The 119,120-nt window shown below is 47.1% G+C and overlaps 1 protein-coding gene across 2 annotated transcripts; it reads left to right on the forward strand.

The window, feature by feature from the left end:
• Positions 1-16,430: 16,430 nt before the first annotated feature.
• Positions 16,431-116,529, forward strand: SUSD6 (sushi domain containing 6). Of its 2 annotated transcripts, XM_032623044.1 has the most exons (7): positions 16,431-16,702; positions 51,104-51,179; positions 59,919-60,123; positions 99,966-100,163; positions 101,126-101,264; positions 104,383-104,801; positions 106,750-116,529. In XM_032623044.1, exons 3-7 carry the CDS (start codon positions 60,003-60,005, stop codon positions 106,773-106,775), a joined length of 903 nt encoding a protein of 300 aa, XP_032478935.1. In that variant the 5' UTR covers positions 16,431-16,702; positions 51,104-51,179; positions 59,919-60,002; the 3' UTR covers positions 106,776-116,529. The 2 variants fall into 2 exon arrangements, with proteins under 2 accessions (XP_032478935.1, XP_032478933.1); XM_032623042.1 differs by lacking the exon at positions 51,104-51,179.
• The last annotated feature ends 2,591 nt before the right edge of the window (positions 116,530-119,120 follow it).

The raw sequence follows: 119,120 nt of genomic DNA on the forward strand, positions 1-119,120 counted from the left end.
TGAAGAATTAAATCTGCCTAGAAAAATTTTTCCGTGAGAATCTTCAGCTCTAAATGTACTAAAATTTATATTTTGAAATAATTTATCAGAAATGTATTCACAGCCCGTAAAATACTCTTAACAGCTTCAGTAACAGTTGCATCAGCAGAAAGCTCCTTCTCAAAATAAAAAAATTATTGAAAATATTGCAATCTTACATTTGCCAAGAGCAACTGACATCACTCTCCATTATACTGATTGAAAATAAAGTTGCTAAAATTATACATTTTTATGACCTAATAAATGAATTTGCAGAAAATCAAGCCAGAAAATTTTTATAATCAATCAAGATCTAACACTAATGAAGTATTATTATATACTGAATTATGTAAAATAAATTACCAAAAATACATTTTTACAATTTGTGAGTTTATGTTGTTACTCATGTATCTCTATTACCCCTCGTAGATTCTACAAGTAATAAAAATATTTCAAAGGCAAAACCTTTATATTCTAGTACCTTTAGTGGCACATTTTTCCTGCTCTTTGAACAGGGGCTCCCACATTTTAATTTTGTACTGGACCCACAGATTATGCAGTCTGCCCTGCTCGGTACCTTGAAGGCTCTCTAAATTCCAGCAAAGCCCATAGACATATAAACTCTTACAATTTTTTTTTTTTTTTTTTTTTTTGGCGGTACGCGGGCCTCTCACTGTTGTGGCCTCTCCCGTTGCGGAGCACAGGCTCCGGACGCGCAGGCTCAGTGGCCATGGCTCACGGGCCCAGCCGCTCCACGGTATGTGGGATCTTCCCGGACCGGGGCACGAACCCGCGTCCCCTGCATCGGCAGGCGGACTCTCAACCACTGCGCCACCAGGGAAGCCCAACTCTTACGTTTTAAGAGTTTCTCCAGACTCCAGAGCAGTGGTTCTCAACCAAGGGCGATTTTGTCCCTCACGCAGGGGACATGCGGCAGTATCTGGAGACATCTTTTGTCGTCACAACTAGGGGGCTGGTACTGGCATCTAGTGGGTGGAGGCCAGGGGTGCTGCTCAATGTACAGGACAGGCCCACAACAAGGAGTTACCCGGCGCACAATATCAATAGTGGGGCTGTTGAGAAACCCCGATCCAGTCTCCAAGTGTGATTCTGGACCAGCAGAACGGCATCCCTGGTGGGTTGTTTGAAAGGCAAACTCTCAGGCTCCACCTCAGACCTGCTAAATCAGAATCTGCGTTTTCACAAGCTCCCCCAGGTGATTGGTGTGCACAGAAAAGTTTGAGAAGCGCCAAGCTAGGGGATGTGAATCTCTAACGGTGTATTTTAGACGTGTGGGAGGAGCTGTCTCTGACCCTTCAGTCATGCCAGGTCAGGCCAGCCCTGCAGAGGCCCTAAGGACCACACTGTTCCTGCCACTTTCTTCATACTTCTTGTTCATCTCCCAAGCGCCAACCCCAGACGTGTGATGGGTAGGCCCAGGTGCAAGGACACCGTGAGCAGTGTCTGGCAGCACCTCAGCCCAGGCACTCACTCGGATTTTGACTTCGTACCTCTGTCAGACGATTAGGCAGAGAAAGACAGCAGGCTGGTCTCAGGCCTCGGAACTTCCAAGTGCTGGCCTGACTCCAGCTGGTCGCAGGCTTCCCTCTGCTGCAGTGGGCCCGAGGGCTCTTAGCGACTGGTCTGCAGGCATGCCCCTGCTTTCAGAGCACCGTTTCCTCCTCCAGTGACAGGTCCTTTCCCTCTTTATTTGCCTCCCGCTGAGGGTTCAAGGCTCATTCACCTGCTCATCCTGGAGGCTTTCTGTTTTCCTCAGGGTCCCCATAGCTACCAGCAGACAGATCTGTGACAGTGGCCCCAAGCTCCAGGGTCTTCAAGACAGGGAAGGTAAATGAGGGCCAGCTGGAGACTGTGGTATACGCAGAGCCCACTACCAGACAAACAAATGCAGGCCCAGCATGTACAAAGCTTTGGATTTTGAAAGAGAAGCAGGAAGTCTTGCTTTTTATGTGAAATCTTCTCCTTTTCAAATACTGGTAACTAAATAAAAAATTGAAACAAACTGAAGGCTGACCACACCCCTCTACAGGAGGCTAGAATCTCCGATAGACAATTTGCTGGTCTATGTAAACACTTACTATCTTGCGTTGTCATTATTTGTGGACATCTTGGTCTTCCCACTCAGCCTGGTGGCAGCTTGAGGGTGGGACCTGGAAGAAAGTAGTCTTAACACATATTTGGTGAGTGGATGAACGAATGAATGAATCAGTGGGTGCTGCTTCTTGTGAGCCCTGGTCATCCAGTGGGTTTAAAGCCATGGTTCATTATGGGCAGTGTCACCTCCTAGGGGTTGTCTAGACACCCGCGAGGGTACTTTTGGTTGTTATGACGATTAACAGCACCATTGGCATTCAATGGGTGGGAGTGGTCAGAAGGACAAAAATAATATTTAAACACTTACTTTGTGCTCACTGTGTGCCAGGCTCTCTTCCAAGCACTTTACTGAAAAGAACTTATTTAGTCTTTACAACAGTCTTACAAGCTACATACTGCCATCATACCCATTTCACAGACGGCAGGGTGGGTGGGGGGCGCCAGTAGGTCTGCAATGGACAGGACAGCCCTGCACGTCAAAGAACCACCCTGTGTTCCACAGCTTCTTGTATGCCCTGCTGGATGTTTATGCAGGAAAAAAAAGCTCCTTTGTATAACAATCAGAAATACAGCAATCACAACAATTGCAGGAAGAGTGTGCTTTATTTTCCAGCACTTTACCAAGAGCTCACCATTTCAGAAAAATCATGCAACAGGTGGCAACAACGCTCAAGGCATTTGAGTCACTAAAACTGCATACCTACATCCATCTGTGTTTATAGTTACCAAAGTCATGGTAATTCTAGGTGCAAGCATTGGATTGATTGTGATGTTTTTGGGTTTTTTAAGTAAATTTTTTATTAACTAACTACATACTTCAAAGAAGTGAACAAATCATAAGAATATACCTTATGAACTTTTGCAAAACGAACACTCGTGTAACCAGGACTCAGGTCAAGAAACAGAACGTTCTCAGCACCCCGGAAGTCCCCTCATACTCCCTTCTACTCACAATGCCCCCCTAAAGGTAACATCCTGACTTCTAACACCTTACATTCATTTTGCCTATTTATCTTTGAACTTTATGTAAATGGAATCATGTAGTGTATACTTCTTTTGTGTCTGGCTTCTTTCAGTCAAGATCATGTTCGTGAGATTCAGCCACATGTTGTGTGACTTGGAAGTTTGTTCATTCTTGTCACTGCATAGTATTTCATTGTATGAACATACCACACGTGTTTATGCCTTCTGCTGTAGTTGGACTTTTGGGTTGTTCCAGTTTTTGGCTATTGCAAATAACGGTTCTGTTAATATTCTTTTTTTTTTTAACATCTTTATTGGAATATAATTGCTTTACAATGGTGTGTTAGTTTCTGCTTTATAACAAAGTGAATCAGCTATACATATACATATATCCCCATATCTCCTCCCTCTTGCATCTCCCTCCCACCCTCCCTATCCCACCCCACTAGGTGGTCACAAAGCAACGAGCTGATCTCCCTGTGCTATGCGGCTGCTTCCCCCTAGCTATCGATTTTATATTTGGTAGGTTTTCCCCTAGGTTCTTCATAACCTTTTTTTTTTTAAGACTCCATATATATGTGTTAGCATATGGTATTTGTTTTTCTGTTTCTGACTTACTTCACTCTGTGTGACAGACTCTAGGTCCCTCCACGTCACTACAAATAACTCAATCTTGTTTCTTTTTATGGCTGAGTAATATTCCACTGTATATATGTGCCACATCTTCTTTGTCCATTCATCTGTCAATGGACACTTAGGTTGTTTCCATCTCCAGGCTATTGTAAATAGAGCTGCAATGAACATTGTGGTACATGACTCTTCTTTTTTTTTTTTAACATCTTTATTGGAGTATAATTGTTTTACAATGGTGTGTTGGTTTCTGCTTTATAACAAAGTGAATCAGCTATACATATATCCCCATATCTCTTCCCTCTTGCATCTCCCTCCCTCACACCCTCCCTACCCCACCCCTCTAGGTGGTCACAAAGCACTCAGATGATCTCCCTGTGCTATGCGGCTGCTTACCACTAGCTATCTATTTTACATTTGGTAGTGTATATATGCACATGCCACTCTCTCACTTTGTCCCAGCTTACCCTTCCCTCCCGTGTCCTTAAGTCCATTCTCTACTAGGTCTGCATCTTTATTCCCATCCTGCCCCAGGTTCTTCATGACCATTGTTTCTTTGTTTTTAGATTCCATATATATGTGTTAGCATACAGTATTTGTTTTTCTCTTTCTGACTTACTTCACTCTGTATGACAGACTCTAGGTCCAGCCACCTCACTACAAATAACTCAATTTCGTTTCTTTTTATGGCTGAGTAATATTCCATTGTATATATGTGCCACATCTTCTTTATCCATTCATCTGCTGATGGGCATTTAGGTTGCTTCCATGTCCTGGCTATTGTAAATAGAGCTGCAATGAACATTGTGGTACATAACTCTCTTTGAATTGTGGTTTTCTCAGGGTATATGCCCAGTAGTGGGACTGCTGGGTCGTATGGTAGTTCTATTATTAGTTTTTTAAGGAACCTCCATACTGTTCTCCATAGTAGCTGTATCAGTTTACATTCCCACCAACAGTGCAAGAGGGTTCGCTTTTCTCCACACCCTCTCCAGCATTTATTGTTTGTAGATTTTTTGACGATGGCCATTCTGACTGGTGTGAGGTGATACCTCATTGTAGTTTTGATTTGCATTTCTCTAATGATTAGTGACGTTGAGCATTCTTTCATGTGTTTGTTGGCAATCTGTATATCTTCATTGGAGAGATGTCTATTTAGGTCTTTTGCCCATTTTTGGATTGGGTTGTTTGTTTTTTTGACACTGAGCTGCCTGAGCTGCTTGTAAATTTTGGAGATTAATCCTTTGTCAGTTGCTTCATTGCAAATATTTTCTCCCATTCTGAGGGTTGTCTTTTGGTCTTGTTTATGGTTTCCTTTGCTGTATAAAAGCTTTTAAGTTTCATTAGGTCCCATTTTTTAATTATTTTTTTATTTTTTTTTCTGCGGTACGTGGGCCTCTCACTGTTGTGGCCTCTCCCATTGCGGAGCACAGGCTCCAGATGTGCAGGCTCAGCGGCCATGGCTCACGGGCCCAGCCGCTCCGCGGCATGTGGGATCTTCCCGGACTGGGGCATGAACCCGCGTCCCCTGCATCGGCAGGCGGACTCTCAACCACTGCGCCACCAGGGAAGCCCCTCATTTGTTTATTTTTGTTTTCATTTCCATTACTCTAGGAGGTGGGTCAAAAAGGATCTTGCTGTGATTTATGTCATAGAGTGTTCTTCCTATGTTTTCTTCTGAGAGTTTTATAGTGTCCAGTCTTACATTTAGGTCTTTAATCTATTTTGAGTTTATTTTTGTGCATGGTGTTAGGGAGTGTTCTTATTTCATTCTTTTACATGTAGCTGTCCAGTTTTCCCAGCACCACTTATTGAAGAGGCGATCTTTTCTCCATTGTATATTATTGCTTCCTTTTTCAAAGATACAGTGACCATATGTGCGTCGGTTTATCTCTGGGCTTTCTATCCTGTTCCATTGATCTATATTTCTGTTTTTGTGCCAGTACCATACTGTCTTGATTACTGTAGCTTTGTAGTATAGTCTGAAGTCAGGCAGCCTGATTCCTCCAGATCTGTTTTTCTTTCTCAGTATTGCTTTGACTATTCAGGGTCTTTTTTGTTTCCATACAAATTGTGAACTTTTTTGTTCTAGTTCTGTGAAAAATGCCGTTGATAGTTTGATAGGGATTGCATTGAATCTGTAGATTGCTTTGGGTAGTATAGTCATTTTCACAGTGTTGATTCTTCCAATCCACGAACATGGTATATCTCTCCATCTGTTTGTATCATCTTAAATTTCTTTCATCAGTGTCTTATAATTTTGTGCATACATGTCTTTTGTCTCCTTAGGTAGGTTTATTCCTAGGTATTTTATTCTTTTTGTTGCAATGGTAAATGGGAGTGTTTCCTTAATTTCTCTTTCAGATTTTTCATCATTAGTGTATAAGAATGCAAGAGATTTCTGTGCATTAATTTTGTATCCTGCAACTTTACCAAATTCACGGATTAGCTCTAGTAGTTTTCTAGTAGCATCTTTAGGATTCTCTATGTATAGCATCATGTCATCTGCAAACAGTGACAGTTTTACTTCTTCTTTTCCAATTTGAATTCCTTTTATTTCTTTTTCTTCTCTGATTGCTGTGGCTATAACTTCCGAAACTATGTTGAATAATAGTGGTGAGAGTGGGCAACCTTGTCTTGTTCCTGATCTTAGTGGAAATGGTTTCAGTTTTTCACCATTGAGAATGATGTTGGCTGTGGGTTTGTTGTATATGGCCTTTATTATGTTGAGGTAAGTTCCCTCTATGCCTACTTTCTGGAGGGTTTTTATCATAAATGGGTGTTGAATTTTGTCGAAAGCTTTCTCTGCATCTATTGAGATGATCATATGGTTTTTCTCCTTCAATTTGTTAATATGGTTTATCACATTGCATATATTGAAGAATCCTTGCATTCCTGGGATAAACCCCACTTGATCATGGTGTATGATCTTTTTAATGTACTATTGGATTCTGTTTGCTAGTATTTTGTTAAGGATTTTTGCATCTATGTTCATCAGTGATATTGGCCTGTAGTTTTCTTTTTTTGTGACATTTTTGTCTGCTTTTTATCAGGGTGATGGTGGCCTTGTAGAATGAGTTTGGGAGTGTTTCTCCCTCTATTGTATTTTGGAAGAGTTTAAGAAGGTTAGGTGTTAGCTGTTCTCTAAATGTTTGATAGAATTTGCCTGTGAAGCCATCTGGTCTTGGGCTTTTGTTTGTTGGAAGATTTTTTTTTTAATTAATTAATTTTTGGCTGCATTGGGTCTTTGTTGCTGCGTGCGGGCTTTCTTTATTTGCAGCAAGCGGGGGCTACTCTTCATTGCGGTGGCTTCTCTTGTTGTAGAGAATGGGCTCTAGACACGGGCGGGCTTCAGTAGATGCAGCGGGGCTCAGTAGTTGTGGCACACGGGCTTAGTTGCTCCGCGGCATGTGGGATATTCCCGGGCCAGGGCTCGAACCTGTGTCTCCTTCATTGGCAGGTGGATTCTTAACCACTGCGCCACCAGGGAAGTCCCTGTTTGAAGATTTTTAATCACAGTTTCAATTTCAGTGCTTTTGATTGGTCTGTTTATATTTTCTATTTTTTCCTGGTTCAGTCTCAGAAGGTTGTGCTTTTCTAAGAATTTGTCCATTTCTTCCAGGTTGTCCATTTTACTGGCATAGTTTTGCTTGTAGTAATCTCTCATGATTCTTTGTGTTTCTTCAGTATCAGTTGTTACTTCTCCTTTTTCTTTTCTAATTCTACTGATTTGGGTCTTCTCCCTTTTTTTCCTGATGAGTCTGGCTAATTGTTTATCAATTTCATTTATCTTCTCAAAGAACCAGCTATTAGTTTTATTGACCTTTGCTATCATTTACTTCATTTCTTTTTCATTTCTTTTTGATCTGATCTTTATGATTTCTTTCCTTCTGCTAACTTTGGGATTTTTTTGTTCTTTCTCTTACTGCTTTAGGTGTAGGGCTGGGTTGTTTATTTGAGATGTTTCTTGTTTCTTGAGGTAGGATTGTATTGCTATTAACTTCCCTCTTAGAACTGCTTTTGCTGCATCCCATGAGTTTTGGGTCATTGTGTTTTCATTGTTATTTGTTTCTAGGTATTTTTTGATTTCCTCTTTGATTTCTTCAGTGATCTCTTCATTATTTAGTAGTGTATTGTTTAGCCTCCATGTGTTTGTATTTTTTACAGATTTTTTCCTGTAATTGGTATCTTGTCTCATAGCATTGTGGTAGGAAAAATACTTGATGTGATTTCAATTTTCTTAAATTTACCAAGGCTTGATTTGTGACCCAAGATATGATCTATCCTGGAGAATGTTCCATGAGCACTTGAGAAGAAAGTGTATTCTGTTTTTTTGGATGGAATGTGGTATAAATATCAATTAAGCCCATCTTGTTTAATGTATCATTTAAAGCTTGTGTCTCCTTATTTATTTTCATTTTGGATGATCTGTCCATTGGTGAAAGTGGGGTGTTAAAGTCCCCTACTATTATTGTGTTAGTTTCTATTACCAGGGGAAATTAAAAGAAATATTCATAGTACACCTCAGGGGAGGTGATGGAACTGACATACTTTGGGGGCATCAAATCTTTTTCACACACATTCCCTGGTAAATGGAGAATCTCTAGGGTCTGGCTGTCTCTTAGGGGTACCCCACATATTCTCTGCCCTCATTCACCTACTGGCTTTACTGTTGAGTGTATCTAACCCTAGGCCACCTATGCTGGGTTCACTGTTCCTACATGGCAGCTTCTGCAGGCACACGTGCTGGTAAATGTTTAACAACTTGTTCTGGGAGTGAGGGTTGATTTGTAGGGTTTGCTAATTTCTGTGGTATAAGTACTTCCACCATGTCTAATTTCAAGGTTTTTTTTTTTTTTTTCAAGGTTTTAATGAGATGTTGTTGAACCTGGAATTGGGAAGAGATTCTAAGTAATATAATATTATACAGTATTTCCACCATACGTACATAATGGATGTAAATAGACTTGAAAGCATAGGTAAAAGCACAATGTAGTACAACTAGGAACTGATAAGTTTGGGTATTTATTACTTTAAAACTTATAATTTTTTTAGTGTACTGTTAATGCCATTATTTATTTATTTATTTTTATTGAAGCATAGTTGATATATTACAATAGTATATAAATTTCAGGTGTACAACAAAATGATTCACAATTTTTAAAGATTATACTCTATTTATAGTTATTTAAAATATTGGCTATAATCCCTGTGCTCTACAATATATCCTTGTAGCCTATTTATTTTATACATAGTAGTTTGTATCTCTTAATCCCCTACACCTATATCGCCTCTCTCTCCTTCCCTCTCCCCACTGGTAATCTCTAATTTGTTCTCTATATCTGTGAGTCTGTTTCTTTTTTTGTTATAGTCACTAGTTAGCTTTATTTTTTAGATTCCATATATAAGTGATATCATACAGTATTTGTTTGACTTTTTTCACTAAGCATAATACCCTCCAAGTCTATCCACATTGTTGCAAATGGAAAAATTTCATTCTTTTCTACGGCTGAGAAGGAATCCATTGTATTTACTTATTTATTTTTTATTATTATTATTTTTTAACATCTTTATTGGGGTATAATTGCTTTACAATGGTAGTCCATTGTACTTAAATACCATATCTTCTTAGAGGGTCAAGAGGAACAAACTTCTAGTTATAAAATAAGTATGTCATGGGAATATAATGTATAGCATGGTGACTGTAGTTAATGGTATTGTATTGCATATTTTAAAGTTCTAAGAGAGTAAATCTTAAAAGTTCTCGTCACGAGAAAAAAATTTTGGTAACTTTGTATGGTGACCAATGGTAATTAGACTTATTGTGATGATAATTGTGCCGTGTATACAATATCAAATCATTATGTTGTACACTTGAAACTAATATAAAGTTATATGTCAATTATACCTCAATAAAAAATAAATCCACCTCTAAAAAAAAAGTGCCATATCTTCTTTATACATTCAACTGTTGAGGAATACTTAGGTTGCTTCCATATCTTGGCTGTTGTAAATAATGCTGCTCTGAACATTGGGGTGCATGTATCTTTTTGAATTAGTATTTTCTTTTTTTTTTTTCAGATAAATACCTAGGAGTGGGATTGCTGGGTCATATGGTAATTCTATTTTCAGTTTTTTGAGAAACCTCCATACTGTTTTCCATAATGGCTGCACCAATTTACATTCTCCCAAAGCTAAAATTTATTTCGTTTTACATATATAATTTAATTTTTAATAAAGGCCATGTTTAACAACGGGGGCACAAAAATCTTGGGAATTTTACAGTTGGTTCTTGAGAGACAGCGTGAGCAGGCTCCAGCACAACACTGCAGGTAACCAGCTCTGGTTTCCCTTTAAAAAAATCACATTTGGGGGACTTCCCTGGCAGTCCAGTGGTTCAGACTCTGTGCTCCCAATGCAGGGAGCACATGTTCGATCCCTGGTCAGGGAACTAAGATCCCGCACGACCAGGCCAAAAAAACTACCCCCACCAAAAAAAAAAAAAAAAAAATCACATCTGTTTTTTTGCAGTGCAAGTTGCAGTTGCATTCCGTACGAGGTAAGCAGGCCTGGCGCTGGTACTTAACTGTAGCCTTGGCCTTATCTGTAACCTCTCAGTACCTCAGTTTCCTTCCACAAAATGTGGATAACAGTATTAATACTAACTTCACAGGTTACTGCAGGGATTAAATGAGATCATGTAGGTAAAACCATTAGCACGGTGCCTGGCAGACAGTATGGGGTACTTAGTAAATCGGCAGTGGCACCAGAGCTTCACAGCCCTGCCTCTGCCTCCCAGGCCCATCTGAAGGGAGGGGGCCGCTCCATCCTCATCCACTTGCTGTCAGAGGTAGCAGAGGCAATCACACCATCTGCCTTCCCACCATTAAATCACTTGAAAATGAATGGTCAGGACAGACTTGAGAAAGAAAGGGAATGGTGTCAAGTGACCAGGAGCAGCAAGGGCGGAGGGCCACTTGTGTCTGGAAGGACCTCAGGACACCACTGCCCCCAGGGCCTTCCTCCTGCCCTGCTGGCAGCCCCCCAGAGCCACTGCCCAGCCCTCGGGCCAAGGCCAGGGAGAAGAAGCAGGAAATGAGGCTGGCTGGCACCTGTGCAGGCGGCATCTGGGCAGTTCCCGTCTGAAGACACAGCAGGTAGATGCTCTCTTTGCTGCCTTGGCTTATCTTGAGTGTAAAACGGGGCTGATACTTTTACCCTGCTTACCTGGTCTGTGTCAGAGATACAGATATCATCAAAGACTTGTCAGTGCTTCAGAACAACAGGAGGGGTTGGCTCATCCCCTTACACACACATGCTGACTGGGCAGCCTCAGGTATACTTTTTCCAGGGCTGGGCTCAGGGTTGGGGTGAGCAGGGAATCACAGTTGCCCCTCTGGGAAGCCCCGCTCTGACCTCTGACCTCTGCAAAGCCCCTGGAGATCGGTGGCCAACAGGGACTGGGCCACCAAGCCTGACTCTCACAGGTTCCTGACACGCTTGGGGAGAGGTACCACGGTTGACGCACAGCCACCTGAGCTCAGGGTCTTCCTCCCCCGCAGTGGGAACTGCTCTTCAACTCTGCATGCCCAGCCTTGCCTAGCCCACCCACCTTGGATTCTGACTTGCTGTGGGGAAGGTGGCTTAAATACCTCCACCTCCCCTGGGGTCAGATGGGTTTACTTGTTTACTTTGAAGGCTGCCCAAGGAATCTTTACTCAAAACAAGAAACCCCATGCTAATTCCTGCCTCAGGTTAGGCAAGCCAGAAGTCTGCTGGATGCCTCAACTTCCTTACAGGTAAAACTGGAGGATAATAATGTCTCACTTTATGGGGAGGATGTGTGGATAAAATGAGCTGGTGTGCAAGAAAGTCCTTTCAAAAAGATCAAGAAATACGTAAAGACCATTTGGGTCATTATTTGCTCTTTTTAAAAATTGGGGACAGGAGAAGGCATATGATTTATTTGAAAAAGTGTGACTTTTTTTTTTTTTTGAACTCGGGACATAGTAGTATCTGCCCAACAAATTAACAAATTAGGGCTTCACATTTCTTTTTTCTTATGAGTTCTGGTTATTTTTTTTTTTTTCTTTTACTATTAATTTATTTATTTAGGCTGCGCCGGGTCTTAGTTGCGGCACGCAGGATCTTCGTTGCAGCACGCAGGATCTTTTTTTTTTTTTTTTTTTTGTGGTACGCGGGCTTCTCACTGCCGTGGCCTCTCCCGTTGCGGAGCAAAGGCTCCGGACGCGCAGGCTCAGCGGCCATGGCTCACGGGCCCAGCCGCTCCGCGGCACGCGGGGTCTTCCCAAACCTGGGCACGAACCCGTGTCCCCTGCATCGGCAGGCGGACTCTCAACCACCGCGCCACCAGGGAAGCCCAGCACGCAGGATCTTTAGTTGCGGCATGCGGACTCCTTAGTTGCGGCATGCAGACTCCTCAAACTCTTAGTTGCGACATGCGGGATCTAGTTCCCTGACCAGGTATCAAACCTGGGCCCCCTGCATTGGGAGCGCAAAGTCTTACCCACTGGACCACCAGGGAAGTCCTGAAAAAGTGTAACTTTTGGAACAGACAAGAGTGGATTCTGGTTTTGCAATGCTATGTAGTTTCTGATGTCACAGAAATCTCTCAGAGACTGTTTCCTCACGTGTAAAGTGGTGTTGACAATATTTAACTTGGGGGTGTTGTCAAAATTATTGGTTACGTGTATAAAGTCCCTACCAAGTATCTGGTACACAGTAAGTGCACAATAAATAGTAGCTGTCATTCCTGCTGTTATATGTAATAGTGATAACAACAGAGATACCAAGTACAGCTGACCCTTGAACAACACGGGTTTGCACTGCTTGGGTCCGCTTACATGTGGATTTTTTCCAGTAAATATTACAGTACTATATGATCCCCATTGGTTGAACACAGGGATGTCAAACCGTGGATACAGAGGAACTGCATAAAGGTGGATTGACTGTAAATTACAAGTGGATTTCTGACTGCAGAGAGGTTGGTTCCCCTAACCCCACCCTGTTCAAGGGTCAAGGTACAAATTCTGAACCTTTTTTCGCTTTCGCTTTCAGGGAGCCATGCTCCTCTTTCCTGCCCTCTAAGTGGTAGAGGCACAAGCTCCTAGATTCCTGGGAGAGGGAGAAGGAATACTGTGCTTCTGACTCATTCCATGGGAGTGACCGATTCTTTCTGGTTTGCCCAGGACTGTACTAGTTTTAGCACTGGAAGTCCATGTCCCTGGAATGCTCTTTGCCCCAGGCAAACTGGCATGATTGATCACTCTACTCACCATCAGCCTGGGTCTAGCCACCAAGCCATTTTCCAGTACCTAGATTTAGAGTATAAAGATTTGTACTGGAAATCTGGATGGACCTAGGAATATTAGCTTGAAGAGCCATCTTAAGCCCTTTTAGTACAAGGCAGGGGCTATATAAATAAATGAAAATTAAAAAATTAGCTCTGGCCTTAAAATTTATTATGCTAGGTGTAAGATACAAAAAAATCAATTATGAAGACCACATCTTGTAGGATTCCATATACAAAATGTCCAGTATAAGCCAACCTATGGAAACAGAAAGTAGATTATTGGTTGCCTAGGGCAGGGGTTAGAGTGGGAGGAAATGGGGAGTGATTGCTAATGAGTATACAGTTTCTTTTGGGGATCATGAAAATGTGCTAAAATTGATTGTGGTAATGGTTGTACAGCTCTGTAAATATACTGAAAACCATTGAGCTGTACATTTCAAATATACAATTATATATTTAAACTGTGGGTAGTATGGTATGTGAATTGTATCTCAGTAAAGCTGTTAAATTTTCAAAAATATTTACAAATTTTAAAACAATTTTTTAAATTAAAAAAATAATCAACTGTTCCTCCCACTTGAGAATCTCTAAATTTAAATTATTCTTAACTCTCATCTTGGGAATTATCTCTTTAATGGCCTAAAAATATTTAACCTCTTCCAGGGAGTACCATCCCTATTTTGCAGGTGAGATGAGCAAGGCCCACAGGCAGAATGTAACAGGGGCTTTTGCTCAGCTCTATAGAGGAGGCCAGTGGAACCTGGCAGGAGGGGAAGTGGTGGGAGAGGAGAGGCTGGGGAGCCAGCATTTACAAAGGGAGAAAAGAGATTCACCCCTGATCCTGGCAATATAAAGCAGAAGGAAATATGTGCTAAACTGAGGATCATCCAAAATGCCACAGAAGAGCAGAAGGGAAGCTCTAGAAAGGTTGCAAAGGGTGACTGGGGAGGGCATTCCAGGCAGAGGAAACAGTGTGGGCATGGGCTCTGAAGTGTGAAAGTAGGTGGCTTGTTAGAGGCGTGCAGGTGGTGTGGGGAGGCTGGAGCGTGGGATGTGTGGAGGGATGGAGAGGATCTGCGCCAGACTGTAGGGTGCACAGTCCAAGACATGCTCCAAGTTTGATTTTGTTCTGTGGACACTGGGATGTCCAGGATAAGATTTTTAGATGGTAACAGGTTTGCATAGGGTCTCAGAAGCCATTTTACAATGTGAGGTAGAGGGTCTTGCATGAAGTCACCGATCAGTTAGTGGCCAAACTGACTGCAGTGCAAAACTAGGGGCTCCAATGCCTGGCCTAACCCATCTTCCATCATGCCAAGCTGCCTTCTAGGATAATTTGCCCGCTTTTCTTTTCTTCTTCTCTCATCTGTCTTCTCTGACTCCTCCCTAGCCCTTCCTTTGCTTCCAACCCCCTTGTTGCTTTCCTGGCCCTTGGGTCTGCCTGGGGTGTTCCTGCAGCTGACAGCAGGTTGCTGAACTCTGTTGCAGATCCAGGCAGATCTAATGTTTGCTTTCAACCCCCTTAGTGGTCTGGGCAGTGAGGCCCCAGTAGAGGAGGAAATGAGTAGGAAGGGAAGGTGTCCATCAACTGCAGTGAGTCTGGACCTAGGAGATGTTAGAAAACAAAATTCAACCAAGTAAATTTGAAGATCTAATTGTCTTTATTCAATGATTCGGGAATCAGGGAGCATCCCATCTAGCAACTAGAAGGGTGCTCAGAGGAGTTGTACAAAATGGAAGGATTTTATAGGAAGAAGGCTGGGGCAAGGGAGCTATTATTAAAAGAAAAGAAAGGATAATTTTTAGGCCTGAAGGTCTTCTTTTTTTTTGGTGGAGGGGAAGAGAACTGCCAAGGGTTCTATTATGCAGATTGCCTCTTCTTCCTCTGGGGAATGGAGAGGGTCCGTGTGACAGATTACTCTGTGATAGCACCTCATTGGTGCTGACCAGAAGATTCCAAACTGGTTGATTACATTTATGGTGAAGGTCAAAACTGCAATTAGGTTAGGTATTAAATCTAGATTTGGTATCTCGGGCTTTAGCACAAGTGATGCCATTTTGGGCCTGTGGGTTTTCTCTTTAACAGAACTCAAGGAGGAAAGAAGGCAGAACAAAGACAGGCTTATGGAAGAGGAAGCAGCAGCCATACGTTCTGTGGGGCCCAGAATGGGATGGGTGTGTGTGCATGGTGGTGGTGTCGGGCGGGACTGGGGTCGGCGTGACACCCTGCTTGCTTGCTTTGAGCTACCTCAAAAATTCAACCAAAAATTCAATTCAATTCACAGCACTCTTCCAGAGAACCTGCTAGAACTAGGCTAGGTGAGAGGCCCTGAGAGGGTGTCCAAAGGGCATCAGAAAGGAGAGCCTGCCTTACCCAATCTGCAGCAGAGGCTTAAGTCTCTGGGTCCGAGCGCAGACTCTGGCACTGATTCTCAAGTAGGAACGCCTCAACATTAATTGAGCTCCTCTGAGACAGGCACTGTTCAAGGCCCTGGGCCACAAAGTCAAAACTGTTGTCATTAAGGGGTCACAAGCCCTGTAAACACAGAGGATGTATCTCCTAGGGCCGCAGTGGGATCACTTATAGATGCTGTAGCTATGAAGTCCACAAACTAGCATATGTTGGAAAATAGCCCCAGGAGGCAAGGCTCAGGATGGGAAATAAAGTTAGGCGGTGGCGGGGTTCTAGCCCGGACTCTGCCAGTCCGCACTCTGAACTTCAGTTTTCTGAACCTTGAGATCCGTCGCGTGCTTTTAGTGTGATGAGGAATCCCTTAGGAATGCTTTTTAAGATAGATTCCAGAGTCCAATCGTAGCTTTTTCGAATCAGAATGATGGGACGTGGGACCCTAAATCTGCATTTTTACACCTGCACCCCCGGGACAATTTTGAGGTTGGTAGGCTTTGCAACATAGTTTGAGGAGTACCGCTTAATAGGGAGAAGTACCGCTTAGCGACAGGCCTGGTGAGGGATTCCTGAGCTAAGAAGGCAACAGGAATGAAAGCGCCTTGTCGACCGGAGAGCAAACCAATTCTTTGCAAATAATAGTAATCCAAATAATATCCGAATAATCCAAAAAATAATACAATAATAATAGTAAAAGAACTGGAGAGTGCAGCGCAAAGGCATCTCAGTCTGAATCTGTACCACCGCCCGGTCAACTCTAGCAGCGCTGGCGTGACGGTGCCTTTAAGAACACCCCCCGCCCACCCAGTCTCGCCACCCGCGGGGCGTGCGGGCCGACCGGCGGCGCTTGCGTGCTGCCAGCCGTCGACTGGCGGGGCTTCCCAGCGGGGCGGTCGCGGCAGCGCGACGCCGGCGCTGGTTGCGTGCGCGCCTGGCCCCGCCCCTCGCCCGCCCCTTCCCCTCCCCCTCCGCGGGCCTCCCCCGCCCGCGCGGTACAGCTGGGCCGGTGACGCGCGTACTGCTGCCGTTGCCTCTGCTACGGCCGCCGCGTTCCATTCTCCTAAGCCGGCGACATCCTCGTCCCCTGCCTCCCCCCTCCTCCTCCCGCAGCGCCGGCCAGCGCCAGCCAGACAAGGGCACACGGGGTCTCGCCTAGACCCAAGAGGGCTGCGGGCGCGCGCAGGCGGCGGAGCGGATCCCAGCGCCGCGGAAGCTGCGAGCGTCCGCCTCCCGGAGGTCGCCGCGCGGTTCCCCGGGTGAGTTGTCACCGCGGCCGGGGGGCGGCGGGGCCGGGCATTGTGTCATTGGCGCCCTCGGCTGGCTGTCGGGGGCGCAGGACAGGCGCACCGCCCGGGAGGGACGTTGGGGAGCCCGGACGGCCGCCCCGCGTCGGCTGCTCTCCGCGCTTCCTGCGCCGGCCCGGCTGTCACCCCGACGCCCGGCGGCGAGCCCGGTGCCGGCTTGGGCGGAAGGGCGGCGGGGGGGAGCTGTGCAGAGGCCGGGAGGAAAACCGGCCGGCCGGCTTGCGGCCGGGAGCTTGGTGGCCGGGATCGGGGCGCTCCGCCCGGGCCTCGCCGGGCGTGCGGGGTCGCGCTCCGGCTCGGAATTCACGGTGGAGACCACATTTTGCAGGTCGCTGGGAGGTAGTCACAGGCTGGCTGTCTTTATTACTGTTAATGTTTTTTCGTTAAGCCAGCTAAAGCTGCGCGTCCTGCGCTGGGGCAGGGTTGGCTTAGCGATGGTGGACTTCCGAGGGCACCTTGGAGCCCGGGTGTGCGAGCACCGGAGCTTTCTGGAGCCCCCGCACCTCGTCTGGTCTTTAATTTCAAAAACTTTTCTTAGTATCCGGGCTGAGACGCACCGAAACCACTTCCTGTTTATGTATGTAGACTTTCTTTTTTCACTTCTGGTTTTTAGAGACAAATACTGGTGTCGGTCTGACCCTCCCACAGGGTTGTGACTGTGGGGCTGCTGAAGTGAGAAAAGTTACCTGTAAGGAGGTCAGGAGGGGGAGGTGGTTTTGGGGGCCGAAAGACGCAGGAGAAAAGAGGCGTCGAGAACAAATCTCCAGCTGGTTCGAGGGAAGTTCAGCAGTGAGGCCTGATGCTGCTGTTCCCATAGAATGTCCCCTGGTGTCAGGCAGCTCGCTGGGCTTTACTGCTCTTGCTAACTGGGCTTGTGTGTGCTCTGTACAGAGGTGCAGTGAAACTACCCAGTTCAATTAAACCGTAGGTATTTTACACCCTTTCTAGGTCTGCAGAGGTGACAAGAGTGTCTTTCCATCCTTTACACTGGTTAATTCACTTCTGTTCTTTTCATTGCTCTGATTTAAAAAATATGTATGAATGGGGTGAATGCATACATACACCTTTTCTGTTTTGGGAATTCCACACCCAAATTGTCACCATGTAGTGAGGCTAGTAGAGACATGTGCTTGGCATTGAGTTTTGAATTTTCTGGGCTTTCCACTTTTAGCTAGATGCATATTCAACCAGAAATGAAAATTTTCAGAGTTTGGGGCATGGGGAGTACATCTACCTTCCCCTCAGTAGAGGAGATATTTAATAATGAAAAAATAATAGCAATAACAGGGGAAAGTTCTTGAGGACTTACTGTGAACTGAGTTTTGTGCCAAGAACTTTACTTTCTTGATCTCATTTAATAAACAGCAAACTTTTGTGGTAGATTTTGTCATTATTCTCATTCTTTCAGATGAGAGCAAAGCCAAACAAATAACTTGCCCAAGGTCACAAAGGTATCTCATAGTAGAGCCCTCACCCTGAACTACTAGATTATACTGTTAATTTCTAGTTTGCTTACCATTTGGTAAAATTGAAACTGGAGTCTTTCTAGACTCTGTCCAAAGCACCACTTCCTCAGGCTTTCTCAGATCATGTGTGCATCCTTATTTCTTTCTCCAAGGTACACATTTATGGTATGTTTGCACAACATTCGTGGGTTCATTCATTCTTTGTTTTAATTTAGTACTGACAAGTATTTGTGATACAGAATATATGCCGGGCACTGTGCTAGGTATTGGGGTTACTGCAGTGAATAGGACAGAACCCTGCCATTTCCTACAGAGTTCATGGTTTTTAAGTCAATTTATTTTGGCTTATGTTGTTAATTTTCAGTGGTGGCCATTTGCTGCTTAAGGAAGTCCTGAGCAGTGCGTTAAATAGAGAACAATACTGATACCAGTCCTGATAAATAGAACTCCCTGTCCACAGGGTGGTCTTTTGGGTACTGTAGTAGAAATGGCATATGAAACCAAACCATACCTACAGCTAGACGGGGACAGGTCCCTGAGTGCTCAGAGTAGGACCTGCCTCTCTGCCCTGCAGTGTTAAACCCGGAGAGCAAACCCACTGTCAAATGGCAGTTCAACTTATTTACTGAGGCTTGCCTTCTTAAAGCCCAGAATGTGGGCAGATAGAAAGAAGAGGAAGAAAGGTAGAATGAGGTGTTACAGATGCAGGCTGACAGATGAAGAGACCTCAGCACTTTTGTCTGGTTTCCTGGCAGGTCTCCATTATGTGGTGACTGAACTTGTGCTCTTACATAATGGTGCATCTCCTGGCAGGGGGTTTCCTCCTTGCCGTTCCCAGGGCAGCAATTCCTCTAGCTACCCTCCCCCTCGATACACACACATATGCACCGTCCAAAGGGAGAAATTTATCTGGCTTCTTAAAAGTAAGAACTTATTTCAGCTTTATTGCTACTCAGCGTTGTTTCACTTCCTCTATGCTTTTACATCCTCCAGAAAAAAAACTTGCCTTATGTTTTAAATCTTTCCTAGTACTCTCTTTCCGCATTCTTAGCTCTTCTGATAGCCAGGTAACTACTGGTATCTGTCTGTGGGCTCAGAGAATTACAGTATTTTTTTAAAAGTTAGTGAGCCACGTAATCTTCCTCATTTCCGTACCAAAACAAGTGAACTGGGGAGAATGTCTTTAGCAGAGCCTCTTGCAGGCAGAGAAGGAAGGCCGGAGAGCACATGTGCTTGTCTTCCCCTCTAGTTCCCCATTTACTCAGGGACGATTCACCGAGAGGCAGCAGCAGGGATGTGATTTCTGCTTACGGGCCTGAAATGCCTACTTGGAGCCCTGAATGTCTGCAGACCCACTAGGCCCAGTTGTGTAATTGCCATGCATGAAACGTTTTACTGAGCTCCTAAATTTGACATGCGATCTCCTAGTGAAAGCTGCCGAGCAGGGTTCATTTTCCCTCTTTCATCCCCCTAGACAGTAGGGAAGTCTTGTGTAGAGTGCATTCCCTCAAGCAGTAGGAGAAATATGGGAAGGAACAAGGAGAGGAAGAAGCCCAGTGCCTTTTTTTTTTTTTTTTTTTTAACTTTGAAAGCAAATATTGCTGTGGTGCAGACTTGAGTGTTGAGGATTAGGACACCTGCTTGTATGATAATAGAGACTCTTTCCCCTGGTTTCTCCTCAAGATGGCTTCAGTCTAGGGGCCACCCACATATCCCACCGTGGTGAGGCTTCACTTAATGGGAATGGTTTTTAAAAAATTAGTATTTTTAAGTTATGTTGCCACATTGCAGGAAACTAGAGCGGTGAGAAATGATACCTGTAATGTGGTAGGGCTGTTTCCCCGTTGGCGGGAATGAAGGATGCAGCTCACGGTTGGGGCTGGGGTGTGTGTGTGTGATGAGTATTTGAAGGTGCTAACAGCTGTGGATCTGAGACTAATGACAGTTTCAGGACAGCATGGGGGGTGACCGTCCTTGAGCATCAAGATGTGTTCACTCCTGCCCTGGCTAGGATTCAAGGCAGCAGCTGTTGTTCCCTTAGATGGCTGTAAGTTCCAGTGTATCCGTGTGAAACCTTTATCTGAAATAGTAGAGGTACTGGGGAAAGAGGCCCCTCTTACAAGGGTTAGGTTTTAGTGGCGGAGCCTGTCGGGCACCTGTGGATGTTTCCTTTTTCTTGTGCTCACCTGTGTCTGTGATGCTGTCTTTTTTTTTTCCCTTTTAGTTCTTTGGCCTAGAAACCAGCAGGATTCCTCTATTTGCTCTCTCATCCTCTGGTTCTTACCTGAGTGTGGAAGTCTCCACTCTGTTGGTAGGCCTCTCGGTGGTGCCAAGTTGGGTCACTTCAGCTGTGAAAGGCCACCTGTGCTGCTGTCAGGGCTAGGGGACAGTTGAGTCTCCGTGAGAGACTCAGGGAGCAGAAAATGCAGCGACTGTGGTGAGAACTGAACGGGTTTCACAGACTCTCGTGTTGCCTGTGATGTATTCTCCCTCCCTGGCTCTTATATCTCAAAAAAGGAAAATAGCCACGCTTGAAGCATCTGAAGCCGCGTGCCAAGAATTCATGCAGTACTCCAGAGACAGGATATTATTGAAGCATTTTTCTCAAGCAGAAACAGATGTAGCTCCCTGTTACTGTCGCCAGTGTTGGTGGATCCTTAAAATTACCTGATAGCAGTGTGCCCTTAAATGTATTCTCCCCTCCCACACACACACATACCATTATTATTATTATTATTTTTGGCAGAGCCCCATTGCTTGATTTGGGGACAGGTAGCCTGGGATTCCTGATGATAGTAATAGGTTCTCAGTGGGTTTGCAGACGGCAGAGGTGGTGACTGACAATTATTTACTACTCAGAAGAGGATCTTCGGTGGTGAAAGATTAAATGACTCAGGATTCTTTCCTCCTGTAGTTGGAGATTGGACACAAAACCTCAGAGGACAGACACAAATAGGGGCTTTTCCCCAGCTTCCCCTTTCTTTCTATCCTTTTTTAAGGAGGGGGAAAGTCTGATCTTTCCAAATCCAGCCTCCTGCCAGCAGTGACTCGCCTTCACCCACAGAAGTTTAAGAACAGAACATGAGTTGCCCTGTGTGTAGACTCTCCTTGCTGAAATTTTGGCTAGACTTGGCTTTGGTTTCTGACAAAGCCAGGAAAATGAAACTAACTTCTGGGAATAGGAGAGGAGGAGTGTTTATCCCATTCTTCCTTCTTTGAGTTCTCAGTTGATCTCAATAAACTAAGTGGATGGAAGTTTAAAAAAGGGAACTTGAAAAAGAGAACAAAGTGGTTTTGCTTATTTTGCATTTTAAGTTGTAGTCAAGGCAAACTGAGGGAAGACAGGGGTTTTTTTTGTTTTGTTTTTAATCGTCAGTACACTGGGACAAGATTACGGAAAGCTTGGAAAATAGAGGGGGGGAACCACTATGATTCTACCAACCTAACACAAACATCATTTCCATGTATTCTACTTTTTCTTTTAGTTGGTAGTCCTTGTAACATTCAATTTTGTATTTCGTTTTTTTTTTTCATTTAACGTTATAGCATAAACATTTTCCTATAATAACACACAGCCTTTATAATTATTTTTAGTGGCTTTATAAAATTCCATCAAATAGATCAGCTGTGATTTAAATACCCTCATACATCTAGATTATTTCTAAGTTTTCGCAAGGAGATTTTTTTTTTTGGAGGGGTGATTTTATTTTGTCATATGACATTTTTTAGAGACAGCTGTAAGACGTAATTTATGTATCATAAAGGTCATCCATTTAAAGTGTACAAGCAGTGGATTTTAGTATATTTACAGAGTTGTCCAACGATCACCATAATCTTACCTAATCTAATCTTAGGACATTTTCATCGCCCCCAAAAGAAACTCCATTAGTAGTCAGTCCCTATTCCTCTATAATCCTCCTAGCCCAGGGGCACCACGCATCCGCTCTGTAGTTTACCTGTTTGGACCTTTCGTTTGAATAGAATCATACAATATGCGGTCTTTAACTGAGCATGATGTTGCTGAGGTTTATCCATGTTGCAGCGTATATCGCTACTTCATTCTGCTTTATTTTATATGTGTGTGTGTGTGTGTGTGTGTGTGTATATACACATATATATGTGTATATATATGTGTGTGTGTGTATATATATATAGCGTTTAAGAGGGTGGAACTCTCCAGTAGCATTGTTTCCAAATCTTTGGCGCGGAACTTTAAACAGTAGTGAGTTGACAGGTGCGTTAGTGCCTAGATTCAGTGCACATGTACTGCTGCTTAAAAAAAGGGGGGGCGTGGTTTCAGCATGGAGCCTCAGTTGTAAATTGCATCATTGTGTCTTTTGGAGAGAGTGTTACCGTGAACCCCACAGAGCCTTCCTTATCAATGTAATTTATAGTTCTCAGAAGTTTTCCCTTTCCTTATGAAAAATTCCATGCGAGGGTTCTGTGCACCTGCTTGGAGGCTGCTGCTAGACTGGGGAGTGGCATGCTTGCTGAATAGAGAGCCAGCCCGTGAGCAGGGGAGGGGGAGGGGCTGTGAGTGTGGTTTAAACGCAGGCCTGAGAAAGAATGTTCTTTAGAACGGCTCTTATGGGTTCTTACTGGTGGACCTTAGTTGCACCCGAGGTTTAAAATATAGATCAGGCCAGACACAAAGAGGAACAGATGGTGCTGCTGGGAGTGTCATTTCCTCTACAGATTAATCTACCCCTGGGTGGTTTTACATCATAGCAGCCTCAGTACTGAAATAGTGCAGTGCCTCCTTTCACTCTTGTTCTAATTGGAATTCCTAGCATTCGTGACCAATAGCTGGTCTTGCTTTTCCTGCTCCTAGATCCCTCCCAGAAGCTCTTGGAATTGTGCATGTGTAGGCCACCTAAGGGTCAGAGAGTCAAGGTGGTTCTACCTCAGAAACACATGGGACACAGGGCACATGCCCTTTGTCCAACAAGCCAGACAAAAACTAGGAAGTTGAATCATTTTCCCCTGTACCTGTTTCAGGTTCCTTCACCTGGAGCCAAGTCCAAGGACCAGTTTTTCCAGAAAGTTCCCTCATGTGTGTGTGTAAATGTGTATGAATACAGCCATAACTTCCCTGCCACTGTTCACTGCCAGAAGTTTTAGATTTGGAGTGGCTCTACCTGGTAATACAAATTCTGTTCCCAAGTACTAGGAGTCTCAAAAGGCTGAGTAAGGAGACAGGACTCTTATCTGAAGATTTGAATGCTTGACTGTGGTATCCAGATGTTACCAAAACTTCTTGCACAACAAGCCAAGCATGTGACCAGAGAGAGCTCATGAAATGCTAGAGTTGGGAGGATGGGACTCCGAGGATGGTCTCATTTTACAGCCTCACTTAATAGAGTAGAGAAATGGGAAATGGTTGCTCAGAGCTCATTTTCCTGAGTGATGACAGGGCCAGGGGAGAAGCCAGGGCTGCACATTCCTAGTCTGGTACTTTTTCTACCCCGGTGTGATCAACTTTTCTTCTCTGGGCCTGTCCCAGGAAAGGGGATTGGAGCCCAGAAGGGTATGTGGTTGATATCGTTAGGAACAAACTCCTGTCCCTTCTGTGATTGTGGTTTTGAGTCTAATAGTGAAATTACAAAAGGGAATGAGTCTTTAAATTCAGTTCTTAAGAAGAACTGTTCTTAAAATGGGAGTTGTGCTTAGTTAGGCTGGGCCTGCTTAACTCTTTTATCTCTGTACTGTGCTTCCTTACAATTTAGAAAACACCACCCGACTCCGGGCCAATGGGATGTGGTTCCTGAGTCATTTTCCCCTTTGGGCCTTGCTCACCCAGGTGGGACAGTGGCAGGTAGGTGCTGGTGGCAGCCTAGATGTAGTAGGACTGCCCAGTATTTGAGAACATGCTGTCTAGGACGGCTGATGGCCCCTCCCTCCTAGCAGACTGAAACCCTTCACAACTGTGGTTCTGATATCCTCAGGTTTATTTCATGTGGGTCAGCCACCCGTCCAAATGCATATGTGAACACACGTCTCTAACTGTGTCTCTAACCAGCCAGGAAGGAAATAGACTTCTTGGGTTGAGGTGTCACATATGCTAGCTTTCTCCATCCCAGAAAACCAGTGAGCAGTTTGGTGTTCAGTGGGTGGTGTTCTTTCAGTTGGCATGCTCAGAACATTTTTAGAGAATTAACAAATGGTATGTTGGCTGGTGAGCACTTTTATCAATCCTTGATTCTCATCCACTCCCAGGTAGACACTCTGCCATGGGAAGGCCATCTACCGCCTCGTTTCAGTCCTGTGGGAATTTTGCTTGTTACACAGCAGGATGGCAAGAAAAACAGGCTCTGGGTTGCATAAGGTTTCATTGGTCCATCTTATTTTCCCCTTTACATGCACCTTCAAGTTCTCATAATTTGTGAGCTGAAAATCTGGTTGGGCTGTGATGTCAGGCTGGTGGGAGGTGGGTAGAGGGTTGCTGCAGAAACCAAGAGGAAGGAAGGAAGTCAAATCATTTGTGTGGCCGGTATTCAGTGAATGCCCGTGGCGGTTAAGTGCTAGGTATGCAGTTGTGAACAAGAACAAAATGCACACAGCACTTGCCCTCATGAAGTTAACAGTCTGGGGGAATGCCCACGGCTTATTTAGTTTGACAGTAGCGTTGGAGGAATCTGTTGTGTAAAGCAGGCTTTCAGCTTGGCTGCTCTGAAGGAGTGGCTCTGGCTTTTTCAGGGACATTTGTGCTCCAAACCAGCAACCACCCTGGAAGGGAGGAGGACTTGAAAAATACCCTTGGAGAATTCCTCCTGGCCTCTCTAGCAAGAGAGCAAATTGCCTTTCTCTGTAGAGCAAGCTCGGTCTAGGAGTTTGGTGTGAGGATTCCGTTTTTCCAGCTTTACTTCACTAACCAGTTTTTAATGTGGGAATGTTTCTGACCCTGACGTGTTTTTTTGGTTTTTTTTTTTTTTGGTTTTTTTTTTTTTTTAGTTTAGAGAGAAAAGCGGGGGTGAATTCAACAGTGAGAAATTGGGAGAAGGGAAATAGGTAGGATCAGTGGGTGTGAATTCCTTAGGGAATCTTTTTTTTTCTCCATTTCCTTCAAGCCTCAATTTTAGATATGTTAATTTGTGTCTCTTCCCGATATATCTGGCTTTATAACTTGCTGGAGGCAGTAAAGGACCTAGTACATACTGGCACAAATAAGGGTCCCAATAAAAACACATCCCCGTATGTTTTACCTCTGTGGGTAAGCATCTCCGTGTAGGCTCAGGTTCTAGGCTGAGATTGGAAGTTCCCTGAGGTCAGTGACTGTCTTGTCCACTTCTTTATTCTCAGCTGGTTGAGAAGGATTGACCAGGTATAGAGGATTAAAGTAAAAAGGGTGAGAGGGCAAGGTGACCTTGAGTCCATAAGCCTTGATGACAGGGACTGTAAGAGTGGTATTATTGATGAAATTCCAAAAAAGAAACATTTGGAGGGAGGCTTGGTTTGAGTGAAAAACAAATATAAACAAGGTGATAAAAAGATGTTAACATTTACCAAGTTTACTCTGACTGGTGGCAGGAAAAGAAGACAGCTCGGGAACCATGGAGGTGGGAGGAGGAGAAGCAAAGAGAGGGTATTGGCTGTTGTCCAAAATGTTTTAGCAAGGCCAGTCAGAAACAATCTATAGGAACCCTTAGGAATTTTGATCCGAGACCAGAGAGTCACCCCTTCTAATTTTCAAGTGCAGGTCTTTGTTTCTGGAAACTCTGTCATTCTTTTAAAAGCCTCAGGAGGCGTCAGTCATACCCTAAAGCAAATTTACATGTGTGCATCTACTGGTTTGGCCTTTTTTACATATATATATATTATCCACTGTGAATCTGGTTGCAGGCAAGGAAGCAGTTAACACAGGATGGCTTGTTTCTGTTTGTTCTCCAGAACTGAGCTCTTCTGGGGGCGGTTCTTTTGCTTCTGGAATTACAGAATATAATTGTGTGGGTCATCTCATTTGAAGGTCTGTGAATGCTTTTGAAAAATCATATCTTTGAAAGAAGGGCTGCTCTCTGCAAACGCTGATGGTTTTTCTTGGTATGTGTGTGTGAGTGACAGTGAATGAACAGATTCCAGAGCCTTTGGTGTTGGTACAACTTTCTGTGGATGGTAACAAGTAGATGTTTGTTAAGCAGTGCATCTGAACTCATTTATTAATTGAACAAGTATTGGATGCTCTTTCCCATATAATCACCTCCCCACAGGGATTCTTTGCAGCACAGTATAACCAAGGTTTTGAATTGTTCTCCAGTGTTTTGGTTGATCTTTTCCCCTCATAGATGTCAAACCCCCTTGAGGAGGGAAGGGGTGGTTTAAGTTTCCTCTTCATTTACTTATGTAGGTTGGGCATTCATATTAATAGCAATAAAGATTTATTTATTTTACAAAGTGCTTTCACATAAGAAATCAGATAATTACTGTGAGGAAGGTTTCAGTCCCTTTTTACGAATGGGAAAGCCAAGGCCTTTGGTAACCAGTGGACATTTAGCATCCACTGTGCTTGTAAATAGGGATGCTGAGTCAGCCAGGGCTGAGGCTGAATCAAACATTGGTATGCTGCTGGGGAATAGGAAAGCTCTTGGAATTGCAGACTTGATAAATTTTAACTTCTGTGTGGAAAGCAATGTAACAACCCCTTTCCTCGTCCCTACCCCCATCTCAGCATAGGTACTCTAAAGGTCGGTATGTTTTTGTGTACTGATGGGACAGAGATGTGAAAGCGTGTGTAATTAGAAAGGGCAAATTTCATCTCCTAACTAAGGAAAAAGCATTGCCATATAGTCTGAGAAGGTTTTTTACTTTTATTTTTTGGAGGAGCAGGGAGGCCACAGGGGCAAAACCCTGGTATCTAGAAACCTGTGCAGTTTTCAGGTTATTAGAGGTCCATTTGGGGGTGAGCCAGAGCAGAAATTCTAAGCTCCTTGGTTCTCAGGGCCCTGTGATGGGGATTTGAGGGCTCTGCAGTCTGTATCAGCATGGTTGCAGTCTTGTTCTGTCTTTCTGCAGGTGTGTTCTGACTCTAGGCACCAACTGTGGGTCCGGGCCTTCCTGAGATGCCCCCCGCAGCTGTTTCCAAAGGTGGACTTTCTTCGCTTCAATACTCCTAAGAGCTCCCTGAAGAGTGTCCTTTTTGCTGACAGGGGGGGTCCAGGGTCTCCTGTAGGCCTGGCTTGACCTCCTCTTCCCCCTTGTCCTGCCCTTACTTTCAGAGGCAGAAGATGAGCCTGTCTGGGCAGTGAGGAGGTTGGAGGTGAAGGTCCTGCCTCATCCAGGACAGCTTAGATTTGAAAAACATAAAGCAGTGCCAATGTTCCTGGGGCAGGGTGTGCTCGGACAGCCTGTCTGCTTTTTCCATTTGGTTGGGAAAGTGGAGAAGTGAGACTGGCTGTGGGCCAGGCAGAGCTTCCCCTTTTCCTACGGTGAATGAAAATGGACGATTGTTTCGAGGAGTAGGTACTGAGTGGGAGGCAGTGGAGGAGAGCGGGGCCTTGGGGTCAGCCTCACCCTGCTTCCCGTCTCAGCCCAGCCACTTCCCAGCTGTATGGCCTTGAGCAAATTTAACCTCTCAGATGCTCAGTTTTTATCACTTGTAAAATGGAGATGATAATATTACCACTACCTATCTCTAGAGGGTAGCTACCAGAATGTCAATGATTACCTGGGTGGGAATTCTGGGGTGATAAAGGGTAACAGGAAACTATAGCTTCTTAAACATTCTTTTTGTTTCATTTGAATTTTCACTATTGGCACGTATAACTTAAATAATTAAAATTATGTTGAAAAGTAACCCCTCATGGGAGTGTTACGAAACCAAATAAAATGGGATAGTTAAAACACTAGGTTCAGTGTCTGTCAGTAAAAGTTACTCACGGCAGTTTAATTGGGGAAGAAGTGGCATTAATTAGTATTTGACCCTTGCTTTTTGTAGTGTTAGATTTTCTGTCTGGCTTGTGTACTTCGGATAAGTTTCTTTGTTAAGCCCCAGTTCTTGAACTGAAAATGGGGGTTAACGTCAGTATCTACTACATAGGGGGGTTTGGAGGAGATGTGGAAAGCAGCTAGCCTGGTACCTGGCCCATAGTAAGTGCTCAGTAAATATTATCTGTTACTGGCTATTATCGTCTCAGTTACCCTGGAAGTGAGGTGGGAGTGACGCCCACTTTAAAGTTACAGAATGTGAGGCCCAGAGTAGTTTAGGACAAGTGTCCTGTCTTAAGGCCAAGGGCTGAGTTAGCAGCAGAAATGGTGATGCTGGTGTGGCCTGTTGGCCCAAGTAGCAAACCAGGGAGGTCTCACCGATGGGCAGACACGAAGCACCGGCCAGGTGCCGGATGTGAAACATGCTGCTGGTCTGGACAGCGGAGATTATTGAGGGTCAGTTTGTCCGAGAAGGGGAGAGGCCAGTTTAGGGCCACATCCTTCCTCTACTTTCTAAGGCAGATGGACCGCATCCAGATTGACAAAAGGGAGGGGCTTGTTTCCTCTTGCTTTTCTTTCACATCCTCCTGGCTTGTCAGGTGGTGGACTCCTGACCACTGCCTTTGTTGTGGGTTCAGTTTTCTCAGCTCCTCCAGTCTGGCCTTCTCTTTTAAACTGCCCTGCTGCTGGAGTCCACGCCGACAGCCTCCCAGCCCTCCTCCTTCTGTCCTGGAAGGCCAGCACAAGGACGCTCAGCTTCTCTGGGGTAGGCCTGTTTCCACACCACTTCGGTACTGCTGGTGACTTCCTACCTGCTCCTCAGCTAGCTGCCTGTCTGTGCGGCTGAATGGGTGAGTTGAAGCCACACTTGGTGGGAAATCAGTTTTGAGCTTCGCTGTGGGCTCCTGTTCTGTGTATTCACATTTTGAGAGGAAAAAAACGTTGAGTGATTTCTGCCAGCATTGTTTTCAGAGAGTGAGAGATTCTCATCCCCAAACCCAGTTGTGAGGCCACAGCTGATTACGCCCCAGTTTCTCACCGTCGGTTTGTACTGCATGCTTCTCACCCTTGCCTTCTCAGTTCTCTCTTACCACATTTGCCTTGCTCCATCTTCACAAGGGTCATGAAACACCAAAAATTGGTGAACAATACGGGCAATACAGTGTTTAAAGCTTTACCAACCCAGGTTTGCTTAGTGGACTAGAAGAAGGAGTGTGCCTATTTGAATATTTATTCATTTATTTGGCTGCATCGGGTCTTAGTTGTGGCACGCAGGATCTTTGTTGTGACGTGAGATCTTTTGTTGCGGCGTGTGGGCTTCTCTCTAGTTGTGGTGCACAGACTCCAGAGTGCGCAGGCTCAGTAGTTGCAGCACGCGGGCTCTCTAGTTGTGGCGTGTGGGCTCCAGAGTGCATGGGCTCAGTAGTTGCAGCAGGCGGGCTTAGTTGCCCCACGGCATGTGGGATCTTAGTTCCCTGACCAGGGATCGAATCCACGTCCCCTGCGTTGGAAGATGGATTGTTAACCACTGGACCACCAGGGAAGTCCCAGGGGTGTGCATATTTGTACAGGCTCTTGCACACGATAGTTTTTATCCTGTTTTCATGTGTTTCAAATACACCTTTTTCCATTTGTGTTTAGTGGTGGCTGGTGAACCTTGTAGTCCATTTTTCTTTGGGGTGTATCCTTGCTGTAGGTGTTGGGTTCACATTTTATGCTTAATTCCCCGTCAGGATCTGAAGAATAGGCCTGCTCTTGAGGCACCACAAACTGAGTCATTGCACCTTGAGACAAGTCTGCTCTGACTCCCAGGCTGCTTTCTTTTCCTTATTATGGTGCCTGAAGACCTCCATGAAGTGCATCAAAGTGTTTGCTGTTGGCTTGGCAAAGGAAGGTACTTGGAGGAGCTTAAAGACCTCGTGGAGGGGACCCTCTTACTCTTAGCTAATTGAAAAATGAGACTCTTCAGTGGAGAAGCTGCCCTCCCACCTGGTTTATGAAAGCCCCTCTGAAACACAAGTTGTTCCTGCTGTTTGTCATGTTTCTGTAGTATTTATCGGGTTTTTGAAGACAGACTTGCTTAAATTAATTCTGGTTATAAGGGTGATGCCTGGAAGTTTTGGAGGAGGTACTTACAAAAGAGTCAAGCTCCGGGCTTATTTCAAGTCTAATCATGAACTAGCAGTCGCAGCCTTCGGGCACCAGGGAGGGAGGGGGTGGCACACTGCCTTGGAGCTGTCATGGAGGATGCCACCTTTTGGGAACCAAACTGTAGCAGTTCCTGGCCTGTGCGAAGTTGTGCCTGGGGCTTATCAGAAATGAACCAGATGGTGTTTCTAGCAAAACTGGCAGATGTTCTTGCTGTCAGAAGTGATTTAAAAATTTTACATGTAAGTGTGGAATTACGGGAATTTTCCTTTTGGGGTTTTTAGTTGCATGTGGAAATGCTACCCTTACCTTACAGAGGCCTTTATTTATCTCCTGCTTCTGCCACAAGTGACTCTCAACTCCGTGTCCTCCCATCCCCTCTGGTTACTTTTCTCATTAAATGGGTCATTTGTGGTGGGGAGATAGAAGGTGACCGGTCCTCTCTTTAGTGTAATTTGAAGGTTGCTGATGGGACCATGTGTCCAGAATGTGCCTGCTACACAGATAACATTGGGGACTAAAATGTTCCTCATTTGAGTCACTCCTTTGAGTTGAGACCTTTGGATGTAGCAGGTGTGATACCTAGAAAGAGTGACTGTATCAGGGTCACAGAGCCCAGGGAAGAAGGAAGAAGAAAAATCCCGTGGGGAGTGGGACAAGGCAGGAAGTATTGAGTGCACGCTCTGTGCCAGGCCCTGTGCTAGGTGTTGTACTTAGGAGGGCCTGTCTCCACTTCATGGATCCGAAAACCAAGCTCTGAAAAGTTAAGTACTGTAAGTAACTGTGTGCAGCCCGAACCAAGGTTGGGAGGATTCCGAAGCCTGTGTTGTTTTCATGGCAGATAAAATACATGTGCATTAGGAAGTTGTTGGCGTGGAGGAGGAGGTGGTGAGGGAGGCAGAAAACAATGCCTGGAGAGCAGAGGACAGGGTCAGGTGGGGAGCTGCTGGGGGGCCGCTGGGGAGTGAGTGGTGCTGGGTGCAGGATGCGGAAAGGGGAGGTTGCTTAGCAAAGTGATCTGAAGTGGAAAAAAAGAAGAAAAAAAAGGGTTACGGTATCACTTTGAGGGGGTGTACCATTGATGATGGCAGCTCTTCCCTGAAGGAAGTGCCGTGGAGTTTGTTTGGGGTCTGGAGGGCCAAGATAGACTCTGTCTTTAGGCCGGTGGCAGTCGGGCCCCACAGTAAGCCTTTTAATCCCTGGTGTTTACAGACTGCCTGTACTCTACTCAAAAGCAACTCCCATTTCAGTTAGTGAAGGCAGCATTATTCGCCTTTGAAACACCGCATTTATGGATCCCCGTTTGGCCCGGCAGGAGGGGCTGGGTAACGCCGTGTTATATTTTCCTCATTCCCTGCTGGCCTCCGAGGTTGTGCAGGGACAGTTCTGCTATTTCCCTCTAAGTGACCTCTGGCTGCTCCCTCTCCTGCAGCTGCTCCTTTTCCTCTCGGGGATGAGGTGGGAGTCAGGACTAGGAAATTAGCTCTCTTGTCTCTGTGTTCAGGGTAGCCAGGAATTCCCTAGAACAGGGACTCTGATTTGTTCCCCTGCTCCCTGCCTTAAGGCTGGGGTTGCTCTGTTTATGGCACGGCTAGCCCTTGCTGTAAACCTTCAGTGCAGTTCAGCCTTGATTTACTGACGTCTGCTGGCATGTGTGTGGGGAGTGGTATCCAAAGATGACAGCGATGGGTCTCTGACCCAGTGACTGGGACTAATGAGCAAACAGCTCATGAGGAGCAGGCCAGGTCAGTTCCTTTCCCTTATAGCAGGAAGCATCCATACACTTTAAGTCCTGTCTCACTTAAACGGTTATTGTGAGGGCTGATTGTAGTCATAATGAATTGAGACTGCTTCAAAAATATAAAACTTTAGTTTCATGCAAAACTTTCTTAGTACTGCAAGGTGGAGTCATAATAAAAGATAACACGTATTGAGTGCTTTCTGTGTGCCAGGCATTGTTCCAAGTGATTTATATATATTAGTTGGTTTAATCTTCGCAGCAACTTCAGAGTAGGTTGCTTATATTATACCCATTTTAACAGTTGTGAGAATTGATGCCAAAAGAGGATAAAAAACACTTTCTGGGATGGCACAGCTGGTATGTAGCAGTAGAAGCAGACAATCTGAAGTCTTGGCTGGACTGTGTGGCCTCTGTGAAGACCCTGAGGAAATCACAGAATAGAGGGGGTCCCACCTCAAGGGGAGGCAGCAGCCAGGACTTACCCTCAGAGACCAGAAAGGATCAGGGGAAGGTCACTGGTGCCCAAGAAAGCACTAGCATTTCTGTACAACTTAATCAAATTACCAAAACCATTTCCGAACTTGGAGCCATCTTTCTTGGATAGTAATGCAATTGACATAGATAATTTAAGCCAAAGAGGAAGGACAGAATTGGTGAGCTCCCATATGTGGATGGACACTTACTAACTCTGACTAAAACACAGAGAGGCAAAACCTTAAAGCGAGAGTGCATCTTTATTCAATTTACAAATGAGTGCAAAGACCTAGGCAACAAGCTTTGTGTTGGGACTTCGAAAAATCACACATTAAAAAAAAATAACTTCCCCGCTCAGCCTTTTGGTGTTGAAGTTTCTATTAAGGATATCTGAATTTGGTCATTAATATGCAATGTTAACTGCATCTTTGGCAGTTATTTTTCAGAGGAATCAATCTCATTTTGGGGGGCAGCTTCTAGCCAGGTTATTTCAGATGTGGAAGATTAGGGGCACATGGCTTCCTCAGATGATGCAGGTCTGTAAAGAGAGCTTTGGGAATTGAAGTCACTGAATTCCTGCTTCCCTCCACTCCATTCTATCAACAGCTTTCTTCACATGCGGTGCCTATGACTGAAAGTGATTATCTGTCTCATTAGCGGTTCGGGGGAATTAGTCATCAACATCTAATGACCTAGTTCTCAAATCCTGCAGTGGCTTCAGAAGTTTGCTAGAGGGGCTTCCCTGGTGGTGCAGCGGTTTAAGAATCCGCCTGCTAATGCAGGGGACACGGGTTCAAGCCCTGGTCCGGAGAGATTCCCACGTGCCGCAGAGCAACTAAGCCCATGTGCCACAACTACTGAGCCTGTGCTCTAGAGCCCGTGAGCCACAACTGCTGAGGCCCATGTGCCACAACTACTGAAGCCTGTGCGCCTAGAGCCCATGCTCTGCAACAAGGGAAGCCATCACAATGAGAAGCCTGCGCACCACAACGAAGAGTAGCCCCCGCTCACCACAAGTAGAGAAAGCCCACGCGTAGCAACGAAGACCCAACGCAGCCAAAAAAATAAATAAATCAATTAAAAAAAAGTTTCCTAGAATACCCCAAAGCAGTGTTTCTCAATGTGTGCTTTAGAATCACCTGATCCACCCTATACCTGAGGAATCCTTCCCTTGTTGGGGCCCTGGAGTTGGTCTGCATGTTAAAAGACTTCCCTCTGCTTAGGTTGTGAAGTAGAGCTGGGACGCCAAGTCCAAGCCCACTCGAGAGGGTGTAGAGCTGCAAGCAGCAGTATGAACAATCTTCATAGCTTCCTGTTTTCTTGTTATAGTGAATGGAAGTTTTGCCTCTTATTCCACAATATATCCAGGATAATTCTAATACTTAAAATGAATTACATTATGTAACATGGAATTGATTTGAACCTCTAGCAAGATTATATGCTTTGGGGTCAGCCTGCTTAGTTTGTAACCTTGCTGTCTCTGTGACTTTGGACAAGTTATTTAACCACTGTCCAGAAATGGAGATAGTAGTAGTACCTACCTTTCAAGGTTCTTGTGAAGATTAAATGAGATATTAGATGGAAAATGCGTAGACCCTGTGCAGTGATTAGACAGTCAGGCTCCAGGTAATAATAACAATGTTGTTGTTATTGTTGTTATTTTTATTATCCTGAGGTTTCATGTTACTGGGAGTATGACCACCCCAGTTACAGAGTAGAGTCCTGCAGGGTAACGAAACATCCCTTTCCCACTGACACAGCCAAGCCACCGGCTTATGAAAGGCCTTTTGCCAACCATAGGAAGCCTAAACCAAGCACTGGGAAAAAGCTTTGTGATAACATATTCTCAGCATCCCAGTTTTAGTCCTCCGAGCCCCTGTGTGAAGGGTGTGGGTGACTGTTCTCAGGCAGTCAGGATGTGTCACAGGTGGGAGGGAAGCACTTGTTTAGAAAATGTCAGAGAATCCACCAAGTTGTTTGAACCAATAACTGTTCTTCATTCAGTCTGCTCTCTTTTTTTCCTCTTATTCTTGTTTAATGGTTAGGGAAGAGGGCCAAGTTGCACTTTCCCTTTGTAATGATACACATGTCAAATTCATTTCCGCCATCAACTTACTTGTTTTCAAAAAATTTAAGAAACCACAAGCTCTACTTGTTTCTTGAAGAAAGAATAGGAAAAACAGGTCACTTGCAATCATGGAGGGAGAAACTCAGCCGTGACTTTTCCTTCCACAGGTCACCACCGTTCTCCTGTTACTGTGCTGCTTTGGTCTAGGATGATCAGGGATGGCGGTGGCTGGCAGGGTGTCAGGGTTCTGAGGAGGGGCCACCTTTTTGGGAGGCTGATCTTCCTGTGGCTCAGAGCCTTGCCCTGGGCAGCTCTACTTTGGGATGAGCGCTTGGCCAGTCCTCAAGCGTCATCTCCCCTAGAGAGCAGTTACTGTGGAAGGCCAGCTGCTTGTTCCCATTGATTCTGTGTACTCCGAGTGTTTGGGGCCTGCTTCGCGCTGATTCTGCCGTCCTGATCGTGTGCTCGTTTTTCACGTAGCTGGGTGGGGTGGGATCTTGGGCCTCTTTTCTCTGTAGGAACTGGTACTGGCTCTCAAGGTTGATACTTTTCCATCTCTTGCCTCTGCCTTGCTAAATGCCACTGGGGAGGCTCTGCCTGGGAGGAAAACTCACTGGGTAAGGAGAACACTGCCTCAAGGCTTTTAAAATGTAACACTTCCTCCCCCTTTTCTCCTCTTCACAGAATACGAGCTGCCAGTAAAACTTTAGGGCAGGACTGTTGAGATGTATTTATTACTGTTGTGATGGACAACGGAATTGTCAACTCCTCATCGATCTCCTTTACCCCCTTGCAGATGGGAATTACAGGAAATCACGACTAGCATAAAGAACTGTGTGTGGATGGGAAGGATGGAGTGTGTAACCCTCATTCCCAGAAATGGGCAGAATGGTGGAGCCGACTGACCTTAGCATTAGGCGGTCAGTGGGCCAAAGCATGGGCTGAAGGTATGTCACCATCTGGGAACTGAAATCCGAGTCGTCCTGCTCTCTGACTTTGTGTCATCGTGACTCCCCTCTTATGAGCGCCTCCTGTCTAGTCAGTAACCAGCTCCTGCCATTTCTTTCTTCTGTAGGTTTCTGTCACCACCACTCTGGCCCAGACCTTATCATCCTGTCTGGCCTCCCAGGCTACTTTAGTCTCTCTTGCCAGGTTGATGTCCGGTTAACATTGTTCTTATCTCAAGTGAGACTAGGTAAGAGAATGCAGCCCTATGTGTGTGGGAGGTCATATTACCATCCCTTCCCACGGTGGCGGTGCTCCTTGAGGGCAAGGACTGAGTATTCTGGCGCCTCTCACATAGTAGGCCTTTAGTAAATGCCCGTTGAATTGGATTAGGTCATGTTTCCTGCTCGAGAACATTCATTGGCTCCCCGCTACCTACTGATCCAAAGCTGAATTTCTCTGCCTGTTTTTCATAGCTGTACAATCTGGCCTTATTTTAAGTATTCGGTTGAACACTTAATACTTTGTGGAATAACCAGAGTCTGCTATGTGATAGATACCAGGAAAACCGTAAGAATTGTCCCTTGCCCTGAACGATCTCAGATGGATTTTTTTTTCTGTTCTTCCCTGATTCTTGACTTCTTCCCCACCCCTACCTTCCTAATTTATCATGCGTACTTAAGCCTTCCAGCCCCAGAAATTCTCTCTTTCTATCTCCATACTTACTCAGCACTCAAGGCTTTCAGGTCAGATCTCCCTTCCTTCCTTTTTACGGCCCTCTTTAATTGTCTTGGTTCAGATCCATTTCTGTATCTTTTTTCTTTCCATTATTCTGTCCATAACTCTCAAGTAGTTGCTGTTCTTCCTTATTTTCTAAAATTCATACCTCACGATTTAGTGGTTGTGTTTTTTTTTTTGGCCGCACTGCGCAGCACGTGGGATGATCTTAGTTCCCAGACCAGGGATCGAACCCATGCCCCCTACAGTGCAAGTGTGGAGTCTTAACCACTGGGCCACCAGGAAAGTCCCGACTTAGTGTTTTATTGCAGCCACAGAGACTACTGAAATAGATACTCTTGCCTTATTGTGTGCCTTGATTGTTTGCTGTCAGGGTAGGCAGCTTCTCCAGCTCCACTGAAAGTTCCTGGTGGGCCGGGGCCTGTGTCTTTTGTACATTTTGCAAGCTTTATATAGAGGACCGTCAGGAAATGATGATTCACAGAGTGGACAAAGGTGAAAGGTGATCTGACAGTGCTTGGGAGTGGGGTTCCTAGCAGGATTTTGGATGGCCTGGAGCAGAGCATGGGCTGGAGGCTGGAAGACCATCAAGGAATTTTAGGGCTCTGGAAACCCAAGACCTGAGAGAAAATGGAAATGTCAGAAAGAGTCAGGCTTGTCCCCCAGGAGCTGGTCTCACTCTGAGATTCTCCTGAAAACCCAGTTCACATGGAAATTTTGTTCATCCTAGAAGTTGGCCAGTGTTTCTTGGGGAATTGTAGTGAGGCCAGATGCACGTGTGACGAATCCTCTCAGAAGTAGGGTGTGAAAGGTACGTGGCCACAGGGAAGCTTGTAGCTTAAGGGAACAGACCATTAGGGGGCAACGGTGATTTATTTGTATTAATGGCATTTGTATTGATTCCTCTGGGAAGTTTAGGGATTTAAATATATTCCGTAAATATGTTTTTTTCTTTGCTTTGTCACTGATGGGGCTTATGGCTTATGTTGCATTTTCCCTTCTAATAATAGACTCTTGCATGAAATTAAAAGCAGTGTCTTCCTCTTCTGACTTGGGCAGAATTATAAGTGTAGCACTGACTCCCTGCCCTCCTTCCCCCACCCCCCTTTATTTCTCAGATCCAACTAGGACTGTGAAAACAGGTTGGTAACATTTATGGGCTGGGACCAGTTTCAGCCAGCTAAATTCCCTGTAATCCAGTCTAAATCTGAGGGGCACACCTAAACTTCCTGGAATTCTAGGTAGGAAGTGTGGTTACGGAGGCAAAGCCATTTAATTGTAGCTTGTATGAAAATAAAACCAGCTTGAATACTCTTCTCACAAACTTTCTCTGAAACACTTCTTTAGATCTTTTATTTTTGGCAAATGGGTTTTGGGGTGGCAGCCTCATTACTTGTGATGGAGCGGTATAATAAGCCAGTGGGTGATTTCCCAGAATCCTGAGCCTTTGAAAACTGCTGTTCCTTTTGGGAAGTAAGAAGTGCAGAAATAGCCAGGCTGCGCGTCTCAGATTTATACCCTCTCCCCATTCTCTCTCCACTAGTAACTACCTAAAAACATAATGGCTTAAATTTGTTTAAATGTTCGTAGCAGTTTGGTAATGAAGTTTAGCCCTTTAATGATTATGATGATGATGATAAAAATAGACAGTAGCAGGCAGACTGAGTTGTGAACTGCTTCTTTTAAGGTTCCCAGGAAGAAAATCACTACCTCACTTTACATGTCAAGGGCTTGGTGTTGAGTAGAGGAGGCCGCATAGTGGAGTGTAGGGAGATCATCTGCCCAGAGGTTACCCTTCAGACAAGTACTTTGCAGGAAGTTGTGTTTTTCTGCTTGGAATGGGCTGTGTTTCTTCTGAGAAGCCTCTTTACAGCAGTATAATTGTTCCTCTGGAACTCCTAGCAGGGTTCTTTGTCTGCCCTCTCTTGTGTTTACAGCTGCTTTTTCTCCCTAGGGGAGCAGTCGTCTGTTTTAAAAAGGGAAGAGAGAAGACCAGAAGTTCTCTCAAACAGTGAGGTTTGGAAGTCAGAACTGCATTTGCCTTTCAGGAGGGCAGGTTCTAAAGGGGTGTGGTTTGGGCGGAAGTAAAGGAAGTAGTGTCCCCATTCCCTACCCTTACTGCACACCCCACGCTCTACCCAGAGCTTCCTTGTGGCGGCTGTGAAGGAGTTTGGGGTACAAGGTGCCCATTATGGCCCTTTGTTGTACTGGACCAAACATTGCTTCTCAGCTCCTGAGTAAGTCAGTTTTTCAGGCAGGCTACTTTCTGGCCCTGAATATCCATGTCCAGGGTCCTGGGCTGGTGCTGGCCCTAAAGGCCAGGACGAGCCTATGGTGATAGCACTGGAGTGTAGGGTCAGAAGCGGCATCTGAGGGCGTTGAGGGCAGGAAAGATCTCTGATCAAGAGGATGCTTTCATTATACCAGTGCCTCAGGGCCTTGAAGCGGGCGTTTGCCAGGCATCTAGATGAGGTTAGTAAATCGGCTTAACCTCAATGCCCCTTAGCCTCTTTCCACCCAGTTTTTACCAGATGGCTGGTTGTGGACGTGCATCTTTGTTTTATAAGAAGAGGAATTCTGCTTTGCAGTTGCATAACTGTGCCTTCTATTTAGGTTCTGTAGAGGGTTACATTTGAAAAGCTAATGAGTGTTTTCTTCCACTGTGTGCGCACACTGATCCAGAGTGGGCTGGAGGCTTGGGGACCTTTATGGAGCAAATGCTGTTGAAGGTGGATACTGAGGTGACAGTAAGGGCAGCTGGTGTGCCGAAGCTCCAGTGGCCTGGCTCCCTGGCTGATGGCCCATCCCCCAGGGCTAGGTCAACTGAGAGGGCTTCGGCTTCCCTGAAATGACTGCTTCTTACAGCTAGGTTAGTGTGACCAGCCAGAGGAGAGGGTGGGTTTCCTGGGGAAGAGGGTGGGAGGGTCTTAATTAAGCCAGTCTGGTTTGGCAGTAACTCAGACTTGCCTCCGTTTCTGTGTTGGCTGATAATTCCCTTCAGCTCTCAGAACAGCCCTTTTTCGTTTCCAAACACACACACACACACACACACACACACACACACACACACACTCTCTCTCTCTCTCACACACACACTCTCTCTCCTCACACACACACTCTCACACACACACACACACTCACACACACACAGTTCTTGGAGACTAATGCTGCTGGACTTCCTAATCTGGCAGAATTACGAATGGGCGGCAGCCGTTCCTTGGGGGCTCAGAATGGACAGAGCACAGTGAAGAGTGCTGGGGCTGGCACTCTGAGGGGGCTCAGTGGTTAGACTCTGATTGGGAGATATTTGGGGAACCTTGTTTATTAGTGAGAGTTGGGAGAACTTAGTTTTGGTTCAGCCACTAACAAGCCCTGTGTCCCCAGGGCGAGTCATAATACCGCTCCAGGCCTCAGTTTTTCCCTCTTAACGTGGATAGGTTGGACTTCAGGCTGTACTGTGTTCGGATCCCAAGGCAGACCCATGAGTCTGCTCCTGGTAAAGAAGGTGACCAGAGGCAGCAAAGGCGGGTGCAGGAGAACCTTGGATAATGCTAGAGTTGTTTTTGAGGCTCATCCCACTGTGGCAGAGCATTGGGTGACGTTGCTACCCCACCCCCAGGGTGCGCTTTCCAGAGGATGAGTCCACCTGGGTTTGAGCCTGGACCTTGCCCTGCTCCGCCCCATCTTCAGCCGTGGGGGAGGGGCGGGCAGGCACGTGCAGATGGCTGTCTCTGCCAGCTGCCTGGGGCTGGGCCATCTGCTGCTTATACCAGCGGGTGGGGTGAGGGGTGAGCAGCAGCCTAATCTCCTCCACTACACTGACTTCTCAGCAGAGTCCAGCCCCCCTGCCCCCCACATTCTGTCCTCTGTTCCAGCGCTCTGTTGTGCTACCCTTCAGCAGGGTCTTGCTTTGTCCCAGCTGCCCCCACCCCCAGGAGAACCCTTGCTGCGTTTTTGTTTACTCTGTGTGTGTGCTTTGCCCTTTAGCCTGTGCCCGAAGAATCTTTCTGTAAGGTAAGACAGCAGCAGCAGCAAAAACAAAAAACAAAAACAAAACTTTAGAAAAGAAACTTTGGACCCCTGTTGGTCTCTGTTCAGATGCAAATGATGAATCTCCTCCCATCAGAGTTTGTACCTTTGGGTTCACCTTCCCTTTTTCCATCCCACCTCCTGGGGAATCTTTGAACAGCAGGGGTGGGCTGAATCACTCTCAGAAAAGCTCTCATTTGGCCTGTGCTTCAAGCCTGGCTTCTTTCTCCCCTTGTGTGGATGTAGGAAAGAGGCAAGGAGAAAGGAACCTGTCCCCATGACTCTTGTGACTCTGGATTTGGAAGTTCTGAAGTGTGTGTGTGTGTGTGTGTGTGTGTGTGTGTGTGTGTGTGCGTGCGTGTGTGTACATGTGCACAGGGTGTGCAAGGAGGTGGGGTTAGGGTAGAATGTGGACAGAGTCTTGAAAGTCATTTTTACAAGCGAGGAGATGACAAAGCAGAGAATAATAGAAGGGCAGCATAACCCTAAACCAGGACTTCTCAAACTTTATTTATTTTTCAGTTTTTTTTAATTTTATTTTATTTTTTATTTATTTTTTATATCTTTATTGGAGTATAATTGCTTTACAATGGTGTGTTAGTTTCTGCTGTATAACAAAGTGAATCAGTTATACATATACATATGTTCCCATATCTCTTCCCTCTTGCGTCTCCCTCCCTCCCACCCTCCCTATCCCACCCCTCCAGGTGGTCACAAAGCACCGAGCTGATCTCCCTGTGCTATGCGGCTGCTTCCCACTAGCTATCTACCTTACGTTTGGGAGTGTATGTATGTCCATGCCTCTCTCTCGCTTTGTCAAACTTTAGCATAGGAGTCACCTGGGGAATCTTATTAAAATGCAGATTCTAAAAAAAAAAAAAAAAAAAAAAAGCAGATTCTAATTCAGTAGATCAGGGATGAAGGCTGAGATTCAGCGTCTCTAATAAGCTCCCAGGTGATGCCGGTGCTACTCTTCAGTGGCCCTAGCCTCCCGCTTCTCCTCCAAACACTGGTGAAAAGATTGACACGGGAAAGGCAGGAGGGAGGCTAGTAAGGACTTTCATATTTTAAACCTGAGGGCCTGGGCTGGACTTGCAGCCAGTGTTTGCAGAGCCCTTTCTGGGTCGCTCATACCTGAGCTCCAGGCTTCTCTGGACCTCCCCTTGGCCGGGTTCGGTTTCCACAGTAGAAGAACCTCTGTCCTTCAGAGGGTGGATGTGCGTACTCACGACTAAGCTGGATCCTTCCCCTTTCTCTTTGGCTCATGATAGGCCAAAGCTAGCATTTCAGATAGAGCTGGAAGAACGCTCAAGTCATCTTTTCCAACCTCTCTATTTTACAGAGGAGGAAATGGGCCCAGAATAGTTTTGTGACATGTCCAGCCAGTATCAAACAGCTAGTGGCAGAGATGGGGTGAAAACCCGGAAGTCTGAACCCTTAAGCTCCTCTCTCGAGGGCCTGTAAGCCTGCGTTAGGGACAGCGGGAGGATCAGGGGACAGGTGGTAGGACAAGAGGCTTTCCAGTGGTGTGAGGGAATCTGCAAGACATGCACATCTGCTGGCATCTGCTGCAGCTCAGTGCTCATCCACTCAGGCCAGGGTTCTCACCTGTAGCACGGTTGACATTTGGGGCCAAATTCTTTGTTCTGGGGGCTGTCCTGTGCATTATGGGATATTTAGTGGCATCCCTCACCTCTACCCTCTAGATGCCAATAGCACCCCCCAAGTTATGACCATCAAAATGCCTCCAAATGTTGCCAGAAACCCTGGGACTGGGGTGGAGTGTAGAAGTGTCCCCAGCTGAAAACCTCTGGTTCAGGCAGTAAAGTGTTTTGGGAAGGAGGGTCCCTCTTGGACACCTATACTGGGTTTTTTTGAGAGTGTGGTGGTCTCAGAGTTACAAAGAAAGCATAAAAAACAGATGGGGCCCCAGCTTTCCCAGGACCTTATAGTTGAGTGGGGAGACCAGACCAACCAACGCCCAGAACAGATAAATCGCCATTTTAATGGTCCCTCCAGGGTAACGCCCCAGGCTGGACTCTGAAGAATGGGGTGCCAGCCCAGGTGCTTAATGAGGAGGAGACTGTGCTACCCTGGGCTGGATCGCGTAGCTAAGAATCGAATAGCTCTCATTCAGCTCTTGAGTTACTCTTACCTATTTCTCAAGGAGTATTCTTCCATTCTGAAAAAAACCTTTTATCTGAATCTGTAAAGGCCAGTCAGACACATTAACCAATAGAAGTGTACACTTGAGGAGAGGGAGGCCTCGTCAGGCCTGACGCTGGTGAGGCTAATTCATTCCTTCCTGAGATTTACTTTTTATTTTTTGATTTTCTTCTGCTATGGGATGAATCCTCTGATAGACCTTTCTTGTCTTTTCCAGTGTGTTAAGGAATATGACTACATAAGAGCTGTAGTCTGTAATGTACTGAGTACATAGGTATAAAATATGGGTAAAACATGGCTCTGTATGAACCTAAGAGTCTTCATAGGATACTGTACTTGCAAATGTTTATAAGGCCACTGAGCTTCCATCTTGTGCTCAGCACAGGCCTCCGTGAAAAATGTTACTGTAGAGCACAGAAAGCATTCGTGATGGGAACTTCATAGTTCTTGTCAACTTTAACCAGTGTCAGACTGATTTTTTCCCAGTGCTTTGAACATGACGCTCCATTGCCTCCTGGGCTGTTTTGTTTATAACGATAGACTTGCTGTAATTCTTTGTTCCTCTGAATGCATTGTCTCTCCTCCTAACCCCTCATGGCTGCTTTTAATATGTTCTCTTTAATGCTAATTTTCATCATTTTGATTACAGCGTACCTTGTGTTTTCTTTTTGTGCTGCTGCTTGGGATTTGATGAGCTTCTTGAATCTGTGGGTTTATAGTTTTCATCAAATTTAGAAAAATTTCAGCCATTGTTAAAAAAAAATGTTTGTGCCTACCCATATGCCCTCCCCGTGCCCCAATTATATATACGTCAGGCTGCTTGATAGTGTCAGCACTTCTGACTCATGTTCTGTGTATGTCACTTTGGACAGTTTCTATTGCTATGCTTTCAAGTTCATTAATTTTTTTCTTCTTCAGTGTCTAATCTGTTAATCCCGTCCTGCGTATTTTTCATTTTAGATATTTGTATTTTTCCCCCTAGAAGTTCAATTTGAGTCTTCATTTTGTCTTCCATTTCTTTCCTCATCATGCTCACGCCTTCCTTTTTTTCTCTTGAACATACAGAGTATATTTGTAATAGAGATTTGAATATCCTTGTCCACTAACTCTGTCATCTGTGTCATTTCCTTGTCCATTTCTATTGTTTGATTCTTCTCCTCATGTGACCATATGTCATGCCTCTTTGCATGCCTGTTAATTTTTAAAAAAATTTATTTATTTATTTATTTATTTTTGGCTGCATTGGGTTTGTTGCTGTGCGTGGGCTTTCTCTAGTTGCGGCAAGCGGGGGCTACTTTGTTGCGGTGCACGGGCTTCTCATTGTGGTGGCTTCTCATTGCGGAGCACGGGCTCTAGGCACACGGGCTTCAGTAGTTGGGGCATGTGGGCTTCAGTAGTTGTGGCTCGCGGGCTCTAGAGCGCAGGCTCAGTAGTTGTGACGCACAGGCTTAGTTGCTCCGCGGCATGTGGTATCTTCCCAGACCCGGGCTCGAACCTGTGTCCCCTGCATTGGCAGGCGGATTCTCAACCACTGTGCCACTAGGGAAGCCCTGCCTGTTAATTTTTGCTTTGAAGCTAGACATAGTTGGCGCAGACATAGTTGTGTGTTGGTGGGTGCTGGAACTTTTTGCATTCCTTTAAAAACTCTTCAGCTTTGTTTTCAGAAGCAATTCAGTTAGTACTTACAATTGGTTTGACCCTTTCAAGGCTTACTTTTCAGTTTATTAGGGTGGGTCCAGAACAGCCTTTAGTCTAGGGCTAGGATGGTCCCACTGCTGCGGCCAAGCCCTTCTGAAGATTCCTTCCAATGCCCTGTGGGTTAGGAGATTTTTTCCACCTTGGCCCGTGGGAACATGTAAATTTCTGGCTCGGTGTGAGTGCCGGGGGTTATGCTGCCTATTTCTTCCCTTTGGTTCTTGCCTCAGCCTTGCTAGTTTCCTCAGACACCTGCGCAGATCAGTATACTCAGCCTCTGCATATCTCTGCACTTTTTTCTCTTTGCAGCTCCCTCCTTTCAGTTACTTTGCCCCGCACATTCTAGCCACCTTGGCATCCCCACATTCCCAACTCTGTCTCTTCAACTCACTGAAATTGTTGAACACTTTCAGGTTTTTTCTCCCTCCTCTGTGACCTGAAGACTCCTTTAGGGGATTGGCTGGGGCACTAGTAGGACTCACTGCATTTCTTCCCCTTTTTTCAAGGGTCACTGCCCTGTGCTGCCTATTGTTGAACGTCTGCTACCCCACTTTCATATATAAGGAAACAAGAGGCTCACAGCAGGTAAAACAGTACACCTAGCACCCCTAAGAAGCAAGAGGCAGAATCAGGATTTGAACTCCCTTTTGTATGACACTAAAACTCACATTGTGATTGATTCTGTAATTAACCGTTTCATTTCCCTCTTCTGGCTCCAGCTTACTTCCCTGTTTTGTCCTTGGCACTTTGGCTGTATATCTCCAATGTGTTTTCACTTTTTACCTCATTATAGTTATTTGTGTATGTATCTTATCTCCCCCAGTAGACTATGAACTCTTTAATGGTATGAGCTTTCCCCCATCTTTGTACCTTTCGTGTGAATCTAGGGTAAGTAGGTGCTCATTATATGTGTTGAACAAAGTCAGTAAGCTTCTTAAGAAACAAGTGTGTTGGGAATTAGGGATATCAGATTCCCTTATTAAGTTATGCTGTTTCTTTTCTTTTTTCTTTTTTAACATCTTTATTGGAGTATAATTGCTTTACAGTGTTGTGTTAGTTTCTGCTGTATAACAAAGTGAATCAGCTATACATATACATATATCCCCATATCCCCTCCCTCTTGCATCTCCCTCCCACCCTCCTTATCCCACCCCTCTAGGTGGACACAAAGCACCGAGCTGAACTCGCTGTGCTACGCGGCTGCTTCCCGCTAGCTATCTATTTTACATTCGATAGTGTATATATGTCAGTGCTACTCTCTCACTTCATCCCAGCTTACCCTTCCCCCTCCCTGTGGCCTCAAGTCCATTCTCTGCATCTGTGTCTTTATTCCTGTCCTGCCCCTAGGTTCTTCAGGACCATTTTTTCCTAGATTCCATATATATATGTGTTATGGTATTTGTTTTTTTCTTTCTGACTTACTTCACTCTGTATGACAGACTCTGGGTCCATCCACCTCACTACAAATAACTCAGTTTCGTTTCTTTTTATGGCTGACTAATATTCCATGGTATATATGTACCACATCTTCTTTATCCATTCATCTGTCGCTGGACACTTAGGTTGCTTCCATGTCCTGGCCATTGTAAATAGTGCTGCAATGAACATTGTGGTACATGACTCTTTTTGAATTATGGTTTTCTCAGGGTATATGCCTAATAGTGGGATTGCTGGGTTGTATGGTAGTTCTATTTTTAGTTTTTTAGGGAACCTCCGTACTGTTCTTCATAGTGGCTGCATCAATTTACATTGCCACCAACAGTGGAAGAGGGTTCCCTTCTCTCCACACCCTCTCCAGCATTTATTGTTTGTAGATTTTTTGATGATGGCCATTCTGACTGGTGCAAGGTGATACCTCATTGTAGTTTTGATTTGCATTTCTCTAATGATTAATGATGTTGAGCATTCTTTTATGTGTTTGTTGGCAATGTGTATATCTTCTTTGGACAAATGTCTATTTAGCTCTTCTGCCCATTTTTTGATTGGGTTGGTTGTTTTTTTGATATTGAGCTGCCTGAACTGCTTGTATATTTTGGAGATTAATCCTTTGTCAGTTGCAAATATTTTCTCCCATTCTGAGGGTTGTCTTTTGGTCTTGTTTATGGTTTCCTTTGCTGTGCAAAAGCTTTTAAGTTTCATTAGTTCCCATTTGTTTATTTTTGTTTTTATTTCCATTTCTCTAGGAGGTGGGTTAAAAAGGATCTTGCTGTGATTTATGTCACAGAGCATTCCTCCTGTTTTCCTCTAAGAGTTTTATAGTGTCTGGCCTTACCTTTAGGTCTTTAATCTATTTTGAGTTTATTTTTGTGTATGGTGCTAGGAAGTGTTCTAATTTCATTCTTTTACATGTAGCTGTCCAGTTTTCCCATCACCACTTATTTAAGAGGCTGTCTTTTCTCCACTGTATACTCTTGCCTCCTTTATCAAAGATAAGATGACCATATGTGCGTGGGTTTATCTCTGGGCTTTCTGTCCTGTTCCATTGATCTATATTTCTGCTTTTGTGCTAGTGCCATACTGTCTTGATTACTGTAGGTTTGTAGTATAGTCTGCTGTTTCTTTCTTATCTGCTGTGTTTATCACAATCTCTTAACGTCTTCTAAGATGATACCTGGACTTTATGAAGTTCTTCATTTGATACCTCTGCCTGAACTTTGACTAATTTGAGATAACTTTTGAGTCTGTATTTGGAGATTTAAGGGAATATTCCTTCTTGTGAGTTAACCAGATTCCTTTCTTCTCCGGTCCTGACTTAGAACCCCACGTGGAGAGAACTGGAGGTGTGGTTGGAGCTAGACCTAGAGCATGCAGGCATTGGTGGAGGGGCTCTGTACAATGAGAGGGTCACGTAAGGGCAGAGGTGGTGCTGGGGCGTGGCACTAATCAAAGGGGAAGGAACAGTAGGCAAGTTCCTGCTTCTCATTTTTGCTTGGGGCCTTTCAGTCCAACCTTGACAACTTACAGGAAGTTTGGGTAATTTGTGAGGAGGAGGATGGGAAGAGTCATGGTTTGGTTATAAATTAGGAGGCTTCTTGGAACTTATACAAGATGGAGGACAATTTGGAGCCAGAAGGCAGTGTCTTGTTTGTTCTAAATGTGTACCTCACTGGGGCTGTTAAGCTTCAGTAGATGGAGGTGAAGAACATGCTTCTGGGATCCTGAACCTTAGGGGAAAATACTCGGCTGACGTTTGAGTAGAAAGGAGGGAAATGGCAGAAATCGAGACCATATTTATAGAGCACCTTAAGGCCTGAGAGACACTAAGTCCACTTCTCTGGCCCTGCCATTAGGTTGACTGTTTCTTCTCACTCATGAATCCTACAGAAGAGGTAGTAGTTTTGGAAAAGGGGTGATGGGGTGGAGAGGCTTTTGTTGTTGTTGAACATTAAGGAAGCAGGCAGGTCTTAAATATTCATCCCCAGCGGCCACAGCTTTGGCGACCATAGTGTGTGTGTCTGGGTGCTCATTCGGAGGGACTCTCGATTGGGTTTGGGGGGAGGGTGTCTCGGAGCTATCTGGGCAGTTCCAGAAGCTTTAACTGAAATCCTTGGGTTAACTGAGAAAGTACAACTCATAATATATTTGGAGCCAGAAGCCATCATCCAGTGTTTCTTCTCCCTTCTTTTCCACTTCCACCCACCCCCAATTGTTTTGCCCTTAGTGTGTCTGCTTTCTCACTTTGAATTCATGTTAAAGTCAACATGATCTGCCCTCACCACTCTAATAAATGTGCACTTGAGGAGGTCACTAGTGATATCCTAGTGGCCAGATCCAGTGGGTAGTTTTTAGTTTTTATTTACTGGACCTTTGCTGCATCTGCCACTGTGCCCTTTCACATCCTCCTTGAATCACTCTATCCCTACCTTGACAGCTGTGATGCACAGGCTTCTGGTTTCCTTGTGCTTTTTGGAGTGTCTTTCATGGTCTCTCCTTCCTTGATAGGCCTCTTTAAAAAGTTAGTGTTCTCCCCAGGATTCTGGCTTGACTCTCTCCTCACTCATCTCTCTCACCTACGTGAGCTCATAGTCTATTTTGCATGGTTTCGGCCATCACTTTCAGGCCAATCACTCCAGGGCAGTACCCCAAGTTCGCAGCACTTTGCAGATTTTCATACTCATTTCTAACTTGCCTGCTAGACTTTTCTACCTGGATATCCTTCAAGTACCTACAATTCAACCCACCCCAAAATAACCTGAACTACATTCATCATATTCTTCACCAAAACCTGCTTGTCTACCTGTGTTCTCTCCCTGCTGTGGTAGCTTCTACCGTTCACACAGTCACAAGCCAAAAACCTCAGTGTCATCCTTTATTGTTCTTACTCATCCCATCCTATTAGTCTCTGGCATCTTCTACAGCCTTTGGCACATTATGGACACGGAATGAATAAAAGAAAACGCTTATTAATTTCATCTGAAGTTAACTACAGTTTAGCACTTTGGTTTTGATAAATCCAAACATCTCTGATTACACTCGTAACTTTCGGGGAAGGGCATTTGATTTTTGACCACATTCAAATTATATTAAGGAGAAGGCACTTTTTCGTTTAAAACAGGAATACTTTGTGGGGGGATTAGTTATTATTAGAAATGGGTGGATTAGCCACATGCTGTCTTTTCGGGCTCCCTAAGGAGCTGCTCACAGTTAAAGATAAGGTGGATGAAATCGTATTGTGCTGGCCCAGGAGGGTGCTGTCCTTCATGAACATGGGAGTAGAGGCAGCAGTTGTGGGTGAACTTGCCATGTGCTGTGGCTTTAATGTGAGTCATAGATAGACTTTTCCCTTGGGGAGGGTAACACGCCCCCTTCAAGCTCATTGATGGATTTCCTTAATTGTATTCTGGTGTTTCTAACGTAAACATTGAGGATGTGTCAGTAACCGTCATGCTTCTCCAAGCTGATCTCCCTTCCTTTCCATCTAACCCCCCCCCAAAAAAATAGAAAAGAAAATAGAGGAAAAAAAAAAGAAAAGGAGAAAGTGACTTAAAGAATCATAGGATTTTGGAGCCAGAGAATTTCTTCAAGTAGTGGTCATCTAGCTCAGCCCTTCCATTTTCAGATGATGATGACAGTAATGATAGGTGGTGATATAACTATAACACCATTTTTTTTTTTTTTTTTTTTTTTTTTTTTTGCGGTACACGGGCCTCTCACTGTTGTGGCCCCTCCCGTTGCGGAGCACAGGCTCCGGACGCGCAGGCTCAGCGGCCATGGCTCACGGGCCCAGCCGCTCCGCGGCACGTGGGATCCTCCCGGACCGGGGCACGAACCCGTGTCCCCTGCATCGGCAGGCGTACTCTCAACCACTGTGCCACCAGGGAAGCCCTATAACACCATTTTTGATGACTTACTGAGTGCCAGACACTATACTAAGTGCTTTATATATATTTCCCATATGATACTTACAATAGCCCTATGAGGTAGCTGTTATTCGTGCTATTTTATAGATAAGGAAACTGAGGTCCAGAAAGATTGGAGAACTGTATTGGGGTTAAGAGGATGCTGAAGCAGCTGTTGTGCAGAGAGATGAAGCATCTTGCTTTTTCAAGGTCAGGTTTTCCACTTAGAGGCAGAACATTAGTAGAATCCAAATCCCCTGACCTTGAACTCAGTAAGCCTATATTTTTGTTTTCACCTGAGAATTCATTCTCTGTGGTCATTTTTGTCTCGTCTCTCGCTCAGCCCCTTTTAATTACAGTGAAATTGAATGAAGTAGAGGAAAAAGTAGAGTTGGGGTTTTTGGTGAGTTTTTACAGTTTATTTTTAAATAGGCAACATTCCCAGACTGACTGGGAATGTAGCAGAAGGCCTGAGAACCAGGAAGTGACACAGACCTGTTTATACCCTTCCACTTGGGAGCCTTTGGAAAGCGATCCACAGAGACAGTAAAAAGTAAACACAACTGCTTCAACCAGTTCTCTTGCGTTTGCTATTTTTGACCTGGAGGAGGTGTTTCCTACACAGCTATGAGTACATACTTTGAAAACCAAAATCTAGCACTGAAACACCCCCTTGAGTGAAGGTATATAGATAGATATTTATTTCCTGTTACCAGACAGCAGCATTCAGTGACTCCTGGCAGATAAAATTATCACTTTATTTTTCTTCTCTCCTTCTCTCCCTCTACCATCCTTTTTTTTTTTTTTTTTTTTTCCTCTCTCTCTTTATAATTAGCACTGTGCATGCAAAACTGCCCCGGGGGCTTCCCTGGTGGCGCAGTGATTGAGAGTCCGCCTGCCGATGCAGGGGACACAGGTTCGTGCCCCGGTCCGGGAAGATCCCACATGCCGCGGAGCGGCTGGGCCCGTGAGCCATGGCCGCTGGGCCTCTGCATCTGGAGCCTGTGCTCCGCAACGGGAGAGGCTACAGCGGTGAGAGGCCCGCGTACCGCAAAAACAAAAAAACAAAAAAACTGCCCCGGGAGCGCACTAAATCTGTGTGTGAACTTCAAGGTCCAGCTCAAAGCTTTCTCTGTCACCTCCCCCTACTCCCAACCAGAAGCCTTTGCTCTTATCTCCTCTGTGTTCTCATAGCACTTTTTAAAATTAAAAAACAAAACAGGGACTTCCCTGGTGGCACAGTGGCTAAGAATCTGCCTGCCAATGCAGGGGACACGGGTTCGAGCCCTGCCTGGTCCGGGAAGATCCCACATGCTGCAGAGCAACTAAGCCCGTGTGCCACAACTACTGAGCCTGCGAGCCACAACTACTGCAGCCCTTGCGCCTAGAGCCTGTGCTCCACAACAAAGAGAAGCCACCGCAATGAGAAGCCCGCACACCGCAACAAAGAGTAGCCTCCGCTCGCCACAACTAGACAGAGCCCGCACATGGCAACGATGACCCAACTCAGCCAAAAAATAAATAAATAAATTTATAAAAAAAAAAAAACAAAAAAAACCAAAAACACAAAGCCTTGTAACAGTTTCACAGTGTTATGTAGATAAACATGTAATTCCTCTCACACAGATTGAGAATTCCTTGAGAGTAAGAACTATGCTCCACTTCATCTCTGATCACCGAAGTCTTGCACTGAAGACAGCCAGTAAGTATTTGCTGAATTGCAGTAGAGTCACTGCAAACACTGAGCCCTGAGAAATCAGATTTAGCAGATCAGCTTCCCAGACTTTATTTGCCAAGTGGGTATTGAAGCCTGCTCCACTCAGCTCTGATAGGAACCAAGAAGAGGGCTGTGATGACACATAGATGTATCTCTGGGTCTAGGAACCAATTACAGCCACTTCTGCCAAACATCTGTTTTGCTACCTGGCAAAACTTCAGGATTTATATACCCTTTTCCCCTCCTGTTTTATATCTGCTGCTACTTTGCCATCTTGTATTTCCTATACAAATTATGGGTTTGGGGTTTATCTTTTTTTTCCCCTTCCTGAACAAATAAATGTTGAGCACTTTGGGGCACAGAAAGAGGCGGAGTTGGTGCTCTGCCGGAATTTACTACCTGCAGTAAATGTAGCATACAACAGTTAAGTAACTGTGAGTGGGCCTTGGGGGAGAATGTGATTGGTTCTCCCAGTCTTCCAGGCAGTGATGCTATGGTTTCAGAAGAGCCTTCCATGCTTGTGGGCTCAATTGAAGAGTTTTCCCAGAGGAGATGCAAATAAGCTTGACCTTGTATTTGGAAAAAATAACAGGGAGTCCTTTGCAGTAGGAAAGCAAGAGGAGGAAAGACTTGTAGGCCCCTTTGATTCCATCTATCTGTAAAATAGGCATAATGGCACCTATATAATGAGGTAATGAGTGTGTGTGTGTGTGTGTGTGTGTGTATACCTCAGACATGTAAGTTCTGTGCCCTTATCCTCTCCTGTAGCATATTCAGGCTAGAAAACCTCCTTGGTCCCTCTAGACACAAATATCACTTCAGTATAGTCACATACATGATTATTTAATTTTGGGGGAGGGAATGTTAAGTTCCTTAAAAGAATATATTTTCAGAACTTCATGAGAGAGACCTTTGGAGGTTCATTTGTTTAACCGCTTGGCTCTTCTTTCATCTAAACTAACTGTGTTTCGAGCCTAGTCTGGGGGCATGTGTTTTCAGCCCAGCTGAAACAGTACCCTTCAGGGGTCTAGTGGGGGCTCAGTAACATCCTGTTAGAGCAGGAAGGGGCCTTCAACAGCACTGATTTGAGGGCCCAGTGTTCCAGACACTGTCCTGATCCTTCACGTTGATCCCATTTCCAATCACGACAGCCCAATAAGGTGGGTGTTATTTATCCAGTTTGTAGATGGGAACTGAAAATAACTTGCCCTAGGCCACCTAACTAATAATGTCCAAGCAGACCAGAGATTCTGGCACAGCCTACCAGAATCTTTCCACGGATCCAGGCTCTCTGAGAGAGAAGTACTTGAATTGTTTCGTTTTACTGATGAGGAAACAGAGGCATCAAGAGGCGAACTGATTGGTTCTAGTTTAGCCCATCTGTCTAGAGAAGAAGTGGTTTCCTGCCTTCACTGTTGGAAATTTATGGCCTGAGCCAAGTGCCTGTGAGCAGGCACTCTGCCTTTTCTCTCCTTTTTTCTGTCCTGTCTTGAACCTGTCTTGTTTTGTTCTCTTGTGTCCTTCTCTCTTGCATTTTCTCTTTCTCTCTGGGCCCCTACAGCTCTGCAGTGATCCGTGTGTGTGTGTGTGTGTGTGTGTGTGTGTGTGTAGGCTGGGGTTTTTTGGTCAGCTGTTTGTTATTTTTGGAAAGCACTGTAGGAACACTGTGTACGGATGGCCTATACAAACGTGCTGATGGATTGATTAAGCTCTAAATGGAAAAGTTGGAGTCTCCTGAGTTTGCTGCAGTGCAGAGGGAGATAGATTCTAGGATAGGTCTGGGGAGATGCAGGGGGAAAGGACTGCTCTGTGGAAAAAAGAGGATGGATTTAACATTTCTTCCTTCTAGTCAGAACTTTTGTTGACATATGTTTTCAGGAGAAATACTTCTGGGCTTCTCCTTTTCCCTAGAAGATATTCCAGATTCCTTAGAACTCAGAGGGTATTTGGGGATCATCCAGACCTACCCTGTGAGGACCAGGAAGAATGATTGACTTGCCTGAGGCCAATCCGCTGTTGGTTGGTGGAGCTGGGACTTAAGGGCTGTCTCCTGCACTCAGATCCGTGCTGCAGTCATCCTGCTGCTAGGTTCTAGAAAAGAGATGCTGGAGACTGTTGAGGAGAAGGTTTAGTGTGTCTGCTGGTGTCCCTGCTGTCTGAAGCCTGAGCAGTAGCGTAGGGGAAAAGTGGGACAACAAGAGGATGTAGTGAGCAGTTCTGGGGAGTGAGACAAGAATACAAGGAATATTAAAGCAATTCAAAAAAGCCTCAAACACCTACCCTACTCTGGCTTCAGTGGTTTCTGAGAAAAGCTGAGGGTTATTTTTGTGAGTTGTAGGAGGTAAATTTTTTTTTTTTAGGAATTTTATTTATTTACTTATTTATTTAATTTGGTTGCACCAGGTCTTAGTTGCGGCAGGCTCCTTAGTTGTGGCCCATGGGCTCCTCAGTTGCCGCGTGCATGTGAGATCTAGTTCCCTGACCAGGGATCAAGCCCAGGTGCTCTGCATTGGGAGCGTGGAGTCTTAACCACTGTGCCACCAGGGAAGTCCCTGTAGGAGGCAAATTTTTTTTTTTTTTTTTTTTTTTTTTTTTTTTAAATATTTTTTTTTTTTTTTTTGGGTGTGTTGGGTCTTCGTTTCTGTGTGAGGGCTTTCTCCAGTTGTGGCAAGCGGGGGCCACTCTTCATCGCGGTGCGCGGGCCTCTCACTATTGCGGCCTCTCTTGTTGCGGAGCACAGGCTCCAGACGCGCAGGCTCAGTAGCTGTGGCTCACGGGCCCAGTTGCTCCGCGGCACGTGGGATCTTCCCAGACCGGGCTCGAACCCGTGTCCCCTGCATTGGCAGGCAGACTCTCAACCACTGCGCCACCAGGGAAGCCCCAGGAGGCAAATTTTAACAAGAGTTTGATGTTTGTGTCCTTCGGGCTTTGGAGCTGGAGATGAAAAGGAAATGGATAAAGGAACTTACGGCTGTCAAGGATCTCAAAGTCCGATAGACAACTTCCTGCCTATTGAAGTACTCAGCTGCTGGTGGCACAAAAGAAAGGGGAAGATACAGAGGTTAGGAAGATTGGAAGGAGCCATTTATCCCCAGGGAGGAAAAAAGTAAACTGAAGACATCTAGAAGTAATACAGTTTTGTCGTTTTGTGGGGGAGGAGTGGGGGGCACTAAGATCTGATACACATTTAGATACCTTTTGCTGCTGTGGCCCAGCCATTTCAGGGTGAGTGGGAGTGAAGGGGGGGACACTGCAGGCAGAAAGGGAGAGGTAAGGGAGGGCCTCCCAGCACGTTATTCCCTTCTCTTATCACACCCTCTGGGGAACTTTGGACCCCAGAGTTAGCACTTCTTATGTTTACAGTCTAAAATGTAATGGTTAAGTTCTGTTCCAACTTCATGAACTGTTCTTTGTCTCCCCCCATCACATGGTAGTATTAATCAAAGGAACAGACTCTTATTCTAGATTCTCCCACCACCACCATCCCCTTTCCAGACTAGTCTGAGGCAAGAAAAGGATTTATGTTGGTTGTACCTGTCCAATTCCCTCTTGTAACTAATGGAGGGATGGCCATGATATAGGAAATAATCTGTCCTGAGGATTACATGTAAACGGACGCTGAGCTCACAGAGAAGTAGAGAAACTCACCTAGCCCCTGGGCGCCAGGCGTGGCTGAGTCAGGACCCTTTGCCTTCACAGAGGAGCGCTCAGTGGAGTGTGACAGGACTGCGCCTCGGCAGGACTGTGACATTCTCCACCCACAGGTACAGGCCCCAGGGCGACCCGGACACATGAGCTGCGGAGATCTGGGCCCTGCCCTGCGTGTCTAGGGGACTGGGCGCCCTGGCTGTTCCATGGCTCCCCACTCCCAGCCCCTCCCCCAGCTGCTGCTGCCTCCCTAAGCTATGAGCCATTTTTCAAGGTGACTCTAAGGATACATTTCACCTTAGGCAGGCTTTTTGGTTAATCTGGAAGCATCTGTGGCAACAACAAGTAAGCAAATTGCGTGAACTTTGAGCTAGTGTTACAGGTTCTCCTCAGCACCAGAAGCCTGCCATGCTTATCATCATCTTTTTTATGAGCGGTTCCTCAGATCACCCTCTGCTGTCTTGGCTTATAGGCTAAGACTGTAAATAGGAGGACCTGAGTCGTCTTACTAGTTTACAGAGCAAGCGGTCTTTTATATTTTGTCCCTTTTAAACCTCACTATAGACTGGTGAGATATTCACTGGTGAGATATTCAAAGCAAGCAATGCCTCCATTTTACAGATGAGGAAACAGAGGGAGAGATGTGGGACGGTTCTTCCCCAAGTTCAGAGCTGTGGCTTAAGGGCAGTGTCCTTCCTCTTGGAGGGTCACTCTGGACAGGAGACGAGTGTTCGTGACATCACATTCAGCAGAGCAGTCACTCAGCTTTTGATGTTTTGGGTTCACAGAGGTGGGGAAAGGCCAGACCCTGACCTTACGGGGCTGGCAGTCTAGCTCACGGGGGTCTCCCCTTGCCACAGGCTGTTGAGACGGCGGCATTGGTCCCAAGAAGGAAAGTCAGAAGGGTGAACGCAGACTTCCCATGACACTGCCCCACCCCATGTTTTGGAAAAGCTGGAGGAAGAGATAGGTTATACAAAGAGAAGCGTGGATGCTCTGGAGAATTCTCTGATTGAGAGAGACCTTTGAGCTGTTCTCAGGTGTGAAAACGGAAGCCAGAGAAGAGTGGTATGAAGTACGTTCGTGATGTTGAGCAGCCATCACCACCATCCGTCCCCAGAACTCTTTTCATCCGGCAAAACGGAAGCTCTGTACGCATTAAACACTAACTCCCCTTAGCCCCTGACATCCACCATTTTACTTTATCTCTAAATTATAATTTTTTTAAATCAGGGGAAGTGGTCACTAACACACCAGCGGAATACTGAAGCGAAATGAATTCTTTTCTTTTCTTTTTTTAACTACGTTTTCGTCTATGTGTTTCTCTAAGGGTAATAATGAATACTTAGTCTTAATTTGTTCTAAGTGTTCTTCTTTTCACTTGGTCTAAAGCCATGATTCAAGGGCAGGCTTTATTTTGTTTTTTAAAATTCTGTGTTCTAAGTGGATTCTTTTCTGAAAATGATTAGGTGTCGTGTGACCCTTTCTTCATAGTAGCTGGGTTTTCCCAGGGTGATATCCTGGGGCTGTGGGGATTCACTTTTCTCTGTATTATTGTATTATTTCTGAAGCACTAACCCTTGACTCAGCCTAGCATAAACATTCCTTGACTCTCCTCTGTTCATCTTTTCTCTTCTCTTTGCAGAGCCCCTTTTTCCATCACCCCATTTGTTTTGCACTTGATCAGGTCTTAGGCTTCATGGTGGAATCGGTCCCTTGGCCCAGGTAACTGCTTAAACAGTAAGGGAGGAACCGGCTGTTTCTAGAAAACGAAACAGAACATGGGCTCATTTGTGTGCATCTTCTCCCCAGTCCCATACTGGCTCCTCCCCCACAGTGTTCATGAGTTTGGCAGACGTTTGCTGCCTGCCTGTCAGGTGCCAGGCCCTGTGCTGGCTTATGAAGATTCCAAGTTGAGTAATTCACAGTCCCTGCCTTCAAGGAACTTTGAGCCTAGTGAGGTGAGACAGATAAACAGATATAATAACTTGATAGAGGTACAGTCAGAGTAGGGTGCTCAGGGCACTTTGGGAGTAAGGAGGGGGTTAGTTCTACTGGAGGTGGGCGTGACATGTCAGAAGAGTTCCTCCAGGAGATGACGCTTGTGCTGAGCCCTGAAACTGACTGTACTCCTGGCAGAGAGAGCAATCAGGTTTATTGGAGCGTCAGTCAGTTTGTTGAGGGAGGAGACAGGTGGCTTACAGGAATGCCTTGCTACATTAATTTTATTCTGTATTTTATCTGTCTGAATAGGTAATGCATACACAAAGTACAACACTCAAGAAGATGAAAAGGGGATACATACAGTGAAAAATGAGCTTCCTTCTGTTAACCACTAGATTCCCTCGCTGACAGCACTTGGTAGCTACCAGTTTCTTGTGCATCAATTCCAGAGAGAGACTTCCAGTGCATACAGGGGTGTGTGTGTGTATGTGTGTGTGTCCTTTAAAAATACATGCATACACACACATAGTTTTCTTCACATACTAATTTTGGAAGTCATTGCATATTAGTACAGACTGAACTGCCCAGTTCTTCTTAAACCACTGCGTGGTATTCTATTATGTGGGTGTATGGCAACTTATTTAACTAGTAACCCTTCAGTCTTGTACCAGTAAAAATAATGCACTGAATATCCTGCATATATATCATTGCACACGTGATTTCTCAGGACAGATGATAGAAGTAGAATTGATAGGTCAGAGAATGTATGCATTTTGGGGACAGATATTGTCACACAGTTCTCCAAAGAGCTCTATGTTAATTATAAAATACGAAATGTAAGATTCTTTACCACTTGGAAAGCCCCCCACCACGCCAGTCCTCGAAAATCCTTGCCAGAGTGATCTTCCTAAATGAATTTGGTGTTGTAACTTCCCTGTTTATAATCCTCGTAAGCTTCACGTGGTCTTCAGGATAAAGTTTATAAACTTAGCCCAGCCCCTGCCTCTAGCATCTGCCGGGAGTGCTGGGTTCCATTGCTCTGAGCCACTTGGACTTGGTGTCTCCGTTTCCTTTTCCAGTAGACACATCCTTTAGCAATCTGTTTAGCATCCCCTCCTGTGGGTAATCTTTCCTCATTCCTCCAGGCGGGCACGGAACACTACGCGTCACCCTGATCCAGCCTCATCCATTCACTGCAGAAGTATTTGTTGTGCACGTGCTGTGATGTGGCACGGGCAGGTGTCATCCTTGAGGATCCATTTGTTCTTGCCTTGAGGGGATGATGACTGCCTGGGAGGGTTACCTGCTGTGGCTGCATGTACAAGGGCAGCACCAAGGACCCATTGCTAACTGGCTGGTGGCCCTGGGCATATCCTTTAACTTTTTGGACCTTGGTTTTGGCATCTGTCAAAAGGGGAGGTGAAGCCTGATGACCTCCAAGGTCCTCGACGCTCAGATCTTATTAATAATTACGATAGCAGCAGCCGCTGGTGTTTACTGAGGACTTGCTAAGTGCCAGGCAGTGTGTTGAGCACTTTGATCCTACTCCTTCCATCAACCCTGTGAAGACGATGGTATGGTTACTGTCTCCATTTTACAGATGAGAAAACTGAGGCTAAGAGAGTAATTTGGCCACAAGGTCATAATAAAGGAAATAGAACTGAATTCTGGCATTCTGACTCTACCATTCTTAGCCACAAAACGGTTTACACATTCCACACATTTACACATGGTTTTGTGTACTGTTTTGGGTCAGTCACAGACTCCACCCCTAGACCTCTCCATGAACCTTCCCTGTTCTACAGCCATAAAGGCTCAAGTTGGAATCTGGGTAAAAGCTGGGGACAGAGGACTGCTACAGTCCCAACTATTTGGGGGTAGTGGATAAAGACCCGGTGGCTAGCTCTGTTCTTGAGCCCCTGGCTCATTCTCATTGAAGACCCTCATAGCTGCTTTTCTTTTGGACTGAGACGATTCATACTGCTGTTTGAAGTAACTCTCTTCAGAAGGGGTGCATAGGCTTGAGTCAAGGCTTCATACATGGATTAACGTCAGGCCTGGGTGTTATCCCTCGGGGGCATCCTTTATTAGGGTTGTAGATGGCAGGCTTCTTTATCTATTTACAAAAAGCCTTGTTGGAGAAGGAGGTGTATATGGAATTTAAAAAGGAAGTGTAACCTTATTATTTGGAATACCTGTTATAAACTAGGATAAATGAAATCCCATGGGTTAACTAAAACATAATAGGCCTATATCATAATGTATCATCAACCCTTCTGCTTCCCTGAAGGCAAGTAGAAAAAAATCCTGAAAAGTCTTAATCCCTGATTTTATTATTATTTTTTTAAGACACCGGTTCCTATTCTTCTACGTCTTTGTCTGAGCTAGAGTGGATGGTGGGGCTAATTAAGAGTTACAGCCCGTTCTCCGCTCAATCATTGTCAAGTGTAGCCAACAAATGTGGGCTCTGGGGTCACAGGTGTGTTGGGTGAGCCTTGATTAATTAGTCCATTTTTGAGATTCGTGGCTGTGGAGTCAGAGCCAGGTCCTCAGGGGCTCATCCAGCCAAGCCCCGGGCCCTTGGCTCCCGCTGCTGCATTCCTTCTCTCTGGGCGGTGTATTTTTCCCTTTAAGACATGTGTTCTCTATTTTTTTTTTTTCTTTTCTTTTCTTTTTTCTTTTCGGTTAGTTGAACTTGCTCTGAGTCCGGTGGCAAAGGCAAAGCCAGACTCTGGTGTAGCAGCTCTGAGTCAACAGCCATCTATCTCTCTCCTCCTCTTTGCTCGAGCCTCCAAGGCAGGCAGCAGGGCAGAGCCACAGCAGTTTCTGAAAGCTCTGCCGAGCCTGACAGATCTCCAGGTGAGCCGGCGCTTGTCTCCTTGTCCCGTCGCAAGGTTCTGGCGCCCGGATGCTGACGCCAATGGCAGCTAGCTTCGGGCCTTGGCATTTCCCCAGGGAGGAGTTAGAAAGCCGCTTATGTGCTTGTCTCTTCTCCTGGCAGTAGGGATTCAGTTGCTAGAATTCTTTCAACTTTGTATGTGATTATGGCTTCCTTACCGTAAAGTGCCTATTGTAACTAACTTATGGCTAAAGTTTTCACTTATGTCCTTGTTTTTGGTTTGTTTTTTATAGGTGAATCTACCCAGGGCTGACTTCAGTGTTCTTACTTCTGGCTTTTAAATTTTTTCGTTTTAAAATAACTTGGACGGATGAAAGATGTGCCATGGCAGGATAGCACCAAAGAGCACCTCATTGTTTGCCGTGGCCTCCGTGGGACATGGAGTGTTCCTTCTGCTGGTGATTCTTAGCACCCTCCTTGGAGACGGACTTGCCTCAGGTGAGCCCCAGCCTGCCTCCTGTGTGTGGGAGGGAGAAGACTCAATACCATTGTTTCTCCTGAAGGCTGGGAGAAGGGATTCTCTGTGGCGCCGTGAGCAGGGGAGCAGAGAGTGGGGGCTTCTGTTCTGTTGGTACAGCAGGGAGCCAGTTGAAGGCGTGGGACTGGTGGCTGAGGTGCCTAGTGAGCCAGCGGGGGGTGGGGGTGTAGGAGCCTGCGGGGATGACGTGACCACTCCCCTCCCCCGGCTGTAGTCACGGGTGGGACGGAGGTGTAGGATTCAGGGTGCAATGTGCAGGTACGGGTGCCGGCTTTGGAATCCACTGTGTGTTTTCAGAGCCCAGTCCTGCTACTTGCTGGCTCTGTGACCGAGAGCGAGTCTCTACTTCTGTAAGCCTCAGTCCCCTCACCTGTGCTAGATGGCAGAGTTGAGTAATTGTGACAGACCATGTGGCCCCCAAAGCCTAAAATATGTACGCTTTAAAATGTTTGACCCTTTATAGCAGAGGTTTGCCACCTTACCCCCAGCCCAGAACAGACGGTGCTCAGTAAGAATGCCTATGAATGGAGTGGCTATCAGAGTAGGAAGGAAGGAAGGAAGGACTGACTGGGCAGAGCTAGGATGGACCTCAGAGGCTGTGCACTGGCCCAGGTCCTTAGGGCAGCTCACGGCAGTGCCTGGACCAGAACCTCGCCTAGTGCCTGGTGTGCTACCACCACCATCCTCTTCCAGGGCTCTGCTGGGGAAGCGGTCCTGCTATGTTACATGGCAGTATGAGGGCAGAGCATCTGCCTTCAGTGTCTGATGCCTTCAGCCTCTTTAGCTCCGTTAAGCCATCCCCTGTACACCGCCACTCTCTCTTTTATGGGCTTCCCCCCTTCCTCCTCCCATTCCGCACCCCATTTTCCAGCTACCCACACCTTCCCAACTTTCCATTCAAGGTCTGAAATCAATTATCAGGGATCGATGCTTCCAGACTGGCTGAATAAAGGGATTATTATTTTCCAGTATGGAAAAATATATCTGTAGTGTGGGCTCAGACCAGGATGGGAAAGTTGGCTCTGTTGTTTTCTTTCCCTCCCCCATCTGCAAAGAATCCTTCCTCCCCTGCCACCCCACTCCCTCTGCCCAGTCTTTTTTACTCTCCATAAAACAAACATACTGGCATAGAGCAGGGTGCAGGCAGGGGAAGGGGTTTCATCATTACTTCGATCCAGTGCACCAAGTTACGATGTTTTTCCCTCTCTCTGGAGTGGCTTCTGGGAGAAGGAGGTACCCACACCTTGGCCTGAGACCCAGAGCACACCTGTACGGCTGTGCCTGCCCTGAGCAGCGTGCCAAGCAAGCTTGCCAAGAAACCAAGGCTCTCAGATACTCTGAAGTCGAGGAAAGGCAATTCCCGTCAGGCAAGGTCTCCTCTTCCTTTTCCTGCATTTCTTACCTGCTCCTGTAGCTTCCCCTGAATACCCATTCCAGAGGCCTTTTTAAATGAGGCGCTCGTTACCCAGTGAGCTCTAGTAGATATGCTCGTGTGTCCCGGCACATTGGCGACGGTGAGAATCCCACGGGACAGAGGTCAGTGGGCACCCTCGGTGAGGCGTTGGCCTGCACAGTCCCTGGTCATAAGTCCCACAGGCGCCTCTAGTCTTGGCCATAATTGCTCAGGTTTAGAAAAAAGAATGACGTATGAAGAGGCACTTGAGAGTTCTGGGGTAAAGTTCTGGGAAAAGTTACATATGTCATGTTCAAAGTTCAGTTCTCCATCCTGGTTCCTCTTATCTGCAGCTGGAGATTTGGAGTTACAACAGAGAAGTGGTTACGGAGGCATCGGGTTCAGCTTGCCCCTTGGTCATGCCTGTAGCAGAGATGGAGAGAGTTACTGATAAAGTTCCCTTTTTCAGGGTGGCAAAAGGAAGCGTATCTTATTCTTCACACCTGGTCACAGCCTGCAGGGGAAGGCCAGATTTAAAAATAAGATCTGTGCTCACGCTACCCAGCTTGCTTTTCTTGGACTAGGGAGGAATTAGGATCCCAACTGTGTAGCAGCCTCCCCCAGATCTCTCTCCTTAAGAGATCTTAAGGTCACAGATCTCTTTACTTGTGACCTGAGGAAAGTTGCTGTGTGTGTGGCCTTAGGTAAATCACTTGACCTCTTTGTGTGCCCTGTAAAACAGAAACAAGATACTTAAGGATGTTAGGTTGGTGTTGTGTAATAAAAATGATTGGAAGGCCCTTGACATATAAAAATGCTCAGTGTAATTCCTAAATAACAACAGCAGCAGAGACGGTGTTTGACCTCCTGTGGAGTCACGTTGGGCAAGAGACTTCCTGTGGATGACGTCCTCCGCTGTCTTTAAAAAACGAGACTGGAGATGCAGAGTCACTTTTTGGGTTGGGGATGAGGGGTTGGGAGGAGGTGTCAAACTTGACCAGTTGAGGAAGGATTGATTACTTCCGGGATCCCTTTTGCCTTCCATGTTTGCATAGTTTGATGGTCTCAACCTAGCTCATGTAAAAAGCTTTTAATTTCCATTCTCTCCCTGTTCTGAGCATATTTATTGAAAAAAACTTAGTATTTTACTTGTTTCTGATTTTTTTTTTCCTTTAAGATGTTGCCACACACTCAGCGGCCATGTTAAACATCACACAGGCACCTAAGCGGGGAAGGCGGCCATTTGCATTTCCGTGTGGCAGAGGGAGAAAGCCAGGCACTTAGTGCTCACTGAAGATGGAACATGTGGAGAGCTAGGCTCTCGGGGGATGATACGGCTTCGGCCGTTAGCACTGCTGTGGCAGAGAGAGATGTTGGCAGGTGGCCTGGCTCACCTCACGGTCTCTGAAGGGACCTGGAGTCAGAGGTACTGAACTGGGAAAAGAGAACAGGTAGGGAAACGATGCCTGTGGAGCATCGCTTGTGTGTCGGGCTCTGTGTCATCACGTGTGAAGTTCTCAGAGTGCCTGTGAGCTAGATGGTCACGTAACTGTTTGACAAGTGAGAAACCGAGGCAGAGTGAAGTTAGGTAACTTGGTCAGAGACACTCAGTCGTAGGTGGGGAAGCGGGCTTGGATCTGCGTGCAGTATGTCTGACTGTTGCCCATGCTCTGCTGAGAACTGGACTACCTGTGCTGAGTGGCAGGCTTCTCTGAGACCTGTTTCTTGTGTTGCTCTGTTGGAGCACTCAGATCACCCTTCAGAGGGTAACTTTGACAGAGGAAGAGAGGCACCATCTGTTTTCTTCCCTGGATATAGGATGCAGGAGTCATCTCTGGGTTACCATGTTTACCTCTGTGGTTGTTTCTCTTCTTATCTGCAGTGGCCCTTGGTGGTTTGGGTCCCAGCTTAGGCACAAGGTTTGCCAAGGCAGTTCTATTCTTGGAAAGGAACAATAGGGACCACAGAAAATTGTTTGCTAAATGCGGCTGTAGTTCCCAAAACATCCGCAGAGCATCTTCCTGTCAGCTGCTGGTGTCGTGATGTAATCTCTCTATGGTGTAATTTACCTGTGACTATAAAAAGACTGGGGATTGTGGTAGGAGGCTGGATGGGTCATTACAGAGCTTGCTGAACCCTGGCGTCATGAAAAGACATTGAGAAATTACCCTCTGCGGGCTGATTGTTGTGCCACGTTTAGACCATTGCCAACGCATGGTACGAGCTTTGCACTGTAACTTTTGAACAAAAGAAGACAGGAGTCCACCAGACCGAACACCTCAGTGGCTCTAACCTGGGTGAAAGCCCTCATTAGACACAGCTTCCACCTACCAAACAGAGGTGCCCCACTACCCTATCCTTAACTGCAAGCTTAGAGGTTATCCTTACCTGCCCAACTCTTTCCACAAAAGGGGGTCACAGGTGCTTAAAAAAAACAAAAGAAAAGGGCTTCCCTGGTGGCGCAGTGGTTGAGAGTCTGCCTGCTGATGCAGGGGACACGGGTTCATGCCGATCCCACATGCTGCGGAGCGGCTGGGCCCGTGAGCCGTGGCCGCTGAGCCTGCGCGTCCGGAGCCTGTGCTCCGCAATGGGAGAGGCCACAGCAGTGAGAGGCCCGCATACCGCAAAAAAAACAAAAAACAAAAAACAAAAAAACCCAACTAGGGTTAGTGCTCAGAGTCTTTAATTATTCTAGGTATGTTTTCAGATGAATTCTTTGACCACCTCTTACCCACTGGAGGTTCCTTTCTTCTCCGTCACCCCAGCAGCCTGAGCCTGCGAGGATGTGAGCAGCCCTCCCGTCCCAGGTGGCTGGTACTGGTGTAGCTGGCTGCCTGGACTGGGGCCAGGTCAGGAGTGACCTTGGCCCGCTTGTGTTTAGCTCTGGGGCCCAGAGGGACAGCAGTGTTTAGAGACAACTTTGCCATGGTGTGGTGTGACTGAGGGGGGCACTGGCCGCTGGTTTCTCCCAGCCCTGCTCACCCAGTGCACCTTCAGCCAACCTGAAGCGTGAACTCTGAATTCACTGGAAGATGAGGGTGAACACTGCCTCTACGCCTAGCTGCCTGTATTACCTTGGATAATCTTCCAGACATCATTGTCGATGTTCCCTAGAACAGGGAAGACACTCGATAATCTTACGTATTAATACACTGTTGTGAGGATTAAATAAGATAGTATATATAAAGCACTTAGGACATTGACTGGCATACAAAGAAGTAATTCCTAGGTTTGAAGACCAGATTCTAGCACCAGTTGATACCAGTCTACACTTATGACACCAAAGCTGATTAGCTCGGGTTGGAAGGAGCTCCTTGTTTCTTCCGTGTGTCTTGGATTCTCTTGGATTCAGTTCAGTACATTCTGAGCAGAGTTAGACACGTACTGCATGAGTCCTTCATAGTTCACAGGTTCCTAATTCTCAAATGCCACATGTTGGCGTCTCACGCACGAAGCTAAGCAGAGAAGAGGGGCCGTGGCCCTTTGCGCTGTTTGTGCTGAGGGGTCAGCTAGGACATCTCACAGCCAGCCCTTCCCTTCCGTGAGGCTGTCTTGTTGGCATCTCAGAGCTGGGATTCCTCAAAGCTGCTATTTGTTAGGAACTTGCAGAGTTTTTTTTGAAATCTTAATCTGAGAATGCCAAGGGGTCTGTTCTTTTAAAGAGGTATTTCATTTCATCAGCACAGTGGTGTATGATGGAAGGATTACATTTTAAAGAATTCCTAAACACATCCGTGAGAATACAACATTAGAATTAAAAATTAAGAGCTCTCTTCTCGTCTCTCCATTTTGGTAGTCCTTTTGCCTCCTCCTGCTTAGCTATATTGGACAGCATTTCTTCTTGTAAGAAGCCTTTTCCTTCCTAGATTCACTTGCTTCCCCAGAGACAAGGTTTTCCCCTTGCTTAACTTCTTTAACTTGTTAGCTTTGCCAGTAGCCAAATCTTTTAAAAGTACAACTGTTTAATCATTCAGAATTCTGGGAAGTAGTGCAGGGAACACAAACAGATCCTCATCAAGGTTTATTCTTTGCAAAGCGTTTTTTCTTTTCAAATTCACAAAAGTATTTTAGGTGTTTCGACCAAGGAGGGGAAATGTGTTTCAGGAAGTTATGGCCAAGTACTCCCTCAGGATTATAAAATAATTCTGCTCTAGCCTTTGTTATTCTGAGTAACTAGTGACACTTTATGAAATACAATGGGCCCGACGATCAGTTCTTCACGTGCAGTGGACACATGTCTCCCTGGGAGAGGGCGGGACCTGTGTGTTTATTGTCGCTGGATGGAGTACTGACAGCTCAGCCTTGTTGACTCTGGCAATGGTGGGAGGCACAAGAGAATGTCGCTGGGATTGTCACACACCAGACAAGGACTGAGTGGGCGTGGGGAGTCACCTGTCAGTATTTGCTGAGCACTGATCTCGGCACAGCAAGGTACGGGGGCCGACAGGAGAGAAGCCTTGGATGTTTCTGCTTCCCGGTTGGTCTCATTACTTTGGAGGCCAGGTTGCAGAGGACCCAGTGGTGTCTTGAGTCAGTGCAGCCCCACTCGGGCTCCTGAAAACCATGCACGGTCGCCCCGAATTGCTAATTAATGGTCCAGGAAGTTAGGTGGTGACATCAGTAGGTTGTGTGGCCCTCTGCTTTCTACCTGTCACACAGTAGACCCCGTCAGTCTCTGCTCTTTGAGTCTTCTGTACACGAGCCACTTGATCTTAGTTCGTGTTCTTTGTTCTTGGTTTTGTAAGTGTTTGCATATAAGCTCGTTGAGGGCAGAGACAAAGTCCTTTGTACTTTGTTATAACCAGGCCAGTGGTCATCCCAGAGGGGGTCACTCCTGGCAGGATTGTGCAGGATCATGGCCTGTCCTGTGCGTGAGGATAAGCAGGACGAGTCCGCGGCCCTGCGGGCAGCAGCGGCCTGATCTGTGGTTCCCCGTGAGGTTCTGTCCACAACCTTCTTGGGAGTGGAGGAGGATGTGACAGTGTCTTCATGCCTCAGGGGGTGCAGGTGGTGGGGCTCTTCTGAGAGGAAGGGAGTGGGGCTGGGCCGGCTGCCCAGAAGAGTTTATCACAGAGTGCGCTGACTTGCAGCCCGAGTGAGGATCTTTGAACCCAGCGTGGGTCCCTTTAGGTGATGAAGAGGGAGGAAAGGAAGGCTTTCGTTACGTACGGGGAATGAAGTCATGTGGAAGAATGCATGTGAGAACTGTGCTGGCTCTAAAAATATACTGGCATTGGAGGGGGGAAAGGCCGCTTGCGTGGGTGTGGCTTCCCTTCCCCACCCACAGCTCCCTCTACCTCTGTCCCTAAAGTCAAGGCTAAGGGGACTCCTTATTCCCCTTCCCTGAACATTAGCACAGTCAAGCCTATCCTCACGCTGTTCTTTGAGTGGCTAGATTCCTGTGGCTGGAATCCCAGCCTCCCCTCCCTCCTGTACTTCACTTCATCCTTTAAGATCAAATTCAAAGTTACCTCCTCTGAGACACCACCCATCCCCTTACCACTAGAATTAATAGGGTCTGCAGGAAGGAGAGTAGGCTATGTGTGTATTTGCGGAATGGAATTCTCAGGAGCTCTTTGGTCTCAGTCCTTTCTCTTGGGAGGATGTCAGAGAGTTTTTCCTATGAACAGGATTCCAACTCCTAGAATCTTAACTGTCTTTGATTATTTGAAGGGATTGGGCAGCTTGTTAAGACTTCAGCTTTGGGGAACCTGAACTCTTAGTTCTGCAGATCATGACACACAAGCCCTATATGGACTTGTTCCAAACCCTAATGACCGGGTTGCTCTGGGACAGATTGGGTTTGGTGTTTCCATAAGCGGCATCAGCTCGTTTAGCAAATGTGTGTTGATATAAGGCGGGCAGGGAGGACAGCAGGAGGTGGGTAATGCCGTGAAGGGCTTCCTGGGGCCAAGTACTGGACTGGCTCTTGTTGGAAGTTATCACATCTAGTTGGTCCTCACAGTCAGCCTGTGAGAGGTGGGCGGTTGCAGCCAGGGACAGGAGGGATGTCCTGTTGTACCAGGAGGGATGCAGACGGGATGGTTCAGACTCTGATTTATCCACAGTTATTTGCTGAGCGCCTGCTGAGTGCTGCGACTGTGCCAGCTCCAGTCTGTGAGATACTTGCTGTGATCAGGGAAGTCATTGCTGCACTGGGATACACGTGGGCGGGGCTCCTGATTCAGATAGGGGTGGTCATAGAAGGCCTCTCTGAGGGAGAGGAGTGTACACCGAGACCTGGAGGCAAGTAGGGGGACAAGATGGCATAGTAAGGTTAAGAATGCAGTCTCGGGGCTTCCCTGGTGGCGCAGTGGTTGAGAGTCTGCCTGCTGATGCAGGGGACACGGGTTCGTGCCCCGGTCCGGGAAGATCCCACATGCCGCGGAGCGGCTGGGCCTGTGAGCCATGGCCGCTGAGCCTGAGCGTCCGGAGCCCGTGCTCCGCAACGGGAGAGGCCACAGCGGTGAGAGGCCCGCGTACCGCAAAAAAAAAAAAAAAAAAAAAAAAAAAAAAAAGTGCAGTCTCTTGGGCCAAGCAGGCTGGTTTGAATCCTAATTCTGCCACTAACATGTTGTCTAATTTTGAGCAACAAAATTAGTTTCTCAGTGTCCCTCAGTTTTCATAGGTGTGAGATTGGGATAACATACTTACCGTATAGGGTTGTGGTGTTACCGTCATTATGTTACTCTGTGTCACCTCAGCCAGCATGTTGGGGGCAGTCTGGAGGGAGGAGAGGGAGAGAGTTAGCTTCGTGTCTGCTGTGCTCACCTTGGCTCTTCCTTCCTTTGGAACTTGCATTGTCACTTCTGTTGAAACTTAGGAAGTCCAGTATGCTCTGTTCTCTAAACTGGTTTTCCTCTTACCCTGCTGTATAAATGAGTGGTCTCTTCTACTTTGGTGGAGTATGTTTTTTTGTTGTTGTTGTTTTTTAATTTATTAACTTATTTATTTTCGGCTGCATTGCGTCTTCGTTTCTGCACGCGGGCTTTCTCTAGTTCCAGCGAGCGGGGTCTACTCCTCCATACGGTGCACGGGCTCTAGGCACGCGGGCTTCAGTAGTTGTGGCTCACGGGCTCTCGAGTTCAGGCTCAGTAGTTGTGGTACACGGGCTTAGTTGCTCTGTCGCATGTGGGATCTTCCGGGTCCAGGGCTCAAAGCTGTGTCCCCTGCATTGGCGGGCAGATTCTTAACCACTGTGCCACCAGGGATGTCCCTGGTGGAGTATGTTTGGAAGCTGGGGTTTCAGAAAAGAAAAATGAAGTCTGTCCTTAGCCTCAGAGTTCAGAGATGGGGCTGAACATCACCAGAAGCACAGTTTGGGGGAAGCACCCAGGGGTTAAGATGCTGGTGGAGGCAGGTAGGTGCCCTTCCTAGCTGGCTGTCAGAGCTGTGGAGGGGTAGGGGGCGTGGAGGAGGAACAAGCTTGATGTGAAAGATCAAAGGGTTAAAGAAAAAAGCAAACACCAGTTAATGGATTAAGGGTTGAATGAGTCTAAACAGGGAAATAAGGAGGGCTGGCAGAAGGTGTTGATTTTGGTACAAGTTGTGGAGAAGATGGGGGTGAGAAGAATGGGCTCCTGTTTGCCTGTGGGAACAGGAAGTGACTGGCTCAGTGAGGCTGCCCCTCCAGGGCGTCACTCAGGATAGGCCCTTCATCCTCTTAGCTCAGCCCAGCCAACCCGTGGGGGCCGTGCCTGACAAGGATGGCTTATTGCAGCCAGTCTGATGCACTGCACAGGGTCCCCACGTGGACCTCTGCGTCAGGAATTCCCTGCGGATGTTCCTAATGCTCAGGAAGGGAGGAGAGAGGAGCAGCTGGCCACGGGCATGCTCGTGTATCCAGGACCCCTCAGCTGGGGTCAGGCCGCAGTGACTGGAGCTGTTGCGGTGAGGACTCTCTGTGATTTGATGTGTTCAGGGTGCAGAGAACCGCTGTGCCTTCCGGCAGAGATGTGTCTCCAGTTTGGCCACGTGGCCTGTGGGGATCTTAGTTCCTCCACCAGAGATCAAAACTGTGTCCCCTGCAGGGGAAGCATGGAGTCTTAACCACTGGACCGCCAGGGAAGTCCCAGTGTCTCGAGTTTCCTGAGAGAGGCTTTCTCCACGCTGTTGTTCTTAGCTTTGCAGCCCGTCTCAGTAACAATTTGTCAGGTACTTGAGAAACTTCGCAGTCGGCCTCAGTAACAGAAATTCTGTCAACCAGTAATGGCAGACCCTGGCCCTGCAGGGATAATTGAGAGTGTGAACGATAGGGTTAGGTGAGATAACATATGTAAGAGTTCTGGGAAAATGATAAGAGTCTACTCCAACGGAAAGGATTATTACAGTGCTCTTTTTTTCTTATTTTTAGTTTTAAAGAGAGTATCTCTTTTCTGAATTGCTCAAAGCACTTGGTTAATACTAACCAGTTAATCCTTCACCCATCCCTGCAAGGAGGCTGGCATTTGATAGCCCCCTTTGTGCAGGAGATCAAACTAAAGTTTCCAACAGAGCCCCAAATCTTGAGTCTGAAGCCCGAATCTGTGGAGTCTAAAGCTTGGACCTCCAGATGTGAGGATGCCTCACTCCTGAGAATAGAGAAGGTGGGAGGAGAAATGGAGGGATCTTTTAAAAAGTCTTTTTTTTTCACAGACATGGTCATGTCAGACAAGGTTGTTGTAGTCAGGAATTTTAGAGGCCTAGAAATCTGACGTCCATTTTCCTCTGGGAAGCCCCAGAGTCCCTACTAGGAATGAGGGCCTGGTATAAGCTAGAGAAGCAGAAGGCTAATTACGGCAGGTTTGGACACGGGACCTGTTCTGTTTAGGCTGTGGTTGGCGATACCTGAGGCACCAGATTCTGCACCACGGTACCTGCTCCCTGGCACACACCAGCGGAAACCCACTCACCACCCCGACGTGACCCAGTGTGTCAGGGCACCCACAGCAGGTGCCCGTTGTATTCTGCAGGTCCCATGGTAAAGCCCCACGGAGGTAGGATCAGGCAACTCCCTGAGTGTCTGACCCAGGCCAGTTTTCCTGCAGAACAAGTACTGCAGCCTCCGTGGGGCAGGATGGTATCTGGGCAGGTCAGAGTCATGTCAACTCTCCAGTCAGGAAGAGGCCTGGGCCCTTTGGTCCACCGTCGTCCCTTCTGAAGTCTGGTCTCAGCAGTGTAGAGCTGGCGAAGGGAGGTTCCGTTTTGTTCACATTACTAGGTCAGGCCCTTCAGGGTCCTCGAGACCTTTCTCCCCAAGTCTGTGCTCTCCAGCCTCTGGTCACAGCTTCAAGGACAGGTTGTGTACTTTCTTTTACAAGGCCTTGAACCTTGGAAACGGGGGAAGAGGATGCTGGGTTGGGAAGCTCCTCCTGCCTCCAGTGGCAGCTCCGTGGGCTCTCGGGCTTGAAGTTCAGGTCGTTCAGCTGTGCCAGTTAAGTCACCTACTTGTGAGAGAAGCAACAGGCTGAAGCATGTACGTTAATAGCACCATTAGGTGTCAAATTTGAGTGTGCGTTAGAATCCCCTGGAGGGCCCAGATTGCTGGGCCCTACCCCCACCTCCAGTTTGCATCAGTATTTCTACTGAGTTCTTACAGGCTACTGCTGATGGTCTGGGGACCACACTTTGAGGATCACCAGTTTACAGTGGGGCTGAACAAGCCCACTTAACCCTTCCAGAGCAAATTTGATAAGGTGGAGACAGAGGGCTGGAGAGGTCGTGAACCTCTGGGGAGAGAGGAAGTTCAGAAATAGGATGCTGCAGGTGGACCAGCCTAACTTGAAAACTGAGAAAAGGTTAAATGATTAAGGGAGGTGCTGGCAGGCCTCTTGTTACCTTCACCAGTCTGGTTCTGGTCCTTGCTGACTATCCAGCAGAGAGGGAGGGACCAGGCCTGGTGAAGCCCTGGAGGCATCACCTTGGGCATCTCCTCCCTCCACTTCTTATTCTGCCCTCTTAGGCAGCGGTGAGCTCCAAAAGTCTGCATTTTAGAAAGTCTTGCCCCAGCTTGGGATCTGTGGTATGAAGAGCAGGGCCCTGAGCTGGGGTCCTGGGCCTCAGCCCCTGTACTGCCTCTAATGAGCAGTAACTGAAGGCCCCTCACTTTGCTCAGCGGTGAGGTAAGGGTTGGACCAGCGCTCCAGGGCCCTTTGAGCTTAGATACCGCATATTCTTTAATGCCTTCTCTGACAGCTTCCTCTGCAGGGTCAGGAACTTCTGCTTGCTTGTTACTTGTTTTTTAGTTTTTTTTTTTTTTTTTTTTTTTTTTTGTGGTACGCGGGCCTCTCAACTGTTGTGGCCTCTCCCGTTGTGGAGCACAGGCTCTGGACGCACAGGCTCAGCGGCCATGGCTCACGGGCCCAGCCGCTCCACGGCATGTGGGATCTTCCCGGACCGGGGCATGAACCCATGTCCCCTGCATCGGCAGGCGGACTCTCAACCACTGCACCACCAGGGAAGCCCTGTTTTTTAGTTTTTAATGTGTGTGAAAATTTCCATTGACACGCAGTACTGAACCAGAATCCCATCTGGAAAGTGAAACTAGAGAAGTTTGGAAATTGGAGTAACTTTTCTTTTTAGAGAGCCTCTGGGCTCTACAGTTACGCTGCTTCCATAAAACTGTCCACAGAGGAATGACTTAGCATCCTTGTTGGGTGCCGATCCCTTTACTCCAGATCATCACACTTGTCGACTGCAGTGTTTCCCAGGCTGTCTGATCAGTTCTCATTTCCAGGTGCTCCTACATTCCCCACTGCCTGGCACAGTGCTCATGGTAGGCCTGTGAAAATATTTGCTGGTGGATGGAATAGAGGGATGTGTATCCATGTGCCTCTTTTCCTTTCCTTTGATTTCTCCCTGCTTAACTTCGTGTAATAGTCCTTTCGCCCTCCTCTCTCTTCTTCCTCTGTGCTCATTTTAACTACTCTGTGCTCTGACAGAGCTAGCCGTTGATGTTTGTACGTTGTGTGTGTAGGGGTTGGGGTGTCCCTGGGGAGATCACAAAGGCCCTACATACGCCATCTGTGTGAGGGGCACATCCAGAGCTCCCCAGTCTTCTTCTTCCCTTCTCTCTTTTGCCCACTTGGTCTGGGGTAGCTGTGAGTTACAGAATGTTTTTGCCATCCTAGGGGAGTTTGCTGTTCTTCAGATTGAATTTGACCCCATTTACAGCCTTTATTTCCTGCTGTTTGTATTGGCAGACTAAAGGACTCCTGGCCTGGAGAAAATTAGCACATCCTGCCTCAGAACCATTGTCTGACCCTGTCTCTCCAGCCTCTTTCTGAAGGGGCAAATGAAAGATTTCCCAGCCTTGGCTAATTGTCACTTAGCCCCTCTGATCCTGTGTGGGTGGCTTTCAGGCAGCTCAAACACTGAGTAGCCTCAGGTCTGCTTTGAAACAGGGAAAGACTGAGGTTGATTTAATTCATTTTAAGTGAAATCACCAGCCTTTTGATGATTCCATTAATTTCCTCCCTTTTGAATACCCTCATGTTAGCAGTAATTGGAAATCCTGACTCTGTTTCTCATTTCCCCCCACTCCCCTGCCTTAATCTGAGGCAGCTGGATACTGCACGCTGCTTTTTCATTTACTGGAAGAGCAGTTTGAGGATGATTTTAACGACCGGCTTTGACAGTACTTCCAGAAGCTGAGACTGGCGCTGTTCTTCAGTTTACACCCACTTGGGGGCCTAAGGCTCACTCACCTTGCTCCTATAAAACTCTTCTTAGTTCTTGGTGTGCAGGTGGGAAGGGGTCACTGTGAGAATGCTCTCTTGTCCCAAGTTCTGTATGCAGGCTTTTCATCACTCAACATTTACAGACCTCCTGGGTGTGCCAGGCACGGTCTAGTTACTGAGTGTTTGTTTCCCTGCCCCTCCTCCCTGCCCTGGTGGAAGCACAGAGGCTGAGTAGCTGAGGTTCCAGCAGGCAGACCGTGGGAATTGTCTCTAAGGCTTTTCTCTGTGTGTTTTTATGGTAGGAATGCCTGTTTCAGTGTTTTTCCTTTCTTGGCTCTAAAGAGGAATAAATAATATGAACCACCTCCTGAGATCAGAGAAATAATGGGTAGCAATAGCTGTAACAGCTTACTACTGTTGGCAATTGACAGAATGTAAAGCACCTTCTTGTATATCATGTCATACTGGTGTCTTCACAGTAACTTATCACAGCCAGTAAAGGGTAAAGCTGGATTTGAACCCAGGTCCTCCCTTTGCAAATGAAATAAATACTTTTTGTACTACATTGGGTGTGTGTGTGTGTGTGTGTGTGTGTGTGTGTGTGTGTGTGTGTGTGTGTTTCACACTGACTTTCCCATGCCATTGTCTTTAGGATTATTTCAGCCACTGAAGTGTTAAGAAGCTATTATGTATGTACTGGGCCCTCTGCCAGAAACTGAGGTCCTCATAGTCTAATTGGGGAGAAAGATAAGACAGAATACATCTTGAGTGGTTCAGGTACTGAGTGCTATTAGAAAGAAGAGAATTAACCCTGACGTCATCCAGGAAGGCTTCCAGAGAGCTGAGACTTAACGCTGGGCCTGGTGGGAAGGCAGGATCCAAACCAAGGGAGAGCTGGAAAGGGGAGTTTGGTATTTGGCCACCTAGGACTCTGGGATACAGAAAAGGTGGTGAGGTTTGAGTCCTTCATCAGACTTAGAGAACTAACATCCTCTGGGGTGATGCTTTTCCAACTTTACTGTGCTTTTAAAATCAGATTCACATACCCCATGCCCACAAAGAACCATTCAGTCAGTCTGGAGTGCAACCCAGCAATATGCATTCTTTAAAAGTTTTATTAAAATAATATCAGTCTCCCAGCCCTTCAGCTGTCTTTCCTGAACAGAAGAAAGCAAGGGTGCAGGTTTCATTTGTTCCCTTCCAGAGGCAGAAGCTATTTAACACACTGTTGCACGTCGTGAGGGTGGCCTACCCTCTGAGAGACACTGTATTCCAGGGAAATGCCCTTCATGTTGCAGGAAGCATTAGGGGCTGGGGATCTGGGTTTTGACACCATAGAGAGCCCACTCCTGAGGAATGTTTAGGATAAACTAAGGAGGAAAGGGAGGAGTGGTATTAAATGATGTAAGTGAAGTTGACTCTGACAGTGGCTGGGTCAATCTGGCTGCTGTCTTGAATTGAAGGCAGGTGGTGGGGCCATTGAGGCTGAGGACCTTCAAAACAGTACATGCTCAGTTACTGCATGTGCCTCTGACTTTTAGGAAAAGCATTTTTACAGATGCTGTTTGGTATCTTAGCTTTCAGATGAGTTTTGGGGGTGGGAGCAGTCAAGGGTCAGTCAGTGCGTAGGTGGAGGAAACTTCTTTGGGATTGAGGGTCATATACATTGAGAGCCCTGAAAGAAGTAATCCAGTGTCTTCCATAGGAGTTGGCAGTCTTGGTGAATCTTAAGATTTCTGTCTGTATTTGGGGACCAAATGGGACCTAGGGTGGTTGTGAAGAATCAGAAAACTTACCAAGTTACTAAATACCCTGTTAAGAAGTGACATGCCTGGGCTTCCCTGGTGGCGCAGTGGTTGAGAGTCCGCCTGCCGATGCAGGGGACGCGGGTTCGTGCCCTGGTCCGGGAGGAGCCCACGTGCCGCGGAGCGGCTGGGCCCGTGAGCCATGGCTGCTGGGCCTGCACGTCTGGAGCCTGTGCTCCGCAGCGAGAGAGGCTGCAGCGGTGAGAGGCCCGTGTACCGCAAAAAAAAAGAGAAGTGACGTGCCTGAGTTTTGGGGTGTTGTGAAATACCTATAGTAAGTGTGCAGTGTTTCAGGTAGTAACCACTTTAAATCTATTATCCCATTCTTAGTTTTTCAATGAAGATTTTCAGACATTAAAAAAATACAGAGACTAACATACCTGGGTACTTACCACCCAGATTTAATATTTTGCCATGTTTGCTTCAGATCTTTTTCTCCAGAGATATAGCCAGTATGCTAAATCAATGTGTATCCTTCCAACCATGCCTCTGTTTTTACATACTTACACATGGATTTACATGTATTTTTTTTTAAGGGCCCTCAGTCTGTGGAGGTTGAGTTTTAGTGGGGTGTGTGGTTTTTTTTTGTATTATTTATATGACGTGTACAAGTTTTACATACTTATACATGCATCCCTAAGCGATATAGGATCTCATTTTATCTATTTATTTTTACATCTTTATTGGAGTATAATTGCTTTACAGTGGTGTGTTATTTTCTGCTTTATAACAAAGTGAATCAGTTATACATATACATATGTTCCCATATCTCTTCCCTCTTGTGTCTCCCTCCCTCCCACCCTCCCTATCCCACCCCTCTAGGTGGTCACAGAGCACCCAGCTGATCTCCCTGTGCTATGCGGCTGCTTCCCACTAGCTATCTATTTTACGTTTGGTAGTGCAAATATGTCCATGCCACTCTCTCACTTTGTCACAGCTTACCCTTCCCCCTCCCCATATCCTCAAGTCCATTCTCTAGTAGGTCTGTGTCTTTATTCCTGTCCTACCCCTAGATTCTTCATGACATTTTTTTTTCTTAAATTCCATATATATGTGTTAGCATACGGTATTTGTCTTTCTCTTTCTGACTTACTTCACTCTGTATGACAGACTCTAGGTCCATCCACCTCATTACAAATAACTCAATCTCGTTTCTTTTTATAGCTGAGTAATAATATTCCATTGTGTATATGTGCCACATCTTCTTTTATCCATTCATCCGATGATGGACACTTAGGTTGTTTCCATCTCCTGACTATTGTATCATTTTATGTTTTAAAATGCATGTTATCTTCTATAGCCTCCTTTTTTTGTTCAACATTGTTTTTGAAATTTAGCCACGTTGATACATTTGTTTTACCTACAGTATAGCATTATTCCATTGTGTTAATATGCCAGAATATTTGTAACCATTCTCTCATTAATGGACATACAGGTGACTTCAGTTTTTCATCGTTAGGAACGTACTGCAAGGAATGTCCTTGTACATGTGTACTAAATATGTATACAAGATTTCTCTGGCATATACATGTAGCAGTGGAGTTGCTGGATTATTAGAAGTGTACAACTTCAGCTTTCTATATATTGCCAAGTAGCTCTCCAGAGTAGTTGTATGAGTTTTCACCACTAGTGATACATATGAAAATTCTTAGTTCTCCACATGCTTTGCAACAGCTGGTATTGTTAGACGTTAATTTCTGCCAATCTGATGGATATAAAATGGAATCTCTCCGTGGCTTGAATTTTGTATTTTCCTTGACTGTCTTCTCCCAGTTTGCAGATTATTTTAACTTTCTCTATGGCAGTGGTTCTCAAGGGTCGTTGGGGTCTTTTCAGGAGGCTGACAAGGTTGAAACTATTTTCATATTAATACTAAGATGCTATTTGCCTTTTTGCACTCATTCTTTCACAGGTGTGTCGTGGAGTTCCAGAGGCTACATGACATGTGTTGACACAATCACTCTGATGTTTATTATTGTTTTTATTTACTTTTAAAATTTTATTTATTTATTTGTTTGTTAATGGCTGCGTTGGGTCTTCGTTGCTGCGCGCGGGCTTTTTCTAGTTGTGGTGAGTGGGGGCTACTCTTCGTTGTGGTGCATGGGCTTCTTATTGCAGTGGTTTCTCTTGCTGTGGAGCACGGGCTTTAGTAGTTGTGGCACGCGGGCTCAGTAGTTGTGGCTCGCGGCCTCTAGAGCGCAGGCTCAGTAGTTGTGGCGCGCAGGGTTAGTTGCTCGGCGGCATGTGTGATCTTCCCGGACCCGGGCTCGAACCTGTGTCCCCTGCGTTGGCAGGTGGATTCTTAATCACTGCACCGCCAGGGAAGCCCTATTATTATTTTTAAATGAATTTATAAATAGTAAAAATTAGGTTTATTTTCAACTGTGGTATGTATTGATAGCTGTAACACACAGACAACTTTGGGGGTCCTCAGTAATTTTCGATAGTATAAGGGGGGCTTGCGAACAAGGGGTCTGAGAACCACTGCTACTTTATTCATATTTTTTTTTTCTTCCTGGAATGTTTTCTTTTTTGAAATTAATTTTTATTAGAGTATAGTTGATTTACAACGTTGTGTTAGTTTCAGATGTACAGCAAAGTGAATCAGTTATACATACACACATACCCACTCTTTTTTAGATTCTATTCCCATATAGGTCATTACAGAGTATTGAGTAGAGTTCCCTGTGCTATACAGTAGGTCCTTATTAGTTATCTATTTTATATATAGTAGTGTGTATATGTGAAATGTTTCCTTTGACTTGCTTAAGAAATTCTGTCCAAATTTCATGAAGATGGGCTCATGTTTTCTTCTAGAAGTTTAGGAATGTACTTTTGTGGGTGCTATCTGCCATTTCCCAGGCCCGTCAGCTGCTTAATTTTACACCTTCTCAAAACATTTGTATAGCCTCAATAGAACGTTTTCCACATCTACCTTTATAGTAGAATTCTTTTTGGCGGGGGGCGGGGGGGGTTTGTGGGGGGCGTGGGAAGGGATGGAAGGGCAGGCAGGGATTTAGTCACTTTTTCCAGACCCCTTTGTTCAAGATAGTCGCCAAGCATTTTGCAGAATCCAGCAGTCTCTCCTTGAGATGCTGTACATGCTCATTTTGGATCCTTGTGTTCATCATTAGTTCATTGCCAACTTGCTGTCCAGAGGACCAGAGTTCACTAGTGACAGGGATTCTGGAAGCGCATCCCCTCTCTAAAGCCCCGGACGTTTGAGTTCCTGTCAGAGAAGCACTAGCTTTCTTCTTCCTGGTTGTGTCTGGGCTGGGCTGGGGGGGGTGAGGGCGGTGGGTGGGCAGGCAGCCACCAGGTTAACTACAGTGAGGGGTATAGTGGTGGCCCCTCCAAGAAAAAAATAACACTACTGACATCCCAGGCCTCATCACCTCTCACCAGACTCTTACTGATTCCTCTGTTTGCAGTGCATTCCCCACCTCTCTCCCCTCAAATCTGTCTTCCAACTTGCTGCCAGGATAACTTAAAACCTCAGACTTGGCATGATACTTCTCCCCTTAAAACAAACGAAAACAAATTCAGGTCTTGCTCTAAGGCTGCTCTTAAGGTCTGTACTCCCTAGCAACGTAACCCTCACCTGTGCTTTCTCTCTAGCCACTTCCCTAGCCTGTGCTCCGTCCTGGAACATCACCAGGCATTTTATCATTCCCATAACACACCATCGAATGTGCCCCCAGTGCCTCACTTATGCCGTTCCCTCCCTCTCACATGTTGCTCCCCATCTGAGAGCTTGTTTGACTCTCAGTCCCCACAAAACGCAAATATAAATTCTGAGAAGATGATCCCTTTTCATCTTTGTCTCCCCACTAACTCAGCGTTTCCGATTAAAGTGAAGACTTGGAGTTAGTTTCTTTTAGTCTTTGTTTCACTTGTGGCTTCGTTAGGGGACAGCTGCTACATCTGCATCCCTTCCCCACAAGTTCCTTCCCTGTAAATTCTGTTTACCTTGTTGACTCCTGTTGTTATTTTGCATCCCAGTTCTTTAGTAGGAGGAGGGGATTTCTTTTTTGTGGTTAAGGAGCTGATGTAGACATCCTAATAGATCTTCTTCCGGCATATCTTGCCTGCAGGAAGGGAATGTGCTGAACAGCCGAATGAAAGCGCCTAGTCCCTCGCTTTCCCTACCAACAGTTTAGTTACTGCGTATTTTGAAAAATAATAAATTGACTTTTTTTTTAAATTGACTGGCATATTGTAAAAGCGATGCGTGAGTTGTACGTATGCATTAACGCTGCCAGCGGAAAGGCCCTGCTCGGGGAAGGGATTCTAGATGTTGCTGTTTTTCCCACTCAGCCCCACCCAGCCTCCTGCCTCCCCTTCAGCGGCTTAAAAAATAAAATTTCACAAACCCTCGAAATCTGTTAGAGATGCAGATTAGGTAGATTAACTTTTATTTTCTGAAAGAGCTTTGTAAGCAGGAATCCATGTGGGTACGGAGAAAGGGGGCCCCTGCTGGAAAGACTGCAGGCCTGCGTGCCTGCTGTTAAGAGGTTGGGGTGGGTACCTGAGAAGGATTCAAGTCCAAGACTGTAAGCTTGCAGGAGCCTTCTTCACATCGTTATGGTGTCTGAAAGAGTTGACTTTCTTTGGCAGCTTGTTTATGGCCCTTCCGTTGGTTCTTGAGGACGGTCACTGGGTAGGTTGGGAAAGTAAGACAGCAGGAGGGGAAGAGTTGTTCCTTGGCTCGTGTTGCTGATGAGGGCAAAGCTACTCATTACATGCCTTCTGGTCCATGCAAACAGTCCAGGTGGACGTGAACTCTCCAGTTCGGGGAGAAGGGGCTTATGCCAAAGAAGTGAGGTCTGAACACACAAATGCTGGTTACTAGGTATGGAAACATTAGGTCTTCATATGGATATGGACTGGAGAGGTTTCCTTGGTGGGTGATGCTTTTCTTTCTTCTTATTTGAAGAGTGCTGCTAATGTTGCTGTACTGTTTGATTAGTAGTAGTTATAAAGATGAAATGTGAGGAGAAGTTAGTTAAGCCTTGAAGATCCAGCATAATGATAGGAATTTTCTCCTTCTATCCCAGTTTGCTCACGCCCCCTCCCCTGAAACGCAGACACGCTGCAATATGTGAGAAAACAATCCTGATAATCAAACCTAATGTATGAATTACAAAATCCACACCCCCATTAAAAAAAAAGTGTGTTTTTCTTTTTAATATTTATTTTATTTTATTTATTTTTGGGGCTTTGTTGCCGTGCGCGGGCTTTCTCTAGTAGCGGCAAACGGGGGCTTCTCTTCGTTGCGGTGTGCGGGCTTCTCATTGCGGTGGCTTCTCTTGTTGCAGAGCATGGGCTCTAGGCGCGCGGGCTTCAGTAGTTGTGGCACTCGGGCCGAGTAGTTGTGGCGCACAGGCTTAGTTGCTCCGCGGCATGCGGGAGCTTCCCGGACCAGGGCTCGAATCCGTGTCCCCCGCATTGGCAGGCCGATTCTTAACCACTGCACCACCAGGGAAGTTCAAGAGTGTGGTTACTGCAAAAGGATTTTACCATCCACCAGAGGAGTCACTGTGCAGTTGTTTTGCATCATACGGCTTGCGGGATCTTAGTTCCCCCACCAGGAATTGAACCTGAGCCCTGGCAGTGAAAGCACCGAGTCCTAACCACTGGAACACCAGAGAATTCCCTGTGCAGTTGTTTTTAAGTAGAAGTGTTCCTGGTGTATGTGAAATACTGCGTTAGCACCCAACTTCATAGGGTCACGTCTGTTGTTTAAGGTGTGTAAGAGGAAGAGAAGATTGTGGAGCTCCCAGTGGCACCTTGGACAGTGTGAAATGAGGTGTTAGGTTGGGCCTCCAACTCTGAAAACTGCTGTGTTCTACATCTGGCCATAAGGATTTGCCTCCTCCTTCCCCGTGTGGCTTGTCTCCCGTTCCCGCACAGCAGGCTTCTTTGCCAAGGACGAGGAGCCTGGATGTCAAATCCTTTTCTCTCTGCCCTGGCAAGGGAAGCTGTTCTATTTGTCTTCCAAGAAGCCTTCTGCACTTGGGGAATTTTTTCTTTTCTCTTATGGGAAGTTGCTTCATCATTTCCCAAAAATATACTGCACCTCTTGTTTAAACAGGGTGCCCTTGAAGAGCTTTGGAGCCTGAAGCGGGGTGGGGGCGTTGTGAAATCCTTTGTTTGACGCTTTGATGCAAGCTGGAATGCTGGCTGTCTGCAGGCAGAAGTCTCCGAGTCTGCCAGGACTGGGTCCAGGAGTGGGGTGTGGGGAGGAGAGATTCCCTGAGAAGCAAGAGCTGGGGACTTTTTAAGCATTTAATCAGTCCACGTTGTAAGAGGTATCAGCCCTTCTGGACACAAGCTCCATCAGGTATTTGTTCAGTGCCTTCAATGTGCCCAGGCTGGTGAAGGTGGGTTCTCTGTTCTTTTGAGCTGCTCACGGTACCCTGGAGAGGTAAGACCGACTCCCGCGTAGCAATGGCGAACAAAATGGTATGTAACTGTGGGCTAGGTTGTGTAGTCTTGGGCACTTTAGTTCAGAGAAAGGAAATTCCTGTAGAAGAAAGCACTAAGACCAGGCCTTGCACTATGGGAGGGGTTTGAGTTGATGGAGGGAAAGGAAGGATATTGAGAGAAGAGGAGGGGAAGAAGGAGCTGAGAAGAGCCAGAAGGCCCATCTGAGGCCATGAGTGTGGGTGAATAAGGCCAGTATGGGTAGCCTAGTGGGACTTGACGTTGGAGAAATGGGACAGACCGAATCGTGGAGAGCGTGGCGTATCCAGGAGAAACACAGACTTATATAGAAAGGAATTGGCAGACTTTCAAAGATTCTGAGAAGAGAACATCATTAGGAAAAATGTGGTTTGGGGGACTACTAGCTCATCAGGGTGAGTTAGAATATGCCTCCAGGTGGGCAGTAGGAGAACCCCAGCTCCATCCACAGTTCTTGGAAGGAAGTTGTCCTTGGGTCCTAGGAGGGAGGGGTGCTGGTAGAAGGCTTCTGTCTTGAGTGAGCACGGTCCCACAGTGCCTGTGGCCTCTGGCCTCCTGCAGCTCTCCCTGGCAGGGCACAGCAACTCAGGCCATGAGGTTAGTGCTGGCTGAGTAGGACCAGCCATTAGGTGCCAGCTCGAGTTGAGCTTTGACCAGGCCCACCGTGGAGGTGTGATGTGCCCTGGTGGGCCCAGTGGAGCCAGGCACAAGGTGCAGTGAGTTCCATCCCTCCAGCTGGTCATTTTAGGATGTGACTGACCAGGGATGATTGCTCAGATCCAGGTGACACAAGTCACCTCATGCCTAATCAGGAGTGAAAGAGTGCTGTTTCCAAAATCCTTGCCAGTGCTGAGTACTATTACCGTCCCCCGTGCCTTGCACCCCCTTAACAACTTTAAATAAGGAATTTGAGTAACTTTGGATTATAAATAACATCAAAGAGTATCAGTCAGAAAGTGCTCTTTTTTTTTAAAAAAATTATTTTATTTATTTATTTTTGGCTGCGCTGGGTCTTCATTGCTGTGCGTGGACCTTCTCTAGTTGCGGCGAGCGGGGGCTACTCTTCGTTGAGGTGCGCGGACTTCTCATTGCGGTGGCTTCTCTTGTTGCGGAGCACAGGCTCTAGGCACGCGGGCTCCGGTAGTTGTGGCACACGGGCTCAGTTGTTGTGGCTTACGGGCTCTAGAGCGCAGGCTCAGTAGTTGTGGCGCGCGGGCTTAGTTGCTCTGCGGCATCTTCCCGGACCAGGGCTCGAACCTGTGTCCCCTGCATTGGTGGGCGGATTCTTAACCACTGCGCCACCAGGGAAGCCCAGAAAGTGCTCTTCTTAATAGACTGTCTAGTAGCTGCTCTTTGAGGAAAATGGAAATTGAGAAAATAAATTTCTGTTGACAGAGTTTGTATCGGTGGGGACAAACAAGCATAAACACGTTTTGCATATCACAAGATCTATTAATTTCCAGTAGAAAGAGGGAAAAGTAAATGATTGCCAAGAGAGGTACTGCCCAGTTCGCCTAAGTCAGGAAAGGAATCATAGTTTCCGTACCAGCTGCTGGGCCTGGGCCTGGCCTGCCACTCCCAGCCGACCCACCCCAGGCTCCCCAGCACGGACGCACAGCATGGCCAGGGCTGATGTCAAGTTTGCAGCCCTGGGAAGTGAGCATTTCCTCTTTGGGGATCATCCCAGCCTGTCACCAGGCCAGGGTGTAGGCCAGGCAGAGGCTCCGCTGCCAGCCTTGGCTCTCTCCATGGAGGGCTTTGGGGCCCTGGTGCAGGGGAGGTGCCGGGGCTTAGCCTAGAGCCTTGAAACTTCAGCTTTTACCTCATGTAAAAAGACCAGTGTTTTCTTCCCCTTTTTGTGAAAACTAAGGCCCCAGATACTCTGTTTGGATTGCTGGTTAGATAAACTGCTAAAACCATTCTGAGTGATCACTTTGTTACAGTTGAGTAACAGGGTGGTCCCTAAAGCGAGGTTTGACTTTAGTGGCCCGGCCCACATTTGCAGAAGGCCCAGCTGTCTTTGCGTTTGTTTTTCTCTGTCCCTCTGAGAGGTGAGGCTAGCTGGGAAAATTGAGGGGATTGTTGGGGAGAAAGGAGGAGGCCCAGAGTTCAGAATCAGTTGCTCTGCAACTTCTGTGCTGTCTTGGGGTGTATGGTTTCATTTGGTTTTGTACAAGGGCTGCGAGTACAAATGGCCTAGCCCCAAAGGACTGCCCACCCACTTGTGTGGAGTCTTTGAAGCACATGGATTCTGTCTCCCATAGGCCAAGTTGCTCCCGGCAGTGGGGAAGGAACTGTTGTTCTGCTAACGTTATTTCACTGCAAGGTCTGGCTGGAGGCATCTGGGATCCCTGATTGCGCGTGTGACAAGACCTTTTCCATCAACAAGGCAAAGAGGCTGGGGAAACCCAGGATGAGCTGTCATCCTGAGTAACAGGCCTGTGGCAGGTGCTGACTAGCTTGACTTCCCTTGGTGCTGTGCAAACCTCTGCACCCTGGCTGCAGTCCTGGCTTCTTTGTGAAGTGCAGGTGTGTGTGTTGCTGAGTGCCCGTGATCCTTGGACACATTCCTCATTTGTATCTGGGCCTACCTAAGAATGTATTTTCTTCAGGTTCACCAAAATGATTCCGGGCCTTTGGGGCTGGGGGAGCGAGGGGCGAGGGGTCCACGTTGGATGCCTCGTGAGGTAGTTCTGAAGCAGTGCTGAGCAGTCAGCTTTTAAACATTTGTCTTAGGAACAACCTGTACTTTGGCGCCTTGTAAATCGACACCCCACTCACCTTCGGGTAACGAGTCTGGACTTTGGTGCAGCAGCTGAGAAGGAACCTCTGGGTGGTGGGTCTGCGGTGTGGCTGCCTGCCGGTCTGCAGCACACTCTGAGCAGCCTCGCTACCTCCACCTGTGCAGCCGTGTACGCTGTAGCAGTAACTTGAATTTTTGGACATTTATGCTCTAAGGGTGGTTGAAAATGGGAAAATGACATCACTGATGGTAGTTAGAAGAAGGGTGGGACTTCTAAAGTTGATATAATAGAGGAAAAGATTCTGAAACTCAGTGAGCATGCCAGAAGTAGGGAATCACTAGTGTCAGTTGAACGCTTGCTGACTCTTAAGTCAACAGCCCCGCTCAGTTATGAAGAGGAAAAAAACACAGTTAAAGAATAGTGTAAAAAAATGCCCAAATTATGTTGTCCAAGAGTGTAAAAGGCAGAGTATTTTACCATCTTGTTTGGCTTTCTGAGAACACAACTTCCTTATAATATGTAAAGCTATTATTTAACTTTGGTGGGGGGGGTCTTTTCAGGGAAATGGTGGGGGGGGCGACTGTCTAAAACCAGGTTCTGCAGTGACCAAGAATTGTGCAAAAACAACACCCTTCTTTTAAATTAAAAAAACATATATATATATATTTAATTTATTTTGGCTGCACTGGGTCTTAGTTGTGGCACGCAGAATCTTTAGTTGAGGCATGCATGCGGGATCTAGTTTCCCGACCAGGGATTGAACCCAGGCCCCCTGCATTGGGAGTGTGGAGTCTTAGCCACTGGACCACCAGGGAAGTCCCACAAAACCCTTTCTGTAAATGTGCAGGGCCCTTCTGGGACTGAGTGTCCTTTGGAACACAGTCCATATTGATCTACTTTCTTGATGCATCAAGGCCTTTCCCCTTGCATTGTACTCATTTATATGCTAGTTTCTGTCATCTTTTTTTCTATTTAGATACTTTTAACCTATGATTTTTAAGCTGTCAGATGGGCTTTATTTATTTAAAAGGATAGGCTGCTCAAACATTGCTAGCCTTCTCTAACTGGGAAAGCCCCACGTTTGGGGAGGTGAGAGAAAACCAACCACCAAAAATAAACCAGCTCCTAGACTGTGAACTTTTTTATATTCTCCAGTCTCAGTCCCTGACTTTGTGGGTATAGAGTTTTATTATGTGTGTGCTTTAAACAACTAAGTTTTTAAGAAACAATAACCGACCTCCCACACCAGGGTGCCAGTATAATGGAAAGAGAAAAATCCCTTTAATTGTAGCAGTGCTGCGGGCTTCTCCCATGCCTGGCTGGCCACGGCATGGAGTTGATAAGCATACAGTGTCTTTCATACTTGCCATTACAACATGTTAATTACGAGAATTCAGCTGTGGCACCAGCTGGGGATGTCTGGCTTTGTGGAAGATTGCAATTAGATGCTTTATTTTCTATTTTCTATTTCCCCTTTCAACTTTGGTGGAATGCCTTTGAGTAGGGGCTTTTAGTCTCAGCAGTATAAATACTTTAATGTGCCTAATTATGTAATCATACACTTACACTCCTCTGTGTACACACACATCATTTTATGGATTTTTATCCCCCTTTCCAGTACATGGAACATCCAGCCCGCTTTTTGGTTGGTATGGTGGAGTCAGACTCCTCTGTGCATTGGGCAGGAAGAAGGGGAGGGCCAGAGGCAGTTAGGGGTTTTCCTCTGATTATGATCTGTCCCTCTGCTCCCTCTCGCCTTGACCCTCTCACTGATGAGTCCTTTATCTCTCAGATAATTAACGTCTCAGTAGTTTCCTAGCAAAGTCAAGGTAATTTAAATGAAATTGGACTTTATAATACTGTATCTTTCCATTAATTTGCAAGTGCAGTCTTTCAAAGTGTGTAGTGTTACTTTTCCCAGTCCTCTGCTCCAGGCCGGCGTAGGGCAGGAGCCTGGACACGAGAGTTCATGCGTGCAGGCACAGTGGAACCCATTGATTTCCGGCATTCAGCTTGTGCAGAGGTCCCGTGACCCCAGCTGTTAGACCAGGACCTGGGAGCAGCTGCTTTCTGAGATCCGGTCCTTCAGGGATAGGCCATCTGCTGCCATGCGAGAGAACCCTGGGAAAGAAATTGACCGCAAGATGCCTTTGTACTCCTTTTCTCCACTCTAGTCCCTCCAGTTTTTTCTGGCCCCCTTCACCTCGGCAAACTTAAGAAGCATGACGCATCTGCATTGGGAAACTCACGTGGTTTCCCCTTGTCCTTCTCCTGTGCCCACTCCACCGCACCAGCACGGCCGGCTCCGCTGAAAAATAGTTGCCAGGGTAGGCAGGGAGACGGAGACGGCTGGCTTCTTCAGCTGCATTAGTACCGTAGAGCAGGCTTTCTTTTTATTAGTAGTAACATGACTTTGCATTTTGGGACTGGAAAGGTCCTTGAAATCTCATTTTATGGAAGAGGAACCCAAGACTTTTTCATTCCTTAGCTATGTAGTCAGGGCCCTCCCTGTTCTGGCGCCAGCCTGATTTTCTCAATTTCCAGCCATCTCCTGCTAAACCTGCTGCTTTCCACAGAGACACACACACACACACACACACACACACACACACACACACACACACAGCCTCTTCTTGCTCCTCTGCCTTTGCTGCTCATGCCCTTATCTTCCCCCTTGCGTGTTCTTCCCCGTTCCTTTAGCCCAGTCACAGTCCTATAGTCACAGTCTTTTATCCCATGGTCACAATCCTGTTTCCCCCTAGAATTGGAGTTCTGTTATCATTTCTTTCTTCCTTTCTCATCTCTTCCTCATTGGATTAATCTTTCTTTAGAACCTCTTATTGTAGCCCATAGTGATTTCTAACATGTGTCTATTGTGATTATTTATTAGACAGTAAGCTCCCAGAGGGTAGGACCTATATGTTTGCCATCTTCCCAACCCTCCTTCTCCCATTGCCAGCTACAGTGCTTTGGTGCTTAGTAAAAACTTGTTGAAAAGGGCTTCCCTGGTGGCGCAGTAGTTGAGAGTCCGCCTGCTGATGCAGGGGACCGCGGGTTCGTGCCCCGGTCCGGGAAGATCCCACATGCCGCGGAGCGGCTGGGCCCGTGAGCCGTGGCCGCTGAGCCTGCGCGTCCAGAGCCTGTGCTCCGCAACGGGAGAGGCCACAACAGTGAGAGGCCCGCATACCGCAAAAAAACCCAAAAAAACAACTTGTTGAAAGAATGAATGGATACATGTAATCCCTACGTGAACTCTGGGGGATAAACAGCGTAGATGTTACTATTATTATAAGGTACTTGGGGCTCCTCATCTATCTCCCCAAAGAGTCTGAAGTCTCCTCAGGGACAGAACTGTGTATTATTTGCTCTTGAATTTCTGGCACCAACCTGGTGGCACATTGGTAGGTGCTCATAGATATTTATTTGTTACATTGAGGAAGGCATTCCTATTAGGAGAGTGAAATGCAGAGAGGATAAGAATCAATGCTTGCAAATGTTTTTTACCTCTCTTCTGGGTGAAAGGCATTCTTTGGAATACAAAAGATTATCTACTGAGGCACAGAATGGGTGAGGCTGCAGCAGGCAACGTCTTCTGACCAGGAATCTCGATTGGTCAGTCAAAAGTGGCTTGCCAGGGTCAGGGGTCCAAAGACAGAGAGAGGCCAGCGGGGAGGTAACAGGAGCGTGGGCCTCAGTGTGACAAATAAAAGCATGGTTGAGACTCTGTCTCCAAAGCTTCCGTAATCTCTTTTGGGGTCGCTCTGTTTAACGATCGAGGAGTCTTGACAATATGTCAGAGTCAGGCTAATAAATACTCAGGCTAAAATCAAAGGGGAGGCCAGTCCCAGGTGTGTGAGAAAGCACCTTGGGGGCCAGGCACCCTGCTTTGGACCTGACAGCGGGTTTGAGTGGATTCACAGGAGGTGAGAGGCTCTCCTGTCTTCCTTGCTGCCTGGGGGGAGGAAAGGGATCTGCTAGGAGTACCCTGGCTCCATCTGGTCCAGAAATTTAGAAAGATCCACAAGTTGAAAGTAGGGAAGAACAAACCAACCTCTGGGCGGATTTGACTCCTCACCGCCTTTGGTCAGCTAATGATAGCGCAGGCTGATAAGTTCCCCTTCTAGGAGATGCAGAGGAAACCAAGAAGGCCTGACAAGCTCCTTTTCCTGTGCTGGTTATGTGAGACAGGGTGGTTTAAACAGATGAAGTGTTTAAAGAAGAGAATCCCATCCCCCACAGGACGGAGAAGACTCTCCAGATGAGTGGACTTTGTAACTTCTGACTGTATCTTCCCATGGTCCATGTGTCACAGTGTTCCTTATACTTGTTGGTTCAGAGGTGATAAAGACAAGACCCCTAGCCCTAGCTTCATTCCCCATGCCACCCACCCCCCTCCAAAAGAACAGCTTTTCCCTTTTATATTTCCTTTAGTCTTGTGGTAGGGTCAGCCTGACACAAGCCCTACAGAATATACAGGGCTCACTTCGTGGCCTGCCTTAGACTCGTAGTCTGTTATTTGCACCTTGTCTGTCACAGGGAGACCCAGTCACATCTGTTTTTTCAGGAAAGATTATTCAGGCCTTTACCCCTCAATTACTGGTGAGTGTTTTTCAAAGAAGTGTGGTGCTTGCTGGTTTTAGGCCATCCCCCTAGCTGATTTCTGCCACCTCAGCTGATTTTTGCCACCGTCCGTGGGTAGAGTTTATTGATTGTTTCCTTTCATTCTTTGTAGTTGTGTGGGCCTCGGTAAGTAGCAGTGGCTTGTTGAGCACCCAGCATAAGCAAGACGCTGCCTGACTCACTGTTTGGAGATACACGGCAGAGGAGGCTGTTTATTTTGGGCTTTGGCAGAGCTGCCCCGGGGATCCTGTGTATTCTGGGCAGCTGGCAGAAGGGCAGCCCTCTATCTACTCTAGCTCACGTCCCTGTTCTGCATTTAGTGGCAAGCTTCCTTTCATGTATCCCTCTTGGAAGGCTTGTGTTCCCAGCTGAAAATGCCCCCATACCCTCTCCCACTTGCAGCTTTGGGATCTGTACTCCTTAAAGAGCTCCATTGTTTGTAATGCTCAGAGCTTAGTGAAGGACACTGTCTTGCCTTCCCCCCACCTCTTCTCTGGAAAAATGGGGCCCCACTTGAGATACGAGCTGAGTCCTCTGGGCACAGGCAAACTCACCAGTCCACATTCTTCTCCAAACAGGAATTACTATAACATTTGTCAAATGGACCCCACCCCCATGCTATACTTTTGTAGGTCTTGGGGTAAGTTTTTCTGGTGGCATCTGTAGACAGGGAGCTTCCCTATAATGGGGGGAAAGGCAAGCCAGAGTTTGAATCCAGACTCTACTACTGGGTGGCTGTGTACCCTCAGGCCACTACTAAATTGTTCAGAGCCTCACTTTCCTTCCTCATAGGATGGGAGAATTAATTAGGATGGCAACTTTAAAGTGCCTAGTTTAGCGCCTGGTGATAAATGTTAATTCTCTTAGTCACTTCCACCCTGTTGGGCAACAGAGATCTCTAAATTTAGTTTAAATTTAAATAGGTGTTTCTTGAAGGCCTACTGTGTGTGTGTGCCTGGCACCAGACTTGGCATGAAGCATTTCCATTAGATGGCAGAATTGGAAATGAAACCACAACTCTGAGCTTTGTACCCAAGAGTCCAACCCTGTTGTAAACTCCAAGCCCGACTCCTAAGTTAATTATCACTTGCTCATCAGTTATCCTTTTGAGGTTGGACAGTGCCTTAAGCAGCTGACTGGGGCCTTCCTCCAGAGGACCAGCCTACCTCCTCCTGGAGGTGAGGAATTCTGAGGGCGAGAGCCGACTCATGTGCAACTTCCTTAGATGATAGGATGAAGGAGATGAGACCAGGAAGTAGCAATTGCTGATGAGGAAAAAAATAAACATCTGCTTTCTCTTAACCCTTTAACTACCACTCTCAAGGGAACACAGTATCATTTGTTAATGCCTGTGGAATGGCCTGGCTCCCTAGCTCTGCTTGTGTCCCAACATCCTGGGGGCGGGGGCGGCAGACAATTGTGGGCGCTGCTCTGTAGGTCACTGCATTGGGGGGGGGGCTTTAGATGCTGTACAGCCCAGGCCTGGAGCAGCAGGAGAAGGCGAGTGGTCCTCCTGCCTGCCCGTTTTATAGCAGTCATACAGTTTAGGGGTGGGGTAGGGTGTGCAGTCCCAGCTGACAGCATGCCCCCCAAGTCCCTGAGCTGTGAGAACAAGAGGGGGTGAAGGGGTAACAGGCTATATGGAGGCCACTTGTCAGCCAAGAGCAGCCCAGTTTCTGCTGAGAAGTGGGGAAGGGGCTGGCATATTACTGAGCTGGAGGAGGAGGTAGCAAAGCAAGCCCCTCCAAAGTATTCATCCTTCTCTGCTCTCTGCCTGTCCTCTCTCCAGATATCCAGAAATTTCTGAAGCAGTCCTTTTTCTTTTCTTTGCCAGAGTCTTTGCCCTGCCCCATTTCAAAAACCAGAGGTGGGAATTGAGTTTACAATGTGAAAATAAATGTAAAGAATTTATCAGTGCCTACTGTGTGCCAGGCATGATGCAAGACAGTTTCAGGTACACAGTTTCATCTGTCCCCTCAAACACTTTACAGAGGTGGGTATTGGCTGTCAAGGAGTAAGGCTCAGAAGAGCTCAGGCAGTTGACAGGGTTGCAGGGCAGGCCCCTAGGTCAAACCCAGATTCATCCATCAGACCGTGCTCTGACTCTTTGTGGCCCTGATCCTGGTTGGCTGGGAGAATATTTTCACTGGTAGATGCCAACTTAGAGAACATGAGATGTACTATGCAGAGGGAGTCTCTCTGCTGTAAAACCGTGCAGCTCAGATTGGGACTTGAACCCATGTGCCAGGACTCGAACCCAGCCTAAACCGAGATTGGGACTTGAACTCACCGTCTTTTAACTGAGATCACACACCTGGTTTCAGGACTTAACGAAGCTCAGGTTCTTGATGTCTCGTTGCAGAAAGAATTCAGTGAGAGACAAAGTGATGGGTAAGAAGTGGATTTATTTAGAGAGAAACACACTCCACAGACAGAGAGTGGGCCATCTCAGAAGGCGAGAGGCTCTGGAAATATGGGGTTGTTAGTTTTTATGGGTGGGGTAATTTCGTAGGCTAATGAGTGAGAGGATTATTCCAACTATTTCTGGGGGAAGGGGCGGGGATTTCCAGGAATTGGGCCACCGCCTACTTTTTGACCTATTATGGTTGGCCTCAGGACTGTCATGGCGCTAGTGGGTGTTACCATTTAGCTAATGCATTACAATGAGCATATAATGAGGCTCAAGGTCCACTGGAAGTGGAATCTTCCGGCATCGTGGATCTGGTTAGTTCTAACCAGTTTTGTCTTGTCCTGTGGCTGTGTCATTCTTTTAAAGGTTGTGCCCTGCCCCCTTCCCTCCTGTTTCAGCTGTTACCTGCTCCTGACTTATCTCAAATCGGAAACCATGAGACCCTTTGCATTTACAAACAAGGTAGTGCCTTGAAATGTGGGCAAAATTTTCCCAGTCAAGTCAGTTTTCTACTAAGCATCTACTCTGCCAGATTCTGTGCCGAGTTCTGGAAATACAAGAATCAGAACAGGAAGGAGAACAAATGCTTGCCCTACAGCTTGGGTAGGTGGGTGGGTTAATGGAGAGGTGGGGGAAGGACTGACCTGTGAGAAAATAATTGCAGAGACAGCAATACAGTGATGTTTATAGAGAGGTGTGAAGATGTTGGGGGAAAACAGAGGAGGAGTAATAAAGCTGCTGTTTATTGAACACTTGGAGTGCGACAGGCCCTTTACCGGGTACGTTACCTGCATGATTGATGAATCTGCACAGCGCCCCTGTGAGGTGCATACCTTTAGTGTCCCCATCTTCAAATGAGGGAACTGGCGCGTAGGAAGATCTGCCTGAGCCCACGTGGTGGGAAGCTGTCAGAGCGGTACACACCCTGGGTGCTCTCCCTGTAGGCGCAGGCTGGTAATCTCTACCCTGTGCTGCTGAGTTCTCTTTGGGACAGTGTCCTGGAGCAGGCGACCTTGGAACTGAGTCTTGAAAGATGGGCTGGGTTTCAGTTGACCCCGTTGTAGTTTCAGGTCAGGGTTTCCAGGGAGAGGATTAGCACTTCTTCTTTCAGAATGACTAGGGACTTGGATGGCTACTTCCAGGTGACAGGAGTTTTTATGTTTGGGGCAGGGTTCAATAAAGAAAATGTTCTTCCTTCTTGTGGGCTCTGACCTGCTGGCCGGCATGTCCCCTCTCCTGTGAGGTCGGGGGAGTGAGGGACTCAGGCCTAAGACAAGAGGGACAGGCTCTGAAGCCGGACCCACTTGTGAGCTGCCAGGCCCCCGGAGCAGGGCTTGGGCTGGGCCCCTCTCAGGCAGGTGGTGCTAGGGGCCTGCGAGGAGCTGTGGGGACAGCCTAAGCCGTGGTGGCTTCTGCCACTGAGCCTCCACCCCGGCTCCAGGGCCACACCCTGGGAAGGGCTTGAGCACCCCACAGCTGGCCCTCCTCCCGGCATGTGGAAAGTTCTCATGAGAAAAGGGGTCCTGGCAGGACAATGGGCTTCCTGTCTGACTGCTGGAAGGTTTGTCTTAGAGGAGAGGGAGGTTGCAGATGGCATGAGAAATCCTCTCTTCCCTCTCGCTGCAGCCTCTTGTAGACTTTTGACTATTTGAGTGGGGTCAGGAAGGCAGAAAGCCAGGGAGAGCCATGGACAGGAGCAGCCCTTGGTTCTCTCTTGAGTTAACTGACCTCCGCCTGCCTGGTTCTCTGACCTCACCACGTGCCCAGGGTAGGAATCTGCCCTGATGCTGGATGCAGGAGCCTCTGCACAGACAGGATGGTTTTCCTGGAGCCTCTCACACCCTGTGCTCAGTTCAAAACTGCGGCGGCTGTAGGACCTTTATGAACGAATCTCGGGAGGTGGTGAGGCTGGCCGTCCACCCAGCGTACACAGATTTGCCAGTGGCAGACTCGGAGGCCATCTGGTTCAGTGCCTGTGTGTACTGAAACTGAGTCCCGGAGAGACCGGTGTCCACGGGCAGCACCCAGATTTGTCTTTGTCACTGGGCTCCTCTCTCTGTGGCTCCCTTTCCGAGATGCGGGTGTGGGAGGAGAAGCTGGGCTCAGCACCCTTGCTGCTGCCCAGGGAGTGCCGTGGAGTGGGCCCCACCCCTCCTGGCTTCAAATCCTGACTCTGCCTCTTACCTGCTGGGTGACCTTGAGCAAGTTGCTTAACCTCTCTCACTCAGTTTGCTTACCTGTATAATGTTACAGTAATGTTTCTTACAGGGTTTCTGTGAAGTTTAAACGAGGTAAACACGTAGAGTGCTTAGACTGGTAACTTGGCATGTAGTTGATGGTCAGTGACTAGGAGCTGTAATTACTGAGATTTCTAAAGGAGGCCTCAGAAGGAACCTTTAGACTGTAGTCAGATGTGATACCCCGTCCCCCCTTGCATTTGTCTGGAATGCCCAGTACCAACTTTCTGGGGAGGCTTTCTTGAGGAGAATCATCTCCCCTTTGAACTAGCAAGCTCACACCTTTCACAGAGTAGCTAGATGTTCCAAAGGCCCTAGGCCTAGTCCATCGGGGGATGAACCGCAGAATGGAGCCTGGTGTCCTGCCCTCCTCTGCAGGCCCACCTTGGCTTCGTGGTCAGACCTGCAGCTCAGGAGCCAGAGCGCCTGTTGAGTCATCTAGAGATGTGTGGCTTGGAGCATTGTTCTTATTTATAAAATGGAGAAAATATAGTACCTGCTTCGTGTAAAGAGAGAGTTCAGAAGAGTGCCTGGCACATGTAATAATGCTGTTTGCAATCATTATTATTTTCCTTGTCTTACGTGCAAAAAGAAATCTGCATGTTTGAAATCTGCACTTTTTCTTTTCTTTTTTTTTTTTGCTGTTTTTGCCTTGCTTCTTCTCTGGCTCTCTCTGTTCCTAGCAAACCATTGAGGGCTAGAAGTAGAAATTGGACCTTCATATATCAAGAAAGGGCTTTGAGAGCAAGCACATAGACAGTGCTCTAAAAAACAGCCTGAAGGGACCCTCAGTGCTCCATGCTGTCTTCATCTGCTGTTAGCCTCCTGTCTCACACTCGGTTGTGTGGTCTGAACCCTTCCCACTGTTCTCAGATCCCTAGCATCTGTGCCGTCCCGTACAATGGCCACGAGCCCCAGGTGGCTATTGAGAACTTGAAATGCGATTAGTGTGGCTTGAGATGTGCTGTAAGTGTTGACTTATTATGAAAAGAATATAAAATATCGCATTAATAAATTTTTATATTATGCGTTGAGCGATCAAAAATGTAGTTTGCATAGATTGGTTAAATAAAATATATTATTAGAATGAATTTCGCGAGTTGTACATTTTTAATGTGGCTACTAAGAAAATTTTAAAGCACCTGTGTGGCCGCATCCTATTTCTGTTGGACAGTATTGTGCTAGGTGTGTGCTTTCCATCCATTCCTTCCTCTCCTTTCTCCCGTTTCTCTTTGCCTGGGCTCTCACCTTCCTCTGGTCGCCAGCGGTTCTCAGATGAACAGAAAAGATGTCCCTACCCAGAAGGTCACCCCAGGCCAACAGAAGAGCTCACCTTCGAACACTTCCTTCTTTCCTTTACATCAGAGTTGGCTGTGCGTGTGTCCGTGTCCTGTAGACTGTAAACTTCCTGAGGGCATGGTCCTGTCTCCTTTACTTCTGTGGCCCTGCTAGAGCGTCTTGTGAGGAGAGGCTCGCTCTTAACTGTTTGATGGAGTTACAGCCACACAGGGACACGTCTGATAATGCCTCAGCCGTGTCCCTGATGGCCACAGCTGCTGTGTTGGTGTGGTGGGTTTGGGGGAACCACTTCCTTCTCCCCTGAATTCCCAGGGAAGCTTTTCTCTGGCCATCCTTTGAACACCTTCACTGAGCACCTATTTCTCTGTGCTCAGTTGTGTTCTCAGTGCCAGTGCACTGGTTTTGGTGTAAAACGACATTATTTCAAGCCTGCAAGTGAACACTGACACAGTTTCTTAAGCCCTTAGGCGCTGTGTGTGGGAGTATAGTGTTTTCTTGATAAGTGACATCAGACGGACACCTCTTAGGTTGAGTCTTTTTAACTGCGCTAGGTGTTTACATGTCTGCTTCCTCTCCTCAAGCTGATCTTCACACTCCCTACGCCCCACACCTCCTTTTAAAGGGGCTCAAGTATTTGTTCAGTTTGTTAAACTGAACACTCTGACCCCAGGGCCATTCCTGGAGCTTGTTTTGATTCCCTTGTTATGGAATCTTATAAGACTTTGTTTTGTCTTTAATTTGTCTCTTCTTCCTAAAAGTCTGGTCCCCAAAATGGCAAAAGCAAAACACATTTAGAAGTGCTGACTGGGGGTTCTTGTTGGTTTCTGCTAATGGTTTTAGGCTGCGGGGACTCTGGGGTAGAAGTATCAGCCGGATTGCCTTGCGTCTCCTCCGTCTGCACCCTCACCAGCTGGTCACATGGTCTCCTGCTCAATGACTGCTGTGCTCCAGGCACTCTGCGGGGGCCCCCTGGAGAATTACCTCGCTGCTTCCTGTGCTCACTGGAGGCCTAAGTGGGTGTAAGAGATAACAGAAAGCCGAGAAGGAGGCTAAGGAGAGCTAATTGATTTTTTTCTGTAAAATTTCCATCTTCTGGCTTTTCTCCCTCTCTTTTTGAAATTACGCAGCTTTGCCAAATCAGATGAGTTCATTGTCTTCTTGGGACTAGGAACAGAGCTTGAAACTCCTCCTGCGGACCTGGGCTTGTCCTAGAGCACGCCTGATTAAGTCAGCCTCTTGCCCAGAACAGGGGCTTCTGGAAGCCACTGAATGATTTATTTGCTCTTCCTGATGTTCTTCCCGTTCCTGTGAACCCCAGGCGTCACTGAGAGGGTCTCTCCAGCACCTGCTCTTTGCCACGGCTCTCCCACTCTGCTCTTTGATTGGGCAAGGGGGCCATATTTTTTCCTTCTGTTCTTGGCGTCTTAAAACAATCTTGCCTTTTTCTGACTTTTCCTTCTAAGGCCTCCTTATTTCTTCCTCGGACCTGGGGCAGTCCCTTTGTGACGCTGAACCTAACATACTGTAGTTTGTTTCACTTTGTATGATCCTCATAGACAAACATAAAAGAACTTTTGTCCAGTTTATTTCACCATGCAAGGGTTGCTCTACAGCTGACCTACTCTAAAAGCTCTCTCAACTTCTGTCCATCTTATATCAAATTCAGCTCCGCTTGTAATTCTGCCCATTGAATATAGTATAAACACCTCCTGTTGCAGCCAAGGCCCCTCTACAAGATGGTTTCATCACAATATTATTATTACTACTACTACTGTTATCATTATATTTTATTTATTTATTCATTCGGCCAAATTTTCTTATGCAACCAAGCTAACCTAGGCTACTTGCTGCTCCCTGGGCTTAATCTACACTATCCTACTTTGGTGCATTAGCTTCAAACCACCACCTCCTTTCCTGCTGAAATCAAGCCCCGTTGGAAATGCCACTTCCTCCACGAGCTGTTCCCAGCCGTTCCCCACACAACGTTGGTCTCTCCTGCTCTGAGTTCCCTCTCTTGTGACACTAATCCCTTTCTTTGATGTGTATTAGAATAAATCTGTGTGGAGTATCTTTGGAGAGAGGCACTGAGTTGAGTAGGAAAGGAGAAGGGCTTACTTTCCACATTCACCCTCTTACTTTTTGGATTTTGTACCATGTATACGTTTCCTAAGACTTTTTTTTTTCTATGAAGGTATTATCTGCATGACAAAGGACCCAGTCTATGAAACGTTAGAAGAAGATATTGGAGAGTATGTTTAGGAAAATGTCCCTTAGCCAAGACGCAAAACCCAGAAGCCGTGAAGAAAACAACTTTTAAGATATATGTGTTGGGACTTCCCTGGTGACGCAGTGGTTAAGACTCCAAGCTCCCAGTGCAGGGGGCCCGGGTTTGATCCCTGGTCAGGGAACTAGATCCCACATGCATGCCGCAACTAAGAGTTCGCATGCCACAACTAAGGAGCCAGCGAGCCGCAACTAAGGAGCCCACCTACCGCAACTAAGACCTGCTGCAACCAACCTAATTAATTAATTTAAAAATATATGTGTGGACTTACTTGTCATACCCCTGTTTGGCTACAGGTACCTGAAGTGCTTATCTTTCTGTCCTTTTTCAGAGCATAGCACAATGATCCCTACACAGTAATCGGTAGATATTAGTTGAATTGAAATAGAATTGTAAGTCGCCTCTCTGTAGACCTCATTTTTTGCACGTAAAAAATGGGTGCCAGGTGATGTCCAGGGCCCCTGTCAGAGATTCCGTGAAGATGTGGGCTTTATGGGCAGAAGTACCCAGCAGAGCGGGAATGGTTTTAGAATGAGCAGCCCTTCCCCTGGGGCTGTCTTCCCCAGCACACTGGACCTATAAGTGGGTCCTGCCTGTTTTCGGGAGGTGCCCCCCCGGGTGCTCATCATTAATTACCCTGAGGAAATGAACCAATTAGACACAACCCAAGGAGAGCCGGGAGAATCTGTGGCAGGCTTGTTGCCCTGAACAAAAGAGGGTAAGTGTAAAGGGTAAAGCAGTTTGCTGAGGTTCCTTTGGAAATCCAGCTGGCCAGCTCTTTGAACTACTTGGCCAGAGTTTAGAGAGGCACCAGAAGGAATGTGATGCCTGTGTCTCCCTCCTGTTCAAGACCTTGGGCGAGGTGGGTGGTGTGGGAAGAGTCTAGAGGAGGAGGTGTGTGCTTAGAGGGGACTGAGGGGGCTTACTTGGGCTCATCTGCCGGTTTCAGACAGGCTGCCTAGACGTCTCTGGATCCCTGTGGACCTACCCTAGGGTTTTTAACAGCTTTAAATATGGAGTCTTTTCTCCTAGTCTCAGTGATCAGCAGCCCAAGGGCAGGGAGCCACCATCTCTTTTTCGACTTAGTATCCACCCCACAGCCTGGCTGGCAGTCATCTTGCTTAATAGCAGGTTGAAGGGAAGTGGTATTTGGTGAGAGAGTGGTGGGTGGTCCCATGAAGGGAGAGCACCTTTTCTCAGGCAGTCAGAGACTCCAGGTCTGTTAGAGGAAGTGAAGAAAAGAAACCCAGCAGTTCTTATTCTCATACTGATGTCCTTGTGGTAGTCACGATGGGGACAGGGTATTTGTCAGCAAAATCAAATGTCCTTTAGAGACTTTCATCTTTCCTGCCTTGGTAGGTAAGGCTTGTGGTAAGTTGAAGTTTGTCGGTGCCTGGCCACCTGCCAGCATGTCTTCTCCCCCAGCCCAGCCTTCTTAACAGTGATCCCATAGTGCCCCTCCTGTCCCCTCCTATTTTTGCTAGGCATACCCCATGATCCATTGCCTGGGGACTTCAGTTCTGTAGTGTCTGTCCAGGCTCAGAAGGGGAGGCTGCCTTCTCCCTGGGCTGCTCAGGCCTTCCGGCTCCTCTGACGTATTACTGCAACTTACCTATACACCAGCGTTCCCACCACACTTAGGTACCACTTGCCATCTCCCTAACTGACCTGTTCATAGGGGAGGCAACCTTGACATATATGCACTCCTTAAAGGCCCGCTCACTCCTAGGGTGGAAGCAGTGTCTGCTGGTGGGAAGAGCACAGGTTTTACAATCGGAAGCCCTGGCTCTGCTCCCAGGTCTGCCTGACTTGGCTAAAAGTCATGTAACTTTTGTGGGCCAGTGTCCTCATCTTCAAAGGGGGAAATGATAACTACCTCACGGAGTTGTCAGAGGAATAAATAAGATAGGAGGTCAGTGAAGGTGCTTTTAAAGCTAAACAGTCCTACCTGAATGAAAAATAATGGGCGTTACCGTGGGATAGAGACGACTGATGCCAGTGACCGCTCTAGTCAGGGAATGGGTGGTGCATGGGGGCCTGGGAAGCCTCCCAGGAAATGCATCAGAAATCCCCTCTGATGCCAAGAAGTCACATTTTTATCATGCGAAGGACTCCTTTCTGGTACTGATGTTGGAAACAAGGCTAATGTTTCCCCTGTGCAGGTTACCAGTGTTTTATCACCTGTCACTCTGATTCGTTGTGTATTTCAGTAAGTTTTATTAAAACCACATTATGCAAATGCATTATTTCATTCTTTTTTCTTGGCTGAGTAATATTCCATTGTGCATATGTACCATGGATGGCCCTGGAGATTATCATACGAAGTGAAGTAAGTCAGGGAAAGAGAAAGACAAATATATATATCACTTTTATGTGGAATCTAAAAAAAAAAAAAAAAGATACAAATGAACTTATCTACAAAACAGAAACAGACTCACAGACTTAGAGAATGAACTTATGGTTACCAGCGGGGAAGGGTGGCAGGGGGAGGGATAGACTGAGAGTTAAAAAAAAAAAAGAATACCCAGTTTGTAATCATAAAAGAATAAAATGCTGAAAAAAACCCCACATGCGCTAGATCTCTTTAAGTTCAGCTTTGTCGAAGTCTACTGTTCAGTGATGGATGCAGTTGTCCTAAGGCGCAGTGCTGGGGAGGGAGGGCGAGGGGAAGTGCTGCAAGCAGCCAAGCTTCCCCTGTTGCCAGGGCGCCTCCCTCTGTCATTGGCAACCTGAACTTGCAGAGTTTGGCCAGCTGCCTTTCCAAGGGGCTGGCTCTTTGCTCCTGGCGTGTTTCCTGCTGAAGCCCTCAGAGCTGCCCCTCTTTGTCGCTGACGGCAGTCTCGCTGGAAAACCTCACCACTGTACCTCTGCTCTCTCTGTCTTTGCAGTGTGTTCCCTGCCCCCGGAGCCAGAGAATGGTGGCTACATCTGCCACCCCCGGCCCTGTAGAGACCCCCTGAATTCGGGCAGCGTCATCGAGTACCTGTGTGCTGAAGGCTACATGTTGAAGGGTGATTACAAATACCTGACGTGTAAGAATGGCGAGTGGAAGCCAGCCATGGAGATCAGCTGTCATCTCAACGAGGGTCAGTTTGGCAGATGAGTGAGGGGTGCTGCTGGGCTTCTGCTTTCTTCTAACTCGCGGGAAGTGGTGCCCGCTCCCTCTGGAGCACCCTGTGCTGTGGGGCAGCATGGCCCTTCTGACGCCCTACAGCCTCCTTTCCTTTGGGATTTCATGTCTCTGTGAAAGGCATTTGGATTGCTGGTGCGTGTCCCAGTGCATTTCAGCCGAGCTACTGAGGCATCTGCTGTGCTATGTAAAGTCCCTTTGATGCACCGGCTCTCTTGTTTGCCTGGCCCAGTGCCGGTGACCTTTGACTGTGTTCTGCTAACCCGTGAGCACGGTGCGAGTACCTTCTGTAGTGTCTCTTTTATATTATTTTTCCTTGAATGGATGTGGACTGTTTTGTCACGGAGCTGCAGTCCAGCTGGCCAGAAGACCTATCCCCCTCCGCCGCCTCCTGTCATGCATGACAGGAAATCCAGCTGCCTGCGGGAGAGTGTGTCATGCAGTCATCTTTGTGCTTTCCCTCGCGCTTCAAGACCGTGACACCCCAGAGAAGGGTGGGCACAGGCCTGAGGTTTACAACTAAAGCTGCAGGATCTTAGAACAGATTGTTATTACCGCCCTGTTCTTATAAATTTTCCTGCCGCATGGGTGGGACTTCAGATGGTGGAATGATGTGTGCATTTGGATGGTTCATGTCTTCCAGCCTGCTCTTAAGGACAGGATCAGATGGGGTTTATAAAGGTAAGACCTCTAGGGAAGCGAAGTGAGGGGAATTTTAGATTCAGGAACAGGATAGGGAAATGTCCCCTTTCCCTGATGTAAAAGCCGCTCTGCACCGTTACTCCAAAAGTGGCCCTGGCCACACGTAGCATGTCTCAGCGTGGCACCGTGCAGGGGGCCCTTGACAAGGTCAGCCGTGGGGCTCACGTTCCGTGTGTCAGGGTACAAAACACGTCTGACGATGGCTTGTTCTCGTAGACAAAGACGCCCACACGTCGCTCGGGGTCCCCACGCTGTCCATCGTGGCTTCCACTGCCAGCTCCGTGGCGCTCATTCTCCTCCTGGTGGTGCTGTTTGTGCTGCTGCAGCCAAAGCTGAAGTCTTTCCATCACAGCAGGTGAGCCAGTGGCAGCGGGCGGCGTGCGTCACGGTGGAGGCTGGCCTTTGGCTGGCGGAGGGGTGCCGGAGGGCCTGCTGGCCTCTGCTGGTCTGTGTGCACCCGGGGAAAGGGGAGGGCCCTGCCGTGTGTTAAGCTTCCAGATGTGCCTGGCACTGTGCTTTTGCTTTGCATACATTGTCTTCATCCTCACACGATCGTTGCAGATTAGGAAACTGAGGCTCAGAGCAGTTAAGTCATTCACTCAGGTGATGACAGAGGTGAGATTTAAACCCCAGTCTGTCCAACTCGAGTGGCATGTTGTTTCCCCTACATCAATGGTTCCCAAAGTGTGGTCCCAGCAGAATCAGCATCACCTGGGAGCTTGTTAGGAATGCAGGTTTTCAGGCCCCACCCCAGACCAACAGAATGAGAAACTCTGTGTTTCTCAGGCCCTCCAAGCGTTTCTGATGCAGGCTCATAGTTGTGAGCCACTGCCCTGTCTCCCTGTTCCCCTCTCCTGGATGCACATAGAGGCACCTGTGGGAAGCTAAAAACAAACGCCAGCACCTGGGCCTCCATCCCCAGACGTTCTGATTTCTTTAGTTTGGGATGGGTGCCTGGCATTAGTGTTTTAAAAAGCTCCCCAGGTGGTTCTGACGTGCAGCTAGGATTGGCAAGCACTGCACTATACCATACTAGAAACCGAGGAAGTGGTTTTCTTGCCGACCTTTGTCACTTTCCTTATTCCGGGTGAGTGCACCAGCCACAAGTCATCCCAGACTGGATAGGTGAGGTTGGGGTGGGGACCTGGCCCCCAGTGGGTCCCTCATGGTGGACTCTCCCAGGCTGGCATGGCCCCCTTACCTGCTTGGGTTGCCCTGGCCCTTCCTCGTTCCCTCTGAAGAAAACGGTTTATGTCCCTCCACAGCCCTTCCTCAGTGACTGTTGTCCGGCACAGGCACGAAGGAGCAGACTAAACGGCATTCAATAAAATGCTCCTGGTTTGGAATGCACAGACAGGGACCAGTCTAATATCTGTGTGCTGTGTGTGTGATTCTTCTTTCTTCTTGTTACTTTGTTTTGTTCGGGGCAGGGGGTAGCAGCTATTTTTAAAGGTAGTTAAACAATTAGTAGACTAGAGAAGATTTGGAAGGGACTGTGTATTTGAAAGAATTGGCTACTGCCACGTAAAGTCAACTCGAGCTGTTCCTCATTTCTTCCAAATTAGGGATCATTTTCCCCTGGTAGTTAACTAGTCAGTGTGTTCAAAGTAACTGATTTTGCCTAAGAGGCAGGGAGACTTGGGTTTCATTATAGACCCTGTTTAAATTTTGTACATCTATTACTTTTTAAACAACAAAAAAAAAAATGTTATTTTGAATAACGAAAGTTAAGCGCATGCCAGAATGCACTCTGCTTTCGGATGCCACCCTGCCATCAAAGTTTCCCTTCTTTCCAGAAATGTCTGAGCACTTTTATGAGTGCCACTTCTGTCATCCTCACTGTGTGTGTGCCATTTGAACTGGGTAGTACAGATTTTTATCTGCAAGTACAGGTGAGGAAATTGAGAACAAATAAAACAGTCCAGCAATGATAATATGGTCCAGCCATAGACCTTACGTGTCTCCTGGTGTGACACACAGAAGAGGACATGACATCACAGACAGTGCTATGGCGTGTAGTGTTCTAGGCCGAGATTGGCCTGTTCTAGATTAAAAGAGATGCAAGAGACAGGACAACTAAGTGCAATGCATGATCCATAATTGGATTGTGGATGAAAACAAACAAGACAGCAGCTGAAGCAGATATATTTTTGGGTAGTTGGGAACATGTGTATTACAGTATTATACCAATGTTATTTCCAGGACGTAAATATTGCTGTAGTTAACATAGGAAAAGAGGTTCTTGGGAGGTGTGTGCTAACTACTGTCTTAATTAGTAAGAAGTAACTTATTTTCAGGATGGTTCAGGAATTCCCTGGTGGTCTAATGGTTAGGACTCTGCCCTTCCACTGCCGGTGGCCTGGGAACTAAGATCCCGCAAGCCTCACAGTGGCAAAAAAAAAAAAAAAAAAAAAAAAAGCGCATGTATAAAAGTAATCCAGAAAAGAAGTATTTGCATGGATAAATCTCCCAAACGTAATGTTGAGTTAAATACAAAGTCAGACACACACACACACACACACACACACACACGCATTTATTGTCTTTCCCATTCATATAAAGGTCAAAAATATGCAGAAATAACTGGTGTTGAAGGATTCATGTTTAGGCGGTAAAATTACTAAAATAAAAGTCAAAGGAACGATTTTCATGAGAGTCGGGATCGTGGTTACTTTTGGTGGTGAGGAGATAGGAATGGACATGGCGGGGGTGGGGTAGGCGGTGCCAGCAGTGTTCTGTTTCTTGACCCAGCTAGGGCTTGTACGCCATGTTACCTCTGGAATAAGTCAGCTGTACATTTTTCGATGTTTGTCTGATATTTGTGTTATAATTCACATATTTTTTTAAGTTTACGAAGTTAAAGGAAATTAAATAAAAGGCAAGCAAAGTGGCTGAGTCAAAAGAATAAAATTCTTCAGTTTTTGAGTCCAGTGTCCCATTTCAAGACCACGGTGCTTCTTTTCCTCCTCCTCTTTTTAAAAGGAGCTTGATGGAGATGTCATTTACATACCATACAGTATACCCGCGTGAAGTGCGCAGGCAGGGGTATATTCACGGGTATTTGTAGCCGTCATTCTCCCACTTTCCTGTCTTAGCTGTGCTGAGTGAATGGCTTTATTTCTGGGTCTCTAGCTTCCTCGTTTTTGCACAGGACCAGAGGGCTAGGTGCCTGTGTACCCAGAGGTTAAGAACACAGTCTTTGGAAGCAGGTGGAATGGATTCACATCCTAGCTTCCTCCCTTACCAGCTGTGCGACTGGGTAGGTTACTTAACTACTCTGAGCCTCATCTGCGTTCTTGGTGAATCTACCTGAAAGGACTCAGGTGAGGACTTAGTGGGGCAAAGTGTGTAAAGCCCTTAGTGCCGTGCCGGGTACCATAGTAAGTGGTCAGAAACGGTTGGTGGTGTTGATATTGTGATATTTACCTGTGCGTGTATTCTGATTCTTCCTTTGTCCTTCCCTACGGATGCAGGCGTGACCAGGGGGTGTCCGGGGACCAGGTGTCCATCATGGTGGATGGGGTCCAGGTCGCGCTGCCGTCGTACGAGGAGGCTGTGTATGGCAGCTCCGGTCGCTGTGTGCCGCCCGCTGACCCCAGAGTGCACATTGTGCTGTCAGAAGGGTCTGGGCCCGGCGGGAGGAGCGGGCCGCGGGAGCAGCAGCTGCAGGACCAGGGGGCCTGCTCCTCCGCAGGTGGAGAGGAGGAGGCCCCAGGCCAGCCCGGACTGTGTGAAGCCCGGGGCTCTCGGGGCTCGGAGACTGTGATGGTGCATCAGGCAGCCCCCTCCTCCTGGGTGGCCGGCTCAGGGAACAGCCGAGTGGCACACAAAGAAGCCCCAGATTCAGAGAACAGTGACATACAAAGCCTCACGTCGGAGGACTACACAGATGGTAGGTGCTCTGTGCTGACCGTAAGTTATTATCTGCTCAGGGTCCTTGCTGGGAGTGAGGAAGGAAGGCGAACCTTTCTGATAATTGGTGTATCTGGCGGCAAAGAAAGATAATACCTGGGGGATTATCCTACAAAATAGAATTTTACCCTCGGAGCCCCAGGTAGGCCTTTGGGCTCCGTATAGGGCGGCTTTTCACTATTGTCTGTGAATTTTAATAGGTTTGGAGTCTCCGAAACTATTCATGGCCTCAGGGATATGCTAAATCAAAGGGTAGACAGCCGGTTGGAGGTGGAGTGGGGCCTGTCCTCTTGTCATAATTTTTATGTTCCTGAAAGAACAGGAATAACAAGGAGGTGTGGGGTCTTATGACAGAGGAAACTGGAGCCTGCCTCTCCCAGAGCATTCCAGCTGCTTCATTTTAAATAGGAGCATGCCAGGTCCCGTGCTAGTTGGTTTTCTTGCACTGTGTCAGTCAGACCTCACAGTGATCCTGAGAAGTGGGTATTATTACCAGCCCCCTTTTACAGATAGGGATACTGAGGCTCAAAGAGGTTAAGTCACTTGCCCATTGGTAGGTGGCTGAGCTGGGATTTGAAGCCGAGGGATCTGCTCCCAAACTTGCGTTGTAGCCCCGTGGTGCCGTGCTGCCTCCCAGGTCACTCCAGGTCCTTTGTGGCAAACCAGCCAGAGAACAAAATTGCCCCCTCCTGACACCTCTGCCTTTACGGGAGCCTGGAGAGTCGAACATTGGGATTGACTCTGTCACTTTAAAAAACATCTTTACGTAAAATCCCACTGTGTTTCAGGATGCAGACTGAATCTAGATGTTTCCCTTTAGAACCCGGCCCCCCCCCCCCCCCCCCCCCCCCCAGTAAAAGAGCCTTAGAGAAAACTCTCTGTTTCCTGGGAGTCCTGGGCACAGTTAATGTGTATGGTTTAGAATATCTGAAAGCAAAGAGGTTGGAAATTCTTAAGTGCAGATCAGGTGTAGGGTTTCCTGATTGCCAGCAGCATGCCTCCTTTTGTCTTGGTGGGATATAGAGCTAGGAAGGGGCCATTAAATAGGTGGCCAGGGTTTAAAGGTGGAAGCCAGTGACCCCATGGGCAGCCAGCTTTACATATTGTGTGTCTGCACGTATTGACACAAGCCTCAGCCCTTACCCTTCCTAAGGAGCCAAGGTGGTGCCAGCTCTTCTCCCTTCTCCTCCTTGCTCCCTTGCTTTGTTCCAGGTATTGAACAAGCGTTTTTCAGAGCCCATCTTGTGCCAGGTGCTGGGTTAGGTTTCAGGTGTGATGGAAAGAACTGTGAAACATGCTCTCTGCCCACATGGATTGTCAGTCAGTTGGGAAGATGGAGCCTGTACTTGAGAAAAAATGGAACCGAGAATGGTAGGGTCCATGTCAGAATGAGGAGTGCAAAAAAACAAGACACATAGGTTATCGAGTTGGTTGCAGGCTAAGCCTGAGCTGTCTGGGGCTGACAGTACTGAAGGAAGCCAGGCCCTTAAGGTGTCAGTCTAAGCCCGGTGACAGATGAGTCAACCAAGACCCAGAGATGGGGAGTGATTTACTCAGTAACACACAGCTGGAGGATGGCTTGAAGGAGGAGGTGAGACTTAACCAGGGCTCAGGAGCCTCATAGGGCGAGAATAAGGATAGAAAGAGAAGCAACTAAACCAGCATAGTTAAAGCAGAGAAGAGGGTTCAAGGTGGTAGGACCAGAAGGGGTTTGAGTACCCGACTGAATGTTCCGATTTTGTCACACAGGCAGAGGGAGAGATGAGCAAGGAAGGCGTAGAAAAGGGTGAGGGATTTAGGCTACCTAGAAGCCTGTGAACAGGGCATTTTATTTCTTTAAACATAGGATCCCTGCGACAGGGTCAGGTGTGCTGCAGAGTCACTCACATGGGCTAACCACTGTGCTCTCCGTCCTCCTCTGCCCGCAGATATCCCACTGTTGAAAGAAGCATGAGGGCTGCCGCTGGCTTCTCTCCTCTCTGCCCTCCCTCCCTCTCCCTGTGGGTTTGAGCACCGCGTACTCCAGCTGCCCTGCCCGGATACCTGAGCTGCCACCTGTGTATCTGTGTATCTCTGTATCTCTGAGGGCCTGCAGGCCCACCTTGGCTGGAAACTCAAGGAAGATTCTCACCATCTGCCTGCTGGACAGCTGGAGGAGCTGGCTTTTTGCCTGGCCCAACCTTCCCGTCTGTGTCGGGGACATCGTTGAATGTGCTGGATTGAGCCCTTCCTTCCCCGAGCCCTCCGGGTCCGCTCCAGCGAGCGAGCGCTTGGGCGGCAGCCCCCATGGGCCCGAGAGCGCTGCGTTTACTTGTGCCTTCCGCCCGCCCGTCCAGTGTCCCTGTCACGCGGGCTTGTTGCTGTCCTGCAAGCCTTGGTGGCGGCACTCTGCCACACAGGGGGCCGGGCCTGGGTCTGGCCTGTTTCCTTTGGGGACTGGCACCGCTGCCCTTAGCGGGAGCAGATCCGAGAGTGGCTCGAATTGGGGCAAGCGTGTGGCTCCCTTGGCCTACCCTTGGTTGACGCTCAGCGCATTGCTTGGCTGAGCAGGGAGGCTGTGTAAAGTCATGCCAGAGCTGTCCCAGCGCCCAGCTCTGTAGCTCAGAGGTGCCAGCACCTGGCCCTGTCGAGTCTCCAAGAAGCATCCAGAAGATCCCAAGGGAGGGGAGGACGGTGGCTGATAATGATCGATCGTCTTCCGCATATGCAAGTTCTCACTTCCTACTTCCAGCATCTGGCCTTCCTGGCCTTGGTCTTTTCTCTTTCCCTGGAGCATAGCGGGGAGTTGCATGTGGCCTCCTGGGTTTGATCCTGCGCAGCTCCGGCTTCCTTGCCGGCCGGGGCCTGAGGCGAATCATCCACGGGTCGGGAGTGTTGCTGAGATGCCATGGGATGCCCATCTGGTCGCTGGCAGTTGGGGCCAGTTGCCCTGTTCTGGGTTCATGGTGAGGGAAGGGGGCCTGAGAGGCGCCGGCGGACCGTGTCCCCAGGCAGCTGCAGGCAGCTCCGCCCCGGTCCTGAGGGTCCTCCTCACCACAGTCACGTGCCTTAGTAACTGTGCCCAGGAAGCATCCTGCTGCTTGCCTCGCTGCTGCTTTTCCTCGTTCCACCCTCCCCTGCCGCCCCTCCACTCGTCACAGCTGGCAGACGACTCCCTGGTCTTCCTGGCACCGGGAGGGCCCAAGACACAGTCGGCACACACACCCCACCCCCCACCCCCGCCCCAGCTTGTTGGTGGAGATGGTTTGGAAGCAGCCTGGCTCCGGGGCCCTGCTGGGGCCGCTCCCTCGGCCGAGGGTCCCACACTGACAGGGCTGCTGCCTCTTCAGGAGATGTGGCACTACGGAGCGCGTGTTAACTGTTTTGTTTCTGAAGCACCGCGCCTCCGCTCCTTCCCCCAGCCTCTGTCTGGGGTGGTGAAAATAGTAGAGCCCGATGTGTTTTCAGTTCCTGACCTAACAGGGTAGCTCCGGGGGGGCTGCGGGTGGCCTCCAAGAGGAGAAGAACGAATGGCCCGCCCTCAGCCTCCCGCCTCCACTCTCACACGCGCACTTTACTCCGGGCTCTGCCGGGGGGCTCGCCGCCCCTGTAGTCTTCCCTCGGCTCAGGTGAGTCGGGCTCCTCCCCGCGGGAGCCCTCTCGTGCTGTGTGCCCTCAGCCCTGGCCCGAGAGCTGGAGGGAGGGAGACGAACAGAGCAGGGCTGTCCTTGGCCTCAGAAGAGGCCGTTTTTGGAGACGTGCCTGCTGGCCGTTGCTGGCACAGGGCCCATCTGGAGGGCAGGGTCCCCGGCCCCGCCGCTTCACCCTGCACAGGTTCTGTTCCACCCACCAGCTGCCCTTGTCTTCCTGCAAAAGAGAGCAGGGACCAGGGGGAGGCATCCAAAGTCTCATTGCTGAGCCTGCAGCTTCTGTTGCCCAATCTTCCAACATCTGAATTCTAGTCTAGGATCTTTCTTTAAATGGAAGCTCTTACCTTTTTCTATCCAGTTACTCTGGGTTTCTCACCCAAGAGATTGCACTTTTTGTTTGCGGTATATTCAGCCACAGAGGTGACCGGCTTGGCCCGCCTGCCCTCTGAACCCTTCTTCCGCTTGGCCCGCCCGCCCTGGGGATCACAAGCCCAGACTCGCCACCCGGTAGGGAAGAGAGAAAAGTCAGGAACCTCCCTGCCAGGTCCCCCATGTCACTGGCTTTGCTGGGGCCTCCCGGAGTCCCCCGGCCTGTGGGTGCAGAGCCAGCCTCATTGCTGCTGACACCGACGACGGCTTACCGCAGTGAGTTTTCTGCTCTCACATCAGCCATGCGCTGCTGTTTCTAGAGCTTCTGGCCTTTGTCCCTTGCAAAGGATCAGGGCCCCCCACAGCTGCCTTGGAGTGGGGCCTGGCTGAGAGACAAGGTGGTGCTGGGGGCTGCCAGAGGGGCCTGGAGCAGGTGGGGAAAACTGCCCATGGTCTGGCTTCCCGGGCTCCCCTCCAGGGGAGTCCAGCAGAGTACTTGCCCAGGAGAACGGTTGGCACCAAAGGACTTTTAAAAGGGTGTTTTGTTTTGTTTGTTTTGCATACATGAGCTGACTCAGTGCAGGTTTTATATCCTGGCAACTTGCAGTCACATTCCGGTGACTTTCAAGGACCAGTATGTGGTGAAAATTACTTAAACTTTCCATCCCTTTCAATGCCTTAGTTCAGCACGCAGGCTCTGTCTTTTGCCATTTTTGAGTTTTGTGTGCTACGCTCCCACTTCACTGGGTGTGAAATGGGCCGAGTCCTGGCCACTTTGTGAGTTCTTTGGGTCTCATAAGGTATTTCAATGTACATCCTGCTAACACTCCATTTGCAAACAGAACTCATGTTGTCATCCCCATTCTTCCTGCCCTCCTCCTCTCCCCTTCCCCCAGCTTTAAAGCTCCGTGGAGAAGCTGGATGGCAAGACAGACAAAGGTACACTTTTCCGGCTAAGTTAGTGGTGGCCCAGGAATCCTAGCACTCGGCCTTTCCCCTCCCCATCCCAGAAGAGCTCAAACCACTTACTTTCTACATAACAATGTCACTTCCATTCCCAGGGAACATCTTGATGTAGAGAATGGAAAATGCTGCAAATATTTCTAGATCCTTGCCTGTTCCCCCTCCCCCCCCCCCCCCCCCCCCCCCCCCCCCCGCCTTGAGAATAACGGGCCCAGGAGGGAAGGGACACGGGCTTGACAGCTTAATTCCAGATGTTCTTTGCTGAGGATAGAGGCTGGGAGCGTTTCTCGTGGAGCCTGCTAGGGCTCCTGGCTCTCAGCATCGGGCCTGTCATTACTGGTGTCCGGTGAGGGGCTCCGAGAGGATTTTGTTTGATAGATGGGTGCACTGAGTGGTAGAGTAGCCAGTTCCCCGGAGAGGGAAAGGCAGGCTCAGCTTTCCTGGGAAGCGACTCCTCTTAACCACCAGTTGAAAATCTGGTAGAATTTTGAATGAGAACCCCAAGGCTGAGCCCTCTGCTAGGAGCTGGGGAAGATGCAGGGGCAAAGCACTCAGATCGCCAAGCAGGGAGGAGAGAGGGACGAGGAGGGTTGCCTGGCAGCCCACCACACCCTGCCCAGGCTTCTCATCACACCACTATGGAATCTCTGCAATGGTTTCACATGACACACGCATCATTGACTGTGCAGGATGTCAGTCAGTTTGGGTTTGCTTTATTTTATTTTATATATATATTTTTTGGTATCCTGTACATTGCAGTGGGTGTGAAGATAGTATTTTAATATTTGTACAAAGTTTAATTTAATTTTAATTGTTCTATGTATATAACTGCATTTCTAAATAATAATAATTAAAAAAAAGTTCTTATGAAGGCAGTTGTGAGAGATGTGATCCTTCCAGAAAGTTTTTGCAGCAACCCTCCTATGGGCAGGAGCTCGTGAAGGGATGAAGCGCTAGCTCTGGGGAGAGAGGTACCTGGTAAGAGGAGACAGGATGAAGGTACAGGGAAGGGAGACCACAAACGTAAGTGGAAATACATCACTTCTCTTGGTTTTTTAGTGCTCTTAGTGTGCCCCCCACTGTGCTCAAGCTGGGATTCGGCAGTGAGCAACACCGTGAGTCTGGGGCCTGCGTGGGATTCCTAACGTATCAGGAAAGCAGACAGCCCCAACGCTATGCAGTGATGGCTGTGATCGCCGAAGTTACGTCGGGGGACAGTCAGAAACACCTTTTGGATGAGATGCCACGTGAGCTGAGATGCGAAGGGCCAGAAGAGTGAGGCTGCGGAGCAGGGCATGATGTGTGTGTGGGTGTGAAGGCAGCAGAAAAGCACATTTAGTTTGAGAAACTGAAAGGCGTCTAGGGCCGCCGCAGGCAGGGCTGAGGGCAGAGTGGCTCAGGACGGGCTGAGCGAGGTAAGCAGAGGCCAGTGGTAGGAGGCCCCGGCCAGCCAAGCTGAGAAGTTTCACTTCATCCTAAGGGCAACAAGTGCCTTAATGGTTTTAAGTAATAGAAAGACTTAGTAAGCTCTGGGTTTTTTTTTTGTTGTTGTTCATTTTTTTGGGAAGCTATCTATGTCTCTTAAGAAGAATGCATTTAGGGGGATATAACATAAGTACCTGGAGACCATGTAAGAAGTTGTTGGGTCTTGTGGGAAATAAGGCAGTTTGAGCAGCTAGGTAAACAGCAACACCATTCTCTGAGATGGAGAAATGGAAGGCACAGTTTGGGGAGGGGAGATGATGGAGATCTAGAGATGAAAGGGCAGAGGACATAGAGGTGAAGAGGTCATCATTGCCAGGTAGGAGAGGCCGACAGTACTCGAGCAGTTGCAACAGGTAGTAAAGTCAAGGGTGTGAGTAGAGAGATGTACAGGGTACTTTGGTATTGAAAACCAGGCCACCCTTAAATTTGCCCTTGGGGTAATGGTCAGGATGTGTTTCTCTAACAGTGTCAGGTGGGAAAACATTCTAGGGGCATCTGTGCCAAGCACCCAGTCTCAGCCTCAGAGCACCAGTCCTCAGAAGGGTCCGCACAGACATCACTGACATTAATTGCAAGGAGAGGAAAAGAAGAGTATTCTACCAATAGGAGTAATGGTGATAAAAGCTGATCGTTAAAAAGCACTTACTCTGTACCAGTCAGGCTTCTAAGTACTCCGTGTGTGTAAACTCATGGAACCCACACAGCAGCTCTAGAAGGTGGGTACCATCCCTGCCCAGAGCCCCAGACGATATAGAATGAAAGTGAGGCCTAAAGAGGTGAACTAACTTGCCCAAAGCGGGGCCAGGATTGAATTCAAACCCAGATACCCCTGCTGGAGCGATCCCCTCCCTTGGCCCGTTCCTACCCCATCACACTCTTGCCTGCCTCTCCAGGCCCTCACCCCCTTCTTTCTGCCCTTCAGAGTCTCTGTCTCACCAGTGAGCTTCAGGTAGAGGAAAAACACTTAATTTTGGGGCAGGGAAATGGCACACTGTTCACGAGGATAATAAACTATGCTCATCTCAAAGGATAGGACGTACCCATCACGGTGTCGGGAGGAGGCATTTAAGCTATGCAGAAATGTGATAAGACATAAATTCACAAAGCGGTGGGAGTTGTTCTTCTACAAGAAAAAACACAGGAAAGATTGCTTGTTTCAGTGAGAGGTAAGTCGTCTCTGTCGTTGGGAAATAGGTGCAGAAACATGTCCCATCAGGTAAGGTATGCTGGGTAGTCCTGTCAAAACGGGGTCAACCACAGGCTTGCGGCCTTTCTCTTGATGACAGATGAGGGGGACAAAGGCAACAGCCTGCGAAACCTGCAGAGCTGCTGGGGGAAGGGCTGTCTTTGAAGTGGTTGCCTCAGGTTGGAAAGTGGATGGGAGGAGAGCAGAAGAATTTTCTGCCCTGCTGCTGAACCCCTGCCTCCCAATTTGGAAAGTGGAGACCCCTAGACGAGAACAAAAGTAGTAACAGTCTCCAGGGCAGGGCTTTCTCAGGCTACTTAAAATATCTTGCGGTACGCCAAAGTAACACATAGGCATTTGAGAAAATTTAGAAAGGACATTACAATCACCCATAATTCCACCTCTTGCTGGCAATGTTGTTCTAATCTCATAAAATTTCGTTGACTTCATTTTTAAGGGTTGTATAGTTTTCTGCCGTATTGGTAATTTGGACTTTGAAGTTGCCAAATTTTTTTTTAAATTCTTACAACCAGTGGTTTGATAGTATTTTAAATTATTTCTCTGGCATAAACTACTGGAAGTGAAACTGCTAGATGAGAAGAAACACACACTTTAGAGTCTTTTGCTACATCTCAGATTGCCCACCAGGGAAGTTATTCCAAATTATGTTGTCACTGGCAGTGTTCATTTTCCTAAACAACCTCACCAGCGTGGGGAGTTATCATTTTTAAAAATATGCCAGTTGACAGAAAATGGTGCTTTGATTCACACTTGTTTCATTATTCCTGAAGTTGAATTTTAAAATATAATTTGCTTACTCTTTGTAACAAAGACATATATCGAAAACTGTCCAGGTTTGACGTCTGAGACATCCATGTTTGAGATGAAAAATCAAAACCGCGATTCCTCTTCTAAATTAAATAATGCATTATATATATAGAGAAAGATAGATGATAGATAGATAAATTCCTGAGGAAAGGAATTAATCTGAACCTGGGCAAGACATGACACGTTCCCAAGAGGGGTCCGGGTTGCTGCTCTAAGCTCTGTGGTGGTAGAGGAGCATCACAGGGCTTGGGGACCATCCCGTCCCACGCCCAGAGGTGAACAGCTGTTTGGCATTTCAGATTTCCCATGATGCCCTACGGCCCCCAGAAAAGGAAATTTCACAGCATAGGAATGTCCTGAGCAGCCCATCTGGGGCAGCTTGAACTGTCCCTGAGCCTGGGATGGCAGACGATTCCCAACTTGGCAGAAAACTGAGGAGGTTTTGGCAAGTGTGGACTTCCCCACGGCAGAGCTTCCTGTGGGAGCAGGTAGTCCAGCCTCCAACAAAGGCAGCCTGCTTGCAGGTTCAGCCTGCTGGCTGGGGCTGAAAGGAAGGACTTTGGCTCCACACAAACACACCAAGCATGGGGGCTGCTCTGGCTTCTGGGGTGGCCTCTTGAAGCCCTTCAACATCGGCTCCAAAGACTTTTTGAGACTTTGGTGCTGTAGCCTTTCTATGGGATGGCCATTCCCACTCCTAATCATTTGTTCATTCATTCATTTGCTAATTCAATCAACCAAAAAAAAAATTTTTTTTTTTTAGGATTCACTTTACACAAAGTCTGATACTAGATTCCAGGGGCACAGCAGTGAATAAGACTCAGTCTTCGCCCTCTAAGAGTTTGCAGACTAACAGGGGAGAAAAGAGATTAAATAGCTGTCTGAAACTTAAGGCAGAGCTTAAAGAAATCTGATGGCGCACCAGCCAAGTGCCTGGGGAGTGAAGAGGGAAGAGTTCATTTCTTTCGGGACGAGCAGGGAGACTCCCTAGGGAAGGTGCCATTTGCTTTGCATCGTGAAGGATGAATTGTGTTTTAACACTACAGGTAGGGGAGTAAGTCAACAAGGAGCTGTGGAAACAACAAGGTCCTCCTGTATAACACAGGGAACTGTATTCAATGTCCCATGATAAACCATAATGGAAAAGAATATGAAAAAAAGAATGTACACATGTGTAACTGAATCACTTTGCTGTATAGCAGAAATTAGCATAACATCGTAAATCAACTATAGTTCAATTTTTTTTAATACTAAAACTGAAAACAACGACGACCAAACAAAGAAAAAACCCAAGGAGCTGTGGGGTGGGAAGTATGAAGAAGAGGACTCTCCAGACTGTAGAGGCCTGGGAGTGTAAATTGGTGCATTCTCTGTACCAATTTGGTACAGAGAGCAATTTGGCGGCAACCATCAAGTTATCGCGCAGCTCCCCTTCCCTTCTCTTCTGAACAATTCAATTCTAATGCCATTAAGTGGGGGCAGAGTTACATATATCAGAATGGGAAACAGAACAAACACAATGAACCCTGCAGTGTCAGATTGGAATGGTAGGTTTTCATGGTTTCAATCTACATAAATAGATATAGAAATATAGATGTAATGCACGTACACATGTACACGCACACACGCGCACACACACACACACACACACACACCGATATTCCCTAGCTCTTTCCAGAGGGTTTGGGAGCAGTGACACTTCAATAGCAAACACATCTAGAGTTCAGATCTTGGCATTTAAATACTGTTTTCCACTAAAAGGAACCAGGGCTTCTTGGAGAAATGGCTGTTTCCAGAGCCCAGGCAGGAAGACTACTAGATGAGCGTGCAATATTTTGTTGTGTTGAGCAAAAAAAGTGCTCAAGAAATGATGGGTCCATGTCCGAAGGACTCCCACTTGAAGGGGCTTCTACTGGCCAAACCAAGAGCAATATAAGCATCAAAGTAAAGTGATGATGATATAATAGATTATAATCCATTGAATAAGGTAGGAGACCAGGAGTCCATACAGATAAACAGAAGCCTGGTAGACACTTCATCTAGGGGGACAAATCAAAATCATGCACTGCCTGATGGAATGCAGTGAGAGAACCCAGCATCACCTCCATAACATGCCCTGAAATGCAACCTAAATCTAATCATGGAAAAGTGAGGCAAACCCAAATTGAGTGATATTTTACAAAATAACTGGCCTGTAGTCCTCAAAATGCCAAGGTCGAACAAGTCCAGAAACACTGAGGAATTGTTCCAGAGAAATGCAAGGCATGATTCTAAATTAGATGCTTTTGCCATAAAAGATGTTACTGGGACAACAGGCAAAACCTGAATGGAGTGTGAGGATTAGATGGTAGTAATGTATCCGTGTTCATTTCTTGTTCCGTTGGTTATATTGAGGTTATGCAGGGGCATGTCCTTGTTCATAGGAAATACATGTTAAAGGGGATCTGACAACATACTCCCCACATGGTTCAGGAAACTTTCTGGAAATTTGTTTCTAAATAAAATTATTTACTTAAAGAATATTACAATACACTGTTTGACCTAGAAATTCTACTTGCAGGAATTTTTCTGAAAGATATCCTCGCATAATACATGGCAAATCGAAAAGTATACAAGCTATTCATTGCAGTTGTCTAATAAAGCCAAAATTTGAAAATAACAATCATCAACATAGGCTGGTTAAATACATGTGATACATCTGAACATAAAATGAATACAGGAAAAAAAAAGAATAAAATAGCTCTGGATTAATCTGCAGGATACACTGTTGTAAAAAAAAAAAAAACCAAAAAAAGCCAGGTGCAGAAGAGGGTGTTGGAACGCTTATCATTTGTGTACAAAAAAGGATTTTTAAAATGTGTCAATGTACATCCTTTTCTGTGCACAGAGGATCATTCCAGATATGGTCAGCATTGGGTGCCTCTGGGGACGGAGCATGACTTGGGAGGAAGGGTCATTTTCTACACCTTTTGTACTTTTGAATTTTGCAGCAAGTGGATATATTACCTGCTCAAAATTAAATTATCTCTTAAAAAAACAAAATGCATGATACCTAGCTACAGAGAAAATACAAAGAACTTTTGCAAATGTATCTGATCTTTTCTCTTGTTACATATTAGTAATTTGCCTTCTGGGAAGGGACACACAGCTCCCCAAAGAGCTTTGCTTAAGAACAATAAACAGTATTCATTGCCTGTTATTTCCACCTGCCTTCCTGGAGAAAATAAAAATTATGGCTTGGAATCTTTCATGTTATGAACTGAATTGTGTCCACCCCCATGAATGCATATGTTGGAAGTCCTAACTCCCAGTACCTTGGAATGTGACTGAAATTGGAGATAGCATCTTTAAAGTGGTAATTAAGTTAAAATGAGGTCATTAGGGTGGGTCCTAATCCAATATGACTGATGTCCTCATAAGAAGAGGGAATTTGGACACACAGATACAGAAGGAAGACGATGTGGAGACACAGGGATAGCCACCCACAAGCCAAGGAGAGCCTCCTGGGACAGGTCCTTCCCTCACGGCCCTTGGAAGGAACCAACCCTGCCGACACCTTGATCTCAGACTTCCAGCCTCCAGAACTGAGACAATGAATTTCTGTTGTTTAAGCCACCTGGTCTGTGGTACTTTGTTACAGCAACCCCAGCAAATTAATATAACATTCAATTTCCAAAGGGGGCTCTGACCAAGGCGCTCTCCCACAGTGACGTATCCAGGTGGCAGACAGCGTGGAGGAAGCTAGTGAGGGAAATAGCTAGAAAGATATGACAGCACCAGCTGGAGCAGGACTTTGACTGCCGTCTTAAGGATTTGGATGTGATTCCCTAGGCAAGTGGGAGCCAAAGAAGGATTTTGAAGAGCGGAAGGACAGGCTCTGAGTATATTAGGAAAGAACTTGGTGGACAATAAATTAGAGTGGAAACCTGACCAGGAGGCCACTGCAGGCATCCTGGTGAGAGAAGGAAGAGCAGCCCTCAGGTGGTTAGCCCAGAAGGTGGGCTTGAGTCAGTGTGGAAGAAATGAGACCATTGCTCACATATTTGGGAAGGTCGTTCAGGTTAAGAGGTCTGAGGTCTCTGTGGTTGACTCTACTGTATGGAAAGGAATTTTAAAAACAGGTCAAAAAGACTGTGCAGGTCTTTTGAACAACATGGGTCTGAACTGTGCTGGTCCATTTTATACATGGATTTCTTTCAATAGTAAATACCACAGTACTACGTGAGTTGAATCCACAGATGCAGAACCTTGGATATGGACATTGGACAGTAAAGTTATACTCAGATTTTCCACTACTGGGTGTGGGTACCCCTAACCCCTATGTTGTTCAAGGGTCAACCGTACATCTCTATGGTGGAGGAGAAAAAGAGGAAGAACAGAGAAATGCACAAGGGCTTTGATTGGAAAGAGGGAATGTAGGGAGCTGTGCAAAGGGTCCCGGAGTATATGGGGCTGAGGGACCAGGACCCAGGGAAGAGTCCATCAGACTTGTCCAGGGGGAGAATCAAAGCCTGTTCTAGGGAATTGCTTCTGGGGTGAAAAAAGAAGTGGTTGGCCTCCCATAGGAACATGTAGGGGAACTCGAAGGACCAGAACACAGCCCACCTGGGAGGGCAAAACCCAGGGAAGGGGCTTCCCTGGTGGCGCAGTGGTTGAGAGTCCGCCTGCCGAGTCAGGGGACACGGGTTCGTGCCCCGGTCCGGGAAGATCCCACATGCCGCGGAGCGGCTGGGCCCGTGAGCCATGGCCGCTGAGCCTGCGCGTCCGGAGCCTGTGCTCCGCAACGGAGAGGCCACAACTGTGAGAGGCCAGTGTACCGCAAACAAACAAAAAAACAAAACAAAACAAAAAAAACCCCAGGGAGGTGGGGAGGTGAGGGCAATAATTCGGCTCCTCTGATTTCTCCCCACAGCAGCTCAAACTCGGAGGCTGGGAAGGACAGTTTGCAGGTGAAAGCATCTGACTTCCTCCCTCTGACAGAACAAAAGCCACCTCTTTGGGAAGAACTTAAAAAGTTGATGTCTGTTCCTTGTCTTGGCCTTGGGAGCTCAGCCCACAGTGAGGGAGCCGGGATGGCTCAGCCTGCTGGCGCCATCTAATGTCAGACTAGACACTAGTCCTCTGCCGGTCAGAGAAGGCAGGCTTAGGCCAGGCGGGTGGGATAAACTGGAAAGCTGAGATGCAGCCTGCAGCAGAGTTTTGGGCACCTGTGGCCTCCTGGGGCCATGGAGAGGGAATGTGACCAGGAGTTCATGGGCAATGACCCTGGGACTCTGCATTAATTTACTAGGGCTGCAGTAACACATCACCACGAACCAGATGGCTTAAAGCAACAGAAGTTTATTCTCTCACAGCTCTGGGGGCTAGCAGTCCAAAACCAAGGTGTCAGCAGGGCCTGTCTCCCTCTGAGAGCTCTAGGGGGAGAGTCTTTCCTTGCCTCTCCCTAGCTTCTAGTGGCTGCCAGCAACCTTTTTCGCTTGTTGTTTTACAGATGCATCCCTCCTATCTCTGCCTCCATCTTCCCTGTGTCTGTGTCCAAATTTCCCTCTATTTCCGCCAGTCATCAGATTAGGATCTACCTGATCCAATACGACCTCATTTTAACCTGATGATATCTGCAAAGACCCTATTTCCAAGTGAGGTCACATTCACAGGTATTGGGGGTTAGGACTTGAACGTATCATTCTGGGAAACGCAATTCAACCTACAACAGACTCCTTTCACCCAGCAGATTTTCCCTGAGCGTCTGCAAAGTGCCAGGCCTGTGCTGGGGGCTGGGCTTGTGGAACTGAACGTGTGGACACTGCTGGGTCCTGGAGGTTTTCGTGTGTGGCTCTTT

This window comes from Phocoena sinus, chromosome 2, assembly GCF_008692025.1.
Source record: "Phocoena sinus isolate mPhoSin1 chromosome 2, mPhoSin1.pri, whole genome shotgun sequence".
Taxonomy (NCBI): domain Eukaryota; kingdom Metazoa; phylum Chordata; class Mammalia; order Artiodactyla; family Phocoenidae; genus Phocoena; species Phocoena sinus.

Excerpts from the sequence above, each read along its gene's own strand:
- SUSD6 (XM_032623044.1), top strand. The coding sequence starts at position 60,003 with ATGTGCCATGGCAGGATAGCACCAAAGAGCACCTCATTGTTTGCCGTG. Across the intron at positions 60,124-99,965 it reads TGGAGACGGACTTGCCTCAG|TGTGTTCCCTGCCCCCGGAG; the intron begins GTGAGCCCCAGC and ends CTGTCTTTGCAG. Across the intron at positions 104,802-106,749 it reads GTCGGAGGACTACACAGATG|ATATCCCACTGTTGAAAGAA; the intron begins GTAGGTGCTCTG and ends CTCTGCCCGCAG.